The sequence below is a fragment of the Dipodomys merriami genome, unplaced genomic scaffold (genome assembly GCF_024711535.1).
Source record: "Dipodomys merriami isolate MVZ:Mamm:240054 unplaced genomic scaffold, mDipMer1.0.p SCAF_27, whole genome shotgun sequence".
Lineage (NCBI taxonomy): Eukaryota > Metazoa > Chordata > Mammalia > Rodentia > Heteromyidae > Dipodomys > Dipodomys merriami.
The window spans coordinates 15794947-15922458 of NW_027204159.1; the positions used below are offsets into that span (position 1 = coordinate 15794947).

General features: G+C 40.9%; 1 protein-coding gene and 1 long non-coding RNA gene across 4 annotated transcripts; one reads left to right on the forward strand and one right to left on the reverse strand.

The window, feature by feature from the left end:
• Nucleotides 1-22931: 22931 nt before the first annotated feature.
• Nucleotides 22932-77734, reverse strand: LOC138837323 (uncharacterized). The gene is made up of 3 exons (XR_011375300.1): nt 77375-77734; nt 25866-26004; nt 22932-23110 (listed from the first exon to the last, which is right to left on the reverse strand). It is a non-coding gene; the product is annotated as an uncharacterized lncRNA (long non-coding RNA).
• Nucleotides 77735-78006: 272 nt separating this feature from the next.
• Nucleotides 78007-106838, forward strand: Adrb2 (adrenoceptor beta 2). Of its 3 annotated transcripts, none has more exons than XM_070036350.1 (2): nt 78007-80119; nt 106823-106838. In XM_070036350.1, the coding sequence occupies exon 1, from the start codon at nt 78230-78232 to the stop codon at nt 79484-79486; it is 1257 nt and encodes a 418-aa protein (XP_069892451.1). In that variant the 5' UTR covers nt 78007-78229; the 3' UTR covers nt 79487-80119; nt 106823-106838. The 3 variants fall into 3 exon arrangements, with proteins under 3 accessions (XP_069892451.1, XP_069892450.1, XP_069892452.1); XM_070036349.1 differs by lacking the exon at nt 106823-106838 and adding an exon at nt 93395-96328; XM_070036351.1 differs by lacking the exon at nt 106823-106838 and adding an exon at nt 81409-82555.
• The last annotated feature ends 20674 nt before the right edge of the window (nt 106839-127512 follow it).

The window sequence follows — 127512 nt, forward strand, 5'->3', positions numbered from 1 at the left end:
CAAACACACCTCACACACACATACACCACAAACACACAAACACACACTCAAAGAAAACAAAAAAGAGAAGAGAAAGTGGTTGGAATTTTCAGACACTACTGTCACCCATAGGCAGCCATGATCAGCCCCACTGTGTCCTGTAACATTGTTGCTCATGGCAAGCCTCTGGCAGCATCTTCTGTGAGTTGTTGCAGACAAAGTTCCAAAGACAGCAGGAAATCTGCCCTGAGCATCAGAGGGAAAGAATTTTCTTATCAGGGTTCCAGTTTTCACAGTATCTGTTGGGGATATTGATATGACTTCACATACCACAGGGCATTCAAAGCCGATGCTCCGATCATCTTTGTGCTTTTGCTATTCCCTGGGTTCCATATTTTTCTTAACCTTCCAAGTCTAGCCAGACTACAGAGTTATGTTTATGATTATGAATACAAAAGAAAGTGGAAGCTGTGACCAAAAGACATGAGTCCCCCTGAAGAAGGACATTGGACTTTCAAGTTCAAAGCTTCCCAAGCAAGTCAAATGCCAGGTCCATGGCAACCCATTGTCATTCCTACTTCTGCCATCACCCCATTCCATCAGGACTATTATTTCTGCATTTTTCTTTCCTTAAATTTAGAGCATTACTACATATACTTTAGGAAGATAATATTATAAGCAGCCACATTTATCATTAAGAGCAGGCAAGCATTTTGTCAAATTTTTGCTTACTTCAGAGGAGTTCTGCTATCATGATCCTCCGCTGAGCATATCATACTTTAGACAATTTGTTTGTATGTATGTCCATACAACCTTGCATATGTTTTCATATATGTCTATAATTTAGATCTAACTTTCACATATGAGAGAAAACATGCATTGTTTGTCTCTCTGAACTGGAGTTACTTCACTTAACATAATTTTTTCTAGCTCAGTGTTTTGTTGGGGATAGGAGGTCAAGAGGAAGGGGACAGATGAATGGAGAGAGAAAGGGTGATATTCAATGTACAGATGTGAAAAGGGAACCATGTGACTTGAGGAGATAAATGGGATTAGGAAAAATGACACTGATCAGCATGCATTGCACTCATAATCTGACTTGTTGAATTGAAAGCCGTTTGTACTACAACTTAAATTGAAACTCAACAGGTAACCAGGAGAAATACACACAAACCTAATTTGAAAGATTTAAGCATTTCACCTGCTTCTACATATTTTCTTGAACATGCCTTAGACATGGGAGTCAGGAATGCGGGACTGTATTCTGAAGGCTGAAATAAGATCACATTTCATAAGTCACTGAGAAAAGTACTATTACAGTTGTGTCTTCTACCAAAAAACTGACAGTGAGCTGGTGGTCAAAAATAAAAAAATGAGAGAGACAGAGAGAAAGAGAGACAGAGACAGAGAGCGACACAGAGAGAGACAGAGAGAGAGAGAGAGAGAGAGAGAGAGAGAGAGAGAGAGAGAGAGAGCCAGGCTCCAATGGCTCATAGGCTCACATATGAAATACTAGCTATTCAGGAGGCAAAAATCTGAGGATTACAATTCAAAGCCAGCCCTGGCAGGAATTTTCATGAGACTCTTATCTCCAAAAAGTCAAAAGTGGAGCTGTGGCTCAAGGGATAGAGACTAATCTTGAGTGAACAGAGCCCTGGCCCTGAGACAAGCCCCAGGATGAGCAAACACACACACACACACACACACACACACACACACACACACACACACACACACACACACACACACACACACACGTACACACTAACAAACAAACAATAATAACAAAAGTATACAAGAGTACCCTGGCCCTAAAGTCAAGCCATAATAATTCTTATTAAAAAAACAACAAACAGGTAAAAAGGTGGGGACGGGTGGGGGAGGGGTTTCCCTGAACAAAAGCTTCTCCCAGGGGCTTTCCATGAAACCAGCTTGGAAAGCCTTGATGCACAACAGGCAGGCCACTCCACAGAAAATCCAAGCCTGGTTAAAGCCAACCAGCACTGAATTCCCCAGGTTCACTATCATTTCCTCCTGCCTGCTTAGCTACTTGGCAACTGGTGAGTGAAGAGATTTAGATAAAGCTTCTGAAAATGAGGAAATAGCTCTTAATTCTTGACTGGGGAAAGCCATAGGACAGATTCTAAAACTCTTTTGTTCTTATAAACTCATCATTGGCAGCTTAGAGAAAGAAGTGAGCATAAGCAACCGTCTCCTGGAGTTGGTTAGCTTTTCATTTTACCATTTGAACAAATATTTATGGAGCACCTGTAAACAGTCAGAGCCTATGTTGAAATCAAAAGAGCTTAATGGTATTACTAAGTCAAATGCCTAACAGAAGCCAAGAGGGAAAAGGTTAATGATGAAATAAGTATAAGACAATAGGGCTTGGAGGGGACTATGGTATACTGCAGAACAAGACCCCTACTTCCAGCTCATGTGAGCCACACATGTAGAGACTATGTTGACAGGTCTTTAGGGATCTCAACTCAACTATCTTTGTGCAGAGTTACTGAACTTAGGGGGAAGTTGAGTATAGAAGAAATATCTCCCAGTTCCGGAAAGCTATTGATTTTCTGTAGCTAAGTAAATATGTCTGCAACTAGAACTTAATGCAAAACTCCTATTGGGTGGCCTCTACATGTCTCCAAGTCTCAGCCTTTCAGAGGCTTATATGTTAGGAAATGCAACATGTTCATAAATAACTATGAAAAAGAGAAAGAGAAAAGGAGACAGAGAGAAAAAAGAGAGAGATGGCTGAGCCCTATGGAGGAAGTAGATACATCGTCAAAAGCTATTCCTGACCACATATTCAGGAACCCAGTGACCTCAAGAAGGAAAGGAAGGGGCTGGGAAGGTGGCTCAGTGGTAGAGTGCTTGGTTCGATTCCTTAGCACCACATAAGCAAAAAGAAAAAAAGCTGGAAGTGGCACTGTGGCTTAAGTGGTAGAGCGCTAACCTTGAGCTGAAGAGCCGAGGGACAGCGCCCAGGCCCAGAGTTCAGGCCCCACGACCGGACCCCTCCCCCCCTCAAAAAAAAGAAGAAGAAGGAAAGGAAACATAAGTATCTGACAACCCCAATAAGCTAGCCAAGGAAATAGTTCATAAAGGCAGCAATGTATAGCGGCATTCCCCAGAGGTGTTTGCCAGATGCACAGATTCAGCCCCTACCGTAGACATACCAAATCAGAGCTTGGGTTTAGGGCTGTAGAGGCAAGTGTTAAAATGTCTCTTCAGTTAATTCTTATTTAGTTCCTTACTCAACACCTCTACTATGAAGCTTCCCCAAACACTCACTGGAGCAGTAGATATAGCTCTTTTGCCTTTCCTACTTCTGCAAATTCAAACAAACTAGGATTCACAGGACATCAGCTTTCACCCCACTCTGAGGGGACCCACAGGGCCCCATCGGGGGCCAGCTATGCCCTTGGACAAGTATTGCTTTTGCCCAGGGAAGAGGAAGCCTTCTTGTGTGTGTCATTTGGAGCAGAATTCCTTTCGTTGTTCACACAAAGGCGGCTTGTGCTACAGAAGCACACAGACCACAGGGTAATTCATCCTTCCCAAGCCATCTTCATAGAAGCATGATATAATAAACAATTCCATAGCCCTGGGCTGGCAAGGCCTGCACCAAAAAGGCTGCCAAATGAATAAATTGAATTTCCTTGGAATTAAAGGTGGATATTCAACACAGCTATAAAATCCAGGAAGTCTCCTATTTTATTTTTAACTAACAACTCAAAAGTCCTAGCAGAAACTCACCATTTGTGCCTTCAGTTTCTTTCTGGAATACCCAGGTTTGGCAATCAACTCACATCAAAGAATCCCAGCAAGCAGACCCTCTTGTTTTTTTTTTTGTTTTTTGTTTTTTTTTGCCATATGGAAATCTTAGTGAGTAACTGACAGAAGTAACAACAGAGAATAGCCAGTCTTAATATTAGTGTCACTAAAATTAATGAGTCCATAAACGTTTACTAGTGATCATTAAAATGAGAAATGTTTGCACCTTGTGAATTACATGCAGGTGGTCTGACATTATATGGAAGGAACACACCTGAATGCTGCAAGAGAAACTGCTCATAAGAGACTTTGAAGGTGCCACCAGTGGTGGGGAGATGATTCATGCACTTAATTATGTTCTGTGTTCTCAAAAACAGAAAAGAGGGCCAGGTAATCCTAGCTACTCAGAAGGTTGAGATCTGAGGATCATGAGATCCAAAGCCAGCCCAGGCAGGGAAGTCTATGAAACTCTCATCTCCGGTTAACCAGCAAAAAGCCAGACTTGGAGCTGTGGCTCCAGTGGTAGAGAGCTAGCCTGAGCACAAAATCTCAGGGACAGCACCCAGACTCTGAGTTCAAACCCCAGGAACAACAAAAACAAGACAACAACAACAAAACAACAGGAATGTACCCTATAAACATTAACACTTTAGGCTATAGGCATGGTATAGTTTGGAAATACTTTTATGTCTACTGCCTCATGTAATTCTCATAGCAATCTTGAAAGATGAATAGAAAAAGATTATTATAACCAAATTACAGAGAAACTTAGGATGAGGACTACACACTTAGTCACAACAGATGCTGTCACTGTCAAATATCTCCTTGCCCTTATCCCTGTTCCTAGGGAATTCTCTCTTCCTTTAGTTCATGTTCTTTTAGAAGATGTGACAACACAATTTATCATTTCTAAGATGGAGCACTGAATCAGTGGATTAGCCCCTAGGTCTCAAAATTACATTATGGACAGCTTATTGGCTTGGTTTGAGCTAGTGGCATGCAAGAAGACTTGTTGGGGTTGATGGAAAGATGTGTCCCCATTCCTTATTAACTTCCCATCACTTCTTGGAATGAAGCAAATACAGCAGATGGTGCAACAGTGAGAAGGAAAGTCTGATACCCATGGAAGTGAAGCTGTGGCTCAAGTGGTACAGCACCATGTGATAGCTTAAGTCTCTGAGTTCAAACCCCAGTATTGGCACCCAACACGGGGTGGGGGAGAAAAAGTGAAAGAAAGAAATGCTTGATTGAGGTGAAATAATCTTAAAACAGTTAGCTCTGCTTTTATTTTTTGTATACACTAACATAAGCTGTTATGTGCAACTAGACAATGATTCCAAATGCTCATGGTGTTGATATAGTTGGAACTGCTTTTCTCATGGGCAACATCTCCAAAGCCCCCAAAGGACATCATTCTGGTGTTGTCCATGAGAAACTTCCATCCATATTCAGGGAAAGAAAGGAAAGGGTGGAAATCTAGACGGTTCTGGTCACTAATCAGCCAGCACAGTGCATACTCTTGGCTCAAGTACACCCTCCCTTCCTGACTCAACCCACAGTGGCCAAGAAAGGAGGCCAGAGGGTGGGGGTGGGGAAAGTCCAGTAAGTGATAAGGCACAGGATATAGCCACTCAGGCAGCCGAGCCTAGAAAAAGTCAACTCCCTTAGAAACCAGCTGGAAGCACACTAGTGCTTGTCTAGAGAATCTCATATCTACATATTCTTGGATACCCTCAGATAACATTATGAGTTTGCATTTGGATGTTATGATGATTCACAGGTTTTTAGGCTTCAGTCACTTTGATGGCTGAGACTTCAGCTCATATATTTGTTGTTTTAAAAAATAAGTTGGACCCAAATAATAACACTTGATTGCCAGGATATAGAACTTATAGTACTGCTTTTGGGGAAGTATTATAAGTTCACATTCAGAGCCTGTGTTTGCTATGTGAGTGTTAATTACCATTTGACCAAGTTTTTTGCTTTAGTTACTTTCCTGAGAAGGTCTTACAGTTTTGCTTGGGGCAGGGTTAAGACTGTGATCTTCCTGTCTGCCTATTTCACTGGGATTACAAGCATGTACCACCATGTCTAGGATGTTCTTTGACATAGGATCTTACTCTTTGCTAGGAGTTGTACTTGAAATTTGGTCTTCCTGAGTGGTTGGGATTATAGGTATGTGCTACCACAGAGACAGTCTTAATGACTAAGTAAAAGCCAATGACATCATAGAAGTGTTCCCTACAATGCCATAGGAGACATGCGATATAAAACTGAAGGAAAAGTGAATATACACAAATCACATTCCATGTGCCCCTGACAGAGAGGTGTGAAAATAATTCTGTTAGCCAGAACGATTGTCCAGAATGCTTTGTTCATTTTTTTTCATTCAATTTTTAGTTGTTTTGTAATTTCAATTACATTGAGCTATAATTTTGTTTATAATATTTTGGTTGTATACAACCATAAAACACTTCTTTGGAGGGTTTTCTTTTTGGGGATTCCAAACATAGGTATTTTTTTCATCTTTTTAAAGACTTTGATCTCACAGGTTATAAAGGTCATATGCAGTTACTTTTGAATCTCTTTCTGTCTTTTCTTCAACTTAGATTATTCCTGTTGCAGGGCCTGGGAAGGTGGCTCAGTGGTAGAGCGTTTGCCTTGCATGTCTGAGGCCCTGAGTTCGAATCCTCAGCACCACATAAGCAAAAAGAAAAAAGCTGGAAGTGGCACTGTGGCTCAAGTGGTAAAGTGCTAGCCTTGAGCTGAAGAGCTGAGGGACAGCGCCCAGGCCCAGAGTTCAGACCCACAACCGGACCCCCCCCCGCCCCCCCCAAAAAAGATTATTTCTATTGTTTTATCTTCAAGGTCAGTGGCTCTTCCTTTTGCCATCTCCCATCTCCTGTAAGGCACATCCAATAATTTCTGAATTGAAGACACAGTATTTTTCTGCTCTAGACTTTGAATTTTTCATGGTTAATTTTTTTCTCTAGTAAGAATTTTATTTGTTACAAAAGTTATTTTCTTCACATGCATTGCTAGCATGATTCTCACATTGACTTGAAGGGACTTTTTGTCAACTGATTATATTTTATTTGTTGCAGAGACAATCTTTTCCAACCATTAATTCTTTCAGGAGTAGGCTACTGTTTCCTGCTTCTTTGGTTTAGTAGGCAATACAAATTGAATGTGGTGGAAGTCACCCTGTACCACTGCAATCACTCTGGATTCTGTAATGTGTGTGGTTTGTTCAGGAGGCATTTTAATAGGTGATAAACTCACGTAACCTCAGAATTTAAATTCTGTTCTCTTTTGTACCTGGAAGCAGTTTCAATTTCCATTTTGTTCATTTAGGAGCAGTCTTGCATATGCATAGTTCAGGACTACTGAGAGCTCAAAGTGCATGATGGAATTTAGGGTGCTCTGTGGCTGGTCCTTCCAACGCTTCTCTTCCCTCCAGTCCTGGGGGTCAGTCCAGCATCTGTCCACTATTTCCTCAAACCAATGACTGCAGGATTTTCTCTGAACTTTAACCATCCAATTTCTGCACATTTGAGCCCATCCTCCAGAAAATTCTTTTCAAAAAATAGGTAGCTCTCCCAAATATAGATTACTGTCCAGTGTCTGCTTCTTTTTTAAATATAAGTTATTCACATTAATAAAATAAATAATTCAACTGTCCATGGATTTGTGACTATTTTCTTCCAATCATATTCCCCTTGAATATAATTATGGTCATTTTATAACTCATAATCCTGTTTTTCCTAAATATAGTAATTTCTGTTTATGTTAATGTTTTATTTTATAGTCACATAAATCTTGACCAATGTATAATAGTTACTAGCAAACTATTTTTGTCAAAATATTCTAGCTTCTTTTTTTTATCAAATTAAAATAAGATGTAGCTCTGCAAATGGAAAAGTATATGTGTATGTGTCTGTGTGTACAAATGCAATAACATCTGCATATATATGATTGCATTTATAGTATAAAATTGTAAAGAAACCAAATATAAATGAGTGACACACATTAGTGAAGCAGAAAGGCAAGGGAAAATACACATATAGAGTTATTACCTAACCTGCATTGGGAATATGGCATATACTAATTGTGTGTGTGTGTCTGTGTGCACGTGTGTGCGTGTGCACGCACACACACACGCACACACACACAGAGACACACACACACTTTGGTCTGAAAGAAAAGATAATGGAATGGAAAATGGATATTATAAATTTGTTATGGTCAACCTTACTATTACAAAATTCAAAATGCTAAGATATAAAAATTTCTAGAAAACTAAATATGTATATATATATATATATATGTATGTTGGTGTGTGTTTTTTTTAGATAGTGTAACTTCATTTCATAGCTTCAATTTCCACTGTTCATTCTTTACTCATTATATGTGATTTGCTGGTAAGTTCCATTTTATACATTTAAGAAACTTAAAGCCCTGGATTTCTGTGTTTCAAAAACAAATTCTTGACTAGGGATGCTCAAATAAATGTTCCCCTCATATCTGTGCTTAATGTTGTTATATTTCTTAATGCCTGATGAATTTAATGCCATTTGCAATATTACTCTATCCCGGACTGATAGGAGCACTCTATTGTATTACATAATAAATAACATAACTCTACTACCATAGGCCAAATGAAGTCTTATTCCAATGGGAGAAACAACAGGAATCAAAGTTATTCAGATAAAGATGAATTTTAATTTGCTAAGTGCCAAGGAACAGGTGTATGGTGTTGATAAAAGTCTTTATTTTGGGTTACTGACATAGTCAAAATCTTGACTGATTTGCTTGGATAGGAAAGTGAAAAAACACAATAGAGCTCTCAATAAACTTGAGTAAAGAACATGCAGAAACCTAACAGCCCTGAGAACCAAGGGAAGTGGAGATCCTTCTTGTCAGCATCACTGGCCCAGAGAAAGAGAGAAGTAGAGGAAGGAAGAAGAATGCTAGATGGGAGGTCAAGGCAGTTCACTGTAGGTGGTGTTAAATAATTTAGTCCACTTCAAGAAAAATCTGAAGCATTCTAAGTGCTTTAAGAGAAGAGGTAAAGTGATCACATTTTTAATTTGAATAGTAGTTACTGCTCAATGCATGGGGAATAAAGAAGATGTGGTTAACACAGGAGATGATGGCAGGCATACAGGTATGGAGTATTACTAGCATATACTGAAGGTCAGCAGTGCAAAGTGAGAGGTAGGTAGGCTAGAATGAGAGAGCCAAAAGGGACTTGGATATGTTCATGTGTCCTTTAACAGCAAGAAATATTGCAAGAGATGCATTGTTGTAGCCAGACATCTGTGGCTGATGCCTGCAATCTTAGTTACTTAGGAGGCTGTGCTCTAAGGATCCTGGTTCAAAGCCAGCCTGAGAAGATGCCAAGAGACACTTTTATCTCGAATTAATCTACAAGAAAACAAAAGTGGAGTTGTGGTTCACTTGGTAGGGTGCCAGTTTTGAATGGGAAAAGCTGAGCAAGTCCATTAGGCCTTGAGTTCAAGCCCCACTACCAGCATTAAAAGAGAGAGAGAAAGAATAGGTGCTCTATTAGATAATATCCTAGAGTGATAATGTCTTTTTTATTGTAAAGATGATATACAGAGGGGTTATCATTACATAAGTAAGATAGTAAGTACATTTCTTTGTGAACAGTATTACCCCCTCCTCCTTTTTTCCTGCTTCCCACCCATTCCCCTCCCCCAAGGTGTAAAGTTCATTTCCAACATAGTGACTAGTGAATATCACTGTTACATTGGCTCCCCCTTTCACACTTTGTCCCACTATTTCTGAGATTGCCCTTCCCTTACACAAATCAGATAAACTTATATACAAGACAAAGAAGATAGAAATAAAAACAGGGCATAAACCAAAAGGAAAAAAAGAAATAACTGCAAACAGTATATTATAAAAGCCTCTTATTTCCATTTCTTGGAGTTCATTTTGATAAGCTTCGTTTTATATGGCCATATGCACCTAGCTATTGAGCTATTGTGATCCTCTGTTAAGAATACTATAAAATAGTGATAATGTTTATATCCATAAATCCTACTACCTACCTAGGCTACAAAGCATAGGAAATGGTAATTAGCTACAAACCTATACAGAACATTACTATGCTGAATACTATACGCAGTTATATCACATGGTAAAAGCTGTGTGTCTAAGAAATGGTATACTTGAAGAGAGCCCTGCCTGTGGTGGAGCTTGCAGGACTGAATCTGCTCTGAGGGTGTCAGTGAGTGAGGAGTGTGTGGATGTGGAAGTCTAGGGCGTTACTGCACATTGTTGTATGCTTGATAAACCTAGACTACACTAAATTTATAAGTTCAATAAGCATGTGATCTTAGTTGCATCAAATTTTTTTCACTACAAATTTTCAACTTCTTACTCTTTTTGTAAGGACACCTAAAACAGGTACAGAGTGTGGCAATCTGAATATGAAATGTCTCTACCGGTTTATGCATTAAGAACTTAGTTGCCAGCTGGTAGAATTTGGAGAAATGAGTCGCTCTTGAGGGCTCAGACCTGACCTGATTAGTGGATGTATCCTTTAGTGGATCTACAATCTGATTGGTTGGGAAGTGATATAAAGTGGGAGAAAGGGCTGATTTGGAAGAAGTTGGTCACATCACTGAGGAAGTGCATTGGAAAGATGTATTGTATTCCCTTCAAGTACCTCTCCATCACCCCTTCTGTCTCTCTTCCTGTCTGCCATGAGGTGAATGGCTTCTTCCTCTACACTCCCACTGCCTTGGGGATTACCCCCACCTCAGGCCAAAGTAATGGAGCCGTCCAATCATGAACTGAAACTTGTGAACAATAAACCAAAATAAATCCTTCCTACCTTATATTTGTGAAATACTCTGTCAACACAACGGGTCTAACACAGCTATACAAAGCACACTTTTTTTCTGTATAAACTTATTCTATGAATCTAAGAATTAAAAATCCCACTTTTTTTACTTTAAATTTTTTGTTAAAAATGAAGGCACAAATATACACATTAGCTTTAGCATACACTTCATCAGAAGACCTCCAGGAGTAGTGACACACATGGGGCTGAGCATCACTCCCTGGGACAAGTGCTTTCTTTAAGAATCCCTTCTGGAAGGGCAATAACAAAATGATGAGATAAGTACAAAGGATGGCCCATGTCATCTGACACTATGTCAGAAATGAACTTTACAACTTTGGGGGGAGTGGGGGGAGAGAGGGAAGGGAAGGGGTAGCAAAAGAACAACAATGGAGTGGTTAGCAATGTTCAATGAGAAATGTACCTTACTCATATAACTGTAACCCTCCATACAGCATCTTTACAATAAAATAACATTTTTTTTTTAAAAAAGAATCCCTTCTGAAGGACCAGCCTAGGCTGTTTTCTGTTTTCTGTTGTTTTTATAAATAGGATACACTCCAAAGTGACAATACAATGGGTAAGTTAGCAGATATATGAATCACTAATGTACGTGTCTACTGTAATTATCACTAAATATCATATGCTGTACATGTTACATGTGCCACCCTTTTATAGGACTGACTGAAAAGTAGGTTTCTTACACCACCATCAGGACAAACACATGTGCGATGTGCTATACTAGGATATTCAGAGAGATACAATGCTATGAGGCAGGGGGGATTTTTCAGCTTCATTACAATCTTATGGAACCACCATCACATAGGTGTTCTGTTATTGGCCTTGCTGTGTGATACCTGACTGTATGAGATCACATTTTTCCCCACAGGCATTCTTCTTTTTCAGAAGGCCAAAACAGAATGAATGATTCTATTCATTAAATTTCAATGACAGAAATTTCAATAATCCCAGATGCTCCCCATAATCCCCAGAAATTGTTCCCTTGGGGCTTCTTATCTTAATGAGCACTGTTTGCAAAGCTCCGTCTTTTTCTATCCAGTGAGTGAAACAATCTCCTAATGATTACATTGTTTTACATCCCAGTCTTCTCATTTGCCCTCTACTCAGATCACAGGGCCATTTCTCCTACACACCACAGCTAATGTGTTATTTCTGCTCAGCAGTCTTCAATGTGTTTTTTTTTTTTGATACAACTGAAAGTTTATATTTCATACTGTTCTCATGACATATGGAACTTTTCTTTAAATTCTTTCACCTACAACTAGCAGGAGAAAAAGGAAGAAATGTTGGCTGAGATCTTTGTCCTTATATTGCAATAATCTAATGAGGGAGACAGATACCATCTTCAAATTCATCTCTCTCCACCTCTTTCTCTAGATTTTCATCTCTCTCCACCTCTTTCTCTAGAAATATTTTTACCATTGAACCTTTGAACATGTTCTTTCTTGTTGTTAATGAGAACTAATTGAAACACTACTTTTTCTTATTTCTCATTTCCCATTTGTTTATTTATTTTGCTGGTCCTGGGGCTTCAACTCAAAGCCTGGGCACTTCCCTGAGCTCTTTTACTCAATGCTAGGGCTCTACCTATAGATATAGCTCCTTGACCTTCCTGGGCTGTCTTTCAACCATAATTCTCAGATCTCAGCCTCCTGAGTAGCTAGGATTATGGGCATGAGCCACTAGCACCTGACTTCATTCAAGTTTTTATTAAGAAACAAGTGGATGATAAGCACTTTTACAAGTCCTACATATTTGATTATTTCCCTCACCTTTAGCAGTGAGGACCAAATCTCTGAGGGCCAGAAGTTGATCTAGTTCAACCTTCAATACTACCACCTTGCCCAACCATCAGTCAGATTGTTTACTGATTCTTTTACATCTTTCTCAATTTACAAACGGAGAAATAAAAGTCCAGAGAGAGGAAGGGATAAGGTTTTCAAAGGGTCTTGGACGTGTTTTCCCCTTTTTATCATTGCTTTTATAAGTAGAGAGTTGTCAGTATTTTTCTGAGCAACGTACTGGGACTTAAGATGAGTCTCTTCACTGACAAAGGATGTGGGACTATAGATAGAAGAATAAAGCTGATGGGAATTGGATTGGAGCTGAGGGAATCTGATTGGTAGTTTGATGACCTCTATTCACTGAATATATGAACACAGATTGTTAATAGGAAAAAAAGAGTTGTGGTAAATAGAGCTTACTTTTAATGAAGAAAATCTGATTTCCAGACATAGTACACTTACTATACTATAGTACAGTACATAGTATACACCTTCACTGTATATCCTGGACAGGTCTTTCTGAGCATAAATTTCTAATAAGGAAAAGCCATTATAACCCCTGTTTTCACTGTATTGATTCCAGTGCCCTGTATCTTGTATATAAAATTTTATAATTTGGGGAAGGGAAAGGAAATAACAAAATGCTGAAATAAGGATACAGGTTGACCCACTGTAACAATGAGATACTATGTTGAAAATGAACTTTACAACTGGGGGAGGGGAGAGGAGTTAGGAAAGTGGGAGGGAAGGGCAGGTAGGGGAAAAACAAAGAGGAGGTTACAATGCTCCATAGGAAATGTATTCATTACCTTACTCATGTAACTTTAACCCCTCTGTACAGTATCTTTACAATAAAAATATATATTAAAAAAGAAAAAGCCACTAATAACAATAATAACCATTTGTATTTATTTAACTATGACTATGTTCGGTGTAATGCTCTCAATGAAAAGAATAGAAAAGAATAGCTACTTATAATGTAATGTAATGTTATAACCAAGATTTCATAACTAGTAAGTGATGTCTAAGAATCTGGCTCCAGATATTGGGCTAGGTCATCTACATTCTACCTTAACTATAAGCAATTCATAGAAACATTAAAGGAGTTTCTGCTATAATGTGTTAGTTACCTTTCTATCACTCTATCAAAATACTTGAGAAAAAATAAGCCAAAAAGTAGGAATATTTAGCAGGACACCAGTGGCTTTCACCTTTAGTCCTAACTACTCAGTGGATTAAGATCAGAGGGTTGCTGTTTGAATAGAGTCAAGCCAAAAAGTCCATAAGAATCCATTTCCCATTAACCAGACAAATGCCAGACTAGAGGCATGGCTCAAGTAGTAGAGCACCAGCCAGCAAGCTAAGGGAGAGTATGAGGCCTTAAGTCCAAGCCACAGTACCAACACACACACACACACACACACACACACACACACACACACACACACACACACACACACACACACACAATCGATTTTGACCAATGGTTTCAGAGATATCAGTCTAAGATCAGTTGACTTCATTTCTCTGGGGCCTATGGCAAGACATAAACATTATGTTCTCTCATTTCTCTTCACACATCACTAATTCCATTCTCAAGGTTTTCAAATATCCCTTGTTCAATCTTGATCCACTTTCTAAAGATAGCTGTGGTTCCAGGTGTGTCCATGTGGGTGTTTGTGATGAGATTTTAGGAAGTAGGATCAATGCATTGGATAAAGCACATTGTCCTTTAAACACTGAGGAATCTAATGGGACATGAAAGTAGAGCTTGAAATCCCTCTGCCCAACTGTTTGAACTGGGACATCAATGTTCTCCTGGCCCAAATGTTCCTGTTATCAGGCTTTAAGGTCCAGATGAAAATCCATGTCATTGTTTCATAAACCTTTAAACAACACTTCAAGCTTTTTACTCCATCAGCATGTGAGGCAATACCTTAAAATAAATCCAATTTTACATCTATCTCAACATCTGTCCCCTATTGATTCTGTTTGTCTGCATTAACCCAATAGAGGGCTAATTTTTTTTTATCACTAGGAGCTTTGGAAGTTAATATGAATGAAGTTAATAACTTTCGTGTGTGCATGTGTGTGTGTGTGTGTGTGTGTGTGTGTGTGTGTGTGTGTGTGTGTGTGTGTGTGTGTGTGTGTGTGTGATTCAGTTCTTGGACTTGAACTCAGTCTGGGCACTGTCCATGAGCTTTTTTTCCCCTCAAGTCTAGTGCTTGGTGCTTAAATAGTCTCATAGATTTTTCCTGACCAGGCTGGCTTTGAACCATGATTCTCAGCTCTCAGCCTCCTGAGTAGCTAGGATTACAGGCATGAGCTACAGGGACCCAGCTAATAGTTTTCTCTTGTTGAGTAAAATTGGCTTCCTGTTCTTATTTAGTCTTTTCCTTTTTCTTTTCAGCAATCCCATGGATATTTGCTACAGATTTCATTATCTTTCTTGCTTTTTGCTTCTACGACTTCTTTCTACTTCAATAAAATGGGTAGATGGACTACTTTTGTGTGAATTCTACAAAGTTTTCATCTTGTGATCTTCTGATATTTAAATGTCCAAATAATTGTACCCCCAAACAGAAAAGCTTGCTGGCTGCCAGGAACTCAAAACAGCAAATGTTCCATAACATTTTGCCCATTGTGTCTTTTCCTTCCTTCCATTTTGTTTGTGTTTCTCTAGAGATGGAGAAGATAGTCCAAGGAGGTGGGGCGGGTGCCTGCCTCATTGTTGCCAGGGTACACTCTCAGGCTGGGAAGAGATTTGAAGTGGTCAGGGATACTGAGAGCCCAAAGCAGCCCCTTCCTTCCCCACCTTGGCTTCCATTTCATTTCCAAATTACAGGGTGGGTTCCAGATAAATATCCTGATGGACTGGCATTCACCCAGGGTCCCACAAGGCCTCCTCTCCACACCTTCTCCTAAGTTGCACATGCATTCAAGTGCATGTGTGACCTCTACTACAGAATCTTTTCTGATGACAGAATTAGGCCTTCAGTAATATTTCTGAAGACATAAGGAGGACCAAATGTTTGGAAACCCTATAGAGATTTTTCTGTGTACTCTGTAACCTGATGAGTATGTGAAAAATAGTAATAGTAAAAGTAAAGGCAAATAATTATTTAACAGTAATCATAGTTACTAGATCAAGAGCTGTATATGTGTGTGTGTGTGTGTGTGTGTGTGTGTGTGTGTGTGTGTGTGTGTGTGTGTGTGTTTCTTCTCACAAAAACACTATGAGACAAGAATTACTTTCATCTCCTTTATATAGACAATGAAACTTATCTTTAAAAGGATGTGTGTGTCACTGGCCCACAACTGATAATTGAAGAGTTCCAATTCCAGTCCATTTGTCACACTCGAATACCTGAACACTCTGTGCAGTGTTGCAGTGCCTGAATTTTAAGAACTGTTTAAAAATTTTTGCATTTCTTACCTGAAGCATTCCAGAATGCATTGTAGTATTTCATTGCATTTCTTAATCAGCCCTTCATTGTATTTTATTGTATCATATGCATATTTACACCCATAATTACCATACTATTCTAACTCTTCCAATTGTCACTCTTCTTCACTAGTCACTAGGCTATTGGACAGCAAGAGCTGTGAATTTTTTCCTCTGTGTTTCTCTTTGTATATATTTTTTCCTTCAGAGGAAGCAGGTTAAGGAATTCATAGGAATATCTTTTATTATTATGACCCAAATCAAATGTTACTGGATATGAAGATGACAGATCTCACCTAGACATTTTTAAGAATCAGAAAGATTCCTCTTCATGTTCCCTGACCAGATGAAAATTCAAGTTACATTAAAGAGAGGGAATGATCCATTTTGAGAAGTAGCAATTAAGTAGTGGTGTGGCATTCCAGAGTGTTTACAGAAAAAACGTTGGAGTACTGGGTGCCATATATCTGTGGAATAAAAGCCATAATCCATTGTTTATTAAAAGAAGAAGAAGAAAGGGAAGGAGGAGGAGGAGGAGGAGGAAGAGAAGAAGGAAAAGGTAGAGGAGGAGAAGGAGAAAGTGGAGAAGAAGAAGTTGGAGGAGAAGAAGGAGAAGGAGGAGGAGAAGGACAAGGAGGAGGAGAAAGAGAAAGAAAGAGGAAGAAGAGAAAGAAGGAGGAGGAGGAGGAGGAGAAGGAGAAGGAGGAGAAGGAGAATGAGGAGGAGGAGGAGGAAGAGGAAGAGGAAGAGGAGGAAGAAAAGGAGGAGAAGGAGGAGGAGGAGGAGGAGGAAGAGAAGGAGGAGGAGGAGAAGGAGAAAGAGGAGGAGGAAGAAGAAGAAGAAAAGGAGGAGGAGGAGGAAGAAAAAGAGGAGGAAGAAAAGGAGGATGAGGAAAAGGAGAAAGAGAAGGAGGAGGAGAAGAAAGAGGAGGAGGAAGAAAAGAAGGAGAAGGGGGAGGAGAAGGAGGAAAAGGAGGAGAAGGAAGAGGAGGAGGAAGAGGAGGAGGAGGAGAAGGAGGGTCTTTATAGCTGAGCTCAAGTTCAGTACCCATCATCTGAGGATTGGTGATGCCCAACAGCGTCATGTAGGAAAAATGGGCAGGAATGAAGAGCCTCACACTCAGCCTTACTTCAATCCACACTCTGTGAAGGAAGGTAAATCCTGGAGGCATAATAGATGCCGTTTACTATCAACCTTCATGTTTGAGGGCCAAGATATGTATTAAGACAACATCACAGGGCAAGTTCATACCTGTTTCAATTTTTTCTGAATTAGGAAAAGTATATGAAACATTTCTGAGAGAATATATAAGAAATTGCTAAAGATAGGGAACTAAGGACCAAAAGAGAGGAAGGGATGTGATTTTTATTAAAAACTACTTTAATACTAACAACTACTATATCATGGCTATGAATTGTTTGCATACTTACATAAATAAGTTAGCCAAGTTATATGACAAACTTGATAGAATTTACTTAGAAATGTTTAGTGCAACCTCCACATCATTGGAATTTGAGTCAGCCTTATGTTGAGTCCCAGCTAGAGGTGAAATTACATTTTATTCAATATTTATAAGAAGGAATTATAGGACATCCATCAGAAATTTATTTACTTAAAACATCAAGAAGTTGCCTGAGAACCTGACCAGAGAAGAATGTAGAAAGTGACTCAGAATAATAGTGTTAATAAGAGAAACAATTACATTTTAATCAAGACAAAGTACCAAGCTCTGTACATGGAACACCACTTAAACAGTGATGCACGTACTCTATCTCTGTAGAAACTGAGGCCTTCTGAAGGCTAATGAATGAGTGGTAAGGCTAAGTAAAATTTGTTTCAGACATTCAAAATCCATGGTTTGTGTGTGTGTGTGTGTGTGTGTGTGTGTGTGTGTGTGTGTGTGTGTGTGTGTGTGTGTGTGTGTGTGTGTGTGTGTGTGTGTGTGTGTGTGTGTGTCAGCAGTACTGGGGCTTGAACTCAGGGCCTGGATACTGTCCTTTAGCTTTTCTTGCTGAAGGTTGGCAGTCTATCACTTAAACCAGAGCTCCAATTCTGGATTTTTGGTAGTTTAATTGGAGATAAGAGTCTCATGGACTTTTCAGCCTGGGCTAGCTTTGAACCGTGATCTTCCAGTCTCAACTTATTAAGTAGCTGGCATTATAATTGAAATCCACCATAACTCAGCATTCCACCTCTTACTTGTACATTTGGTTACGCAGAGTCTCAGGCCTGACTCAGGCCTTCCAGAACCAGCAAAGATAGTAAGAAGCAGATATCAATCCAGCAAGAAAAGTAGCAGACCACACTTGATCACCTCTAGATCTGGTCTTTGTATTACAGGTAAGACACTTCATGGTAATTCTCAAATCAACCTAGAGACAAATCACAAAAAGAAGCGCAGAGTCAGAGAAATATTAATCTGTTGTGGTTATCATGTACCTATTTTTGCTTTCAGTGGAGAGACATACCTGAGGCTCCACTCCTTAAAGTACAAGAATTAGATTCTCTAAATTGCTACAGTGCAAGAGGAGCTACATTTCAGTCATGAGAAGAAGCCTTCATTTCCTTGATCAGTCCACAGTTGCTGGTACAGATGAAAGAAGCAGGGTTCCAAGAGCCGCTCCAGTGAACTAATGCGCCGCACTTCTCCTTTGATGGCAGTGGAGTGGAAAGTTAGCTCCTGGTCTCCTGAGACACTGCAAAGAGCTACGTGAGTGACTATACACTCTCATGCAGGATAGATCTTAAGATTCAGCCCCACAGGGACCAAAAACACTGAACCTCAAACTCCCTAAACCACAGGGAGAAAAATAAAAAGAACTAGAAGTTCATGTCATTCAGTGTTATTGTTTTTTTACTTATTGCTTTGCTTATTTTTTCTTTTTTTAAAATAAGTTCTTTATTGTGAAAATACTGTACAAAGGGGTTACAATCACATGAGCAAGGTAATGAGTACATTTCTTATCAAACATTGTTGCCTCCTCCTTTGTTTTTACCCTGCCTAAATTGTAAAGTTCATTTTTCAACATAGTGTCTTGTATATCTCATTGTTGCAATGGGCCAACCTATATCCCTATTTAAACAATTTGTTTTTTCCCTTCGGCTCCCCAAATTATACCAACATTAATTACAGTGAAAACTGGAGTTATACCGTGGGAGAGAGACACACAAAGTAACAAAAAAATCACATGGTACTTTATAAATATGTTAGAAACAATAGCAAGAAAAAAAAACCACAGGGCTGGGAAGGTGGCTCAGTGGTAGAGTGCTTGCCTTGCATGCCTGAGGCCCTGAGTTCGATTCCTCAGCACCACAGAAGCAAAAAGAAAAAAGCTGGAAGTGGCGCTGTGGCTCAAGTGGTAGAGTGCTAGCCTTGAGCTGAAGAGCTGAGGGACAGCGCCCAGGCCCAGAGTTCAGGCCCCATGACTGGACCCCACCCCCCAAAAAAAAGAAAAAAGAAAAAACCACTTGTGTCCTTATCTTGGGGTTCATTACTAAAGCTATCAGCACAACTATGTTTACTGCAGCATTATTAACCATAGATAAGATATGGAACCAACCCAGATGCCCCTCAGTAGCTGAATGGATGGATCAAGAAAATGTGATATATATATATATATATATATGTGTGTGTGTGTGTGTGTGTGTGTGTGTGTGTGTGTGTGTGTGTGTGTGTGTGTGTATATATATATATATATATACAGACATACATACACAATGGAATTCTATGCCTCCATCAGAAAGAATGACACTCCCCATTTGTTAGGAAATGGAAAGACTTGGAAAAAATTATCTTAAGTGAAGTAAGCCAGGCCCAAAGAAACATAGGTCCCACGGTTCCCCTTATTTGCAATAACTAGTATATGTCTGAGACGCAGAAAAGGTCAGATAAGATGATGTTAAGCGAAATTTTTTCTTATTTTGTTGTCTTTAACAAAAATCCTCCTCCTGTTTTCTGCTAAATGTGATCAGATGTAGCACCCTACCAAATAAAACATGGAAAAGTCAGCACTGGATGAAGCAGGATGCACTGATGAAAGGCCTACTCCAGGGAATTGAAATACATACACACACACACACACACACACACACACACACACACACACACACACACATGCACACACACACACACACACACACAATTTGTCTCCTTGAAGCTGATGTTGCGCCACGCCAGATAAACTAGGAAATGATTGTTTATTTTTCCGTTAAAAACCATGTTAGTGGATACCCCAAGCCTTGGTTATCCCAAGACTACTATTACATATTTTAGCTCTAGCTGCTCTCCACCATTATTTACTTCACATTGTTCTTCAACTTGACTCCCATCTGGCTCACATAGATCTACTTTTGCCTAGCCCAAATCAATGGGATTTGTAATGTCATGGAACTTGCCCCAGTACCCACTGAAATACACTAATTAAATTTTTATCTGCAGAGCTCTAAAATGATTGATATTTATCTATAGTATGCCTACTGTATTTTGGAAAATGCTCATATTTGATAAACAAACTTCCTGAGCTATAAGAATAAACTATTTTACACTGTTCACTCCTCAAATTCTGGCTGAAACAAGAATAGAATTTGCCATCTGATTCAATACAGCTTGAATGTTTTTGTGCTAAATTTAACATAGAAATATGTAATCGTGTACTCTTAAGAGCAGTATGATTCTAGGAACTCTAAATAGCACTGTGATTTCTAGGAATCAGTAAATTGTATAAATAAGATGGTCATTTTGCTTTGTTCCGTTCAAACTTCTTAACATGGATCTCTAGTTTAATTTTAATGCTGCGTTTTCTTTGATGTGTTTGTTCAAAGATGTGTTTGCGTACTGTTAATTTATGAAAAATATGTTTTTCAGTTTTTTAAAGACACTTCTTTTGTGTCAGGAATAAAGCCAGGAGCATTAAATAATCCTGCAAATACTTACTGAGTATCTGCCATGTGCTAGGTCCTGTCTAAGCTGGGAGAAGTCAAAAGCCTCGAGCCGTGGCCTCCTGTTAGTCGGACAGACAAATAGCAAAAGTGTAGAATACATGGGACTACATGTCACACTAAGGAAGGATTTAAAAGATCTCCCATTGATCATTTCGGGGGAGATGAAGGTCAGTGTTTAAATAAGGTATGAAAATTGTACCTACTTTACAGGATTTTTTCCAAGTCTTTCCATTTCCTAACAAATGGGGCAATGTCATTCTTTCTGTTGGAGGTATAGAATTCCATTGTTTATATATACCACATTTTCTTGGTGCATTCATCTATTGAGGGGCATCTGGGTTGGTTCCATATCTTAGCTATGGAGAATAATGCTGCAATAAACATAGTTGTGCTGGTAACCTTAGTATGGCTTTGTTTGTAATCATTTGTGTAAATGCCCAGGAGTCGGATTGCTGAGTCATAGTGGAGCTCTATGTTGAGTGTTTTGAGAAACCTCAATACTGCTTTCCATAGTGGTTAAACAAGTTTACACTCCCACCAACAATATAGTACTATTCCCTTTTGGCCACATGCCCACCAGCATCTGTTATTATTTCTTTTCTTGATAATGGCCATTCTAACTGGGGTGAGGTAGAATCTCACTCAGTGTGCTTTTTGTTTGTTTGTTTTTGTGGGTTGTAGGGCTTGAACTCTGGGCTTGGGCTCTATCCCTCAGCTCTTCAGCTCAAGGCAAGCATTCTACCACTTGAGCCACAGAGCCACTTCTGGTTTTCTAGTGGTTTATTGGAGATAAGAGACTTGGGGCTGGGAAGGTGACTCAGTGGCAGAGCACTTGCCTTGCATGCATGAGGCCCTGGCTTCGATTCCTCAGCACCACATAAGCAAAAAGAAAAAAAGCCGGAAGTGGGCCTGTGGCTCAAGTGGTAGAGCACTAGCCTTGAGCTGAAGAGCTGAGGGACAGCGCCCAGGCCCAGAGTTCAGGCCCCACGACTGGACACCCCTCCCCCCCAAAAAAGAGTCTTACGGACTTTCCTGCCTGGGCTGGTTTTAAACCTTGATCCTCAGGTCTCAGCCTTCTGAGTAGCTAGGATTACAAGCATGAGCCACTGGTGCCTGGCTCGGTGTGGTTTTGATTTGCATGTCTTTTGTGGCCAGAGATGTTGAACATTTCTTTATGTGTCTATTGGTTATTCTTATTTCCTCCCCAGAGACGTCTCTTTTTAATTCTTTTTGTTGTTGTTGTTATTGCTCATGGGACTTGAATTCTGGATCTGGGCCCTATCCCTCAGCTCTTCAGCTCAAGGCAAGTGCTCTACCACTTGAGCCACAGCACCACTTCTAGTTTTCTGGTGGTTAATTGGAGATAAGAATCTCATGGACTTTCCTGCCTGGGCTGGCTTTGAACCGCAATCCTCAGATCTTAGCCTCCTAAGTAGCTAGGATTACAGGTGGGAGCCACCCTCGCCCAGCCTCTTTATTAATGGGTGGTTGCTTCTTTGAGGATTTAATCATATTAAGTGAAAGTAAGCCAAACTCAAAGAAACATAGGCTCCATGGTTTCCTTCATTTGTACTAATTAGTATAAGTCTAGGATAATCCTACAAGAGGATCACAATAGCTCAATAGCTTTGTATATATGACCATATAAAATGATGCTAATCAAAATGAACTCCAAGATATGGAAACAGGAGTGTTTTTTTAATGTGCTGTGTGAAGTTATTTCTTTTTCCTTTCATTTTATTTCCTTTGGTTTGTCCTCTGTTTTCACTGTTTTTTATTTTAGTACCCTGTGTCTTTTATATTTGTTCATCTGATTTGGGGAAGGAAAGGAGAATAACAAAGGACAAACCATGCAACAATGATACTCATAAGACATTATGTTGGCAATGAACTTCACGACTTGTGGAGGAGGGGAAGGGGGAGGGGAAGTGAGAGATAACAAGGAAGGGGTAACACTGTTTGACAAGAAATAGGCTCACTACCTGTAACCCCTCTGTACATCACCTTTGCAATACAATAAAAATTATTTAAAAAAAGAAAATTGTACTCAACCAATAAGATAGGCATAGATGAATATTTCTTTATTTTTTAAATAGCACTCCATTTTTCTTTGAGTTTTCCACCCCCTTGTTCCCAAAAGTGATTGCAGAAATTTAGTTAATTTTGTTTCATCACTTAGGCTCTCACTTTGAAAACATCAACGGAAGCACTGTCCGGTTCAAACTTCACCTCCAGACTCTTCTGCCCTCCTTCAGTTCTCCACTGCAGTCCTTCCCTGAAATGGGGCTGAAGGAAACAAGAACAAATGGTATTTCGGCATTGGGGAGTAAGAAGTGTCAAGTCCGTGGTCTGGCCTCCAAACTTCACTGGCATTGGTCACAGATGCTGGCTACCTCCTTGCTATCAGCAAGACTCCTACACCTCTACCCGCATTGAGGGCATGATAAATGCGGACTGTGGTCACAACATATCTGCAGTTGATGACTGTCTCAGATTCACCACAGTGCCTCTGGCCTAGCAAACCTCTCCACTCTTTTCCAGCTCCCCTCTGGGCCTGGGGAACTCTCATGAAGATCCCCTGCTCCCACCCTAAAGCACCCTGTTACCTTCTCAGACGTGACTTCTCTTCTACTGTCCTATGTGTCTACATGTACAGGCCATGCCGTGACACCTGACCTCTGTGTCCTGTGTGGTGCCCAGAATGAAGCTGACAACGTCCACACACACTTCCTGGGGCTCAGCCTGCTCTGCGGTACTGCAGAACCACAACTGATGTCTTCCCATGTCCACCCCTCCCCCCTTTCACGCCAAGCTTTGATGGTCCAGCTCCTAGTCTTGTGGGTATTTCTCTTCTTTCATGACCTTATCTTTCTTAATCCATAGATCAATATAAAATCACAGTGGCTGTCCTGGCTTGGCTTTTTACATCCATAACCAAACTAAGATTTTTTTCCCCACTCTGTAATTGCTTCTGAAGTTCAATGATACTCCCACCTATGTATTAGTCAACTATCGTCTATAGACCTATTCGATTACTTAGAATAAAATCAAATAGTTTAATATTTTCAAAAATATTCCTTCCCAACATTCAGAAGTACCAATGTAGACCTCAGTCTACATTGAATGACCTCAGTCATTCAAACCTTCATCTGGCCTTTCTATATTTAGGAAGTTAAAGGAAAAGACACAGAGAAATGAACTAAACTTTAGGAACTAATGAGGGTGTCTATATTTTCTAGTCTCCATCTTCTTTAATCCTCATAGCATTCTCTTCTTCTCTATAAGTCTCACTCTACAGAGGAGAAAAATTGATCTTAGAAGATATTTACTTCTCAAGTGATCTGATTAGAAGGGAGAAAACCAAATTTACCCTTAGGTAGGTTCACCGAGTCCCAAAAGTCACTTGCTTTTTCCTTCTCCACACTAAGCAAAATGCCAGTCATTGATTCTAGGCCTAACAATGTTGTTGCTTCATGTCCTGTATATGTTATTTATAGCATGTTATGTCTATGTTATTTGACAGTCTGTTCTGTACATGTTATTTACAGCATATGATGTGCTTGGCAACAACCAATGGATATAATGTAGCTGTGTTCTCTGTTCTAGTAAGCATGATGTCCTAACCTTGAGTGTTCGTGGTGGTTGGGAACTTCACCTTCAGATCTCCTGTTGGTCTTTCTTAGGCTGGTTTGATATAGAATCAATGGCTACTGACAAAGAACTACCAACAACATGACTGGAGAAATTAACCCTGTTCTTTAATGATCCACTCTTTACTTTAGCACAGTCTTGGGGAACATTGGGGTAAGAAGAGAGGCCTGCCTGTACACATGAGCACTGTTTTCCATCTGGCCCCAGCTCAGGGAGAGATAGCCAAGTCCCAGCAAGTGTGGAGTTCTTTGCTAAGCAAAAGGAATCCTCTCTGTGACAGGCAGAAGAGAGTCCCAGCTGACTTCTTGGCAGTTGAGCCCCAAAGTCCCCAGGGTTGAGAGTTGGGGAATTAAATACAACTTCCATAATATGAAAACCTACTCAGGCCCTCCTGGGAAGTCTGTGACACAGAGCCTCCCAACAAAAGGAACAACGAAAGTCTGTGAAGTGTTTTCTAAAGATTTGACAAAATGACCATCACAACCCAGCACCGTAGCTCCCATCTGCAATCCCACAAGAGACCCAGAGGATCATGGATCTAAGATCCTGCCTCAAAAGGTAGAGAATTGAAATGATGCCAGTATGTGAGTACAACTCAAAATGTAAACAGACTAAGCTTTAATTTTTCATAATGGCAATAATAAATCATATATATCTATAAATATAGTTACAGATACTATATGCATGTTTCTCTGTGTGTGTGTGTGTGTGTGTGTGTGTATGTGTGCGTGTGTATATGTTATGACAGCATGGTTTAGAAAAGAACACTGAACTAGAATTTAGATTTGGAAGAGAATCCTGGCTTTTCTGACAGCTCTCTGCAAGCCACTCAACTTCTGTGAGCCTCAATTTTCCTTTTTTTTTTTTTTTTTTTTTTTGTTGTTGTTGTTGGTCATGGAGCCTGAACTCTGGGCCTGGGCGCTTTCCCTCAGCTCTTTAGCTCAAGGCTAGCGCTCTATCACTTGAGCACCATTTCTGGCTTTTTGTGCTTATGTGCTGCTGAGGAATCGAACCTAGGGCCTCATGCATGCAAGGCAAGCACTCTACCACTGAGCCACCTTCCCAGCCCCAATTTTTTCCTTTTTGGGGAGCTTCTTCCAGTGCCAGTGATACATATTAACCTTAAGATCAATTATTTGTTCTTATTCTAAGGTGCTGCCTTCACTTTCCCCTGGAAACTATATTAGATTGATCTTCCAAAGGCCATACTTATGCCTTTCTACTTACTTATTGTAGGTGAATTATGATTACCATTCTATAATTTTGTTGGCTAATATTGGTGTTTTGAAAACATTATAAGCTACAATAGAACAGAGAGTGTTCCTTTGCTGTTCCTTTGTATTTCTTCCCCTGGTTCAATACAAGGAGTTTGGAATCAAGAAATAGTGACCTGTGAAGAACATATCGGTTCTGATGTTCTCCAAATCACACTTTCACACAGTGTGATAGCACATGCTTGTGGTCCCAATTTCTCCAGAGGCAGAGATAGGAGCATCTCCATCAGTGTCAAAGTTATCAGGAGACTCTATCTGAAAGACAAACAAAAAGCAAAAAGGAATGGAGGCATGGCCCAAGTGCCTGAGCACTTGCCTAGCAAGTATGAGGTCTAAAGTTCAAGCTCTAGAACCAACAACCTTCTTTCCCCAAACCAGTATTATGTGATTTGTGTTGCTCTTCATATTCTTGCAAATCATCTTCTATCTCAATTGTCTAATCCAGAAAGCACAACTTCCAGTGTCCTGATCTTTGTGAATCACTCTGCAGTTTCATTATGTACCAACCCTTCTGGTATTGTCTCCCTTAGGCCTGAGCCATGAGACCTGTTCATAGTTTTTTTTTTCCTCTATCTCAACCACTCTTCTTTTTCCTTCCCCAGTCTTCTCATAAAGACAGTAACTCCTAGGGCTCTTTAATTTGCCCTTCGCAGTCTAGGAAATCTAGACTATGAGCACATTGTAATAAATATGTCTGATTTATCACAGCTTTTACAAGATACGCACCGAAGAGTAGTTCAAAGATTTAGGTTGTAAATATTTGCTGAGTGGTGACCCTGTTAATATCTATGGTTTCAGCCATCACTTCTTAATATCCCCATATACTGTGCCAGCGATCGCCTTCTATCCTGAAGATTCGTGTTTATAAGTTTTCCAGGGCTGTCATAACAATCAATGCATGACAAATGAAGTGGCTTAAAATAAAGAAATTTATTATCTTACAGTACAAGGAGGCTGGAGTCCAGAAGCAACATGCCAGCACTATCATTTCTTTTGGTGGCTGTCAGCACAGAAACCCCTCCTTGCCTGTCATCTGCCTTCTGTGCTTGCCTGTGATGTTTGTGGTTCCTCCACTTGCAGGCATGTCAGACCAATCTCTGACGTCTTCTTTATGTCACCTCTATGTCTCTGTGTCTCCTTTTTTTTTCTTTTTCTTTTTCTTTTTATATATGAATTTGCAACTTTTATGGGTTTTGTTAAATTATGCAAGTGCCTTACTGTATTCACATATAGAAACAATTATTGATTTATTCTTATCCAAAATATTACATTTGACTTTCATTTTTACTTCAAATTACATATGACATCATTTGGTGTGAAATTTTCCTTTTTCATATTAGAAATTAAAATATACATACATATATAGTGCATGGGGATACATGGATATATGGTTAATTTAGTGTCAATATAAATAGTTGAAAAATAAAAACAAAATTTGTAATATGATTCTTACACAATAAAAGGGGTCTTCTGAGAACCCATTCTGATAGTGTTTCTTAGATCCAGTGTCTCAGAGATTATGCTCAACATCTCTAGCCATAAAAGAAATGCAAATCAAAACAACATTGAGATTCCACCTCACTCCAGTTAGAATGGCTATAATCAAGAACTCTAATAACAACAGATGCTGGAGGGGATGTGGCCAGAAGGGAACTCTACTGCATAGTTGGCAGGAATGTAAACTTGTTCAACCACTTTGGAGAGCAGTATGGAGGTTCCTCAAAAGACTCCACGTAGAGCTCCCTTTGTTTTTCCTCTTTAAAAATTTTATTGTTAAGATGCTGTACAGAGGGGTTACAGTTACATGAGTAAGGCAATAAGTACATTACTTGTCAATCATTATTACCCCTGTCCTTTCTTGTTGGTGTCCCACTATCCCTTCCCTCCCCAACCTCTCATACTCCTTCTCTCCCCATCCCATCCTCCCCTCCCCAAAGTTGTAAAGATTATTTCCAATATACTGTCCTGTGGGTATCCTTGTTACAATGGGTCATCCTGTGTCCTTGTTTCAGTATTTTGTTAATCCCCTTCCCCTCCCCAGATTAGACATATGTACATACAAGATGCAGGGTATCAAAATCAAGTACAGTGACAACAGGGGATATGCCATAGGGGAAAGAACATACAAAGGGACCAACAACAAAAAATAAAATTGCAAAGAACATTTAAAACAATAACAATAAAGACAGACCTCTTGTGTCCATATCTTGGGGTTCATTTCACTTGGTATCATCTTATATGGTCATCTTATCAGATGAGCTGAAAAGCTCAAAAACCATGTTTTTGTTTTTCAATAGGGAACCTTTCACTGGATTTTGGGTTTACCACAGTCCAGTAAATTCTTACCTTCCAGCTTAACTTAATTACATCTGCAAAGGCCCTTTATACAAATAAGGACACATTCTGAACTTCTTAGTGAATTTGGAGGAAATGCTTTTCAACCTCAGGTCTGAAGTCTGTTCTTTAGATCCTCAAAATTCACATCTATGCTACATACAAAATATTTTAACCCCATGGTGACATCTTCTAAGTTTTGACTGAAAATGCATTGTACTCATAAATGATATGTTAAATTAAAACCCCTGTGTAAAACTACTTAGAAATAATACAAAAGCCGGGCGCTGGTGGCTCATGCCTGTAATCCTAGCTACTCAGGAGGCTGAGATCTGAGGATCGCGGTTCAAAGCCAGCCCGGGCAGGAGAGACCGTGAGACTCCTATCTCCAATAAACCACCAGAAAACCGGAAGTGGCACTGTAGCTCAAGTGGTAGAGCGCTCGCCTTGAGCTGAAGAGCTGAGGGACAGCGCCCAGGCCCAGAGTTCAAGCCCCATGACCGACATAAAAAAAAAAAAAAAAGAAATAATACAAAAATAAAATTTAGGGAGCAGTAGTTCATACCTGTAATCTTAGCTACTCTTGGGGAATGCTGAGATCTGTGGATCATGGTTCAAAGCCAGCAGTGGCAGGAAAGCTCACAAGACTCTTAGCACCAATTAACTACCAAAAGACGCTGGAAGTGGAGCTGTGGCTCTAGTGAAAGAGAGCAAAAATATTCAGTGACAGAACCTGGACCCTGAGTTTAAGCCCCAGAATCAGCAAAAAATGAAACAAAACAAAATAAAATCTTAACTGAATCCAGACTCAACTGTGAGTCTCAAATGTCACCTAAATATCAACAACTTAGTATCCAAAATTCCATCTTCTATATCAGACATGGAGGCGATTCCAGGTTTCATTGGGAACAGAATTCCTCTCTATCTGCAGCTCTTTAAGCTGGAAAACAAGCACCTTGCTCAAACACAGGCCCTGGCCTGGCACAGAAATTCCCATTTCTATGGTGAAAAATAGGAAGGAGTAGGGTCTACAACTGAGTGTGGAGTTACAGTGTTTCAAGACCTGGTAATAATTTGTAGCATGATGTTTGATGCATTTGACTATATAAAATTTATGCTGTCTACATAGAAAAACTCCTGGGCATTTACCCAAATGACCACAAACAAGGCCACACTAAAGTTACCAGCACAACCATGCTCATTGCAGCATTATTTACCATAGCTAAGATATGGAACCAACTCAGATGCCCCTCAATAGATGAATGAATCAAGAAAATGTGATATATATATATATGTGTGTGTGTGTGTGTGTGTGTTTGTGTGTGTGTGTGTGTGTGTGTGTGTACACACAATAGAATTCTATGCTTCTATCAGAAAGAATATCATCACCCCATTCATAAGGAAATGGAAAGACTTGGAAAAAATCATATTAAGTGAAGTAAGAAACATAGACTCCATGGTTTCCCTCATTTGTAATAATTAGTATATGTCTAGGATGTCTTAGAAGAGGATCACAATAGTTCCATCGCTATGTACATATGACCATAAAAGATGATGCTAAGCAAAATGAACTCCAAGATATGGAAACAATAGGTTTATCTTTGTTGTTGTTGTTTTTAATGTACTATGTGAAGTTATTTCTTTTTTTCCTTCATTCTTGTTTTTTTCCTATGGTTTATCCCCTTTTGTCACTGTATTTGATTTTGATGCCGTATGTATTTTATATATGTTTATCTGAATTAAGGAAGGGAAGAGAAACAACAAGATGATGAGACGAAGAACAAAGTGTGAATCAATGCAACAGCAATATTCAGAAGACAATATGTTGGAAAGGAACTTTACAACTTAGCGGGGTATTAGGGAAGGGAACAATGTTCGACAAGAAATGTACTCACTACCTTACCTATGTAACTATGCATTACCTTGACAATAAAATTTTTAAAAATTCCAAGAGATGCAGTTTAAGTTGCATTATTTCTTTGGAGGAAAATTTCTTAATCTCTAACAAAATGAAAGTTCACACATGAACTCTACTGAGTAATTGCACTTTTGTAAATTTATCCTAAAGATCAATTAGGGAGACATGATTACTACCACTGATCATGGCAGCAAAGTATTTTTAAAAATATAAATAAACTGTGGCATAATGTGCAGTCACAAAAAAACTGAAAAAAAGCATATGTGCATGATGTTAAGCACTTGATAGGTAAAAGCAGGAGGATCACAGGTTCAAGGACATTCTGAGCTATATACTGAAGCACTTTCTCCAAAACTAAGGGATAGTGATACAACTCAATGATAGAGCACTTGGCTTAGCATGTCCAAGGTCTTGAGTCTGATCTTCAGTACCACAAGAAAAATAAATTTGAAAAGAAAGACAATCTAAGGATAAGAAATCTTCTGTAGAAAATGTGGTTAAATGAAGAAAAGACAGTGTGCAGAGCTCTGTGTAAAAAGATCAAAATAATATGCACATAAATTTGCATAGTCTATCACTGGAAACTGCCAAAAAAAACTGTTGACATTGGTGGTAGAGAACCAATTGGCCAGAGCCCAAGTAGAATAGAGTGTTTCACTCTAAAACACTTTGTACCTTTTTAATTTTGGACACTGAGAATATTTTGCCTGTCATGACTCATTCATTCACTCATTTTTTGCCTTTTCAAATAAGTGATTAACAGACTATCAGTTAAGCATGGCAGACTATTAATATGATTTATGTCTTTTCCTTCCTTGAATCTACTAAATAAATAGTTAGGAATAAAGGAAGAAAAGAGAGGTCACTGTCTTAGTCATATGGTGCCAAAAAAATCTTGGAAGGAGGGGGAAATGCAGAATTCTCTAGCCAGGGATGATTTTGATCAGATATTTTGGACAGAGCAGCAAACTTACAGGTAGATCACTTACATAAATAATGGTAGTATAACTAGTTTATTCTGAAATACTGAAGTAGATAATGAGTCAGCTAAGAGTTGGAAGTGATCATCTCTAAGAAATTGAGCTTCTGGGCACTGGTGACTCATGCCTGTAATCCTAACTACTCAGGAGGCTGAGATCTGAGGATTGAGGTTCAAAGCCAGCTTGGGCAGGAAAGTCCTTGAGACTCTTATCTCTAGTTAATCACCAGAAAAACAGAGGTGGCACTATGGCTCAGAGTGGTAGAGCATTAGCCTTGAGCTGAAGAACTCAGGGACAGTGCCCAGGCCCAGAGTTCAAGCCCCATGACCAACCAAAAAAGAAAGAAAGAAGGAAAGAAAAACAGAAGGAAAGAAAGAAAGAAAGAAAGAAAGAAAGAAAGAAAGAAAGAAAGAAAGAAAGAAAGAAAGAAAGAAAGAAAGAAAGAAAGAAATGAAGAAAGAAGGTCAGAAGGGAGGAAGGAAGGAAGGAAGGAAGAAAGAAAGAAAGAAAGAAAGAAAGAAAGAAAGAAAGAAAGAAAGAAAGAAAGAAAGAAAGAAAGAAAGAAAGAGAGAAAGAAAGAAAGAAAGAAAGAAAGAAAGAAAGAAAGAAAGAAGGGAAGGAGGGAGGGAAGGAGGGAGGGAAGGAGAGAGGAAGGAAGGAAGGAAGGAAGGAAGGAAGGAAGGAAGGAAGGAAGGAAGGAAGGAAGGAAGGAAGGAAGAGAAGCTAATATGGGGAGAAATGGGATGGAAATTTTTTCATTCTATGCTACAACTGTTTATTAACTTGTACATATACAACTTAATATACATTTCTGAAAAATGTCTTTAACATTATTGTTTGAAGTGTTCTTGCTTGAGGGATATGGGTGACCATTTACAAAACTGAATCAAAAAGAAATAGAGGGTTGGGGCAGAGCTCAAGTCACAAAAGGTAAAGTATTCTGCCTAGAAAATATGAATCTCTGACTTCAAACCCTGGTACTGCCAAATGAGAAAAGTAAAGAAAGGTGGAGGGAATAGGGAGGTACCCAAGGAAAAAAATGGGGAAATATCATTTATTATATTACTACAAAAATAATTATTATAGATATAATTTTTATTTTTATTTTTCACAAAATACACACATTATACTTATTTTATTTCCCTTTGTTGTTTCTTTAAGTAGTTATACAAAGGAGTTTCAATTCAACATGCCAGTTTGTGAGTACAATACATCTTAATCATTGTCACCCCTTCCACTATTCTCCATCTCTCCCAACCTCACCCATCCCTTCAATTTACCTCGTTCCATCTTCAGATATATATATATATATATATATATATATATATGTTGAGTAGTATGACTGTATTTGCCCACTATTCCTCTCTCCATTTGTCTTTCCTCCTCCCTTTGGCCTCTACCTTCCCTGCTACACATGGTCTGGCTTCCTGGTATTCATTTTGTTAAACTATAAGTTAGCTGTTCAAGGATTTACGTCATTGGAATCTTCTCCTGCATATATACTATGTTTTAATTAATATTAAACTCTGTTTCAAAATAGGAAAAATGCATGCCAAGTAATTCATGATAGTATGGGATTATTCTAAACAGAATCTAAGTAGATATAATTCTTCCATATGAGAATTCTCTAAAAAATTATGAAAGCTGAAGCCTTGAAATAGACCTTAAATAAAATTCTCTATCATCCTGTGACAGAAACCATACTACAATTGGAAATACAAGAGTGGAAAAAAAGAAAAATAGATATGTGTTCTGTCTTTTAGGAATTCACAGTGTAATATTTTTCATATTTATACAAAGCTAGAAGTGAGTCAAATTTAACATTCAAGAGAACACTTGACCAAAAAAAATGACTGTCAAAATCATTCACTAGTCAAATACATAATGGGAGCATCCTGGAACCAGACAAACTTCATTGAGCAGCCTATTGGATAATGGCAAGTAGACTATAACCATATATGTTCAGCAATAAGCACAATCCTATTCACAGCCACTACTACAATGCTGTTCATTTCTTTTGTTTTTGTTTCTTTGTTTTTTTGCCTGTACTAGTTCTTGAACTCCGGGCTTTGCATTCTTTCTTGGCTCTTTTACTTGAAATTGTAACTCTACCACTTGAAAGCCACACTTCCACATCCACATTACATTTCTTGAGCATTCTTTGTGGTAAAACCAGAAGCCTTACATATTCATATGACCAGATGTTCTCCAGCTGTAATGAAAAGCAGGGAGGTGGCTGAGCCAGACAGCCGGTCACTGGGTCACATGTGAGAAGAAAGCTGAAAGAAAGCTTGTAATCCGGGAAAGGAACTTCCTTCTTCTGGAAGTTGGAAATTTTAGGTTGGTACAGATGAGGACAGGTATGTGGCAGTGACAACAAAATGGAAATCACCCAAATGTCCCAAATTAGAGTCAAGTCAACCATGACACATTAAACAATGGGATATGGTTCAGACATAAAAGACAAATCTACAGAGGAGGTAAAAATGCTCCACAAAATAATGCTGAGATGGAGAAAATAAACCAAAGGATCAGAACTGAACAAAATCTCTGCATGTTGATTATAGGAACAAGTCTTAGAAACGAGTTAATATTGTTAAAAATATGTTTTTTTCTTTGATGGTGATATTACTCTGTGTGTGTGTGTGTGTGTGTGTGTGTGTGTGTGTCCGCGCGGGTGTGCGTGTGTGTGTGCCAGAACTAAAGTTTGAACTCTGAGCCTGAGAGCTGCCCCTTAGCTTTCTCACTCAAGGCTGGAGCCCTACTACTTGAGCCACAGATCTACTTACAGCTTTTTATAGCCATATTGGAGATAAGAGCTTCATGGACTTTCCTGCCCAGGCTGGCTTAGAACAGGGATCCTCAGATCCCTGAGTAGCTAGGATTACAGGTATGAGCCATTTGTTAAGTATTAAAATTTCAAAAAAAGAAAGAAAGAAAGAGAGAAAGAAAGAAAGAAAGAGAGAAAGAAAGAAAGAAAGGAAGGAAGGAAGGAAGGAAGGAAGGAAGGAAGGAAGGAAGGAAGGAAGGAAGGAAGGAAGGAAGGAAAAAAGAAAGAAAGAAAGGAAGGAAGGAAGGAAGGAAGGAAGGAAGGAAGGAAGGAGGAAGGAAGGAAAGAAGGAAGGAAGGAGGAATGAAGAAAGAAAGGAAGAAAGGAAGGAAGAAAGGAAGAAAGAAAGGAAGAAAGAAAGAAAGAAAGAGAAAAGAATATCTTTGGTTGCTCACTAATGATGATTTTTGCTGATTTAAGAGAGATTGGTCCTGACGACAGATTCCAAATGTGACTCAACTTTTCATCTTTTCTCATGGGCCTACAACCAGTTGCTCCTTCATGCTGGCTTGAAGATGCATTTATAAATAAAAGACAATTCAAAGCTGGGAGCCAGTGGCTCATGCCTGTAATCCTAGCTACTCAGAACTGAGATCTGAGAATTGTGATTCAAAGCCAGCCTGGGCAGGAAAGTCCTTGAGACTCTTATCTCCAATTAACCACCAGAAAACCGGAAGTGGTGCTGTGATTCAAGTGGTAGAGTACTTTCCTTGAACTGAAGAGCTCAGGAGCAGTGCCCAGCCCCAGAGTTTAAGCCTCACAATTTACCCAAAAAAGAAAAACAAAAATAATAGTGAGTAAACTTACCACTTCATTTTACCTGGGCAATCTATTACATCCAGGAGTTTTTATGATAGGAAGATCTTATAGAAAACTAATCAAGTGGATCTTTAATTACATTTCACAAAATGAGCCAGAATCCCCCTTTGGAATAATGAGAGAAGAAAGTGGATAAGCTAGCACAATTCTTTTATCTTTCTTCCCACCCTGACCCCTGGAGTTCCAAACACAAACAATCCAATCCAAGCAACTAAGATAAAGGATCTGCTTCAATGGTGATATTTCCAACCACGGTAGCATATGAACATCAAATGGAGAGTTTTGAACACATACCAAGTCCTTGGCCCCACATATGACCTACTGAATCAGTATCTCTAATAACAGAGCTATACAACACTTCACTTTAAAGCTCTTCACAATGGAAAACCTCTCTACAGAGTACTGGAAAGAGAGCGACAAAGGGCCTTTACTGGAAGGCTTTCGATTATGGAACTTCCTCCCCATAGAAGGTATTTTTAATTATCAAAAGAGAATTCTTTACTGTGGACTTGAACTGGCTTTCTTTTTGCCATTTCATGCTGTTTACAAAGACTTCTCTCACTCTTAGGATGGGTGAGATGGACCATTCTTCTGTTAATCAGTTTCAGTCACCTTGCCAAAATGAGAAAGAAGATTCAAGGTTAATCCATCATAACTCCTCATTTCTGGATTAAGTTTATGATCTAAGCCAGACCAACCAGTGTATAGTTATTCCGGCCCTTTAAAACTCAAGCCAGAATTTTAAAAAATTTGAAGATACAGAGCTAGTTAAATAAGAATCTAGAGTCATTGGTGATTCAGTCTGAATTTTTTTGCCAATAATTGGTGTTGTGATAGGCCACTAGATGTAACACCAGACAGAAATGGCACCTTGATGCCTCCTCTGTTTCTGAGGGTTCACAGGTAAGTCCATCCACTGCACAAAGGAAGCCACATCACTCCTGGTTATTACAGCTCTTGATGCAGCCAACCCACATCCATTGGCTGCATTGAAGTGTAAAAAGACTCAGCTTTTCTGCCTCAGTTCAGGGTAACCAGGTGATCTAACCAAACTCCTGAGCTCCTTAGAAGCTTAGCTGAGACCATTGTTAAAATACTGCATCCCTTGCTGGGTACCTAGTAGCTGACGCTTGTCATCCTAACTACTCGGGAGGTTGAGATCTGAGGATTGTGATTGAAAGCCAGCCAGGCAGGAATGTCCATGAAACTCTTATCACCAATTAACCACCAAAAAATTGTAAGTGGAATTGTGGCTGGAGTGGTAGTTGCTAGCCTTAAGCAAAAAGCTCAGGAATAGCATCTAATCCCTGAGTTCAAGCTCCAGAACACACACACACACACACACACACACACACACACACACACACACATTTCAGCACAATTTCTTCCTTTTACTATATCCTGCTTCCTTCCTTTATATCCAGTTGCTGCAGCTTCTGAGAGTACTCCAATCAAAACTCAAGCTTAAAAGGAGCTTGCTTTCCCAGAAAACTCAACTTACTTTACTACAATGGAATCCCATTAGCAGAAATGGGATGAGTAGAGATACAAACATGAGAAATAGACAGTTAGATCCTTATATCACCCTGCACCAGAATCAACTCCAAATGGATCAAAGACCTTAAGGTAAAAGCAAAGACCCTGAAAATATTTCAGGAAGGGATAGGGGATATGCTAGGTCAAAACTTCCTAAATCAAGATCCAGAAACACAACAAATCAAGAAAGGCTGGATAAATGGGATTACATTAAACAGCAGAGCTTCTTATGGCAAAGGACATAACTAGCAAGATAAATAGAAAGCCCACAGATTGGGAGAAGATCTTCATTAGCTATACAACAGACAAGGGTCTCATATCAAAATCATATCTAGAGCTCAAAAAATTAACCACCGCCCCATAACAATGTCCCAAAGAAACAACCACTCCATTAATGTGAGCTAAAGAATTAAAAAGAGACTTCTCTAGAGAGGAAATAAGAATGGCCAATAGATACATGAAGAAATGCTCAACATCACTGGTCATAAAAGAAATGCAAATAAAAACCACATTGAGATTCCACCTCACCCTAGTTAGAATGGCTATTATCACAAAAACAAATAATAACAGATGCTGATGAGGATATGGCCAAGAGGGAACACTACTACACTGTTGGTGGGAATGTAAACTGGTTCAACCACTCTATAAGGCAGTACAGAGATTCCCCAAAAGACTAAATAAACATAGAACTCCCCTATGATACAGCAATCCCACTCCTAGGCATTTATCTAAATGATCACAAGCTGACCACATTAAAGCTACCAGTACAACTATGTTCATTGCAGTATTATTTACCATACCTAAGATATGGAACCAACCCAGATGCCCCTCAATAGATAAATGGGCCAAGAAAGTGTGGTATATAAACACAATGGAATTTTATGCTTCTATCAGAAAGAATGGCATTGCTCCTTTTGTAAGGAAATGTAAAGACTTGGAATAAATTATATTAAGTGAAGTAAGTCAGACCCAAAGAAACACAGGCTTTATGATTTCCCTTATTTGTAATCATTAGTATATGCCTAGGATAGTTGTGGCAGAGAATCATAATAGCTTGATAACCATGTAGATATGACCATACAACATGATGTTTCTTGGGCTGGGAAGGTAGCTCAGTGGTAGAGTGCTTGCCTTGCATGCATGAGGCCCTGGGTTTGATCCCTCAGCACCACATAAGCAGAAAAAGCTGGAAGTGGTGCTATGGCTCAAGTGGTAGGGTGCTAGCCTTGAGCTGAAGAGCTGAGGGACAGTGCCCAGGCCCAGAGTTCAGGCCCCATGACTGACAATGTATTTGATTCTGGTGCCCAGCATCTTGTATATATATTTTTCTAATTTGGGGAGGGGAAGGGAAATAACAAAATGCTGAAATAAGGATACAAGTTGACCATTGTAGCAATGAGATGTACAAGACACTATGTGAAAAATGAACTTTACAACTTTGGCAGGGGATGGGGAGGAATTGGGGAGGTGGGGAGAGAAGGGACGGGGGAAAAACAAAGGAAGGGGTGACAATGCTCAATAGGAAATGTACTCATTAACTTACTCATGTAACTGTAAATCTTCTATGCAGTATCTTTACAATAAAAATATATATATTTAAAAATAAAAAATAAAAATAAATTAAATGATGCTAATTGAAATGAACTCCAAGACATGGTAACAAGAGGTCTTTTTTTTTGGTTGTTGATCTTGTTGTTGCCAATGTACTGTATCTAGTTCTTTCTTTTTATTTTATTTCATTTTTCTTTTTCTATTAGTTTATTGCTGGCAATCACTGTCTTTGATTCTGGTACTATCCGCCTTGTATATACATTTATCTGATTTGGGGAAGGGAAGGGGAATAACAAAATGTTGAAAGAAGGACAAAGGATGACCCATTGCAACAACGATACTCACAGGACACTGTTGGAAATGAACTTTACAACTGTGAGTGGGGGGAAGAGATAGTGGGAGAACAACAAAAGAGTGGGTAACACTGTTCGACAAGAAATGTACTCATTACCTTACTCATATAACTGTAACCCCTCTGTACAGTATCTTTACTGAGTACCTTACTCATGTAACTGTAACCCCTCTGTACAGTATCTTTACAATATAAAAAAAAAGAATCCTGGCAACACCTTTGAGTCCTCAATTCTCTTCTTCTCCTGAACCTTCTGACCTAAATGATCACATACAGTTCCAAACATTGCTCTGAGAGGCAATAATCAGACCTGAATATAATTCTCCAAATGTGGATCTGGTAAGAGAGAATATGGGCAGAGTTTATATTCACTGTACTCCTATTAATTTAATTGAGGATTAGGTCAGCTTTTGAGCAGCCCAAAAATTCTGTTGTGTTTATTGGAGCCTGTGTCCCACAAACGCTCCCACATTTCTTTCTGTCAAGCCAACTCTCTCTCCCTCATTTGCTCTTCCCAAAGAACTGCCTACATTTTATAGCTGGCAATATTTCTTAGTCCTTAAAAAAAACATGTACCAAATATGAGCAAAGAACTAGAAGAGGTTGCGGAGAGGAGATGTGGAAGATTCTTTGTTATATATATCATAAGAAAATAGGAATTACATGAAATATATGTTTTCTAAGGCTGCACATATTACTCACTTATCCTTCATTCATCCCTCTTGAGAGTGGCAGAGGACATCTCTTTTAGAATGGCTTTGTGATTCTCTAGTTCTTACAGGGAACTTTTAATGAATGTGATGTCTCAGAGACCCTCATTTTGCCAGGAAAGTAATAATGTTTGAAAATTAGATTCTCTAGTGAGTAAGTCCCCCTAATGAAATTTAACTGGTGATAGATTTGATGTTTGAGCATTTTTTATTTTTTTTTAATTTATAACCATGAGATGCTAGAATAATAGATATTCCCCACCACCCGAACACTCTTGTCCCCACCCCACATGAGCTCCTGGAAGGTATTGCTAATCAAATCAAACATCCTTCTCAAGGGCTCCATTACTGCTCCATTCCCAGGTGGTTCTCTTCCCCAGGACCCATCAATGCTTTGAGATTCTCAGTTATACTACATTAGACATCTACTAGAAATTAATTGGTTCTGGAAATATAGATTGATGTTAAGTTCATTTCCTACACCAATCATTCTGTTTTCTTACTAAAAGGGGTAAAAATCAAGTACCCAAATGTACATTCTAGTTAGTCATTGATCTTCCTTTATTCCCAATTTACTGCTAGCTGTCACTTTCTGAAAATCCTCTATTATATAATTTCAATCAGGATGGGCCTGCAAACTGGTCAGGCATTCAGAAGTCTGGGACTAACTTCAGCATAGATGCTCTTCATTATTTAGAGTCTACATGACACCTATGGGATCTAGAGGAAGAGAAGGGTTGAGCTACGACTCCAGTATCCACAGGGCCTTAGACACTTCAGTGACATTACTAATAAGACAAGTGGTGCCCTGTACCCCATGACTCACAGCTCTAATCCCACAATGGCCCCACCTCACTATAAAAAAACATGACAGAGAGAAAGGGGGGGGGAAGTTTCATGAATGTCCATCAGTTTGGTAACCACAACAAGTTATAAATATGGAAAGTGACTCCTTAACAATGGTTCTGTTTGAAGTCAAGGTTGGCCTTCTGGATCCTCTGCTGTTACCTGGAGCTTTGAAGAAGCAAGTGGCCTTTGGACTATTTGGGCCTCTTGAAAATGCTGAATCTAACCCATCACCAGCACAGCATAGCTTTCTTCATCCCTGGAGGGTGGTAGAGCTATAGGTAGGATGGAAAACCACTGGCTCAACTGAGGTTTCCTGGGAGCCAGTAAGGAATTACTGGATGATGTGTCAGGATCCAGGAAATGATCAATGCCAAGAGTGTATCATTATTTCTCTTTTCACAAAAGAACATACCTCAAAACCACCTCCAACCTTGAGAGTTTGAATTCCAAAGAAAAATGTACCTTAGCTACACCAGACATAGACCTATCACTTAGTGGTAGTTAGAATGAGGATCACAGAGGGAGAAAACTGCTCATGCCACAGAGAGTGTGGTTTGTGTTTCCAAGAGTAGATTCTGGTGCTCACATCAATAATCCTAGCTGCTCAGGAGTCTGAGACCTGAGGATTGAGGTTGAAGCCAGCCTATCCAGAAAAGCCCATGAGACGCTTATCTCCAGTTAACCAACAAAAAACTAGAAGTGGAAATATGGCTCAAGTGGTAGAGCACCAGCCAAGAAAGCAAGCCAAGCAAGTGTGAAGCCCTGAGTTCATACTCAGAAGAAAAAAATATGTTTAAAAAAGCAGCTAGAAATAAACATTGGTAATGAATGGTAAACTGAAAGGCTCAATTTAATAAAACACCAGCTGTTTGTACAGTTAATGCCTCCTCTCCCCAGAAGGCAGAAGTCCCACCCCCATTTAACCCCCATCCCAGCCCCACCATGGTCCACGTGTCATTCTCTTCTTTCCAAGTTCTGACTTTTACTAAAGCAAAATGCTAGTTACAAAGTGACTCATGTTGGAAACAGACCCAATGACTCAATCTTTGTTCTGTAACCAGTCTAAACGATGTCAGCCTAAAGGAGATTTTACATCTGCCAACAAAATGACATGAGAGTCGATTATTTGCATTAAGAATAAATAGATGACTTTGGGGGGAAAAGGAATAAAAAGAGAAGAATAGGTGGTTGTAAATCAATGGCAAGTTAAATTAAATGAATACAAAGTAAATGCATGATAGGTTAAATTACATAATATAAGGTAATTCATAATTAATTATTAAAGTTATTAATATAATAACTATAAAGTGATTCACAATTAATTATATGAATAGAATTAATATATACTAATTAGTGTAATTCATATCTGTTGGATCTATGCCAAATCCAACTTCATAACAAGCTCATGAGTCTGAGATGATAAGTTAACAGAAATCAAGTTTGGAGAAGGTTAGATGACTTGCCCAACTGGGTAGAACCAGAATACAAGGCCACATTATCCTCATTTCCTCTGCCCCTCTCATTGCTCCTCATGCTTGTGGTATTCATGTGATCAGTCAGAGCTATCGCTGTTATTTTGTCAATACAATGGTTATGTGAAAGGTAAGTGGTGTATTTATCACATTGAAAAACAAAGAGAGATTCTGGAGATACAAAGCAAAGGGGTCCCTGAGGAAACCACATCCAGTCCATGAGCCTCAGTTGTCCTCACCTACAGTATGAGAAAATAAGAGCATTTACTTGGTAGGTTTGCTTTCAAGATGGAATGAGATAATAAAGTAAGTCATCAGTGAAAAATGAGAAACCATAGGGGAGGCAAAAAGACAACTGGAAAGCTAGTCAAATATGAAGTTATTACTCTTCCCACAGCAAGAAATAATATTATATCTATATAATGCCTGCATTTTATAGCTTATAGAGGACACAGTTCTCTTCAAATCATGAACCAATATACATGGTTTAAATCTTTCCTTTCCCTGCATTCAATATAGATAGTTGCATTTCCCTGGGTTCGCAACATGTGTTAACGAAGCCTGCGTTAGAAAGTATGCATCATTCTATCACAGCAGTTCTGCACAGACACTGAGGAGAAAGCTGACCTTTGAACCTGGGTCTGGCCTGATTCTCAGTCCCTCCAATAAGTCCACCACTTCCCCAGACAGCCAGAGTGCCACAACCTTGCTGTACTCTCGGCCCGTGCACAGCACAGCACTATCCCTCTGCAACAGAAGGATATGTGAAGCAGACCTCTCTACCTGCTGAAGATGACAGCGCTCTGCCATGTTTGTTCAAGTCCTTCACCTGACTCCTCACCTGTGAAAGTCCATCCCCCCAGCCCCCACCTGGGCCAGGCCTCTCAGCCTCCTGAGTAGCTAAGATTACAGGCACAAGCTCCCAGTGCCTAGCCAGGCCTCCTGTTTCTTTCTCATTTCTCATCTAGTGAATTTTTCCACAGTGCTCACCCAGAATGGTCCTGCCCTCTCCTGTCTCTCTAACTGCACTTCCCAATTACCTTCCAAGTCCATGACTCATTTACTAGAAGATGGCCCCAGTCTCCTTCTGTTTCTGTGATAACACTCCTGTCCTTAGACAATGGAGCAGAGTGAAGATTTAGAGAGTGGGCTCTAAGAGCCTGACTCACAGTGTCTAAATCCATGCCATGTTCTTGGGCCCTTATGTAAGCTTCAACCATGGAGATGAGAGGAGATAATACTTGAAGGCACATGTGGAATGCCTATTGTTAATACACATGGATGGAACTGGTTCAACAGTGATTGAACCATTCCATCTTTTCCCATCCCACTTCCAATCTCTGCAAAATACTTCTTCTCTTAAACCAGATTGTCCACTTACTCATCCTTCCCAATATTCCCTGGCAACCTGGTCCCTGACCCCCAAGGCACCACCAGCTTCCCCTTCTAACATTACCACCTTTGGATTCTCCATCCTGAGGATGTAGCCATCCTGACAGCCAAGGTTGATCATGTGATCACCAGACTCTGTCTCCACCTCCCCCATAGTCACTATCACCAGAGCTGGTGGATCCCTCCTTACACCTGCCCTTACCAACCTTTCTCCCAAATCCCTTGTTCTTATCCTCAAAAATCCTTTCCCTTTCCCCATGTGTCTGGCAGAACATAGCCTTTCAATCACAACTTATCCAAGTATCTCTCATTTTAAGTCCATTTTCAATCCCCATAGGTTACCAGTTTCCAAATTTTCTTATTATGCATTTATACTTTGTCCCCAACTGAAATGCTTAACCTCTCTAGCCATAAAAGAAATGCAAATCAAAACAACATTGAGATACCACCTCACCCCAGTTAGAATGGCTAGAATCAAGAACTCTAATAACAACAGATGCTGGAGAAGATGTGGCCAGAAGGGAACCCTACTGCATTGTTGGTGGGAGTGTAAAGTGGTCCGACTACTTTGGTAAGCAAGCAGTATGGAGGTTCCTCAAAAGACTCCACATAGAGCTCCCCTGTGACCCAGCAATCCCACTTCTGGGCATTTACCTGAATGATCACAAACAAGACCATACAAAAGCTACCAGCACAACTATGTTTATTGCAGCATTATTTACCGTAGCTAAGATATGGAACCAACCCAGATGCTCCTCAGTAGATGAATGGATCAAGAAAATGTGGTATATATATATACACAATGGAATTCTATGCCTCCATCAGAAAGAATGATAGTGCCCATTTGTTAGGAAATGGAAGGACTTGGAAAAATTTTATTAAGTGAAGTAAGCCAACAGATATATAAGCATCTCATATGTATGAGAGGTATATATGCCATGCATGTCTCTCAGGTATGTATCTACCTTACTATCTAATTATTAGAGATCCAGGTATAGAAAAGATCCTCAGAAAATATGCATTGACTAATAATGGATCTATCTGTAAGCTTTAGTGAAAGATGACGTCTGTATTAATAATTATGCTTGGTAGCATTTACTTGAGCTTTACTATGTGCTGGACAACGAATTTAGTGATAGAAAAAATTAACCAAAGTGAAAGAATAGTATCTACCATTGTGCATTTGGAAAAAAGCTAAGTCAGATCAGTTTGAAAGAAGCAAAGCATTTTATTTTGGCTGCTATCACAGAATACCACAAACTGAGCAATTTACAAAGAATAGAAGCATATTTCTTACAGCTCTGCCATCTTAGAAATCCTCAAGATACAAGGGCAGACATTTGAAGGGTCTCTTGCTGCATGCACAGGAAGGGAGGGAGAAAACTGAGGAGGCTAAGAACTAAGGATTTCAGTTCAGGAAAGTTGATAAGACTCTGATCTCCAATTAACCAGCAAAAACCCAAATGTGAAGATGTGGCTCAAGTGGTAGAGTTCCAGCATCAATCAAAAGAACTCAAGCAAGATTCTGAGTACAATCCCTAGTACAAGTATGCACACACACACACACACACACACACACACACACACACACACAGAGAGAGAGAGAGAGAGAGAGAGAGAGAGAGAGAGAGAGAGAGAGAGTTTAAATTTGCATAGTTTCCATAGTAAAATAGAAAAGCATAATAAAGCTTTCATTTTTATCAAACTGAAGATTGTTATGTATTTTAAAGTGTCAAGTTGTGCTAATCAGAACTAGAAGGGGTAGGCACAGTGGTTCACATCTGTAATCCCAGCTTCTTGGGAGTGGAGATCAGAAAGATCATAGCACCAGGCCTGCCTGGGGGGAAACATAGTTAGCAACCACATGTCAACAAATAAGCTGGGTGTGGTGATTCCCACCTGTGTAGGACAGATAGGTAGAAGGATTATGGTCCAATGACAGCTTGGGAAAAGTGCAATACCCTACTGTAAACTAACCTAAAGCAAAACTGGGCTGGAGGTATAGCCAAGTGCTAATGTACCTGCCCAGCAAGCATAAGGTCCTGAAATCAAAGAATTCTAATACACACAGAGAGACAGAGACAGAGAGACAGACAGAGACAGACAAACAGAGATAGATTCATGCCTATAGCACCTTTCATAAATACAGTCTTATAAGTCCTATAATGAAATATAAAGTACTATTCCTCTCCAATTTGCTGTCTGGTTATTGAGAGAATTATAGAAATTATTAAGAGACTTGTCCTTACTGAAACAATTACTTCTGTAGAGGGGAATACAAATAGAGTTCCATTAAACCATGCAATGAATCAGAATTTAAACCTTGGCTAAACATTTATTTCATATCTATCTATCTATCTATCTATCTATCTATCTATCTATCTATCTATCTATCTATCTATTCCTACCCTTTTCCAGGCATTCTTGCAGATATCTGGGAGATAAAATAAGGAAGCAGACAAGTAGATTCCCTTCTCTCTCTCTCTCTCTCTCTCTCTCTCTCTCTCTCTCTCTCTCTCTCTCTCTCTCTCTCTCTCTCTCTCTCTCTCTCTCTCTCTCTCTCTCTCTCTCTGTTCTTCCATTCTGGTGGAACAAACTGAGCAGAAATAAGTAATCCAAGAAACACATAACCTAACAGAGCTGAATGTAAAAAATGTCAAAGAAGATTCAGTAGAAGATTTGGTCAGAAAGATGGAGGAAGTGGGGACTTGAGTTCCAGTGGTCTAGAAAATATTACCCAGAAGGTGATGTGTGAGAGACCTTCCTGAGGAGAGAGAATGAGCCATAGAAGGATCTGGACTCAGAACACCCCAGGGAGCAAGGGAAGACCTGCAGCAAAAATGACCTTGGTGACCTTGAAGCATTCAGAAGGCAGTGTGACTGCACAGATGCAAGCAAGAAGTGACATGGAGGGAAATTTGACTGAAGAATCAGAAGGGGTAGAATCTTTATGGTTTGGGTACTTGGTGCTTAAACTCAGGGTGGTGCTATCCCTTAGTTTTTTCAAGGCTGATAACGTACCACTTGAGCCATACGTCCAGTTCTGGCTTGTTGGTGGTTAATTAAAGGTAAGAGGCTCTTTCCTACCTGGGCTACCTTGAAACCTCTCAGTCCTCAGCTTATTGAGTAGCTAGGATTATCGGTGTGAGCACCAGAACCTAGCATTTATTTTCTTAAGTCTTTATTTTCTTCTGCATATTTTTGGAAGCCATTAAACATATGATGAGTGCTTCTAAAAGACTAACCAATTGTTCCAGGTTTTTGAAATACCATAACTCCTGTGGCTACTCATAGCTCATTTGGAGTGATTTCACTAAGTGAGCATGGATCTGTATGAAGAGCAAACAGTTTGGTTCTTAGGAAGGGAAAGCCCCTCTTCGTGACAGTAAATACACAATTGATGATGGAGAGAGAAGTCAGGGTGTTATGTAAGTTAGCATTTCCCCAAATTCCTTCAGTAATACTAGCTTGAAGGTATGTGAATTAATGTTGCACAGTAAGATTTGAGTCAGTATGAGAAATGCTCTGTTCCACAAAAATAACCAGAGCACTGTTGTGGAGAGATCTCAAAATTTTACATGCTTCTTCAAGCTAAGGTTGAAAATGGGCAGGTTCACACATAGCAGGACATCCTAGTATAAGGACTCCAGCTTAAAACAACTATTCTTAAAACTATCTATTCTATGAAAACAACAATGTAATGAGTAATAAGCCTCCAAGACCAGGAACAGTCATCTTTGGTTACTATGACGTCAATATAAATGATGTCAACTCAGAAAGATCTTAAGAAGATCCTGGAAAAATCATCTTTGCTCTCCTATTTAGAACTATGGGATAGAGCAGAGACCTTCAATCATTCCAGGGAGTTTGTAAGATGGTTCACTGAAGTATGGGAAGATAATATTATGCTGTTGGTAGAGAAAGGTAGAGGTAGAGATAGAGAATGGAATAGAGATAAAGATAGAGATAGATCTTTTTTGTGGGGGTACCAGGGCTGAATTCACACTTCTATGTTTGCTTGGTTTTCTTACAGCTGGTGCTCTACCACTTGAGCCATATTTTCAGCCTGGCTTGTGTGTGTGTGTGTGTGTGTGTGTGTGTGTGTGTGTGTGTGTGTGTGTGTGTGTGTGTGTAAGAGCTGTTCCTGGGACTTGAACTCAGGTCCTGGGCACTGTCCTTTAGCTTCTTTGCTCAAGGCTTGCTACAAACCTCAACCCTCAGATCTCAGCCTGCTGAGTTGAAAGAATTAGAGAGATGAGCCACTGGTTCTGGGCTTCATGGTTTATATTTATACTATTTTGCAGATCAAGAGACACTAATATCCTAATTTTTAACTCATATCTTAAAGGTGGCAAACAAATACTGTTATGAATACATACATTTAGCTTAGCTCCACTGAAATGTTATAGATAAGGACACATGATTAAGAAAAGCTTGGATTAGCTGGAGGCATGGCTAAAGTTGTAAATAAAGCACAGTGAACACTGGTGGCTCATGTCTGTAATCCTAGATACTCAGTAGGCTGGGATCTGAGGATCGTTGTTCAAAGCCAACCTGGGCAGAAAAGTGCCCGTGAGACTCTTCGTCAATGAACCACTCAAAAACCCAAAATGATGCTGCATGTGACTCAAAGTGGTAGAGTGCTAGCTTTGAACAAAAGAGATCGAGGTCAGGCCCTGAGTTCAAGTACCACAATGGACAACAACAAAAAAAGTAGAAAAGAAGCCAGAGACTCGTGGTTCATGCCTGTAGTCCTAGCTACTCAGGAGGCTGAGATCTGAAGATTACGGTTTAAAGCCAACCTGGGCAGGAAAGTCAATGAGACTCTTATCTCCAATAAACCACCAGAAAACAGGAAGTGGCACTGTGGCTCAAGTGGTAGAGTGCTAGCCTTGAGCTGAAGAGCTAAGGGACAGCACCCAGGCCCAGAGTTCAAGCCCCATGACCAACAAAAAAAAGAAAGAAAGAAAAAGGAAGGAAGGAAAGAAAGAAAGAAAGAAAGAAAGAAAGAAAGAAAGAAAGAAAGAAAGAAAGAAAGAAAGAAAGAAAGAAAGGAAGGAAGGAAGGAAGGAAGGAAGGAAGGAAGGAAGGAAGGAAGGAAAGAAAGAAAGAAAGAAAGAAAGAAAGAAAGAAAGAAAGAAAGAAAGAAAGAAAGAAAGAAAGAAGAAAAAACAAGTAGAAAAGCAAAGTTTGGAGACTCTTAGCTGAGATGACCTAGAGAAAGAAATATGTAATACTGATACCAGGGCTCTAGCTGTGGAAATGAAAAGGAAAGAAAGGATCTGTCATGAGTAGTATTTATGGGGAATGGATGTTGGGGAGCAGGAAGTGGTTATCAGCAATAAGACAAAATGAGTGCTGAAAGAATGGTAACTCCAAGGCTAAATGATCTGGAGATGGACTGATCTTTACTACTGTTTGTGTGGAGGAAATGGCATACAACGAAAGGATAAAGCAGTCATTATACAGCTGTGTAGCAGCACCATGAATACGTAGCCAAGTGTCTGGCCAAACCAAGTTTCAAGAAATATCTTCAAGGAAAATGAAAGAACCAGTGAATAAATAAAAACAAAAGGCTCTGTGTTGGTTCCATATCTTAGCTATGGTAAATAATGCTGCAAATGAACATAGTTGTGCTGGTAGCTTTAGTATGGTCTTGTTTGTGATCATTTGGGTAAATGCCCAAAAGTGGGATTGCTGGGTCATAGGGGAGCTCTATGTGGAGTCTTTTGAGGAACCTCCTACTGCTTTCCAAAGTGGTTGAACAAGTTTACACTCCCACCAACAATGCAGTAAGTTTCCCTTCTGTCCACATCCCCTCCAGCATCTGTTGTTATTAGAGTTCTTGATTCTAGCCATTCTAACTGGAGTGAGGTGGTATCTCAATGTTGTTTTGATTTGCCTTTCCTTCACCATTATTTACCATAGCTAAGATATGGAACCAACCCAGATGCCCCTCAGTAGATCAATGGATCAAAAAAATGTGGTATATACACAATGGAATTCTATGCCTCCATCAGAAAGAATGACATTGCCCCATTTGTTAGGAAATGGGAAGACTTGGAAAAAATTATATTAAGTGAAGTAAGCCAGGCCCAAAGAAACATATGGTTTCCCTTATTTGTAATAACTAGTATATGTCTGAGACAAGCAGAAACAGTCAGATAAGTTGATGTTAGGTGAAATGAACCCCAAGATAAGGACTCAAATGGTTTTTCTTTCTTGCTATTGTTTCTAACATATTTATAAGATGATTTCTTTGTTGCTTTGTATGTCCCTCAACCATGGTATAACCTCTGTTTTCACTGTATTTAATGTTGGTATAATTTGGGGAGGGGGGGGAAACAAATTGTTTAAATAGGGATACACGTGGACCCATTGCAACAATGAGATGTACAAGACATTATGTGGAAAAACGAACTTTACAACTTTGAAGCAGGTGGGGGAGGATGGGGGGGCGGGAGGAGAGTGGCTGAGGATGGAGATGGGAAGGGATGGGAGGGGGAAACAAAGGAGGAGGCAACAATGCTTGATAAGAAATGTACTCATTACCTTGTTCATGTAATTGTAACCCCTCTGTATGGTATTTTCACAATAAATATATATATATATATAATAAAAAATTAAAATTAAAAAAACAAAGGGCTCTATAGAGAAATGTAAAAATAGGAAAATATAGGGAAAATGAATATGGCCACACAAAATTCCATCCCTGAAAAATAAAGGTAAATTATAAAATTTACAATATCTGGGGTAGTGTGTGTGTGTGTGTGTGTGTGTGTGTGTGTGTGTGTGTGTGGTTGGCAGTCACTCTGTCACTTGAGCCACACCTCTAATCTTTATTAATTTTTTTCTGGACATGAAATCAATAATATTTTCCAAAGGACAATTTCTTCTATGCATGCTTTTATGATAGCCTTGAAAAAAATGTTGTCATATATATCCATTGTCAAAAATCAGAAAACACAGATAAACATGAAAAGGAAATGATAGAATTTATGTCACATTCAGAGATAACACACATATATTTATAAAATGATTTATATTATATAAACTATCTTGTAATTTTCATTCAGTGTTGTGTCTATTCATGTTAATCAATGTGTTTTACAGAGTTGTTTTCAATATCTGCAAAATACAATATCCTTAATCAACACTCTGTTATTCCCAAATCTAGTATTTCACCAATAAGCTGGTTTTTGTTTGTTTTCATTATAAAACCACTGCCATACAAACTGGAGGTAAAGAATCCAAAATAAAATAGAAAACAGTTAGGGCAAAGGGCTTGGCTCAAGGGGCATGTGACTTGCCTAGCAAATGTGAGGTCCTAGGTTCAATCCTGAGACAGACAGACCAACAGAGAGACAGACAGACAGACAGACAGACAGACACACACACACACACACACACACAAACACACACACACACACACACACACACACACACACCAAAAAACAACAACAACAAAGGTTGTGATAAATATGCTGGCAGAACTGCTCCTCTGTTCCTATTCTTAGGTTGTTCTACAAGCATAATACCTGAAAGTCATATTGTGGAGTCAAGTTGCTTCCTACTTCCTGATTCCCCTCCAGTAATTCTGAATGAGATTTCACACATATGTAAACTCCTTTCAACTGTGCTTTCACATATGCTCCAACTTAGTTGATTTCCATAGGAACCCCTTGAGCAGACCCCCCTGTCACAGATGAAAAGGAATTCTAAGACAGGAGCTTTTCTCAAGTGTATAAGAGGACTTCTCCATATCACTAGATGGAATGCCAATGTGTCAAGGAAAAAAATAACATTACCTGATCCACACTTTCTCCAAAATTACGTAAATAAGCCCAAGTTTCTAATGAGGATATTTTGAAACTAAACCATAGTTTCCTATTGTTTGTTTTATATTGGATTACTGCATTTTGCCTTGTAGAGAAGCCTTTCTGTCCTCTTGCCACAGTGCATACTTTGCTCTTAAGTAAATCCCTTTGTTAAAATATGGTTGCTTTGAAATGACACCTGGCTGTCAGTATTGTTTATGATACCTGGATGTTCTTGTTATCTTTAAGCAGAAAAAGGATCAAAGGCATAAAGAGCACAAAAGAGCTTTTAGAAGGTTTTTTTTTTTTTTTCAATTCCACTATAGCTATTGGAGCTAAGCAAGCCTGTCTGTGTCTAACCAGAAGTGCTATGGTCTGAATGACTCTACCAAAACTGATGTTGAAATGTAACCTCTTTGGTGAAATGGGATCAGTAGGCTGGATGAGGTGGCTCACATCTATAATCCCAGCTACTTGGAAGAGATCAGGAGGTTCACAATTTGGAGTTAGCCCAGGTTAAAAAGTTAGTAAGATCTTATCTCAACCAGTATGGGTGTGGTGATCCACACCAGTAATCCCAGCCAAGTGGAAAGCAAAATAGAAGGATCAAAGTCCATCCCCGTCCAGGCATAAACCTGAGACCCTATTAAAAAAAACACCTAAAGCCAAGAGGGCTGTGGCTGTGGCTTAAATGGCTCAAATGTGCCTACTGAGAAGTGTAGACTCCAAGTTCAACCACCACTACTGGCAAGTAACTAAATTAAAAAGAAGTGAGATGAGGGGATTCATTTTAAGAGGGTTCTGCCCTCGTAAATGAATCAATCCACTCATGAGTTAATAGATTGATGGGTCAACGGGTTATTTCTAAAATGAGTCTGTTATAAAAGCCAGTTTGACTCTTACCATTTGAACGCATCCTTCTTGTCAGCAGTGCCCTGCAGTGTCTAGTACTCTAGAGTGCCCCTTGACCTTGATTTCAGTGCCTCCAGATTTGTGAGCTGAAATAATAGTTATATCTAAGTTAATCAAGCTGCATTATCCAGTTACCACAACAGAAAATGTCCTAAGACAGGAAGTGACTTACATAATACCACCAAGTCAGAAAATGGCACAGGTTAAATTATCAGAAGGAATGTCCTCTGCCCTCCAGCTGGAACCCCAATTATTATCACAGAATTTTGTTATCAGCTTGTACCTTAAAAACATGAGATCCAGGCACATAACTTCTCAGTTGGAGAAACTGAAACTTTGAGGAAATGGTTTATCCAGGGATGCATAGGTAAGTAATGGTAAGGGTTAGATGAAGGCATTAGGTATCCTGACGCTTGACTTTGAGGCAAGTCTCAGACTGTTTTTCTAGGACACCTACCCAAAGGCCAGAACTAGAGTGAGTTGAGTTTGCAATTGACTGCAAAACTTAAGTTGTGGCGAAGATAAGTGATACCTGAATATAACATTTTACAATAAAAGCTAATACGAAACCTTCATAATCAAACGAAATAGGAAAGTTTTAGATGAAGACAGGCTCTAAGCCTTGTATTTAGGTGGATCTATTCATTCCATCTTTACCTTAACCCTTTAAATCTAGTTTTCATTTCTAATTGTGATAATTTTGTTAATGTTTCTGTGCCAAGGCAGGTGCTTTATTTTTTTGTTGTTGTTGGTCATAGGGCTTGAACTCAGGGCTTGAGCACTAGCCCTGTGCTCTTTAGCTCAAGGCAAGTGCTCTACCACTTGAGCCACAGCACCATTTCCAACCTCATCTGAACTCCAGGCTTGATCAGGGATCTCCAGTGTGCGGACCTGTGGAGACCTTACCAGACATGCCAGGGATTGGGGCAGATTGTTCACAAAGAACTACAGGCAAGATACTCATCCATGCTTATGTCCAATGGGACAGGTCATTGGACAGAATTACCCTCCAAATGGGTCCTGGGGCCATGAAGAGATGGCAGCTCAATAAATTTATGGCCTTGAAGTTTTTAGTGACTCCATTTTTTTTTTTATGGTAACAACTTGAGCCATCAATGATGAATCATCTCTTTAGAAATCTGGGCATTGTGTGACACTTGGTATCATCAAATCAGCTGTTCAAACACTGGCTGGATGAACTGGCTTGTCAACTAATGGGGAAAAATATGGGCTACTCAATGGGCCACAAGCTTAACATGATCCCATAATGGGAAGTGGTTGCCAGACACAAGCGGAATCTTGGCCTGTACTCATAAACTTGCAGTATTCAAGAATTGTGGATCCAACTTCATGGGAAGCCAGGGCCAAAATATTACATTCTGCCTCTCTGTAGGGATGGATCAAGATTCTTTTATTGAGATTAGGGTAAAGAACTCAGAGACTTATGCTTGTTAGGCTAGTGCTATACCATTTGAACCATACCACCAGCCCTATATTTTGCAAATTACTTTGAAAAAAAATCTCCCAGATTTTCTGCAGGCTTATCTCAAACTTACATTCTTCAGCTGTTGAACTTCCAGAATCAGAGGGATTATAGACCACCATCACCCAGGCAAAGATGTTTTCTTATGAATAGAATCGTGTTCCTGCCAAAAAATGTTTAAGTTCTAACCCCTACTGCTTTTGAATGTGATTTTATTTGGAAGCAGGAACTTGGCAGAAGATTAAATGAAGAAGTCATTTATATCCACTATGATTAGAACCTGGACAAAAAAGAAGCATTTAAACACGGGACACCACCAGACGAAGATGATGACAGAGATTGGGTGGTACAGCTATGATGTAAAAACACCAAAGATTACCACCAGAGGCCTGGGCAGTGATGTGGAACAGACTATCCTTTTCAGATTCAGAAGGAAATAATCCCTCTGACAACTTGATTTTGGATCTAACACAGCATTTCAAAGAGCAATTGGCTCAGGAAAACCAAATGTGCCAAATGGAGAAGCACAGACTATCACAGGCAAAACCATCCCATAACTGTCACAGGGCCTGGCGTAGACTATGCATACAGAAAATAGTCATTTGAGAAGGAAGACATTTCAAAGCCATCCACTACTGTTAATGGGAGAGGGGTGGAGACTGAAACATCAGATGGTCTTTTCTCCACTTCTCCCTTTCATCAAGCAGAAGCCATCTTATCATTATTCTATTCTGGGGGTATGAATCATAGGCCATCAGACACACACATCATAGAGATTATTACGTCCACCATCGACTCTACAGATAAGAAGATAGGACTTGATGGAAGGGGAGTGGTTTCTACTACTTGTATCTCCCTCTCTCTCTGTCTCTGTCTCTCATACAGGAAAACATTTTCCCATCATATATTGGCATACCATCTCGTACTTAAGTGGAAATTCAAATGAGACATTATTTAAGCCTACCAGAAGTCAGGAGAGATTTAAAGCTCACTGGTGGTCCTTATAAAAGAATAGAAATGTCTAATCATTGTGAAGAATTTAGTTTGTGCCAGGCCCTTTTACACAGAATAATTCAATCTTTCATTGAAGGCTTAGAAATCTGCTGCTGGTTTTATCTTAATCTTTATTTTATAGGAGATCCAAATGGACGCAGAGAAGCAAAGCAACTTGTCCAAGTGGTAGAGTTCAGATTTAAATCCAGTTGATGGGCTGGGCACTGGTGTCTCACGCTTGTAATCCTAGCCACTCAAAAAAGTAAGAGCTGAGGGTTGTAGTTCAAAGCCAATGCAGGTAGAAAAGTCTATGAGACATATCTAATTAAGTAGCCAAAAGCCAGAAGTGGAGGTGTGACTCAAGTGGTAGAGTTCCAGCTTTGAGCAAAAAAGCCAAGTAGGAGTACTCATATACAAAAGTATAAATAAATAATAAGTAATAAATCTAGTATGAGGGGTTTGAAATCCGATTTGTTCATCTTTTCCACTTTGGAATTGGATAGGTGGGAGGTGAACTGATATAAAGAAGGAAATCTGAGCAGGGAAACAGAAAGCTTGGGTACCATGAGGCTTCAGCCACCAAACTGCTTTGTAACCTTAAATCAATATCCTTAACTCCCTAGGCCTTGAGTTTATGAATTTTATGAATTGTGGCAGAATTAGCTTGTGTACATTTAACTTTATCAGTGATGGACCATAGCTACTTCATTCATTCATTGTACAAATGTTTACTGAGTACCCATTATATGCCAGGAACCATTCCAGACACTAAGAATAAGCAACAACCAACTTTAAGAAGTCCCTACTGTATGCTGGTGGCTCACGCCTGTTAATCCTAGCCACTCGGGAGGCTGAGATCTTAGGCTCCTGGTTCAAAGCCAGACCAGGCAAGAACATCTGTGAGCCTCTGATCTCCAACTAACCACCTCAAAGTAGGAAGTAGAGCAGTGGCAGAAGTGGTAGAGTCCTAGCCTTGAGCAAAACAGCTAAGGGACCAGTGCCCAGGTCTTGGATTTAAGTCCCAATCCTGGCATATACAAATAAAAAAAGCCCTGGCTTTTGATGAAACACGTTATTTTAGGGGTATTAGAGTGGTAAGCAAACAGATTAAATTTTTAGAAAGATAAAGTGCTCATAAAGAAAATAAAGCAGAGTAAGTGATTGAGTGCCAAGTAATAGGTATGGGGTAACAATGCTTCTTTATCTAGGGTGCTCAGGAAAAGCCACTTAAATGAGAAACCTTTGTACAAGAAATGGAAAGCTGGAGGAAGTCTAAGAAATGAATGTGCTCCACTTTTGTGGCACTAAAGCCTCAGGAGGGTCCACAGATTGCAAGTGACTATGGAAAGATTCACAGCTGTGGACATCTAGGAAACCTTTCTAAAGTCTCACCTCCTGCTTTTGTCAAAAGTCATTCATTGTGATCTCCATTCCATAATGCTACCTCAAAATTACATAATTCATCAGGTTCATTTGCAATAACACATTGTACTAAGCCTAACCGAGTGACTCCTAGACAAAAGCAGGTTACAAGAGAACAGCTGTAGCATTATCGATGGCATTTCACTTAATTAAAACATTTCTTGCCAAGTGCCAGTGGCTCACACCTGTCATCCTAGCTACTCAGGAGACTGAGATCTGAGGCTCAATGTTCGAAGCCAGCCTTGGCAGAGAAGTCCTTGAGACTCATCTCCAATTAACCACCAGAAAACCAGAAGGTAAGCTGTGGCTCAAAGTGGTAGAGCACTAGCCTCAAGCACAAAACTTCAGGGACAGTGCCAGGCCCTGACTTCAAGCCCTACCCCCACCACCAACAACAACAAAAGAAAAAGTTTCTTTAGCTAAGTCTTGAAAAAGATCCCAAATGATCCAGGCATCATGCTGATTATATCTGACCCATGTTTTCTCCCTCAAAGACTGAAGAAGAGTGGGTCTCACTTTCTCTTTTCCCTGTCCTGTCCTCACCATGGATGCCACCCAGCCCATCCCCCATACAGTAGCCAAGATGACAGTCTTAAGATGAAAATTATATTCGAGCAATGATGGTTTTCACCTCACAATGGTGGTACTGTGCACATCGTTCATATCTATAAGACTGCACCTAAATTATACTTTGATAGATAGGGATCTTTAAAAGAAAAATCTCCAAAGCTAGGCATTGGTCTCAAAATAGATTATCTAGAAGATAGTGTTATGTAATAGGCTTTTATCCTCATTCCAGAGTCAAAGCTTAATCTCACAACATTTAGTAGATGAGTAACCTTGGCTAAATCACCTAAACTCTCTGTACTCATTCCCCTTATTTGTAAAGTAGAGATGGTAACCTATATTCTTAGCTGTCATGCAAGGGAAATGGGTTAATGCCTGTAAGTTGTTTAGAGCCTGGTATTTAACAAGCCTGTTGCATGTATGCTATTGCAACAAGCTTTGGAAGACTCTTTGCCATCAGGCCCTGTTTTTATTTGTGGGCACAGATGGCCTGCTGCTATAATGAAGTGCTACCAACTGTGTGACTTAAATAATGAAGTATCTCTTGTCTTATAGCCTACGGCTGGGAATCTGAGATCAAGGTGTCATAAGGATTCGATGTTTCTAAAAGCCATATAGGGGATTGTGTGCTGTGAAGTTTTCTACCTTCTTCGGTATGCTGGTAAGTTTTTGCCGTCCCTTGGCATATAGATGCATTTTTCTAATCTCTGCTGTTGTCTTCACATTGGTTCTCCCAGTGTGAAAAAAATCTGTCTCTAGAGACAGAACATAACTCAGGCTTAGAGGCCTGCCCCTGATCTGCTATAGTTTCACCCCAATGAACTGTATCTACAACAACCTAATATTAAAATAAGGTCACATTCTGAGATACTAAGGGTTAGGGCTTCAACATACAAATTTGATAGGTAAAGACATAAATAGTCACAGGCCTTGGCATGTTCTCTTATCATCTCTGCCCATGGTATCTCTTACAGCAACCTCCTATTCCCACAAATGTATTTAGCGAATGAACTCTGACTACTTGTCTCTCAGGTTTCAGTGAGAACTTACTTTCTTCCTCCCTAATATTTAGTCTCTTTACCTTAGATCTAAGGGCTTTTTCAAGTCCTCCCAGTGCCCTTGTAATTACATTTCTTATCACAATTGCCATGATATGATTTTTGTGCCTGTTTATGACCTGTGTACCCATGAGACTTCAAATACCCTTGTGTTAACACTGACTGATACTGAGTTCCAGAGCCCTAAAGAAGTATCTGTTGACAAATCAAAGAAAGGTTGGACAAATGGGATTGCATAAAGTTGCAGAACTTCTGCAGGGCAAATGACATAGCTAGCAAGATCAATAGAAAGCCCACGGATTGGGAGAAGATCTTTACTAGCCATACAACGGACAAGGGTCTCATATCTAAAATATACTTGGAACTCAAACAATTAAACCCCCCAACAACAAATCCTCAAAGAAACAACTGCCCAATAAATAAGTGGGCGAAAGACTTAAAGAGAAACTTCTCTGAAGAAGAAAGAAGGATGGCCAATAGACACATGAAGAAATGTTCAACATCCATAGCCATAAAAGAAATGCAAATCAAAACAACATTGAGATATCACCTCACTCCAGTTAGAACAGCAAAAATCAAGAACTCTAACAACAGATGCTGGAGGGGATGTGGACAGAAAGGAACCTTACTTCATTGTTGGTGGGAATGTAAACTTGTTCAACCACTTTGGAAAGCAGTATGGAGGTTCCTCGAAAGACTTCACATAGAGCTCCCCTAGGACCCAGCAATCCCACTTTTGGGCATTTACCCAAATGTTTACAAACAAGACCACACTAAAGCTACCAGCACAACAATGTTTATTGCAGCATTATTTACCATAGCTAAGATATGGAACCAACCCAGATGCCCCTCAGTAGATGAATGGATCAAGAAAATGTGGTATATATACACAATGGAATTCTATGCCTCCATCAGAAAGAATGACATTGCCCCATTTGTTAGGAAATGGAAAAACTTGGAAAAAATTATATTAAGTGAAGTAAGCCAGGCCCAAAGAAACACAGGTCCCATGGTTTCCCTTATTTGCAATATCTAGTATATGTATGAGTCAAGCGGAAAAGGTCAGATAATGTGATGTCAGGAAAATGAACCCTTAGATATGTATTTTAATTTTTTTTTCTTTCATGCATGTGTTTCTAATGCATTTATAAGATTATCTCTTTGTTACTTTGTATGCCCCTCCTCCACAGTATAACCCCTGCTTTCACTATATTTGATGTCAGTATAACTTGTGGAGGAGATGGGGAAAAACCAGTTGTTTAAGGATACAGGTGGACCTGTTGCAACAATGAGAAGTACAAGTTGTCATGTCCAAAACGAGCTTTACAACGTCGGTGCGGGGGAGGGGGGGAAGGGGGGGAAGAAGAAGGATTGGGATTGGGGGGGAGGGGGGAGGCTGGGAAGGGATGTGAAGGGTAAACAAAGGAGGAGGCTTCAATGCTTGGTAAGAAATGTACGCATTATCCTGCCCATGTAACTGTAACCCCTCTGTACAGTATGTTCACAAATAAAATTAAATTTAAAAAAAAGAAGGCAAAAAATAAAGAAGTATCTGTTGAACTAATGAGTGTGAACATCTCTTCCCATTTTCCAGATTTTTTTATTTTATAGTTCTGTGGGTGTTTGTAAAGAACATGAAAAAAGGTACAGTGTTAATATATCACTTGAGGTTACATTTAAAGATAAGAAACCACGCCAAGTATTTCAAATAGAGATATATAATGCAGGGGATTGATTGCACAGTTATGATAAAATGCTGAGAATGAGTAACTTCCAGAATAATTACCACACAGGGACGAGGGAACAAAAAGAAACTGGAGAAGTTACCAGAAAGTAGAAGCTCATAGGAGGGTCCCCCACCCACCACCTATCCTAGGCGGGAAAGGAATGGAAGTGGATACTGCTAAGTATCCTTTGCCATCCAAAGGAAACAGCAAGATACCCAACAGGAAACTAACACAGCTCCAGCTCCAGAATCACAGAAAGAGGAGGACTAGGAATGTGAGAGAGAACCTAAAAGGCAATAGCTATATAACCAGGATTAGCTAAGATATGCAAACATTTGTAGAGTCATTGGAAAAGAATCTTGTCGGTCATGGCTAATCCATGTCTAATCATGGCTCTGTCACAGGCTGGCTGCATCATGGGGCAAACATCTCCCTCTTCTAAGATTCAGGTTTGTCATCCACGGCAGGGAGAAGGAAGGGGACAACCTGAGGACCTTTCCTGATTCTCATCAGGACAGGGACAAGTACAGGGAGGCTCTGGGGATTTCTGAGGGACGCTGTCCCATTAGAAGGTCCTACCTCTAGCTTTAGCCACCAAGTGAATAGATAATTTCCTGTTTCTGGTTTTGTGGCTACTGTTTCCATGCTCCAGTAGGACAGAGGAAGGAAAACCAGGGTGTATTTCTCCAATGTAATGACTCACTGCCCACTATTTCTAAAGTGAGCCATTAAGGAGAATGTTTCATGTCAACTTTGGGCAATAAATGGGCAAATAACCAAACTGGAAACAGGGAGAGAAAGGGTCCAGATGAAGATGGACAAGTTAGGAGATGAGTGATTTTTTTTTCTTTTTATATTTACAAATCCTAAAGTGCATCTGGTTTTCAATAACATTTTCTTGTGTCTCCACTTCCTAGCTTTTTCTTTCTGCTTGCACAGATGGCCCTGTTGGGCATTTATGTTGGAAGAAGAGGTTCAAGTTTCAGCTCAGTTATATACTAGCTTCCTACAACAAAGCATTTGGTTTTGCCTCCAATCAGCCTCAGTTTCCTCATCTGCAATTTTGGCTGCCTCTCGAGATCATCATATACAAGGGTCTCTCCACATTTGCCTTATGAACATCCATTAAGCACTAAAATGCACTTACTGTCCCTCCAAAGGGTGAACAAATGCAGAAATGGTATTCACTGGACACGATGTTGAAAATGAACTATACAACTTATGGGTGGGCTGGGAGGGAAAAACTGGAAGAGAACTGGAAGGGGTGACATTGTCCAAAAGAAATGTACTTTTTTGCCTAACTTATGTAACTGTAACACCTTTGTTTTTAACATTTTTAAATAAAAATAATAAAATAAATGCATTTATTAAAGGAATCACAGTTTGAGGTCAGTCCAGGAAAAACTTGGCAAGACCCATCTCAAACAATAACTGGGTGTAGTAGCACATTCCTGTCAGCCCAGCTACATGGCAGTTTAGTCTAAGTAGGAGGTTAGCATCCCACGCCTGGGTAATATGAGACACTATCTGAAAATAACTAAAGTAAAAAGGGCTGGGAGAATGGGTAGAAGACCTCCCCAGAAAGCACAAGGCCCTGAGTTCAAATCCCCATACCATAAAAAGTGCACTTACAAAAATGCATAGTTTTATGAATGAATTATTTTATTTATAAAATGCATGACTTTTTGTTTTAAAAATATTCATTGTGTATTACAAAATAAACTGTTCCTAGTATATTTTCTATTTAATCAAAATATGCAACTATAAGCCTAAAATGCTCACTTTCAAGGACATGTTGAGTGATATCAGATTGAAATAATTTAAACTTATAGTACAAAAAAAACAAAAATAAAAATGCAGGGAAGATGTTTTACCTGAAATATATAACTGAAATATATATATATATATATATATATATATATATATATATATTTCAGTTCAAGAAGGCAATAATATAAAACAAAACCACTAATATGAGTAAAATCACATTAAAGTGAACTATGTTCTCTATGTTAAAGCCTAAGTAGAATTTTCTAGGCATATCCTATTTAAACTGTAAGTTTAATAGGGAATGTATTCATTGTAGAAAATGTGGGGCTCTAGGAACACACAAGGATGAAACTAAAGTAACCGTAATTTCAGCTTATGCACACAAAATAAAGGAGATGTGTGAATTGTAGGGCACGACTCAGGTGTAAGGTACTAATGAAAACCCTATTTCTCTGTTGATTTCTCCTTTACTTCTTTACATAGTCAGGTAGGAGTAGCAGCACAAGGGGCTTCATTAGTTGCTCAAAGTGAGCCAAAGGGGTGAGTCACCACAGGTGTCTGGGTGCTGAGCCTGGAAGCTGGAGGATTTCAGGGCACAATGGAGATAGATTCTGCCAAATTTGAGACCATGTGCCATGGAGCTCTTCTACTCAGCTCTAACTCATTATTTTCAAATTTTCAATGTGGCTGAGTCACTCATTATTTTTAATAGGAGCTAGGAATCTGAAATTGTATGTGAAAATCTCCAGTTGTTAACTGTTAGAGACTAATTATTATTATTTTTTAACTTTGCCGGGTAAACCAAAGGCATCTGTAAGCCAGATGTGGCCTGCAAACGCCAGATTGCAAATACTACTTTGGACAAAGTGGGCAGGAGAGAGTTCATCGCAGGTCTTCGGCAAGGAAGAAACAGGACAGATCTGTAGTTCCGAAAACGCCCCAGGCAGCTGGCATGAAGGAGGGCTGGAATGGGGAGAGGCTGGAGATAGTGGAGTTGGAACATTCCATGTGAGTGATGATCACAAGTTCTGCCGGGGTGGCAGGAAGAGGGCTTATGGTACTGGGAAGCTGATGCAGGGGTCCCATGATCCAAGAGGGGCGCCCTTGTTAACAGTTTTGCATGGAGTTCTGGGGGAGGGGGGCCACAGTTCAAGTTTGAGGAAGGAAGTGCCTTGTTTGACAACAGACAACTGTAGAGCTTGATATTGGAGACGCCTCCTCCCAAAATAGAAAAGGACTAAACAAGGAACTGACAGTGGGGTTGAGGTTTGACAGAGGATGGAAGAGGTGGGGCTGGGTTGCCTCAATTAGACATCAGTGGAAGGGAAGAGAACAATCCAAAACCAAGTCTTATACCTTGAAGGGATCGGAGATGCTTATGAGAAGGAAAAGCCACAAGGTAATTTGTCACTTGCAGCAATTACTTAATGGACATCAACATTCAACCGTTGAGCTGGTGCTGGATTTGAGATGCCAATGAGCACAAGCAAATGCAATCTATGTTGTCCTTGTGCTGAGAAAATCCTTGGGAAAAGATAGTAATGGAATAACCCTACAAATAAAAGCAAAAGTTGCCATAGTGAGATACTTGCTGGAAAGGAGAGGGTTCGTAGTTAGTCCTACAGAATGGGGACCTAAACTTCCTGAGGAAATGATGATGAAGCTTGAAACTAAGAGATGAACACGCATGAATGAGGTACACAGGTGAAAAAGGAAGAGCTTTTTAGCATCAGGAACAGCATGTGCAAATACCTGGCTCACAGTAACCACCCAAGGTTCCCCGTGGCTGGAGCACACTCTCTTCCACGGCTTTGGGCCTGCTAGATGGAAGAGGGCTACACATAGGCAGACACACATTTTCTAAGGGACTTTGGGTGGCATGCTTGGGATTTGTTATTGGTTAAAAGAAAAAGGCCATCATTTATCCACTTTAACTCTACAGCAGACTCTGTTCTAAGTAGGTGTCACATGAACCCACACAGTAGTCTCAGGAGATAAGTGCCCCTCTCAACGTTAACTGTGTAGCAGACAAACCCCAAACCTGAAACATCATTATTTTTTATCATTCTCTTTCTTGGTTCCGGAAGGGGCTTTGCAGGGTGAGTTTTGTTTGAGGCTTTTCACACATTGATAACCAGATGGTCACGTGGCAGGGTAGAAGCTGGGGCTGGTTTCTCTAGTGATTGCTCCACCCCATGCCTGATTTGTATACAGCTAACCTAGTGAAGGTTTCCTTCCACAGCCATTAGTTCAGAAAAGACAGGCAGATGCTGCAGGTCGTCTCAAAGACATGCCTCAGAAGGGGCAGTCACTTGTACAGCATTCCCTGGGCACTGCAGTCTCCAGGCAGAAGATTCAAGGAGCACAGTAGTTTGTATATACAGGAGGGGAAGGAATTGATGATGACAGTCTTGGAGACAAGCCACCGTGGTGATGATACGTATTATCCTCATTTTACAGATGCAGTTCAAAGTCAAACAAGGCCCAGATCACAGAGAAGGCACCAAGAAGGGAGATGCAAAACAAGATCTACCTGGCTACAAAATATCCTCCTGCCTTTAACTAGGGTGGCATTCCTTTTGCAGAGTAGGAGGGAGCTGAGAATCCTGAGTTCTGCTCAAGGCATTGCATCCAACTTGCCTTGTGGCCTGATAAGCCCCTTCTCTTCTGTGGGCTTCTACTCCTCTAAGGGGCTGGCATCTGTGAGACACCTTGATCACAGACTGGCTGCTTCATCCATTTAGCACACTGGCGTGTCAGCTCTTCTCCATACAGGATGCTGGAGCATCTGATCTCCCTTGTTCTCCTTCTCCTTAGAAATGTGCAGCTCTGCTTCCCTGACTGTGTTATGCAGCCCTCCCTCCATCTCCACTTTCCCTAAGCTGCAGGCAGTGTCCCCCACTTCTCCCCTCCACAGGCTGCCAGGCGTGGCTGGTTTCTTTCTCGACTCTGAACTTCATAGAGGCTGAGGGCAACATCTGTGGTTGCAAACAAAATGCATCAGGCTGAGTTAGCTTCACTTTGCAAATAAGTGGTAGCTCAGGAAGAGTATTGAATCAGTGTGCATTCGCTTAACTGAATGCGTGCTCTTTTTTTTTTTTTTTCTTTCACAAACTGCCTAGCTACCTTGGAGTGCAGACCTTGGAAAATGGGGATTGTTTCTGGCACACTTATCACTTCATCAGGGGTGCCTTAAAACATGAATGAGCTAGATAGGTAATCAAACTAACCTATGCAATTCTTTAAATATCTGATCTAGGTTCATTTCACTCACCAAAGTATTTGAATATAATCTCTCTCTCTCTCTCTCTCTCTCTCTCTCTCTCTCTCTCTCTCTCTCTCTCTCTCTCTCTCTCTCTCTCTCTCTCTCTCTCTCTCTCTCTCTCTCTCTCTTTGTGGGTCATGGGCTTGAACTCTGGGCACTGACTCTGAGCTCTTCAGCTCAAGGTGAGCACTCTACCACTTGACCACAGCACCACTTCTGGGTTTCTGGTGGTTAATTGGAGATAAGAGTCTCGTGGACTTTCCTGCTTGGGCTGGCTTTGAACCACCATCCTCAGATATCAGCCTCCTGAGTAGCTAACAGGTGTGAGCCACCGGTACCTGGCCTAATTTGTCTCTTTTATGTATTTTAGCTAGTGATGTTTCTTCTGTGAATTTCTATTAGTTTCTGTGAGTCTAATTTTTTCCCTTAAGAATATTCCCTTGTCCACTTAAGACATTGAAATTTAAACTTAAATTTGTATTGAGGCTTCCTCCTCCTCCTCCTCTTCTTTCTCCTCCTCCTCCTCCTTCTTGTGCTGATTCTGGAGCTTGAACTCAGGGTCTGGGTGCTGTCCCTGAGCTTTTATGCTCGAGGATAGCACTCTACCACTTGAGCCACACACTTTTTAATGGTTAATTAGAGATAAGAATCTCACAAACTTTCTTGCCTGGGATGGTTTCAAACTGCAATCCTCCAGCTCTCAGCCTCCCAAATGGCTGGATTATAGGCATGAGGCACTGGTGCTTGGCTTTCCTCTTCTTTTCTTGTTCAAACTAAAAATTAAGACTAAAAAGCTTAAGAGGAATTAGAAATATAAGGACAAGTTTGGTTATAGGTGAGTAAAGGAACAAAATAATTGGTGCCTGAAGAAAAGACCATGAAATGGATTCAATTTAAAAAAAAAAAAAGGTGCACAGGTTAAAAAGAAGAAGAAGAAGAAGAAGAAGAAGAAGAAGAAGACTAAAAGGCTAGAAAAAGAGGGAGAATATAATATAAAGTCCTGGGTTTTAGATTAGCCTTTCCACTACTCAAATTTTTTCATCATTTGCTCATTTGTACTAAGAGTTAGAGTATCAGAAGTATTTTTTAAACATTTTTTGTAAAATTTTATTGTTAAGATGTACAGAAGGGTTATAGTTACATGAGTAAGGCAATGAGTACATTACTTGTCCATCATTGCTACCCTTCCCTTCCTTGTTGTTGTCCCACTGTCCCTTCCCTCCCCCACCTCCCCCACTCCTATCCCCACACACCCCTCCTTGCCACCCGAAGTTGTAAAGTTCGTTTCCAATATACTGTCCTGTGGGTATCCTTGTTGCAATGGGTCATCCTGTGTCCTTGTTTCAGCGTTTTGTTATTCCCCTTCCCCTCCCCAGATTAGACAAATGTATATACAAGATGCGGGGTATCAAAATCGAGTACAGTGACAACAGGGGATATGCCAAGGGGGAAGAACATACAAGGGAAACATCAACAACATCAACAAAAATAAAATCACGTGGTACATTTAGAACAATCAGAAGTATTTTTTACCAATGGGACAAATCCACTTATATGCAGAAGCAGTATGAAGGAGAGTGGCTACATGAAGGAGAGTGGGGTAACCCTGGCTGGGGTGGAAAGCCCACTCCAGCTTTCATCCTGCTGGCAATCTGAGGCCCGTGGCTGGAGTGAGGCTCTGCTGAGCGAGGTGACCCTTCAGGGCACTCCAACTCTGAGAAAGAATGATTTATAGCCTTGTTAATCCACTGGACTGTCAAAAAGGGCTACATCAGCAGACACATACAGAGATAACTCACACATACCGAGGCAGTAAACAGGCCTCAGAATCTGCTGCAGCAAGCTCAGTCTATCCTCTGAGCTACTTCCTCATTTGTTCAAGTTCTCGTTATCTTCAGTTTCATTTCTTGGTTTCTCTTCTCACATTCTTCCTCTTCCGTCTCCAAAGGGGCTGCTAAAAATCCTCACCATGATCACTCTTTTTTGCTTTGCTGATCCCCTCCTCACCCTCACCCCGGGTCACCACAGTTAGGATCCACTGCTGCCTTACTGTTGCTTAAATTACATCTTAACCTCCAAAAGAGGGGAGTCAGAAGCATGGACTCCTCTGGCCATGACAATAGATAATATATGCTAGACTTCCATAGACTGTTCTAGTAGTTAATTAGATTAAAATTTAATTTACTTTTACTTTTTTATTTTCTTTAATTATGAAAATACCATACAGAGGGGTGACAATTATAGGTCCCATGCTTTCTCTTATTTACATTTATTTTTTAATTGGGGTTTGATTCAACATGCCAGTTTGTGAATACAATGTATCATTCTCTCCCATCTCTCCCAACCCTTCCCATCCCCTCCACTTACCTACTTCAATTTTCGTATATGTACATGTATTTGTCTCTCTATTTGTCGGCCCTCCCCCCTCTTGGTCCTTCCTCTACCCTAAACACATGTCAGCTTCCTTGTGTTCATTTTGTCAAACAATAAGTTTGTTGTTCAAAGGAAGTTCATCATTGGAATCCTTCCCTGCATATATCATACTTTAGTTAAGATGTGTGTGTGTGTGTGTGTGTGTGTGTGTGTGTGTGTGTGTGTGTGTGTGTGTGTGTGTGTATGTATATGACCCAAGTGTGTGTTTTTATATATGTTTATAATTTAGGTCCAACTTTCACATAGGAAAGAAAACATGTGTCCTTTATTCCTTGGAGCCTGACATCCATCACTCAACATCATTCTTTCCAAGCCCATTTATTTCCTTGCAAACAACATATTGCTCTTTCTCCTAATTCCATAAAACACATCACATTTCCTAGATATATTGGTCCACTGAACAGCATCTGGGCTGTTTCCATAGTTTGTCTATGTTGAATAGTGCATGAATACTGCAACAGCAAAAATGGGAAACTACTCCTTTTTAATCTTGCTTATAGTAATACCGGAGCAACCAGTCATCGCAACTCCCCGTCCCTGGTTCCTTCTATGAGATATATATTATTATCCATGTTTGAAACTCTTCCCATGTTTGAAGCTCTTTGTAAAAATAAATAGTATCTTTCAAAAAGGTAATGATATGCAAAGTTTTGTTTTGTTTCTGTTTTGTGTGGGAGGTGTTGAGGTTTAAACTCACATTTGTGAGGGTAAGACTCTGCCGCTTGAGCCATGTCCCCAGCCCTTTTTGTTTTTGTTGTTGCTCAGAGTCTCAAACACTTGGCCTAGGAACAGCCTTCAACCCTGATCCTCCTACTTATGTTTTCCTTAGAGCTGGAATAATAGGCATGTTGCTGCTATACTTAGCTTGTTCTTTGAAATAAGGTCTTCAAACTTTTGGCTGCAGTAGACCTCCAATCATGATACCACCCAAGTATATGTGATTACAGGTATGATTCATGATACCTGGTCCACAACATTTTATTTCAACCCTTTTCTCTCAATAGCTAGAGAATATGAATTCACACATGTATCTCTCTTATTTATAAATTATTATTTTTAGTTTTGAGACAGGGTCTTACTATGTAACTCAGATTGGCCCAGAACTCCTTTTGTAGGCCAGGATGGCCTCAAATTCATGATCCTCCTGTCTCAGCTTCCTAAATGCTGTAATTACAGGCATATACCACCACACCTATATTTCTATCTCAATCTTTTGAACAATAGGATTCCTTCCAACATTTATATTAATTCATAGAGCATATAAACACATCTCCCAATCAATGCACACTTAGATGCACAAATGATGCATCACACTCAAGTTCAGCTAGCTTCCTTACTTTATGATACAGTTTAGATGTTGCTTTATATCCAGTAATACTGAGTTCTCTTTTTAAAATAAAAGACTTTGCTTTTGACCAAAATTTTAGTAAAACTCGTTGGGAAGTCCAGAGGGCTTCCCAGACACACACCACATTCATGGAGCAGCCACCTTTCCAACATCCAACTTCCCAGAGTCATTAATGGTTAAACCCACATTGGCCCATCATAGCCCAAATCCACAGTTCTTGTGAAAGTTGTTTCCTGGTGTTCATTCTAAGGGTTTTAATGACTGTAAAATGCCATGAATCTCCCATGATGTGAATAGTTTCCCAGCTCCTCTCTCCCCTGTTTCTTTATCCTTCTATCTCCCCAACCCAAGAGCACCACTGATTCCATAGTTTTGTCTTTGCCACAATGTCATATGATTGAAATCATGTAGTAGGTAGCCTTTCTAGAGTGGCTTGATTCACTTAGTATTATGCATTCATGTAAGCCATAGTTCAATATTCATTCACCTACCTATGGACATCTTATATGCTTCCACTTAAAGCAATTATTGTTTGAATATTGCTGTAAAATCTGTGTTTGCATAGTAGGTCAAAACATGAATGTATTCACCCATACTCAATTAATAAATGTTTAAGTTATTCCCAAGATTCTTTCTATTATGATACAAATCAATACCGTGATGCCCATACTTAAAGTTGTAGTAACAGAATTTCTAAATCAAGAGATATGTACACTTGAAAGTTTGACGTAATACCAACTGAAGGTTTACCAGCGTATGGCTCTATTCCTGAGTTTGTATAAGGCCACTTGCCAGTGTGATGGATTACAAACAGTGCTTTCTGGTTACTCTTAGATTTTGCTGCTAGCTCACTCATTAGCTTTTCATAGCTCAAAGCCCAGATGACCATTCCTTATGCTGGGACAGCCTGTTGTGCCCCACCCCCCTTCACAGGCTCCCATTGCCTGAGACCTGCCTTGTCTTTTCTTACAGCAATAATAACAATCCCTTCCCCTAGCTGTCACCCTCAAGCTGCAGACACAGTCATTCATACCTCTGATTCTCACCAGCAGTGTGGGGGCATCTAGAAGAGGACTCTGCTCTGTAAATGAGGATATAAAGAGCTGGCACAAGGCACACTCACAGGAGCAGGGCCATTTCCATTTCCTTGCCAAATGCCTTTCTTTTCTCATTCAATCCTTTGGCCTTAGGTTCCATCTCGGTGATACAGCCTTCTTTGTCTCAAGACTGGCTTTCAACTGGACTTGAGCTTCCTATGGTCTGTACCACTACTTCTTTGATTTCACTTAAGCTCAATTCATCATCTCAGCACTTGGGGGCTTTCAAAATACACAACCCCACTGACCTCTTCTGGCTTGGTTCCTCTCCTCACACTCCTCACACTCCTCCTCTCCTCCCAGCTCTCAGATTAGTGCTGCTTCTCTGGACACCAAGCTGGCGTCCAGCTTCTACATCACAGTTCAGCTGCTCTTCTCTGGGCCATTTCCTCCGAAAGTCTCAGGCAGCCTTCAAGCCCAATTGGATGGTCATCAACTGAATGAACAATTTTATGATACCTTGTCATCTTTGCTGACACAGCGAACAAAGCTAGCCCTCTGTTAAGTGAACACCCCTTTTCAACACCTCTTTTATAGCTTCTATAATATAAGTGATATTATGCTAATCTTCTTATCAAGGAAATATTACCATAAGGTTTTGACAAGCAGCACCTGTGGAGTTGCTATCTATGGTCCCTAGAGCTGACATCAGATCTCGAAGAAATGATTCCAGAGTCCCAAACTTTTACACACTAAAAATTATTTTAAGTAGCTACAGCTAATTAAAAGGGGTCTAGTTAATAAGTCAGATTATGAGTATAATGCATCTTGATCATTGTCACCCCTACTGTGGTTCTCCCTATACATTTCCTAAAACAAAAATGAAGTCCTTTTTTCACCTTCATGATAAAGACAACTTCCCAAGTCAGTGCACTTAAATCTATTTATTCTTTTTAATAACTACACATCACACACTTCATTACAAAGCAAAAACCACAGCCTTACATATACATACAAGTTTGACATTTAAGGACTGTGGAACTTATAGAATTTCTAGGTGAAAAGATGTATATATTTTACGGTAAAGAATATAAAAACCTATCTCTCACACTACTTTCCAAACAGCCATGGCAATTTTTTTTTCTTAAAAAAAAATCCCACTCAGCTTCTAGCTAGAGATTCCTGTTATCTGATATTCACTGCTCTTCTTGGAAGTGGCTCTCCTTCCTTCTCCCAGAGCTTAAGATAGAAGACTTAAGATGGTATTGTTCTGGTCCTTAGTCACCTAGAAATACTAGTTTTAGCTTGATAAGAGGACTTACTACAGTACATGGAAGTCAACACTGTAATCACTACTACCAACCTGTAAGTTTCTTGAAGTCAAGGACCCACATTTTTATTTCTGTATATCCTATAGACCTTCACATTATACTTATGATGTGTGTGTGTGTGTGTGTGTGTGTGTGTGTGTGTGTGTGTGTGTGTGTGTGTGTGTGTGTAAGAGACAGGGTGAGAGGAAGGTAGGAAAAGAGGGATAGAGGGAGAGGGAGGGATGGAGAAAAGGAGGAAGAGAGACACAGACAGAGAAAGAATAGGGATGAGGACAGCAGAAAGGGAGAACACAAGTGGTAGGGGAGAGTAGTATGGGCAAAGAGGATGTGTGTGTGTGTGGGGGGGGGATGAGTAAAGCCTAAGGTTTGTGGTCAAGGATTTCTAAGCCCTAACATCTTCCCTCTCTTTCTTTCTTTCTTTCTTTTTCTTTCTTTCTTTCTTTCTTTTTCTTTCTTTCTGTCTTTCTTTCTTTCTTTCTTTTTCTTTCTTTCTTTCTTTCTTTCTTTCTTTCTTTCTTTCTTTCTTTCTTTCTTTCTTTCTTTCTTTCTTTCTTTCTTTCTTGTCGGCGTAAGGCTTGAATTCTGGGTCTGGGCACTGTCCCTGTGCTCTTCAGCTAAAGGCGAGTGCTCTACCACTTGAGCCACAGCACCACTTCCAGTTTTCTAGTAATAATTGGAAATAAGAGTCTCACAGACTTTCCTGCCTTGGCTGGCTTTGAACTGCAGTCCTCAGATCTCAGACTCCTGAGTAGCTAGGATTACAGGCATTGGTCATGGGCACCTTGCTTCCATCTCTTTTAAGACATCATGACCGGGTGCTTGTACCTAAATCTCAGTTATTTGGCCTTATTCCCTTAAGGGATTAGAAAGGGGTGCCTTTTGCTCACTCAACCGTGAGACCCTGAGAAGCAAGCCCTCCCACCTCAGCAGCCTGGGCAGGCAACACTCTTACTGCGTTTCTCTATCTTATCCTCCAGCTCCAAGCAGCCTCATAGAAGTTCTTTAAGTTCTAGACGTGTCATTGCTTCTCTGTGACAGGTTTCCTGAGAGCCACTGTGAATGCGTCCTTCTAGGTTTAATACCCAATCATTAATTTAGTGCCTGATAAAATGGTCTTGATGACTTTACAGGTAGGAACTCATTCGAGATCTTCCTGAACACCCAGGAGGTGGTGAGACACCATCAATAGCGCCAATGTACAAATGGGAAAGGTGGGACACAGGAAGATGGAGCCACTTGTGCAGGACTGAGTAGCTGACAATTGAAGGAAGCATTGGCTGCAGAGTTGCTGGAGTGCTGTTCTCAGAAGCAGGTTCTGCCTGGGTCTTTGCCTTTGATTCTTCCTCTGCCTGGGCTGCTTTCCCTTCCTATCTTGCTTTCTCAGGGGAGCCCTTCCTTTCTCCTTCACCTGCATACAAATTTCCATTTCAGATGTAGCTTCTAAAATATCCTCCAAAATCTACCCCACAGGTCGCCCCTGTGAGAAGAGTTTATTCATTTAAAGGACTACCCTTAGAGAAACCAAAATTCCATGAAATAGAAGAAACAGTCCTGGAAAACTCAAATGATTTTGATGGTGATGATACACATTTTTTGGAAACATTGCATTATGTTCCTAAATGCATCATTTTATTTAACTATCTTAAGCATCTTCGGAGAGCACTGCTAATCTGGGAATGCATCCATCATAATAATCACCATCCACAGATGCGCCACTCCAAATCTACTTACCTTCTAATCATTATGGTATTTTTAGCTTCCAGCCAAAACCTCAAATTCAATATGGCCATATCTGAATTCATCACCCCTTCCGGCCACGCAGCCATAATCAAGCAACAGCTCTCCTCACACCCTGTTTGTTAATAACCCCATTGCTTTGATGCATTCCCTCACTCTCAGCAATCCAAATTTTAACTTGCTGTTTTACTCTGTGGCCATGTCTCTTGGTTATCTCCCTCCTTTCCAATCCAAGTGCTCCAGACATTCCACTCCCTCAACAACCATCTAAAAGACTTTATCCTCATCTTGCATTCCAACACTGGGAGGCCTAGAGGCTAAACCATATTGCCTGAAGCACACAACCAGTCGAGTTAAGAGTTAGAATTGGCACCCAGATCCAGCTGGCTTCAAAATGCACAGTAGTGTGTCCCACTAGCACAGGTCTGGAGCTGAGAGAACTTTAGGGCTCTTAGTACAACATTATTTCAGTTGAGTGCTGATGGTTTACAAGTGTGATCCCAGCTCAAGACTGGCTCAAGCAGAAAAGCTTGAGACCTCATCTCAATCCATAGCCAGTTGTGGTGACACATGCCTATTACCCTAGATGTGTAGGAGGTTGAGATCAAGAGCAATACTCTTGATGCAGGCCAGCCCAAGCAGACTCCATCTCAATAGACATACATAGGAATGATGGCACACATCTACCATCCCAGGTACAGCGAGAATCCTAAAACAAGTGGATCCTTAAAAAATGGTGCAAAAAAGTTGGAGGTGTGACTCAGCTGTAGAACACCTGTCTAGCAAGTGCAAGGTTCTAAGTTCAAACCCCAGTATCACAAACTTATTGTAAGCCACTCAGAACAGTAACAACACTCTGCTTGAGAGTCATTCTTTTTTCAGCCTTTTTTTTGGGGGGGGTCTGTTTGGATAGATGGAGACAGTCTCACTGAGAACTGGAATATTATTAATATCTCCCTAGCACTTCTTACTAATGTTCCTTTTCAATACAAGAGGGCATGGCTCAGGCTTGAAACTTTGGCAGGCAACAGAATCAAGCTACAATTTAGAGACATTGTTTTGTTTTCATGGTTACTTTCTATTTATGGCAAATGACACTGGATTTCTACATGTGGCAAGGGCAGCACTATAAAATATTCTTCGAAAATAAATGGATGTGGGTTTTACACGTGAGTCAAAAGTCCAGGAAATCTCAGTACACCTGCTACTCAGAATAGTAGACCAAGGTGGGAGGGGTGAATGGAGGGACAAGTCATTTTGTAGGATACAAAGCTGGCTCACCAATCCCACAAAGGCTCTTCACAGTCAGGAACCCATCTCCTCAGTGGTCCTTCAGACACCTCCTCCATACCGCAGCCTTGTACTGTTTCTAATGGTAGATGCTCGCAAGTCAGCAAACCAACCCCCTATTTCATAAATGAAGATTGAGGCTTGAGGAGAGAAGGTGACTTCTTCCATTTACTCAGGACATGGTGTCTGGTACTCCATCTAAGGTCTCGGAATTCCCCTGTCCATGCCCTTTCCTCTCACCAGAAAAACTGTGTCCTATCAAACCCACTTATCATCCCACATTCTCCATACCTGAAGGAAAACTCAGGCAGCAAGAGGATTGAGCACCATGTCTTGGGGTAGCCCATACATTGTTTGCAATGACCTACTTTCTTTTATGTCCCTGAGAGAGTAATATAGTTCTCTGTACCACCTTTGGGAGAACTGGGTAGCATAGTCACTCAAATTTTCTGGGCTAGTGGTAGTAATGTAAGCCTATAATCCCAGCTACCTGAAAGGCAGAGATAGGAGAATCACAGTTCAAAGACAGTGTGGACCAAAAAAAAAAGTTCAAAGAACAACTTGGGCATGGTGATTAATATCTGCAATCTCGGCTACATGGAAGGTGGGGGGAGGAGGATCATGATCTAAGTCTGGCCAAGAAAAAAGTATGAGACCCTATCTTAACCCAAAAGGATGAAAAATGATCTGAAACCCTATTTGAAAAATACCTAAAGTAAAGAGGTCCAGGGCCATGGCTCAGGTGGTTAAGCATCTGCCTAGCAAGTGTGAAGCTGAGTATAAACCCTTCTACCACAAAATAATAACAATAATGATTTTCTCTAGGGCTTAGTTCTCTTTTAAAATCCAAATTGAAAAGAATTATCCTCTTTGAATGATGAATTCTCCTCGGGTCAAGGAGTCCTTTCTATGGCCAACTAAATTTCCCCTGCTTTAAATTCAATGCCATCTCCCTTTGTTCAATGCCCCTGAAATGTGGAGAATTTATTAGCATGTCTCTCATAAACCTCTAGCATGGCAGGAAATTAAATTCAACTTGTATAATCAGCTGTTTGGAAAGGTTTGCTGGTTGCTCAGCTCTACTTTATGGTTGCCAAGGGGATTATAAAGTGATTGTTTGATAACTTGTTCTAGGACCTTTCCAGGTATTGGTGTTACATTTAGTCATCAACAGACTGAATCACAGACACTCAAGACACAGGAGTACTAAACATGAAAGGGAGATTGCTCAGGAGAACCTAGAGGGATTTTCCCCAAATCTCAGTTTTAGAGACTTGTTTTTAGTGGCCTCAAGGGGGCAGAAGCAAGAAGACTTCTTTTAGTACTCAATTTGGACAGTAGAAGAAAATGCATCTCTGTATAAAGCTGGTAAGTTTGCCGTCAGTAGGGATGGCTCTCTAAGAGTTGTACAAAGAGCTAATTAGACTAAGAAGTCTCCCCTCAAAACCACTGTGATCCCGTCTCGTCATGTATCTCCAATGTTGATGGCAATTTTCAGAATCATTATTTTTCTTTCTAAGGGATAAAGATTTTGCTCCATTATTCAATGGCTTTGTACACCAATTCAGATTTAGAATAAATTTCTCATTAATCAGTTTCAGAGCCTTCTTACACACATGATTTGATCAGAATTATATGTAGACTCTATAATTTTCAATCCCCAAACAAGAAAATAGTGATAGCGATCTCTTTATTTATTTATTTGCCAATCCTGGAGCTTGAACTCAGGGCCTGGGCACTGTCCTTGAGCCTCTCTATGCTCAAGGCTAGCACTCGACTACTTGAGCACCACTGTGTATATGGTACTGAGGAATCGAACCCAGAGCTTCATGCATGCTAGGCAAGCACTCTACCAAGAAGCCACATTCCCAGCCCTCAGGGATCTCTTCTCTAAAGCAGTATGCTAACTAAGAACTTTACATTTGTTCAATCACATTTATTGTAAACTTAATAAGCTATTACCATGCAAAGATATAATTAAAGATAAACAAGCTAAGCAAAAGAAACCTACAGATACTTCTCTGCTCAGGAATCATGAAGATAGGACTCTTGTTAAGCCAAGAGATTTTCCTAAATTGTCTAGGTGTCATTGTGTGAGCAATCTCTGGCACTACTGAGACTTTCTCCTGTTCAAACACTCATTAAGTAAATCAAACCACGTTTTGTGTTTTTTTTTTTCTGATTCCTGTTTGGCGGGCAGGAAATGACAAATTAATGTCTTAAGGGATTGACAAAATATGCAATTACATACTATCAATCACCATAAAGGAGCCTAAGTTTTCTTGCATCAGATAAAGGTACACTTAGTCTACTAAGAACATTCTATCCAACTGAAGTATTAGCTAAGGTCACAAGTTTCAGTAAGCAGTTGTAGTGAAACTCCTTCACTGGGACATGAACTTAGAGATGAGCAGTGGAATTATGTGAAGCCACCAGGCATTTTTTCCCACCACTGAAGACTATACACTTCCTATTCCTTCCCTGCAGTCTAATATTGTTCAAACTAGAGGGACTAGTAAATGATACTGTACAGTCTTTCCAATTTTAATTTTCTCTAATTATAGAATTTTTAAGGACTCTTGGTGAGAAGACATACTTCTGATATTCCTACCAGCTTGGGAGGGGTGAGGAGAGAGAGAGAGAGAGAGAGAGAGAGAGAGAGAGAGAGAGAGAGAGAGAGAGAGAGAGAGAGAGAGAGAGAGAGAGAGAGAAAGCCCAAGCACTATTGTCTATTTGTTAAGGCTGATAGACAAATGCTTGGGATCTCCTAGTTGACAAATGTTTCCCCCTTCTTGATTTAGTGTTTCTGACTAGAAATAATCAGGTGTTTCCTAAAATATTCAGTTTAACTGTTAAGTCATTGGTGTTTATATCTGAATAAATGATTGACTAATGTTTATCCTAAAAGAGTTTTCTTTGTTCTTTTTTTGGTATGGGAGGGTTAAACAATATGCTTATTTATTCCATAGTTTCACAAACAGGAAAACAGGTTTAAAATGGGTTGGTTCCACAATTCAGGGTAGATGTGTACTTAAAGAGATGTGGCGTAACACACACTGCCTCTTCCTAAAAGACATCATACCAGAGCCAATTTTGGAAAACACAAATAGAAGGTGGGGATATTTTGAAAATGATGTGAACACAGAGATCCTTAATTGATATTTTGTGACTTTAATGGGAAATATGTGTTTGTTCAAGGTGTGTATGTCTTGCAAGATGATAGTTTCTGTTCTTGAAGAATGTTTAACAGGACATGTAGGTTACATTTTGTTTCTTAAATCTTCCTCTGAATAAGCTCCTAAAGTATTTTGTTGTTCTGGTAGAGGAGACTAGCAATGGATTCTAGATATATTTTGCACATTACTGTGTGCAAAATCACTTTCACATTTGTTGTTTAATTCTCATTTTACTTCATAAAGGATGTGAATCCCCCTTCCCTTTACAGATAGAGGAAATTAGTCTCCCTCTTTGTGATTTGCCTAAGAAGAATGAACATGCAAGTTCTAAGTCAGGAGAATCTGGAACCTGGGAATTGTAATTCTACTTTAGTGTTCCTTTCCAGTCCTCCACTCCTTTTTGCATGGAATAATGCAGCTCACTGAATAGATTAAAAACTAGATGCTAGAATCAGGCAGATGTGAGTTAAAATCCAACCTCTAGCATTGCCTGGCTATGGCCCCTGGCAAACTATTTGCTTGGTTCAGCCCCATAGATGAAGTAAGCTAAAAATAGTCCCTCCCTGGTCCATGAGCTGTGGGAAGGATTAATGCAATAATGCATGAAAAGCACATAGCAAAATGTTCCATAACTGTTAGCTATTGTTATGTTATTATGTAACCTACAAAATATGTTTGGTCACACTGCATGAAATACTTTCAGTTTTTCAAAGACACCATTAATACATGGGAAATCAACCGGGAGAATTTTTTTTTAATGATAAAGTCATATATCAGTTGCAAAGGATAATATACCATAGATTTGATGTTAAGGCTTACACTGTAGTTTCAAAATGTTTTTCAAAGCTAATAATATTTTTAATATTAGCAACCTAATATTAAAAGACACTTTTGTAAATCAGAGACAGCCAAATGACAGCAATTTCCTATGCACAACCCGATAGATAAGTTCTCCTCCAGATGAAAGGATCCAAAAATTTTTTTGTTGCAATGAAGTTGCTGAAGACATGTTTGAAAAGAAAATTAAAATTATTCCATTTTCACTTTCAATGCATCTCTGGTTCTCTGACAGAGCACAAGGGAGTGATACCCACAACTCGCAAGAATAACAAAACCACGTAAGGTGTTCCCTTTTCTCTCACAATGCATGCATACCTCAGTTACAAATGCCATCCGAAGAGTAGAACTGTCTACCTCAATGCCTTCAAATTCCCAAAGGAGGGCACCAAAAGTACTGACATTGGAGTGTGCTGAGGAAATCGGCCGCTGTAGAAGTCACCTCCTGTGCCCCCGGCCAAATGTTTGAAAGGGAATCCATTGAGTGTCCCCGGGTGGTGGGGGGGAGATGGGGGGAGAGGGTGTCCTGTGTGTGTGTTTGGGGGAGGAGGGGGGGAGTACTTGGTTACCAACATCCGTGTCTGCTTGGTTCTGCTTGCTTCCAAGTGAGTGCGTGTGAGTGTGTGTGTGTGAGTGCGGGTGTGTGTGTGCGCACGTCTGTGTGTGTGTGCGCGCATACCTTTGTGCCTCAGTGTTAGCTTCTGGTCGTGTCTCCTCCGCGTGGGACAGGGTGGTTTTGTACCTCTCGTTTCCTGGGCGAGCAGGCGAGTGGGCTGGTCGGTGCGCTGGGTGTGTCTCGGTGTCAGTGGCTGTGGTTCGGTATAAGTCTGAGCTTGTCCTTCGCGGAGCCTTTGTGCCTGTGTGTGCGTGTCTCGGTGGGCATTCTAGTGTCTTTTTTCCGAAGGCCGGGGGGAGTGACCTCTGGCTTCCCCCTGACCTTGGCTCGAGGGGGGTGTGTCCAGGCAGGACTGACACTCCGTGAACGCGCCCGAGCCCAGAGCACCTGCATGGGCAGGTGAGTGCAGCAGCGCTAGCTTTGGCCCCCAGGGCCGGCAGGGGTTAGCCAGGAGGGAGGGAGCGGCGGCCTGCCCGCCCGGTGGGGAGCAGCCGGGGCCCCGCCCGAGCCAGCCCGGGAGGGGGCAGGCGGGGCGGAGGGAGGGGCGGCGAGGGAGGTGGGGGGGGGGAAGCGCTTCCTCGCCCCGCCCAGGCTGTACGGGGCCGCGATTGGCGGAAAGTTGCGGCGCGTCACGGGGAGGGCAGGCCTCCTAAAGTCCGCGGCACATAACGGGCAGGGCGCACTCCGCGGCGACTTCTCCCGATCGCGGGCACTGAGCGCGCGAGCCAGGAGCACCCCACAGACTGCGTGTGTGCGGGACGCGCCCCCACCCCACCACACCCACCCCACGGCTGCTGGATGAGGCTTCCAGGCGTCCGCGCCCGGCCCGCCGCGCCCCGCCGGAGGTGCGCCCGCTGAGACCGGCCAGGGTGCGGGCAGCCCGCCGGGGGCCGCGCTCACCTGCCAGCTCGCCCAGCCATGGGGCCACCTGGGAACGACAGCGACTTCTTGCTGGCGCCCAACGCGAGCCACGCGCCGGACCAGGACCTGACGGAGGAGCGGGACGAGGCGTGGGTGGTGGGCATGGCCATGCTCATGTCGCTGATCGTCCTGGCCATCGTCTTTGGCAACGTGTTGGTCATCACCGCCGTGGCCAAGTTCGAGCGCCTGCAGACGGTCACCAACTACTTCATCACCTCCCTGGCCTGTGCGGATCTCGTCATGGGCCTGGCCGTGGTGCCTTTCGGGGCCAGTCACATCCTCATGAAGATGTGGACTTTTGGCAACTTCTGGTGTGAGTTCTGGACGGCCATCGACGTGCTGTGTGTCACGGCCAGCATCGAGACCCTGTGTGTGATTGCCGTGGACCGCTACTTTGCCATCACCTCCCCCTTCAAGTACCAGAGCCTGCTGACCAAGAATAAGGCCCGTGTCGTCATTCTGATGGTGTGGATTGTGTCGGGTCTCACCTCTTTCTTACCTATCCAGATGCACTGGTACCGGGCCTCCAACCCGGACGCCATCAAATGCTACGCCAAGGAGACCTGCTGCGACTTCTTCACGAACCGGGCCTACGCCATTGCTTCCTCCATCGTGTCCTTCTATTTGCCTCTGGTGGTCATGGTGTTTGTCTACTCCAGGGTCTTCCAGGTAGCCAAAAGGCAGCTCCAGAAGATTGACAAATGCGAGGGTCGGTTCCACGCCCAAAACCTCAGCCAGGTGGAGCAGGATGGGCGGAGCGGGCACGGACTCCGCAGGTCCTCCAAGTTCTGTCTGAAGGAGCACAAAGCCCTCAAGACCTTAGGCATCATCATGGGCATTTTCACGCTTTGCTGGCTGCCCTTCTTCATCGTCAACGTCGTGAACTCCATCCAGGAGAACCTCATCCCTAAGCAAGTTTACATCCTCCTCAACTGGCTGGGCTATGTCAACTCGGCCTTCAATCCCCTGATCTACTGCCGGAGCCCGGATTTCAGGATTGCCTTCCAGGAGCTTCTGTGCCTGCGCGGGTCTTCTTTGAAGGCCTATGGGAATGGCTACTCCAGCAACAGCAATGGCAAGACGGACTACCCAGGGGAGCAGAGTGGCTGTCCCCGGGGGCAGGAGAAGGAAGGCGAACTGCTGTGTGAGGACCCCCCAGCCATGGAAGACTTTGGGAACTGTCAAGGTACTGTGGCTAGCAATAGCATTGATTCCCAAGGGAGGAACTGTAGCACAAATGACTCACTGCTGTGATTGCAGGTTTTCTACTTTTTAAGATTCCTCTCCCCACCACAGAACACTAACCAGACTATTTAACGTGAGTGTAATAAAGTTAGAATAAAATTGTATAGAGATTTTTTTTTCAAGAGGAGGGCATCCTTCTGCCTTTTTTTTTTTATTTTTTTAAGCTGTAAAAGAGATAGAGAGAAATACGTATTTGAGTGGTTATTTGTGTCTTGTACAGTTCAGTTCCTTTTTTGCATGGAACTTATGTGTATGTCTGAAAGGCATTGGTCCTAGCGGACCTGGGTCTTTATGTTTCCATGATCTTTCCATGTATCTACCTCATTGGTCAAGTATTAGGGGGTAACATATTGCTGCTGGAAATTTGTATCTGAAGAGTTTCCTTCCTGCACCCTCGGACTTGAAAAATCCTGAGTATCTGGGACTTTTTTTTTTCAGCTGTGAATGTGGACTCTTCCCCAGCTCCTCTTATTTGCTCAAATGGAGTGTGGTAGGCAGGGATTTGAGGGACAGCTTCAGTTGTTTTTCTGAGCAAAGTCTAAAGTTTACAGTAAATAAATTGTTTGACCATGACTTCATTGCACCTGTTTCTCCAAAACCTCTTGACTGGAGTGTCCTTGCCTCTCCCACTGGAAACCACAGGTAACTATTTGTGATAACTGCCCAGTGGCTTAATGTGGAATGATACAAGAGTGACATGCACTGATTGCTTAACCTTTCCATGTGCCTTTGAATCTACAGCTGCAAACTACCTCTCCTAACCCTTTTGCCCCAGATCAGTCCTGCCTGCTCTCAGGGTAGTTCAGCTCGTCCTACAGTTGTTATTCTGTGCTGTTAGGTAACAGTGACTCATAGAAACAGAGTTATGGGCATATGCTTTGTGCTTCCACATGCCCCCACCACCCACCTTCCAGTTCTACTTGTTTAATAACTGTGCATATTTATATCTTTGCTGTGTCTTATAGTAGAGCCCTTTGTCCTGAATTGGGGTTTGGCTTATTTGGGATAAAGATGTGCTTGTGCAGAAACTATTCAAACATAACCCTATAATTCCAAGGAAAATCCAAAGCCTTGGCCATAGAAAGAAGAGCTGGAAAACACTGGTGACTACCTCATGACCTAAAACAGAGTATAAACCTCCTTCTTCCCTACTCCTCTTCCTTTTCTCTTTGCCCCTTGATGCTACTCTCCAGACATCAGTATAAAAGAGACTTTCTGATCCTCACCACTATCAGCGTTTTGGACCAGCTAGATCTTTGTTGTGTAGCATAGTTCCATGAGTTGTTGGGTGCTTTACAGCTTTCGTGTCTCCATCCATTAGATGCCAATAGAATCCTTCTCATTATAATAACAAGAAAAAATGTCTTCAGCTATTAGCAGATACCCTAGATAGGTGAAAGGACCCCTAGCAAATAGTCACTGATATAAAAAATTGGTTTAGATTTTGAAAATCGAAACCAGTGCTTACAGGCTCGGTAATACAAGTGCTTCTAGAGCAGACTCTGTCTCAGTTCACCCCTCTAGGGACAGACCCTCAGCCAGCATGAATTCCACTTCATCATGCTGCCTTCTAAACTTGGTCTCCAGTTGCCCAGATAGTGATCATGGTACATTAAGAAGGTTTTAAGTCAGCACCAGGGTTGTTTGGGAGGGTTAATCAATGTAGCTAGGGCCCATGGGTCCTTACTACCTATTTGCAGGAGATTATTATATTGTTAATAGGCACAGAGGGAAATTATAAAAGTAAACACATTTCTTCTCGCAGCTCCTTTCTATTTTTTGCCTGTGTGTCTGAGCCAGAGCTTGGCCCAGGTTAGGAGTGGATCATCCTCCCTGGTAATGCTGGGCTGGGAAGGATCAACCTGGAGAATTCATTGTCATTTCACTTTCTCATGAAGCTGAGGCCACTTTCATCTTCCCTTCTGTCCTAGATGAAGTCTTCAACCAGAAAAGCACTGGCCTTCTCTGCTTCCTGTCAGCTTGGTGAATGAGGCATCTGAGTTCTTTTGAGAGGACTGGCCTCTCAGACGAAGGCTAGGTCCTTGTTTTTGGAAGGTACCATGGCAAAAGGGAGTGCATGCCATCTAGTGATTATATGTTTCATTCAGTTTTAATACATGTCATCATTTCCCCTCTCCTGCTCTGACAGGAGAAGAGAGAGTCTCCAGTTAATCTTCACATTCTCTGTAGTCTCATAGATCTTCAATTTGGAAGAGCCAGTAATCTCAGGGGTGGGGGGAGGGAGGGGAATGACCTGTCCAAGGTAAGTAGCCAATTCTTATCAGAGCAAGGCTAAGGCCAGGGACCATGATGCTATGCCAGGAGCTACTATATCCACTCACTTCAATTGTGGAAGCTAGGGATGCACCAAAATCAATTCATTTTGGTAGATAATTTTATTTCTCTTGGGTCCTCTGCACAAAATTCAGGGAGTAGACAATCTGCAATTCAAGAGAAAGGATGGTGTGGTGTGTTTCATGTGACAAAGTCCACCAGGATATTCTCTGCATACAGGCAAGCTAAGAAATCCTTTACTCTGTGATCTCAAATCAAACTATGTCTGGTAGAAATGTCCAAAGTCTGTGTGTATGTGTGTGCCAGTTCTGGGGCTTGAAGAACTCAGGGTCTGACTGCTGTCTGTGTGCTTTTTATTGTTTTAGGCAGTGCTCTACCACGTGAGCCACATCTCTTCTTCCATAATGTTTTGACTTAATAAAAAAAAAAGTTGGAAACTTGTCTGTCATTATTTCTAAATCACACCGACAGATCTACCGACCTATCTTATGAATACTATCCCATAAATACATATATACATATATATGCTATAGGATCAGCCAATAAAATTTAAGTTAAAATTTTAGCCAAAATTAAGCTGAATATTGATTCAGGCTCCCAACTATGAATAAGTGTGGCCATATATGAATCTCTTTAGGAATACTTTGGATGCAAAATGTTTCTATTTTAAGCACCTTGGGTAGCAAGAACCCGGTGATCTATGGTCATTCCTTGCTTTACTTTCTTTTGTTTTCCTCTGCCCATCTCTGTCCTTGTCTCTCTGTTGGCTGACATAGTGGTTGCATAAGGCGTGAGTTGGAGTCATCATCATAGTTTTCTTTGCCTGGACAGCTAGTTCTCAGAGTCTGTCAAATGAGAACTTTATCCTGAGATGCAAGCTGACAGGTGTGAACAGTGGCAGGATGGGTGGGCCTGCCTGTAGAGATAATTACTGGAGAATCTAGGGGGAAAAAAAGAGCCAGGGGATAGGAATTGTCCTTATGTGGTGCTTAAAATGAAAGTGTCAGTGAACTTACTGCCAAATAAAGCCAACACCAGAATCAATCCTCAAGTATTTATGGCACATTTGCTATGTGTAGCACAAAGTATAGGCTCCCATCTCTCCTTTCTGGACCATAATATTAATAATAATAAACAGACATATTATGAGATCAACCTTTAATGTTAGAGCCTATGTTAGGTTCTTGTTAGATACTCTGTCACCATTATAACCTTATGCAATGGGTAAGATATTTGTCCTCATCTAACAAATGAAGGAATTGAGGTTCAGAAAGGTTAGGTAACTTTCCAAAGCTATATAATCAGCTAGTTTGAGAGTCAATAGTAGAATGTAGCTCTGTATGATTCCAGAATCCACAGAGCCCAGCACCCTTGCAAACCAGGAAGCAGAGTAGGCAGGCAGCTTACAGCATGTGCCAAAACAAGTGTAAGAACTGGAAATGCAATACCTTGTTGAGAGAAGAGGAGATTGCTGTGGGCTGGGGCAGGGAGGAATGTTCTCTCCGAAGCATGTGACTGCAGGGTGGCTGAGGACTGGGACAGGAAACCAATCACTGAAATGCCTAGTTTGCTTCTCTGGGTCTCTGCTTCATCTTTTATCAGACAATCAGGCAAAACTGAAAAGAGGATATGAAACTTTAAAGTGAACGCAACAGGGTATAAAGCAGAAACCCAGGCTGCCCCAGGTCCTAGTGAACTCATCCACATTACCAAATTAAGAAAATCTCCTACATTGGATGAGTGGCTGGAATTTGTCCTGGATGGCCCTAAACGTGTGCTGTCCCTTTGGAAATGGCAATCTAGGACAAGGACACTGACCTTCCCACAACAGAAGACCAGGAGGATTCATTCACTACACATATTTTTCATTGATGGTGTAACCTCCACAAAATTCAGCTCTAGAGTGCTAATCTCTCCTTTATTGACAGTACAAATACAAATTGAAGGAGGAATTTTTGAAATACCTAAGAGAACAGCTTCCCAAGCCCTTTCAAGAACTTGAGAAGTACTGGTGTCTCATGAATAACAAGAGGCAGGATGTAAATGAACAAAGCCCTGAATTAGGATTCACACAACTAGGGAGAAGGTCTGGAATAAACCTCCCTTCCATTTTTCCTCTCCTCCTCTATCAGTCTGTTTCTCTATCTCTCTGTGTCTCTTTCTTTTTTCTCTCTCTCTGAAGTGAAGTCATGTTCCTTAGAGATCTCACTTTAATTACTTATAAAGTAACAAGACCAGTATTGGGATGCCTAAACTCTACCTCTGAATGTATTAATTTAGATATTAATGTGGAGGCTAGAGATAGCCAATTATATTTTTAGTTAGAGTTGATGGCATTTTTCATACAAATAGTAGCTGAAGATTCTGGGATGTTCAGCCTGAACAAGACAATGATGCAAAGGACAATTTAGTGCATAACTGCTTTCAAATACTTGAGATCCAACCAGGGTGCCAGTGACTCACACCTATAATTCTAACTACTCAGGAGGCTGAGATCTAAAGATTATGGTTTGAGACCAGCCCAGACAGAAAAGTCCATGAGACTCTTATCCCCAAATAACTGTCAAAATGTCAAAATGTCCTTTAGCGAGTTCAAGCAATAGGTATTTGAGATCCACCTGGGAGAAGAGGAGATACCTGCTCACTGTGACTACCAGAAGGAAAAGATAGCCTTACCAAAAGCAGATTCCAGTTCTGGTGAAGATTTTTTAGCTCCTGTGAAAGAAAGAACAAAGCAGACTAAGCTTCAGAAAAGGGATTCTATTGTTTTGGGAAATAGTCAAAGGAAGCCTCGGTGAAACAGTGTTCTGCGTGAAGCCTGGGTGGCCTGACTAGGCTCCATCCAAATTGCTAATCCTGTGTCCTTGAAACTAATAGACCTAATCATCCTTAAAAAGTACTAAGACTGTTCCCTAATTGCAATTGCTCTTTCCTTAATTCCTTTGGATTTCAAAGGTTTCACTGTATTCCTAAATGGGAAACCTCCCGGGGAAACCAGGATCTATCTCCCCAGTCCTCAGCCATCGGGGAACATCCAGAAATAGAGCAATAGGGTTAAGCAGTTTTCCAAACTATTAGACCTTTGCATCAGCTGCTCTTCCCATGCCTTTTGCAAATGACCTACTAACTCCCAAAGAGAGAATAATGAGGGTTGAAAAGTCCTCTCTGCAAAGACGATTACATCCTTCTCTGCCCTCAGAATCACTGAACTTCCTGTGCTTTTCTGTCACCCTCACTGGGCAGACAGGAAGGGAAGCAGACCCTGGCCAGCATGAAACCCTGATAGCCCTTTGGTCCCAAAGTCCAAAGGCCTGGGGTCTGTCATAGCACAGCTACAAATGGTCTAGGTGGGGAATGTCTGGCAGGCCACTTCTCTTTTTCATATATTTCATCATCTCAAAAGAGAGGCACTTTGGGTTACATAGGTTCCTAAATTTGGTTCTTTCTCTACATTTCTGTAAGATTTCAGGAAGTCTTCAGTGCTGTACATCTAGCTGCATTGCTCTTCATTGAAAAGCATGTTTTTCTCCTTTAAAAAGAATAAAAGCAAAATACCAATCAGTGGCTCATGCCTATAACCCTAGCTACTCAGGAGGCTTAGATCTCTCCAAGGGAGCCTGAGCAGGAAAGCCTGTGAGATTCTTACCTCCAATTAACTAGCAAAAAGAAGTGGCGGTGTGGCTCAAGTGGTAGAGTACCAACTTGAGTGTAAAAGCTAAAGGACAATGCCTAGGCTCTAGGTTGAAGCCCCAGCAGATATACACATGAAAGATAGTGCATACTTATTCTAGAACATTTTAAAGTATATTAAAGCACAAGGAGCTTAATCACACATCTTGTTATCCTCTGAGGATAGTCACTGCATATATATTTCTCATCTGAAACAAAGTTATACAAGCAGGTAGGAATATATGGATATATTTTTAAATAAACGTGGAATTAAATAATTAGATCCTTCACACAGGTTTGAATCTCTGCTAATACTTTAGCAAATGCCCCCCTGTGAGTTTCTATAGGCAAGGTGAATTAGATATACAATTCCTGCAGGTTCACTGGTCTGGCACTATACAGTTTAAAGACCCAGAATCTAGGCCCTGAGACTTAATATAAGGAGGCATCACCTTGAGTCCAGGAGTGTGCATGCTAGCAAGTTCCTGCTGGATTTCTGACATAATTAGTCCCTGGAACACATGTTGAAGAATAAGTTTACAAATGTAAACTTTGTGAATGAGAATGGGTTCCACACCCCCCCCCTTCCCATTCTTAAAAGCACATTCCCAGCACCTGGGCCTGCAAACTCCCTGGAACAAGTTCTTTCTACATTGCTGGATGCTTCCAACTCAGCCTCTTGACTTCTGTTACAATATATCCATTCAAGTCAAAGTAAACACCTACTATGTGAAAGCACAGTAAATAGGTTTCTACTCCAGCAGGGAACTTCAGGTAACCTGATTATAGTGATAGCTAATAAAAGACTGCAGCCTTGCCAGCTGCCACTGATTCATGCTTGTACTTCTAGCATCTCAGGAGGCTGAGATCTAAGAATCATGGTTCAAAGCCAGCCCAGGGAGGAAAATCCCTAAGTTTTTTTCTCCAATTAACTACTAAAAATCCTGAAATAGAGCTGTGATAGAGCATCAACCCTGAGCAAAAAAATCTAAAGAACAGAATAGCACTTAGACCCCAGACCATAGTTTAAACTCCATTACTAGCACCAAAAAAAAAAAAAAAAAAGCACAGCTGAAGAATCCAAACTCTGCATCTGGCAAATTTTATGTCTGACTTCATTTAGTATTCACACCAACTGCCCAGCATATAGGACTGTTACATTTGGTGTTATGCTGTTATGTTATAAATAAGGAAACTAGCTTTGAGGTGTCATAATCCAGCCCGCTGTAGTGAAACTAAAGGGCAAACCTGTGTGTTCTAGATAGGTGGGACCATGTGTGCCTGGGAAAGCAGACTGTGCAGAGCTAATATCACTGCCCGTGTGCCACTGAGGCACAGGATGACTGAGCTTCCTCTGCCAGGAAGGAGGACAGAGGGAGGCATCTGGCGATGTCAAATTGCTACTTTGAGGTCAGGAAGGCCTGGCAGATAGAAACTGGGTTCTCTCGGTCTTCTTGGCCTAGGACTGTGTCAGCATCTGAGGTTTTCCATCAGAAGATCTCAGGGCAGGACAGAACCTGACAGAGCTGTCACTGCTCAGTGCCTTGCTTGCCTGTAGAATCCAACTCAGAGTGACAGGGTCACTTAGCATGGTAGTGAAGACAAGGCCCAAGAGGCCAGGAGCTATCCCTAGACTATTTTTTTTTTCTGGAGCCGTAAGGGGAAGGCTGGAAATTCTAAATGTGCTCATATTCAGGAAGGATTAATTTTATCATTAATCATAATGATAAAATGGGATTTTAGGGAACTCATTCACTCCCGCTTTCTTTTCTATCTCACCATATTGGGTTTATAAGCTAAGGCTTGAGACTGAGAAGCTACAGTTGCCTTTGCTTAGAGCTTTGTTTCACCACCTAAGTTCCATCTCTCATCCTCTATCCAGGTTTTCTCTAAAAATAAAAGCCAGTTATCTGTTTTTTTTGTTTGTTTGTTTCATTTTTGTTTGGTTTGCTTTTGAGAAACTCTTCATTGTGCTGATATGGATTGAAACCAGTGGATTCTGCTCACAAATATGCAGACTTCATGTCTCATTTTGTTTCCCACCATACCCCTCTACAAAGCCATTGGCCCAAAAATCCTCAGCCTGAAAGAATGGAGGATCAACTTCAAGGATATAAGGTTGTCTGACTTAGAAATCTCTTTCTAGCCAGACACTGGTAGCTCACTCCTGTAACCTTACCTACTCAGAAGACTGAGATCTAAGGATTGAGTTTTAAAGCTAACCTGGGCAGGGAAACCTGTGAGACTCTTGCCTCCAATTAACCAGCCAAAAGCTGGAAGTGGAGTTATGGTTCAAGTGGTAGAGTACTAGCCTTTAGCAAAAAAACTAAGGGGCAGCACCCACGCCCTGAGTTCAAGACACACACACACACACACACACACACACACACACACACGTACATGCACACGCGCACACACATACATCTCTTTCTACATAGTCATGGAAAAATTGGGAATATGGGTTAAGACATAGACTTCTATTATATTTTGTTGTCATGGGTATGAAACCCTACTGAGCACAAAAATGATTGGGAACGGCAAGGAAGAACTTGTGAGAAAATGAACATCTCTGGTCCCCAGCCCTGAGATTCTGCTCTAGCAGGGCTGTAATTGGAGGCCAGAAAACTGCATTTTGCCTCTACCTCTCCAGAGGATTGTGCTCCAAATACAGTTTGGAAAACTAGAGATCGACCCACCCTCCCCTCTGCTCCCTGCTCAGAGCACACAGCATCTCAGGTCAAAACTGATCCTTGGTGGCTACGTGAATTACACAAATATACACTTTGTCAGATAAACAGAACCATAATTTTCTCATGTTATCCAGTAAAACAATGAGTTTGCAAACAATTTAGAATGTGACTGTAATAGAGGAAGATTATGATGAGTAATTAGACACTTAAATAAAAATTGTGTTTTATCACTACATGACATCTAAACAGTTTTGTGCCCCCCTGTAAGCCTACCCCAACCATATTTCCTACTTCTCAACTCTGTCTGTGAATAGGAAAGGGGAAGTCCAGGAAGAAAAAGGAATTTTACTCCAGTGATATGCCCAGGACACCCTGCCTTGGGCTAAGACAAATCACATGAAGGTCTATATGAATCACTTTGTCTAATGTACATAAACCCTCCTACTTAGAAATCTGAAAGGGAGACCCACCCAACTTCAGAGAATAATCTGACTCCCACATATGCACACACCCAAATAAATGCATATAAAGACTTACATTGATGCTACTGTAGTTTAAAGGTATTATTTGTCCCCTCTGAAATTCATGCTGGAATTTGTTTGCCATTATGGTCATGCTGAGAGATAGGGCTTTTCACAAGTGATTGGGTGGAGAAAGGGGCCTAATCACTTTCTCCAGGAGTGGATTTGTTCCCAGAGCATGTTGCTATAAAGCAAGTCTGCCCTTGTGTTTTGTCTCTTCTACATGCACCTAACTGCCCTCCTGCCTTTCACCATGAGTTGAAAATAGATGTGGCTAACCAATCTTGGACTTCTCAGCCTCGAGTACCATGAGCCCAAAACAAACGTTTTTCTCTTAGTCTCAGCTATTCTATTAAAGCTTAGAACTAAGACAGATACTTCTATGCATATGAACACAAATGCACATGCAGATTCTTTTGTGAATACTCCTACATAAATAGGCTCCCATATGTAGGACACAGACACACTAGACTTAAGTAATCTCCCCTAAATACATATATGAATTCCTAAGCACAATTTCATATTCTCCAAGTGGGAAAACATGCTATGACATGTAACCACAGTCACAATTTCACCTGAGTGCACAGGTTCTATACTGACCCTTGCCTATGTGAGAATACCCATTCCCTTTCAGTATACATTTACAGAGTTCATATTCTATGCCAGGTATTGTTAGATGGTAAAGATCAATGAAGAACACAAGTTATTTTTGCCAAATATGGCAAATGGTTTTTGTTTTATATATATAATAGAAACCATATTTTTAATTTGATTAATTTTAATTTTTAATTAATTTTAAAACATAATTTTAAAATTAATTTTAATTGAAAACATAATTTTTAATTGAAAACACAATTTTTAATTTTTTAGAAAACATGTTTTTCATTTTAATTTTTATTGAAATTACAGTAGCTGTGGTAAAGAAAAGATGGGATGCTTTGAGTGAGCCTGAATAAACAGAACGGTCAATAAAAGTTTTCCTAGAGGAAGTGAAATTTCAACAGAGAGCTGAAGAAAGATTAGATAACTCCTAGTAAAAGGGAAGAGAGGAAAAAAAAAACGCCATGTGCAAATGTCCTGTAGTGAAACTATACTTTCTACATAGGAAGCACTGAATATAACTGAATATAAACGTGAATATAGCTGCAGAGAGGCAAGCACATATGATGAGATACACCATGATCTGCAGCAGGTAGATGGAACCACATCTGCACCCTGCCTGAAGGCCTGGACTTTTATCTCAAGAGCATTTATAAATCACTTGCTGGATTTGCAGTAACGATCAGTTACTGCAACGATCAGTTGTATAACGATCAGTTTTATATTTTGAAAGAATCTCTCTGAGTATGCATTTACTCATAAGAAGTATTTTCATTCACATATAGATAAGGCATGCATATGACTTCATATGGACTGGTGTGTACTTTCTTTAAAATATACACTTACACATAAATATCCACTGGCAAAACTCTGCCCCTCAACATACCCGCCCATGTATTTCTATGTGCAGAGTGTGTGTGTGTGTGTGTGTGTGTGTGTGTGTGTGTGTGTGTGTGTGTGTGTGTGTGTGTGTGTGTGTGTGTGTGTGTGTGAGGCATATTGGGAGCAGGCTCTCTCTGGATACCATCAGGTCTAAGCCCGTCCTTGGGACAAGACCCATGGAAGTGGTGGCTTGGAAAGGATCTCTCCGCCTTTGGATCTTCTTCTGAGTTTGGCTGCTTGGCCTCGTGCATGTGCCTCAAGCACTCCTCCTCCTCCTCCTCCTCCTCTTGGCGCAGAGCAAGCACACAGTGACAAGGTGGGGTTCCTTCCAGAACATGATCATTGACTATTCTTGGCCTGGTGAGGAGGGGAGGATGGGCAGGTCAGGTTGCATAAAGATTGCCTTGTGCCCTCCTAGAGTTGTAAGCAGAGCCTCTGGCAGTTCCAAGTTGGAGTACTTTACACAGAGTCGGCAATCCTGAGAAGTAAACACAAGAAACAATGGGAGAAAAGGAGGCTCTGGGACCCTGTGGGGATGGCAGGAGGAAGAAAAGTAGGATACCTTTTGAGCAATGGCACCCTGAAATGTGACAGTGGAGGGAGAGAGAGATAAAGCTGGGAGGAAAGCCTATTCCTGGCACCATGTCTCTGCTACCTACTACAGTAGATGCATGTTACACACAGATTTACACATTAGTGAATTCCCCTTCTCCAACAGTGGGTGCAGCATCTCACAGCAGAGGAAGTAACAGGCAATTCATCTGCCATAGCATCCTGCACTACTTTTCCTTCAATGAAATAGAACCATAATTGTGGACAGTTTGGCTCCTGTTTACCAGCAAAGCCATCAGGATCCTAGCCAGAGCCAGTGACAAGCTCCAAGGAAACCAGTAGAAACATTCAAGCAGAATTAAAGGTTTACCTACAGCCTTATATCCTCAGGCCATAAAGAAGTTCCAAAAGGATTTTTTTTGGGGGGTGGGGGTGAGGCAGGAGGAAGAAGATATCCTAAAGACTTCTACTCACTTCTATTTTATGCTTCCCATGGGAACTTGGAAAATGTTTCCTTTCATAGTTAAGAGGAATGCCACAATGTTTGCAAATGTTTTTTTCTCCTCCATTGGGTGCTCTTTTATGCAGTCTTGGCAGCATGTTCACACATCCATCAAGCTGCTGCAGGCCAGAGTGCTCAATCAGGCACTGTGTCTCAGCATCCCTTGGGTCCAGCCCACGTCCAGCACTTTACAGAGGGCATTATTTCTGCCATCATGTCTAAGCCTCACATGAACCCGAAAGTCAGAATGGTTGCTCCCATTTCACTGTACAAAGATTGAGGCTGAAGACTTGTGACACTAACAAACAGCAGACTTGTATCTTGAATTTGAGTCTTCATGCTTATACTCAGAAAACACACGCCACTGGGTGACCCTCCTGAGACTCAGGACCCTTCTCCCTGTAGTTCTCATGCTTCATTTTATCTTAGGAAGGCACAGCACTGAAGCCACAGGTGCCAAGCTACAGATAAAAGCAATCGCCTGCTCCAGGGACCAGTCCCTAGGACACTGTCAATGTTGACAAGCCACAAGCTGGAGTGAGTTCATGCTGGGGATAAGCACTGGTGAACTCGATCGAGCGTGGCTTAGTGTAAAAGCTAAAAGCCTGTCACATACCTAGATTTATGCTCCAAGCCCAAGCTATGAGATCCTGCATCCTGTGTCCCATACCTGCCCTGCTGGTGGCTCCAAATTCTTCCAAGGCCACCCTGTTCACTTTACCTAATTCATTTTAGACCAGGATGTTACTTGTGGGAAAATCTGGTGTGATTTTCCCCAACCCCACACCCACTGGAGATGATCCAGCTTATTTTAAGGGCCAAGTTCTACACCTCAGTAAAAATTGCAGACTCCGGGAAGTAATTCAACTTCTTAAAAACAGCTTGTGTTGGGTTGGAATGTTTTATTTTAGTCATAGCAATTAGATGTTCTTGTTTTGTACAACATATTCCAATGGATTTGCCTTCAGCACAGGTGAGTGGCATGTATAATAATAGGTTGGGGAAAGTTGGAAGCAAATGACAAATCCTGATCTAGAGGAAAGGGGTTGGCAATCTCCTCTTCTCTGAATGTCAACTTACAAGGTTTGTTTTGCTTTCCAAGCAATGTTGTGTGTAATTCACTCATTCACTAAAACTTCTTTGAACGCTATTTTCTTGGGCTTTTATTAAGGCTTGAACTCCTCAGCTCTCACTGGGCTTCTTTGCTTAAGGCTAGCCCTCTATCATTTGAGCCATACCCTTACCACCCTATTGTGGTGGTTAATTGGAGATAAGAGCCTCAGACTTTCTCATCCAGCCTGGCTTTGAACTACCATCCTTAAATCTCAGCCTCTTGAGTAGCTAGGATTACAGGTGTGGGCCATCAGCACCCAGATACTTTAAACACTTTAAATTCCAGAAATTGTGCTCACTACTAGGAATATGGCCACAACTAACACAGACATGTTTGGACCCTGACTTTATGTTTGTGTCAGTCTATGAAGAAAACAATGGAAAGGATTACAGGTGGGCACTGTTTTGGAAATAACAAGTAATTCTTGTGCTCTCCTCTCCTGCAGCAGGTAGTAGATCTTTCGACTCTGATTTCTCAGCCAACCTTGTTTAGCTTTGCTCTTGCCAAGATGTGAACCCATTGCATTTGGTTACAAATTGATGGCTGTTAGATTATTTGGACTTTGGCAGAAAACCACACAGACATCCAGGTACAGAGAACAAAGAAAGGTTTATTGCCAGGAAAGGGGCCAGTAAGACCCCTTCTTACAAGGGAGAAATGAGAAGAAATGCCAACTATTGTCTGAGGTGACCTATATAACCTAGGAGGTTTAGGAGGGGCTAGAAGGGCCTAGAAGGTGGAGACCCTGGTGTGGATATGTGTAGGCCAGGGGCTTCATCATGGTGGACTAGGATTTATGGCTACTGTCCAAATAGTAGATAAGGGTCCTGCAACTGCCCAGACAGGGGCTCCTGTTGCCTTATATGGTGGTAGCTGCCCCAGAGAAGTGCCATCCCAAGGGAAAGGGGATTGGAGGCTGATGATTTACTGCCTTTACTACATGGGCCTAGTGTTGCCTAGAAGGGAGCATGCTAAGCTGTGGAGCTAGGAAGAAATGTGCTACGCTATGGGAAAGGAGCTCATTTCACTAACAGTGACCCAATTGGGACTTTCCTTGCCACTCTTGGGTTTTGATGATCTGATTCTCAACAGGAGTGGCAATGAAGCTTGACCCAGGCTAACCACAGTGCTGCTTGAAGTGGATGCTGAGCCTCTGAAGGCAACATATTCTCCAGCTTGACCCGGCAGCCTTGCTCTGGCTGTTATGTTTCTTGGTACTTCTCCAAACCTTTTGTTCAGAAATTTTTCTGCCTTGATGGCTGGTGCCAGATCCTTGAGTCAGCTCACAGTCTTGATAACAGAGTAGAAAAGTACTAAGTGAATTAGAGAAGCATGCAAGGATCAACTACAGGTCTGAGACTCTAACTGAGCCCTAAGATCTGAGGTTCCAAGATTACCCTCATCCAAGCTAATGCCAGAGGCTCAGGATATTAAGATGAGTCTCAGTTTAAAGTAGAAGCTAGTCAGGAATGCCTGGTCATAAAAAGCTTCAAAGGAGGTCTGAGAGATGGACGAAATCTGTATCCTAGTTGCCAGCAATTTCAAATTTGGGAGGTTAGGAAGTATTTTTCTCCTTCAAGTTGACCTCAAGGTATGTCTCCCTGGATACCATACCAGAATAAAGAGAGCAAAGAAAGAACCAAAGGACTCAAGCGACTCTACAAATATGTACGTACTCTTGTGGCCTGGGATCCAATGCATGTGCAGGCTAGAGAAAGTCTAATAATAAATAGAGCCAAGCAATCCTACTCTCCTATTTGGTCCATTCATCTTTTTTATTTTCTTTGGCATATAATAATTGCATAAAGGAGTTCCATTGTGATATTTCTACACATGCAGGTAATAGACTTTGATCAGATTCATGCCCTTCTATTCCTCTTTCTTTACCCTACACTTTTAAAGGTATATTTGTTTATAGGGCTTTAATCTGCTGAATGTCCATGTTTCTTTGTATCTTAACCTTAAGCTTGAAGTCATGTTCAATGCTATTGTATTATAAGATACTACAATAAATATCCCTTTAGTCACATTCTTATAAGTCTCCTGTTTGCTTAACTATACATTTGCCAAGATTCCCAGACATTGTCAGTATTTTCTGAGCTACTTCAAAGGAGAATGTCAATGTTACTAGGTTTTTTTCATTGTTTATGTCATAATTACATATGCATTAATAAAAAATTTCCTAAAGAACGCAAGCTATGTGTTTGTGTTTGCCTGCCCAGTGATCCTAAGATTTATGGGGCTTGGGCAACATGAGTTTTTCTTTTCTTTTCATTCTTTCTCTCTCTCTCTTTTTTTTTTTTTTGTTGGTCATGGGGCTTGAACTCTGGGTTTGGGCACTGTCCTTTAGCTCTTCAGCTCAAGGCTAGAGCTCTACCACTTAAGCCACAGTGCCACTTCTGGTTTTTTTCTGTTTATGTGGTGCTGAGGAATCAAACCCAGGGCCTCAGGTATGTGAGGCAAGCGCTCTACCACTAAGTCACCTTCCCAGCCCAGAGTTTTGCTTTTCTAATTAGGAAGATATAGCCCTCTTCCAGCAGTTAAGGAGTTTCAGAAGAATGACTTTCATCCTCAAATCTCTTAGGAATGTGCAGTAAAATTTGTTAGCCACTATCAGCAGGTCAGGGATCTTTAGGGAAAACTCTAATATTAATAAACCAACAGGGTCTTTTTAAATTTTTCCGTTAAAACTTTGTCTCAAGATGAGCACACCCAAGCCATTTAATCCTTTCAAACTTGTATACCATGACCTTGAGGTAAACATGCCCCAAAATGTGTTTGCTATCTTTCCTTCTTGAGTTATGGCTTTATACTGAGAATGCTTATACAGCACTTCCCTATATGAATATGTATAGGTTCACCAGATAAAATACCATTTCCTTTGTTTGGGGAAGACATTGCTTTGGAAGTAACTCCTCACCCTCTTCCTACCTGCTGCAAGTGATAAATCTTTTTCCACCTTACTAGGTTTTGCACTCACTAAACTGTAAACCCTATATATTCAGTTACTATTTGTTCTCTGAAGTTACCCTATATTTTCAGTTACTATTTGTTCTCCTCCTCTTTAATCATTATGAACAATAACAAAAGTATATGTATGTGAAAACTTTAAAGGGGAAATGAATAATCCTGTTTGGGTCAAGATCTATAATACTAGCATTCAGGAAAACTTAAATATATTGATGAACAACTGTGTAAGATAGAAAATTGGCTTCTAGATTTTGCCAGAAGACTCGAAAACAATCTGGTATCTGTCAACTTCAAATTGGCTTCTAATCATCCATAAATATTTGATTACTTTCCCTTTAAAAATGTCTCAGGGACCAGCACTTAAAGATGGTCCTGAAGTTCTCAATGTCTTAGTCTATAATATGGTGTCTAATTCCGATGGTCATGATTTTCAAGGCAAAGAATCACTGTGGAGAGTGACCGTGGGTGTATATAGGATTGCCAGACTTAGCAAACTGAAACAGAAGCCCAAGTTAAACTTGAATTTCAGGTGAGAAACAAATAATTTTTTTCACATAAATAAGTCCCATGTATTAATGCAACATAATTACACCAAAATATTTTATTTGTGATAATTCAAATTTAACAGCACATTTTACAATATTATATTTCACAAGAACTGGTAGGAGCTTTGCCTTTCAGTTTAGAAATGTAACAGTTAAGAGTCCACTGGGGGTTGGCAATGTAGCTTAGTGGTAGAGTGCTTGCCTAGCATGCTTGAAGCCCTGGGTTCAATTCCTCAGTACCACATTAACAAAAAAAGCTGGAAGTGGCACTGTGGCTCAAGTGGTAGAGTGCTAGCCTTGAGTAAAAAAGAAGCTCAGGGACAGTGCCCAGACCCTGAGTTTAAGCCCCAGGACTGACAAAAAAAAAGGAAAAAAAAGAGTCTACATTGATCAAGGTGCTCTATACTTATAAGCTATTATGCTGAATTAAAACCCCTTTGTGGAAACAAAGGAGGAAGCAACAATGCTCGATAAGAAATGTACTCATTACCTTGCTCATGTAATTGTAACCCCTCTGTACAGTATTTTCACAATAAAAATTTTTTTAAAACCCTTTGTACAACTACTTAATAATAAAAAATAAATAAAAAGAGCCTCGACTTGCATTTTTCCAAACACTGTTTTGAATAGGATATATTGACATTTTAAAAGGTACATCAAGTTAAAACACACACACACACACACACACACACACACACACACACACACACACACACGGTTTGAGGTTTAAAAAAATTCTGGTAAGTGTTCATCCTCTATTTCTCTTTTGGAACTCATGATCTGCAAGAACATCATAAAAGTTCTAAGAACTCTTGCAGGAAACATACCTGATTGACCTGCTTAAACTTGGCTTACTCACAGAATGCTATTTATGGGGTTCTGTCTGTTTGTTTTGGTATGTTTGTTTTATAAGGACACCTCATAACATCGTGTAAACTTATTACTCTGTTCAGCACACTTTGAAGAACACTAGGATAAAAAATGATATTCAAATATCCAGCAGACTTCTGGGTAAGGGAGGAAGCAGACGCAGTCTTCATAAACCAAAGGGCAGATCTGCACCTAAGGCGTGGACACACCCAGGATGCACATTTTTGGGCTCCATGTGAAGTCTAGACTTTTCTAACAATTAGAATAATCCAAAAGGCAATGAGTCCTCTGTTCCTGGGGACATAAAAGCAGAAAACGAATGCTGCCAGGGACTGTGGAGGAAATCTTGCTCTGTGTAGGAAGTGCTTATGAGTCTGTGAACACATGCACGTTCTCACAGATGTGGAAAGGCCTCCACCAGAAATCTGTCCTTAAAACAACACCCCAGGTTCTTTCTGTATCCTCTCTGAAGGTTACATTCATCCCTCCTACATCCACCCTCTAATAAGTTCCCTTTGCATCGATGAGCCAACCTTTTGCCTTCAAGGACATCTGTGCTCTAACGGGATGACCTTGGCTCTGGTCTGGTCTTTTTATAGGCAAGCCTAGCTACTCTGAGCCAACCATGCTAACCTTCCAGGAGGGGCTTTCATACCTCACCTTCAAGTGTATCCTAGAGCTTATAGCTCCACTTGAAGACCCAGAAGATGGAAGGATCCAAAGCAATCTGTATCATGAGATTCCTCACAATGTTCCTGGGAGAACTCAGATCACCCAACTGCTGAGATGCATTGCATAATAGAATTCAAAGGACAGTTAAATCCTAACTCTTGACCTTCTGGGGTCTATGTCCTCGAGAATGTTTCTTGGGATCACTGGGCTTTAGATCTATGTATGATGGTGGGATTGATGCTGCTCACTCATACAATTAGAAATCAAAGAGAGGGTGACAGTGCATGCAGGACCCTATAAAGCTCCCCACACTTGGTCAGTGTTTAAATAAGTAATTAGGTTTGTCATCATCATCATAGTAGAAGATTTCCAGAGAAGTCAAAACACTTCTTTAGAAACTTGCTGTTCAGTATGCCAAGATTTCAGGCCCCAGCCAGAGTAGTAAACTGAGAATTGTCTAGAGCTCTTATACCTTCCCTGTGAGAATGTATGCCCAAGGACCGAAACTAGCACAAGGGTATTAAAAAGTGGAGCTTTCCTTCTTGGTGTGGGAAGTACCCATGGATTGGGGACAGGTTGCCTATGCACTTGAGTTGGGTAAGTCAGCAGCTCCTCTAAGGATTCCAGTCCTCAGCTATGACATAAAGAGGTTGGACTTCAGAGAAGTTTCTCTTTAAGTCTTTCACCCACTTATTTATTGGGCAGTTGTTTCTTTGAGGATTTGTTGTTGGGGGGTTTAATTTTTTGAGTTCCAAGTAAGAAAGAAGGATGGCCAATAGACACATGAAGAAATGTTCAACATCCATAGCCATAAAAGAAATGCAAATCAAAACAACATTGAGATATCACCTCACCCCAGTTAGAACGGCAAAAATCAAGAACTCTAACAACAACAGATGCTGGAGGGGATGTGAACAGAAAGGAACCTTACTTCATTGTTGGTGGGAATGTAAACTTGTTCGACCACTTTGGAAAGCAGTATGGAGGTTCCTCAAAAGACTTCACATAGATCTCTCCTATGACCCAGCAATCCCACTTTTGGGCATTTACCCAAATGTTTACAAACAAGACCACACTAAAGCTACCAGCACACTATGTTTATTGCAGCATTATTTACCATAGCTAAGATATGGAACCAACCCAGATGCCCCTCAGCAGATGAATGGACCAAGAAAATGTGGTATATATACACAATGGAATTCTATGCCTCCATCAGAAAGAATGACATTGCCCCATTTGTTAGGAAATGGAAAAACTTGGAAAAAATTATATTAAGTGAAGTAAGCCAGGCCCAAAGAAACATAGGTCCCATGGTTTCCCTTATTTGCAATATCTAGTATATGTATGAGTCAAGCAGAAAAGGTCAGATAATGTGATGTCAGGAAAATGAACCCTTAGATATGTATTTTAATGTTTTTTTCTTTCATGCATGTGTTTCTAATGCATTTATAAGATTATCTCTTTGTTGCTTTGTATGTCCCTCCCCCACAGTATAACCCCTGCTTTCACTATATTTGATGTCAGTATAACTTGTGGAGGAGATGGGGAAAAACCAGTTATTTAAGGATACAGGTGGACCTGTTGCAACAATGAGAAGTACAAATTGTCATGTCCAAAACGAGCTTTACAACGTCGGTGCGGGGGGGGGGGGAAGGAGAAGGATTGGGATTGGGGGGGAGGGGGGAGGCTGGGAAGGGATGTGAAGGGTAAACAAAGGAGGAGGCTTCAATGCTTGTTAAGAAATGTACGCATTATCCTGCCCATGTAATTGTAACCCCTCTGCACAGTATGTTCACAAATAAAATTAAATTAAATTAAAAAAAAAGAGGTTGGACTAGGCTACGGTTGATTGTGGATTCCATGAGCTATGCCTTTGAGTTGAAGCACTAAAGATAGGAAGTTCAGTAATACTATTATTTGTACATGGTGAAGATAAGACCTTACAGACCCAAAGCTCTGTGTGTGTGTGTGTGTGTATGCGTGTGTGTGTGTGTGTGTGTGTGTGTGTGTGTGTGTGTGTACAAGATGCTCTGAGGTACTTTAATGGCCCCTGATTTTGTTACCCTCTGTAAGGCAAATATTTAGAGTCAAGACTGGCTGTGAACGATTGAGATGACCACTGAGTCATGTGGAAGAGCTGGTTCCAGTCCTCATCTTGGACTCTGGCTTGTTTACTATCTGTAGAGTGTGACACTAGCTACCCCCACCGGCAATCTTAGCCCTCTCCATCTTTCACGTGAGAGGCCTAGTTCCAAGATCTCCCAGCGCTCTGTCTCTTGGGAAAGTGTCACTGATCTATTTTTGCTTGGATTTGCACACTCTGCACACAGATCCCATCTGGTTGACTCAAGTGTTGCTTTATTTCTTTTGTTTGATCTGCTCTGATTTCATAACTCAAGCTCTGCAGATGATTTTTAGCCCTGTTTAGATTATGGGAGTGTCAAAATTAAGGTATGGGAGCATTTGTTATGGTTTCTAAAGCAGGAGTTGATTCCCCCCCCCATCTTCCCTAGCCTGCCGCACCCTTTGGGTCTCCTTTCCACTTTGGCAAGCACTTCTCTCCTACATGACTCCCCAAGTGAAGTCTGCTTTTCCCATTAGCTGAGAGGAGGCCCTGAAGTCAGAAATCCTTGGCACATGAGTCACTTTGTCTTTGTGCCTCACTTCCCCCAATTATAAATAGGCAGACTCTCACTTTGTCATCTCCTGGCATTTGATTGCTGTGGTGGCGGCGAGTCTTTGCATTTCTGAGGCTCCTCTGCACCAGTCCATCTCTGCTCTCCCAGGCAAGTTCCCCTAGGCCATAGCCCAGCTGGATTCTCTAATGAGTTTTGGGATTCTGTCTCCCTACTCCTTTTTCTCCTTCCTGCAGACCCCTTACCTCACTGTAAGTGAACTTTCCAAAATATGGAAGCTACCTCTTGCTGAAAGAGCCCTCGTTGGCTTCCTAGTGCCTTCAGGGTAAAGCCCTCAGCAGGCAAGTTCACGAGGAAGTCCAGGAGAACCTCCCACTGAGCACTAATAACACAACCACTAGCATGTGGTGTCCAGACCTGCTTAGACTTGCGATGCTCATGGACATTACTGTGTGCTTGCTGTTCAAAGGGGAATAAGATTTCGCTCCTATGTTTGAGAATCTGGCATGTTTTTAGAAAAGTAAACAAGTACACCAAAATAATGTTTTTTTTTAATTTTTAGGTACCAGAGGTGCCTTTACATCAGTGATCTTGCCCAATAACCCATTTTAGAGACAGAGAAACTGAGGTCAGATACCTAGCAAATGAGAAAGAAAAACATGTTTTCTCTGATAGGTCTCTACGCTTCTAGTCTTCACCACCAGGATCCATTCTCACCCCACAGCAGAGCCATCTTTGGGAGAGGCATACAAGCTTGTGGTTCGCTCTATAAATCCTGTCCATGCCCACCATGGCACATCGATAGAAGCCCAGCTGCTGTCCAGGTCTTAGATAATTGGTGCAGTCAGGTCCCTGCAGTCCTGGAGCCCCCAGGGCTTACACACTGAACCCTGGCTCAGCTATTCTGGCCTTCTCTCTGAATCCTGAGCACACGAAGTCTTCAAGCCTGTCTATTCCCTCTTTCAGGTAACATCTTCTCCCTGGTCTTCAGGCTATTTTGTCATTCACTCTCATCCATAAGGTCACCACCTACCTGAGGTGGAAGCACAGCTTGGTCCCTCTCTTCAGGTCCTAAATGGATGTTTTCCACCTTGTAGCACTATCTGATCATGGTTCTTTTAATTTGTTGCACTTTTTTCTTGCCTGTGCTCACTCAGGAGAGGATAAGCTGCAAGAAGGTTAGGATTCACCTTTACCTCAAGTACCTAGAGCACAATTGGCTCATACTGGATATGTAGGAATGTTTGCTGAAGGACTGAGCAAAATACATACACTGAGAAAAAAATCCGCAAATGTAGGACCATATAAAGAAACAAAGATCACTCATACTTCCTCCTTAGTAATATTTCTGTTCACATTTTTGGTTATTTCCTTTTTTTCCTGCTATATAATTATTTATATGATACACAAAATATACTTAATAAAATTGAGATGATGCTAAATTGTTATTTGTATGACACTTTTTTCTACTTATCATTACACTAAATTTGTATGAAAGAAACACTTAAATTGATTTAATTTTTTTCTTTTTTCTTGTTTTTTGTTTTTTTGGGGGGGAGGCCCGGTCATGGGGCCTGAACTCTGGGCCTGGGCGCTGTCCCTCAGCTCTTCAGCTCAAGGCTAGTGCTCTACCACTTGAGCCACAGCGCCACTTGCGGCTTTTTCCTTTTTGCTTATGTGGTGCTGAGGAATCGAACCCAGGGTCTCATGCATGCAGGGCAAGCACTCTACCACTGAGCCACCTTCCCAGCCCCTCCTTTTTTTTTATCAGTCATGGGCCTGAACTCTGGGCCCTGGTGCTGTCCCTCATCTCTTCAGCTCAAAGCTAGTGCTCTACCACCTGAGCCACAGCACCATTTCCAGTTTTCTGGTGGTTTATTGGAGGTAAGAGTCTCATGGACTTCCTTGCCCAGGCTAGCTTTGAACTGTGATCCTCAGATCTCAGCCTTCTGAGTAGCTAGGATTATAGGCACGGGTCATAGGTGCCCAGCATAATTTTTTTTCATAATTGATCCCTCTTCACTCCAAATGACTCTGAAATTCACTTTTAAGACACTTTATTAGATGAAAGATGTTACTTTCTAAGAAATATTAACAGGGCCATTTTTAATTTTATGTGCTTCTGAGGCCTCTTTCAGTGGCACTAACTGATTTAGTAGATGGCCTAGTGATTAAGTCAAACATTTGTGGTTAGTTAGTGGTTGTGTTTCTAAGACTTCCTGATTGAAAGATTAAACCAATAAAAGTGTTCATCAGTGAGTGGAATTAATAATCATAGAGAAGCAGAGGCATGTCCAGATCACTTTTACCCCGAGTATTTTCATGTTGAAATTGACATTCAGGAACAGGTTAAAGTGTTTTCAGATTTATACATTGCTACAATCTCAATGAACTGGAGGAAATACAAAGACAACTAACAAACTTTTTCACCTTAAAGAAGAATCTGAGACTCATAGCAGAGCACACAGGGACAAAGTCAGCATTGTTCTTCAGCAGACAAGGCAGAGTCATTCCCACACAGATGAACAGAGAGCTTGCCATATAATATGATTCAAGCTAAAAGTAAATGTATTAATCAAGGTTCTCTGGAGAAACAGAACCAATAGAGAAAGGTGTGTGTGTGTGTGTGTACACATGTGTATGTGTTTATATCTATGCATGTATATTTGTGTATGCATGTATATAGCTGTATACTGGTATGTATATGTGTATATGTCTGTATATATGTGTATACATATTCTATATATGGGAATTTATTACAACTAGGGACTAGATAGTCCCACAATGGCATCTGTACATCAGACAGCCAAAGAACTCAGTAGCTATTCAATCTAAGAAGCTGGGAGTCTCAGAACAATTGGGCAGCCCTCAGTCCCATTCTGAAGGTCTGAAACTTTTCTGGAAGTCACTGATACAAAGCTGTGTTGAAAGGCTGGAGAAGCTAGAGTCTGATGCCCAAGGAAAATGGAAGTAGCAATAGATACACTTACTCAGGAAGAATAAAGCTTATACGTACTAGCTAATTTCCTTCTTTTCCCATTTTTATTCCACCCAGGCCCCCAAGGTATTGGATGCCACTGGTCACAGTCAGGGAATCTCTTCACCTTTAGTCGTGGTCCACATGTCAGTTCTTTCTGGAATCTCACTCACATGCACACACCCAGAGATTTGTTTTACTAGCTGCTAACTGCTCTTGGGCAACCCTCAATCTAATCAAGTTAGCAACCAAGATTAAACATCACACTGAATAAATTAACTGACTGAGATCTGAATTATAATATTTTAGAAAAAAATCCATTAAGAAACGTTGTTAGACATTATGATTGTCCAACTATGAAGTTTATTCGGTTTGGATATCCTAGATAGTAGATTTCAAACTTTTCTGTAAGATGTTCCCTAATTATTAAAGACTGTTAGGCAAACTTCTACTATGTGTATATTTGTTGTACCCAGAATCTACACACAACCACTATAATTATATACTATGTAGACTTCAAAGCATACGTAAGAGTAAACATTTCGGTTTGGTACCAGTAGCTCATGCCTGTAATCTTAGCTACTTAGGAAGGTTTAAAGCCAGACCAGGCAGAAAAGTCCTTGAGACTCTCCAAAAGCCAGGCTAGAAGTGTGACTCAATTGGAAGAGAGCCAGAAAAGCAAGCAAGTTAAGTCAATATGAGGCCCTGAGTTCAAATCCCTGTACTACAAAAAACAAAAGCCCAGAATGCTGCAACAGACTCCAGAAAACACTCCCAGGATTAGTATTTTCCATATGAAGGAGAGGTCTGATTCATCTGTGATCCATGAAGTCTACTCAGCAAGTTGTAGCTGCCATATTTTAAGTGAACTATAATATAACAGTTGGTAGTAAAGGTGGCTATTCTTGAGTGAGACTTTTTTCAGCTACATGTGAGTGAGAATATGCATGGATGTGTACTGTGTGTGAATCCATCCAAGCTAGCAGTTTGATGATTAGAAGCCTTATTCTCATATTACTTCCATTATTTCTAACCTTATCATCCATCTTTAAGTTAATTGATCTGCCTAGACATAACCTTATTCTGTTGCTCTAAAGATAAGCAATAATCTGGCCACTCTTTTGTTCACAACTCTCAGTGGCTTTCTACAGTTTGCAGAATGGAATTTGGCCTCATCAGCCTGGAGTCTCAAACTCTCCAAGCAGGGTTTTTACCTACCTCCTTATCCAAACATCTCCCATTTCCTACTGCTATTTCTATCATTTAACCCTAATCTTCTTCATCCCCATGTAAATTTCACATGTAGCCCTCCTTTTAGTTTCCTTCTTCCCTCTGCAGTGGTCCCTGCTCTGTGAGCTATCCCAAATTTTTCCTTCCTCTGAATTTACCCCATGAGGTAAAGAATATCATTTGGAGGTTCTTGTAAACTATAGCTGAAAAGGTTAGCTATAAAAATTATCTGAGAAAAAATAACCCAGAGATCTGGATTTAGTTACATCTATTGGCTCCCAAAATTTTCCCCTAGCCTCCCCTATGCAAATGACAAAAACAAAAACCCCATGTTGACACTGCCATTGCAGAGCTAAGTCTGGGCTATGATGCAAATGGACTGTTATAAAGAGTCATAGAGAACACCTGGAAGAAGTCTTGGAGGTCGGTTTATCCAACTGCTCTACTTTACTGATTCTGACAATAACACAACACTAGCAAAAGCATATGCACAAAACATTGTGATAACAGTGCTACAACCATTATCTCATTTAATCCATACAGCATCCTTGTGATAAGAGATATTATTACCTCCCTTGTGCAAATGATCAAACTGGGGTATTGAGAGGTTGAAGAACTTGCTCAAGTTTATTTGGCCTGCTGCAGCCAGGATTTAGACCTGGAATCCATTTGCAGCAACTAAACCAGCACGGGGCCTGGGCTTAAGCAACTGCAAAAAGAGCACTAAGAAAGCTTTAAAAATGGCAGGAGAGACCCTATCTCTAGCTCACTCTTCCATCCTTATTTTGTTTTGCTCTTGTTTGCCAAACTATCTGCTGTCATCTCTTTTGGCTTCCCCTTTATCGCTTCTTTCCTCCTTTCAGTATTCAGGAGCTAGATGTCAGAAACAGATTCACAAGGCCAGAAGGAACCTATGAGATAAACTACCCGAACCTCTTTATTTTTGAAGATGAGGAAATGGAGGTCCAGACAGGAAGGGCGTGACATGGAGGTCATCACTAGTTAGTGTCAGGGCTGAGGGAAACCCACTTCCTCTTCCTCTTCATCTATCAGCCTTTCTTCTGCTCGAGCTTCTTCAGCTTCTATAAATAGTCAACACATAGCAGAGTCTGCTCTGCTTGTCCTTTCCTTGAGTACTAAGAAGTCAAGTTATTCCACACAGAAAGATTTGAGAGCAGGTAGCCTTCTGTAATGGTTAATCTTGAGTAACAACTTGATTGGATCAAGAAACTCCTGGGATACAAATAAAGCACATGGTTGGAAAATGTTATGACCTTGAGAACTCTTTTCTGTTACTCCTCTCTGCTTTCTGGCAGCCATGAGGAGAATAGTTCTTCTCTGCCATGCCCTCCCCTCCATGCTGTTTCTTTCTTACTGCAGCCTAAAGGCCATGGAGCCAGCCAACTATAGACTAAAACCTCTTGAAGTTGTTTATGTCAAGTAATTTATCATAGCAATGAAAACATCTGATTAATGCACTTTCAACAAAAGCCAGACAGCATTGACAGAGTGAGAACAGCACTGTGATGGTGCTGGAGAAGGAAGGGTACCCACACCTGAACATTCTTTGCTTACAGCCCCACCCTCTGTCCTGCTGTGAGCACCTTCAGAGCACACAGACCCCTCCTACCTGGCTTAGACCACCTTGGCCTTTTCAGCCTTCTGCTTGCTAGTCTCTCTTACTAAACTCTAAGCTTCCTGACGACAAAAGCCCCCTTTCTTTCTTTGATTTCTCATCCCTCCAGTTGTTTGCACAAATCAGGACACAGTGGGTACTCCAGAAGCATTTGCTAAACAAATATCAAAAACACAGTCTCTGCGTTAGTTTGCAAAGTTACCATAGCAAGTGCCATAAACTGGGAGGCTAAGACAATGGAAATGTATATTTTCTCACTGTTTTCAAGGCTGGAAGTCCAAACTCAAAGATTCTACAGGGTTGGTTTCCTCTGAACTGCTCCCTTGACCCGCACTAGAATTTTCTCTGCACATCCTCACCCCTAGTATCTCCCTGAGTGTCCTGTTCTCCTTTACTTATAAAGTTGCCAATTAACAACCACTCTAACAGCTTAATTTTATTTTTAAAGGCTTTGTCCCTAAATACAGTCACATTCTGAGATGGTGATATTAGGACTTCAGAATATGAATTTTACAGGAACACAATTCATTTAATAACAATGCCACATCGTTAATTAGTCCACAGCTTAACCAAAAAGATACACACACAAAATATAAGAGAATGTACCAACTGCTTTAACAATAAACCACAAAACCCTGCGAAATACAGATAATGGATAATCATCATAAGAGCTATGCCATCAAGAATCTGTATGTGCCATGTACTGTTCTAGGTATAGAATGCTGGGATTAATGTCAGTTCACCAGTGTCTGCCACATCACTTACCATGTTATAAACTAGAGAACAAAATTCAAAAGTTGAGATTATAGTCAAAAGACTACAACTGCTTAGTAGGAAAATGTGTGCACACCTGCATTAGAATACACATACACACACACACACACACACACACACACACACACACACACACACACACACGCACACATTCACACCCCAGGGTGAGATGTAGTCTACTCACTGCTGTTATTTCATTACTCCCATCAGGGTCCCATCCAAGGCCATCAATCTATCTATCTCCAATGAGGAAAGGAAATAATTCTATGAATGTCAACAATTTAATCTAAGTGCTACTATTATCAACACCTTGAAGATGATAAACTGAGACATAATCAGTAAGTATCTCATAGGCCTAGATCTTTAACCCATTGCTCTGGCTCTGATCTACTTTCTTGACCAGCACGCCATACTGCCTCTCAATATCAATCTTATTAGTTCTATACTAAAAGGAGGAGAACTCTAAGAAAACTCAGAAAGGAAAGAAAATAAGCAGTACTATAAATTTGACATCTTTACAAACAGGGTAAAGAAAGCAAAGAGAAATGGAGGAAATTGGATTGCAAAAGCCAAGTATGTTAACCTTCCATTGCTGAGACAAAATATCACAAAACTTATTTAGCTCACACCTTCGAAGGTTTCAGCTCATGCTCCACAGGTCCCATGCGCCTGAGAAGAAGCAGAACATCACAAAAATGGTAGTGTATGGAGAAGGCTGTCACCTCTAAACACTCATGCACTGGTGACCAGGCCTTCTACATGTGAGTGTTTGGGGAGCATTCCAGAAACAAGTGATTGCATCAAAGTTTGTACGCAGCTGGCTGAGCAGATGGTGTAGAGTGCTGAGCCAGAGTAGGTTAGGTCTCAATGTGAGAATCAAATCAGACTTGCTTTTCTAGATGCTGATGAACTACCGGATCTTTTAACAAAGGATCATTTCATCTTACTGCCTCATTTTACCAACAAGGAAACGGAAGGCCAAGAGAAGTGGCCACCCAAGGCAGTAGCAGCATAGAGGACAGGGCCTGTGTCTCTCAAGCCCAGACCACTATGCAACTCTGTAAACTTTTCCTGCATAAATATACAAAACTTTCATTTTTCCCATGTCTTGTAGACAATTAGCTGAGTTTCAACCAATTAGTATCTTCCTATCTAACATAACCAGGGTCAAAGCTGAAATCATCTGATAGAAATTGCTAATGATATAATTTCCATGTGCAGTTCCATAGCATAAGGCAGAATGGCTCCATTCATGTACATTTTATGGACTTGAAGGACCTGTATTTCTTATGTTTAGTAGATACTTAGAGATACAGAGATAAACTAAACAGCCACTCTGGCTGGGTTTGTTTTGCCAAACAAATATATTAAGTCAGCAAATATTTACCAATGCCAGTGGTGTGCCAGATACTGTGCTAGAGCTTGAAGATGCAAAGTTATATAAGCTCTGTTTCAGACAAGAAGACTGTACCCTGTTGAGTAGTCGTGTATGTACAAGTATACAAGATGCATATCATAATATGGTCATGGTCTTTTTCTGCTGTACTTAAGGCACCTCATCGTAGTGATTGATCTACCCAGGGGGTATCTAGTCTGACCAGGAATATAGAAAACACTCAAGGTCATTTATTATAATAAACTGAATAAAGCATTCTCCTTTTCTACAATTTCACATTTTTTTTAGTTCGCTATTATCAAATGTCCAAAAATATTAAAAGGAAATTTTCAGAAACCAACAGTCTGTGTGTTTCAATTGTGCTGTCTTCAAATTAAATAGCATGATGATATAAAATCCTACTCCTTCCCTCTCCAGCCCTGGGAATTACCTTTTGGTCCAGAGTATTCACGATGTATACCATACGCTCTTTCTGAGTCACTTAGCAGCCATCTTGGTTCAGGATTGCCCATGGTTTCAGGCATCTACTAAGGCTCTTAAAGCGGAGGTTCATTGGATAAGGGAGAGTTCACTGTACAAAGAATTAGATGCACAGATGATTGAAAAAGTAAGCCAAGTACCACAGGGATTACTAACAGCAAAAAGAAGCTAGTGCTCCTAGGACACAGGGCAAGATGGTGTTAACAAATCTAGGAAGCAAAGACATTCAGTAGGAACTAGCAGTGCCCAGAACAAGAAAATTCTGCTGGAGATGCCACCAGAGGCAGAGAGAAGCCTCCTCCCTTCCCCCTCCCTTAGTCTCCTATTACTAATTCCTGTTAGTCAAACCTGCCTTGAAGAACACAGGTCCCTGGGGTAACCAGCAGCACATAGGAAGTTTGAGGACAGAGGCTACAGACAACCTTCTGACTGCCTGCTGGCATGACAGGTGACCTGGGGAGAAATCGTCTTCATTTCCTTGTTGGTAATTTAAGAAGAGCACCTCCCGAGTTTGTTGTAAGACTCACATGAAAAGAAGCATGAGAAAATATTTTATAATCTAACAGCATGTGTACAAATTTTAGGGATTTTATACCTGGCTCCAATCAAATATGCTTGGACTTTAGGCCCTGAGCAAAGAAATAAGGTAGTACTTTGATATCACCTTGTCTTCAAAATGCCAGCTAACTACTTAAGTAAATGGAATGTCTTCTGATTTTGAGTAAGTTGGCATTCAATAAAAAGGATGATAGAGTATGATTTTGACTTGATTTGGAATCTGGTTGTGCTTTTAAATTTAAAAAATAACAAAAATGCTATAAGCCAGTGACTCACTCCCATAATCCTAGCTGCTCAGGAGACTGCGATTTTAAGGACTGAGGTTTGAAGCCAACAGCAGCAGGAAATTCTGTGAGACTCTTATCTTCCATTAACCATTGAAATGCTGGAAGTAGAGCTGTGGGAGAGTACCAGCATTGAAAGAGAGAGAAAAAAAAAAAACTAAAAAACTAAGGGACAGTGCCTAGGCCCTGAATTCCAGCCCTAGTTTCAGCACAAAGATAAACAAACAAACAAACAAGACTCTAGAAATTACTTCCAGTCCATTTATGCCAACCTTTTCATTTATCAAAGACCTAGAAGTGAAGAAGGATTTGCAAAATATCATGTCATATCTCCCGGAGACCCTCAGACTCCTTCATTGACCAGTCCTCTCCTCCTGGGTCTGTGGGGTCTCAAATTGTTCTTATATAACAGTTGGTACTTTCAACTTGTCGTTCTTATTCGCTCTCTGCCTCATTTTCTCATTTTAGACTTTTATCTCTTCTTCCGGATAATATTTGACAACTCAATTTCATGAGCTTTTTTCCTTTGGCTTATGCTGACAGAAAATGAAATCTTAGCATTAAGCCATATCTATTTTAAGTTGAGAGGGTATAAAACTTTCCTCAGTAACTCAATTTTCCTTTGATATCAGATGTGAGAAAGATCACAAACTCTCTCGAGACTAACCTTCCTGCCAGCCTCAGTTAATGGGTAAAATCACAAGGTCTGATCTTTTCCTTTCCACCAGCACAAAGCTCCGGCCAAGCCTGATCTCTGGATTAATCTATTTCCTGATCTAGGGCAATGGTGGCCTTCCTATCAAGGCTTAAGGCAGTTTGCTTCTCTAAGCAGGCATGCCCCTGTTGTGTTTACCTTTTAATGTGTTTCTGTGGTGTTTTGTTGGTGAACTAAACTGTTAAGTAGCACATGCCATACCTGTTCAACGGCTATGCTTTGACCACCCTAGCTCCCTTCAAGAAATCCTTCATTCCATCACTGAAAGCCTGTTAAAATCACCGAGGCAGCAGGAAGATAGGCATAGTCCCCTGAAGGACTCATGGCTTTCTCAGTGTCCCACTGTGGGTTGACATTTTACTGCTACAGAACCTGTAGAACATCCTAAAATATCAGAGTGTGAAGGACATCCAAGGGCTGAGACAGGAAGCTCATTGGTGTCCATTTGCAGATTCCTTCTATAAAGACTTTCAGGCCTCTGGCCTTGTGCCAAGCACTGTGCTGGCTCCCAAGACACTATAATGAACAACACAGGTGAAACTTCAATTTAACTTGTGATAATAAAGAAACTAATAAATATGTGGGAAAATCGTAATTTGTAATGATTGCTTGAATGGTATACATAATGTAATGGGTTCTTTCACTTTATTTCATGGATATTGAATGACTTCGGGCCTGGAAAGGTAAGGTGGTGCTGCTGATGAAATCTAAATAATTAAGCCCAGTGCCTGTGGCTCAGGCCTGTAAACCTAGCTACTGGGACAGCTGAGATATAAAAACCATGGTTCTAAGCCAACTGAGGCAAACAAATCTGAGAAACTCTAATCTTCAATTAACCAGGAAAAAAGCAGACTCTTATCTTCAATTAACCAGAAAAAAAGCAGAAGTAGAGGTATGCTCTAAGTGGTAAAGTATCAACCATGCTCCAAAAAAAGCCATAAATGCAAAGCCCCGAGTTAGCTATCCCAGTACTGGGAAAGAAAGAAAGAAAGTTAGTATGAATACTGAGACGAAACCAGATGTTAAAAATAGGGTTAAAAGTAGGGAAGGGAGGGCAGAGACAACAGGGAGAGAGTGAGGGAAGAGTTGACATGGCTTAAAAAAAATGTACTCATTACTTGACTCACATAACTAACCCTTCTGTATATCAGCCCTACAACAATAAAATACATTTTTAAAACACTACATACATATTAATATATGCAATAAAATGTTTGTTTAAAAAGAAAAATATTAACAGTAGGCAGAGAGGATAGGATATAAGACGGTCATTAGGAAGAAAAGCATTTGGTATAACAAGAGTAGAAGGCAGCCAGACTGGCTAGAATGAAATAAAGGTCAAGCAGTACGGAAGCCTCAGCTGCCTTAGTAAAGAAGTTGATGTTTATTCTAAAATAGGAGAATTCTTTCAAGTTTCTTACAAAAGTCAGTTACATGCTCTGGTCTATATGCTTTAAATACCCCCTGAGTTCAGTTAGGAGTGTGGATTGTTAAAGAAAGAATGAGTCTACTTCAATAGTCCAGACCAAAGGGGAGAGGAAAAGAGTGGGCAGGAGAAAAAGTTGGTGCAAACAGTGATGGATAGAATTGGAGGAGCATGAGACTTTCAAGGGATGCGGCCTATAATGTGTGTTGGTATTTTGGGTGTCTAAATAGGGAGAAGAAAGGAATCAAAAGCTTCTATACTTTTAAATAATTAGGTGAATAGATCCATCGTTATGGTATGGTACTGGCATTAGAAGTAAGTGGGATCCGCTAAATCTAAAGTCAGCCCCCTACATCCATACTTCGACATTCTGAATTTAAGCAAGGATCAAAAATACTCAGGAAAAACAACCCATCGATACTGAGCATGAGTAGACTTGCCTAAGCAGTTCAGTTGAACAACTACAGGGACAGTACATTGTGTTATGTATTATAAGCACTAGAGATGAATGACATTGTATAGGACTATATGACAGGTTATAGTCAAACACAAAGCCAGTTTATAAGGACCTGAGCTGCCATGGATTTCATAACTGCAGGTGGTTCCTGGAACCCATCCACTGACAAGATACTGAGGAAGCACTGTACAAGGAAGTGAGGCTCTTAGGGATAAAGAGTAAGTTACTAACATAAGAACTAGAATATTAGAGTATTTACCCATTCCCTAAGAGAAGGTGAGGCCTTGAACTACTTTCAAGTCTGATGTTCACAGGAGGTGACTTAGCTCCTAAGGGGCAGTGATGCTCCCGATGATTACCCTTAAATGCACAAGACAACCCTACAACAAAACACTAGGGAGCCCCAAATGTCAAAAGTGCTAAGATTGGCAATCCCTGATTCCCACAAGGCTTTCTGACATTTATGTAAATGAAGCCTCTGGAGAAGAGGATTCTGGGAGGCATCAGTCCAGATGAGAAGAGTAGGTAGGAGTCTGACATTGGTTCCTGAGCTGAAGTTCCAAAACCAAGGGAACGCGTAGATGCTGGCTTTTGGAATTTCTCTAGGAGTGTGGCTGGGGTTCCAGAAGAGTCTATACTCTCTGGATTTAGTAAGAACAGAAGACTGACTGGATCCAATTAGGAAGGTTTGGTGGAACCCAAGGAGATATACTGATCAGTAATGATTCACTTACTGAGTGAGAGAATTGAGGGGTGAGTTTGGTCCACATCAAGGGAAGAGAAAGAAGGCTGAATGTTCAAGGCATGAGGAGAGGAAGGAGCTGGAATTCCTTTTCAGGCCAGGTTTCCAAGAGCATTTTCAGTCTGCTGCTTCTCCAGACAGAGATTTTTAATACCTGATCTTCACTCCCCAAAGATGGTGAAAGTCAACCTGGAATTTTAAAAGCTCCCCTAGCTATTTGGGGTTGAGAGAGCCATCCAACTCATCCTAGCAATGTCCCTGCCCTATGGGAACAGGCAAAGAAGGGGACAGAAAGTCAGGACAGTCCCAGCTAACTGACAGCCCTAGCCAGCTAGCACTGATGGTTGCCTCTTAGAAATTTGAACCTACACTTGGTGTTGCCAGATCTTTTTGTCCTCTTGGGTACTTTGTTTATTTGTTTGTTTTGTTTTGTTTCTCTGGAATTTCTTAGTCCAGATCTTTTCATGGTAGCTCCAACTATCTCAAAATCCTACGCCAAACAAAACATGTCTGTAGACTCTGTTGGGCTTTGGGGCTGTCATTTAGCAACCTCTGGTCCAGTGCAGTGATTTTCACACTATTTCTTGGCCCCAGGAGACTTTCTCTAAACAAGTCATTCTGTAGATGTGCTATTGATTGAATAAATCTAAGTAGAACTTTGTTTGAGCAGGGCAGAGGCACACTGAACCTTTCCTTCTATCTCCAGATAGTTCTTAAGGCAAAGGCTTGCTTGGTTCTGGAGGAGCCTCTTTGGTCCATTTACCAGAAGAAGGAACGGAGGCCTTCAGAACAGAGTCCCAGAGCAGAATCCATCTCACAGGGCCACTTGAAGATATTTGGAATTGTCATGGTGACAAAGCAGCTTCTATGGCATTTTGTGGCTTGGGGCCAGGAACACTAAACTTCCTTTAGTCTTCAGGACAATAAAGAAACTTGCCATACAAAATACCAGTGGATCCCGATGGGGAAACACCAGATGAGGAAGCAGAGGCCCTGAGAGGTGACATCAGATGTCAAGATCCTCAAGGATACTAGCTTCTGCTCCGCAGGCCTGAGAACTTTCATTATGTCACTGGTTAGGCTGGGCTGACCCTACTTCCAACATGAAGGAGAAAGGGATATTTTAACATTAAAGCCAAGTAGTTTCTTTCAGAGGGTTTCCAAGACATAAGAAGCTAAGATGCTGTAAGAAGTAAATTGAAAGGAGACAGAACTGCAGTATCTCTTCTCCCTGGCTGGAGGCCAGTGTTCCATGCTGGGCGGGGCAGGTCAGCTGCTGCAGGGGGCAGAGGTGCCAGGAAGCACTGGGGTCAGGCCACTTACACAGGTTTGTTGGCTTCGTTGGTCATTTAATCTGTCTACCAAAACATGCCAGGTTCAAAAATAGGATGCTCCCGCAGAAAGTGAAAGGAGGGTGTTCCCCAGTCCTCCAAGGAAAACAGCCAAGGAGCAGCCTCTTGCTGTTTTGCCATCACAATGCCATTCATTGTATGGTTTGGTTGCTTATAAAACCATCGCCACCAAAGCCACCATCTCAGCAGCCCAGATAAGGACTATACCCTGATGTACAGGAAAGAACATGGGCCTTGGGCTCAGGGTTCAGGGCATCTAACCCTTCCAGATCTAATGTTGTTTGTATGTTTACACTTCCTTTTTATCGTTCTCATGACAGAGTCAGTAATGGAATTCCAGTTTCCAGTTGGTAGTCTAGATCAGCACTTATCAAACAGTAGTAGGCAGGAGAATTATGTGGGAAACCTACAGAAATCATAGGAAGTCTATCCTCCTGGAAGAGTCTGGGTCTCTTTGTCTCTGTCAGCACCTCCAGATGCTGGTCTAACCCAAATCAATAAGACACAACAGGTACTTGGATATCACTCGAAGGCCAGATTACCACATTACTAAATCCTTCTCTCAGCCAGTGATAACTAAAAGACCATCTGTAGTGATGTGCTACGTGTGTGGCTGGGAGTCCATTATTTCTAGTGATTGCCTATTACTAGGGTGGAAATACCCATGCCGTGGCCACTTTCAACATACCATTATGGCATCAATGAGTGAACTCAGGATTGAGAAAAGATGAACACAATTGCTTTTTTTTTTGAGAGAGAGAGAGAGAGTTTGAGCCAACTCCAAAACACACCTCTTCTGTCCCAACTCCACAACTGGAGTTCTATCTTCTAAAATAGCCAGTGCCGAGCCATGGAATAGACTTGTGAGGAAAATAAGAGAACACAAGTTCTATGACATCATCTCAGAGGACACTCATGGCCTTTATTCCATCCTTGTGTTCAAAGGCTAAAAGATATGGCATATGTAAAAATACGTACTTGGCGACCCATTCTAGCTTAGCAATGTCTGTGATGATTCTGTTCTTCCACCACAGCCCGCACATTTTTAAACCTAGAAAGGGCTTCGGAGCTCTTCTCATCTAGATGCTTTTCTGACGAGTCAGAGACTCAAAGAGGTCAATTGCTTTGCTCAATAAACCACAGGCAGTTGGCAGGAACGCCACCCTGCATCAAAAAAAAAAAAAAAATTGTCACTAGGCCATGGTGTCCTTTCCGCAGACCAACATAGAAGCCGAGCAGTGGAAATTCTGCATGTTTGCATTGGAGTGTGGTTGTCACAGTCATTGTCCAGGCAACATTTTTGACAGGGGCATCTAGAGACATTTTGCAAAAGCAGCCTGGATAGTGGAGTCCCCTCAGCCTACAGAAGATCGCCTTCACCTTTCTGCCACAGGTGGCGGAAGCGTTTCAAGCTGTGGATTGTGTCTCTGTATCCTCTTCCCTTCACACCAGCTAATGTGTTTTTCATTTCTCTTGGCTGGCTCAATTTCCCACATGTTCTCCCAAGCTCTTCCTCTCAGCTCCCCAAGGGCTTCCCACAACAAACCTGCATGTTTTGGCGTCCTTGTCCTCCTAGGAGGGGCTGCTGAAATGCATACCGGATATGCCTTTGGCTGTGTTTATCAGCACTAGCCCTGGCTCACAGTGGCTGAAGATGGCTGAAGCCACAGGCCTGGCCTTTTCAGGGGGCCTAGATCTGCCTGTACTCACCCATAAAAGCATCCTACCCATCTAGACCCAAAAGAGAGAAACATGGTTCTATCACCAGTCCACTATGCAAGATCTGAGCAAAACCCTTCCCATCTTTATCTTTGAAAATATCAACAGGAATAGTCATCTCTATTTGATTACAGAACATTCTACATTTTTCCAGTAATCTTCTTGTCTAGCTTCCTGTTGAATACCATTACAATCCATAAGATAGGGTACAGCATAGCAAAACAGGTAAACTACAGAGCTTAATCTACAACTCAAGTTTGTAAGGATGAGCAGGACCATTTTTCCTATCCTTGGCTGGTTTGGGGTGTGTGTGTGTGTGTGTGCATGTGTGTGTGTGTGTGTGTGTGTGTGTGCATGTGTGTGTGTGTGTGTGTGTGTGTGTGTGTGTGTGTGTTGGTCCTAAAGCTTGAACCCAGAGCCTAGGGGCTGTTTCTGAACTTCTATGCTCAAGGCTAGAATTCCACCACTAGAGCCACAGCTCTGCTTCCAGCTTTTTGGTAGTTAATTAGAAATAAAAGTCTCATGGACTTTCCTTCCTAAGCTGGCTTTGAACCATGATCCTTTGAGCCTTAGTCTCCTGAGTAGCTAGGATTGCAAATATGAGCCACTGGCACACCCAGACTCTTAGCTGGTTTTTAATTTTATTCTTTTCTTCTTCTTTTTTTTTTGCCTATCCTGGGGCTTGAACTATGGGCCTGGGTACTATTCCAAGGCTCTTTTTGCTCAAGGCTAGCACTCTACCACTTTAAACCACAGCATCACTTCTAGTTTTCTGGTAGTTAATTGGAGATACGAGTCTCTTGGACTTTCCTGTCTCAGATAGCTTCCAAGCTTGATCCTCAGATCTCACCTATCTGAGTAGCTTAGATTACAGGCATGAGCCCATCCCCAGGCCATGGTTCCCTTCGGCTGTTGTTCAGGGCTGGAGGATGGCATTGAGCCTGTGGTTCTATGTCATTTCACAGTTTTATTTTCTGAGAGCCCTGTTGGTCACTGGGAATGTGTAGTTCGCATATGAGCTTCACAGACCAAACAAAAGGTTAACTGGCAGACATTTACTCTTCAAACTCCCATTTGAATTATTAGACGAATTTCCCTGCTCTTTCTGTTCTTTCCATTCCCTCTTATCTCTGTACACGTATATTGCTGCCAGCTTCTCCTTTTGGACAAAGGATGCTTTGAGTGATTTTTTTTCACAGTACTTTCTGTTTGAAGAGTCAAGGAGAACATAAAGCATTCAGTGGGGTCCATCACTGTATAGACAGGGCTGACTATGGACCACAGAGAGAGCTGTCTAACGCCGTCTGACAACTGCTCAGGGAACAAGGAGAACACTTATGGAAGAGCACATCTTCCCAGTCAGGATGCCTGTAGGCCCCTTGTGTCTCCCTTTTCCAATAACCAAAGCCTTCTCTCCCTTTCTGCAATTAGAATGAACTTCTCCTTTCTCAATATAAGCTACCTGTGCCCTAGGGATCATACTTGCATTTAGCATTTTATCCTTCTCCACATGATTCATTGGCTCCCCTAGTCCATTGTAAGTTCTTCTGTTGTGAGGACTATTTCTAAATCATTTTGTAACTCACCATTGCAGCTCCTACTGTTCCCACTTAATGAAAATAATAGCACATGGGATTGTGGTTGCTCATGCTTTCAATCCTAGCTACTCAGGAAGCTGAGATCTGAGAACTGCACATTGAAGCCACTCTGGACAAAAAGGTCTCTTATCTTCAATTAAACCAGCAATAGTCAAAAATGGAGCTGTGGCTCAAGTGGTAGAAAACTAACCTTGACTGAAAAAGCCAAGCAAGAATGTGAGGCCCAGAGTTTAAGTCCAGTACTGAAGACACACACACACACACACACACACACACACACACACACACACACACACACACACACACACACACATACACACTTCCATTTGGTAAAGTGCTTGCTTTGCATTTGAGACTATTCAAATGATATTGTATATAATCGTCTATCAACATGATGAGACATTACTTCCATTTATCTAATTTTCCAAGAATTATATAGAAGTTAAACAAGGAGGTATAATTCCTAATACAGTTTTGTCAGATGATCTAATACCCAAGCTGGGGGTGAGGATGGACTCAAAATGTGTGATATCTTGTCTAGCTCAGTGGCTTGGAGAGTCAGACACCTAACAGAGAACTCCCATATGGTCTTTCTGAGGTTCATCACTATCTGAACAGAATAAACTCATCAAGTCATTTCTCCCCCACTCTCATTTCACTGCTGAAGAAATCAAAACACAAGAAGGGAAAGTGAGTCAAGTAAGGTCTCCTTCCTGAGCCCTTATTCTTTCAGCATCACATTTCCCTAGCTACCTGCAGTCTATCAACATTGCATTTTCCTAAGGAGTTTCCATGGCTCAGGAACTGCTTAGTATTGGAAAGCTTGGGCAGGAAGAGGGTGTGAACACAACCGTATGTCACGCTTCACAGCCGCTCTGTATCGGACACCAGGGACACCCAGCTTTCCTGAGGCATTACTTTCCTGAAAAGTTGCGCATAGATCAAATGCTGGCTTCCTTGTTCCAGTAAGTCACTCCCCAGTGCGTGAGTCAGTTTGGCTCATGGCTAGGAGTCCAGGCCATGGTGTTGTCTTCCTGCAGTTTGTCAGTTAATTGCATGAATGCAAACTTGAGGACATACAAGATGGCAAGGGCCCATTATTGGCTATTGTTTAACTTACTGTTCGACGATTTCTACCAGGTAATTCTTTGTTCTAGTGCATTCTATCTACAATGTAGAATATGTCATAGCCTTCCTGCTTTCTCTCCACTACATCCAATACCATCTCCCTTTCCACAAGTTGTGACCATTCAAAATGTTTCTCTACATCGCAGAATGTGACCTAGAGTTAAAATCAATTCTGTCTAATTTAGCCTTTATCATTATGTCTCTTTTAGCCCTTGGGAGAGACCTACTAATTGGTAAGGAAAACAAAAATCCAAAATCCCAATTGAAATCTATATTCCTAAGGACGTCGTAATCTAAGACTTCAAAATGTCTTTATAGTTTTCATGTGCTATACTTTTGCTACATACCCAATAGTAACCAAGTGATTTAGCTCATCTATTTCATATACACACACATTATTTACTCCTATGGAATAGCTATATAGTCAATCAGGGTGTGTGTGTGTGTGTGTGTGTGTGTGTGTGTGTGTGTGTGTGTGTGTGTGTGTGTGTGTGTGTGTGTGTGTGTGTGTGTGTGTGTGTGTGTGTGTTAGGTTAGCTCACAGAATCCTTAGGGTCTGAATAGCTTCACAATGGCCACTTGCTAACTGGAGAGGCAGGGAAATCAGTGGCAGGGCTCAGTGTAAAAATCAGGAATCCTCTGAAGTGGCGAGAGGCAAAGACCAGAGAGCCCCTGTACACATCCCAGAGTCCAAAGGCCAAGGAACAATGTTTAATGTCTAGGAGCATCTTCAGGAGAAGCATCAGCACTGTAGAGGGAAGAGCCAGAGTTTCCCCTTTCTTTGCTTCCCTATTCCATCAGGCCCCAAAACCTTGGATGGTGCCACCCACACTGAATGAGGTCTTTCTTGCTTCATTTCTGACACACAACAGTGCTCCCTAGCAACACCCCTACAGACACATCCAGAAAAAATGCTTTCCCCCATCTCCAGACATATCTGGATTGAGTCAAGTTGACACCTAAAAGGAACCATCCCACCAGTGTTCCAGCTCCAATGCAGACAAGCAGAGGAGTTCTCTGTAATTAAAGAGAGTCAGCCTTCTTTTTCTGCTCAGATCTCCAAAGGGTTGAATGAAGGACATTCACAAAAGGGAGGACTATCTGTTTTCCTTTGTTGATTATCTCACAAGTTCATCATAAACAACCTCACTGTCTCAGTTTTCTCCCATGTAACAGAGAGTGGTGGTTAGTTGTGTGTGGTCATCAGATGGGATGATGAGTGGCCTGTACATTTGGCCAGCCATTGGTCTGTGTGTTTCTGGAAGGGTAGTTCTAGAAGTGATTAGCATTTGAGTTGCTGGATACAATAAAACTGTACAGCTTCCCAAATATGGAGTTTGTCTAGAGAGTCACACAGCTAGCATATGGCCCAACCAGACGTCAGGACCAGGTTTGTACTCTTAATCCTTCCATGAATATTTTCAACCCAATAGATAGATTCCTACTGAATATAGCTCAAGACTAGTGCTCTACCACTTGAACCCCAACTCCACTTCCAGCTTATTTTGGTGTTTAATTGGAGATGAGTCTCATGAAATTTCCTGCCCAGGCTAACTGTGATGCTCAGATCTCAGCCTTGGGCATCTAGCTACTGTATTGTCATGAATATACAGAGACACTACATTGGAAATGAACTTTACAACTTGGAGTGGGAAGGAGAATGGGGGTGGGGAAGTGAGGGAAACAAGGGAGCGGGGGAAAATGTTCAACAAGAAATGCACCTGTTACCTTATTTATGTGACTGTAACCCCTCTGACATCACTCTTATAATAAAATTAAATTAAGTTAAATTAAAAAAGAAAGTGTGAGAACTGCTATTTTGTGTAATGTCCTTCAATGACTAATTATCACAGATTCTCTAGATATGAAAGCTAGAAATCAACACCAAGTTAATCTAACCCAGTGGAGACATTAATATGATGACCACACAAATAAATCATAGTGAGTTCTCTGATGGATAAAGACAGACTTGGCCTGGGATTAGGAAAAGCTTCCCCAGGAAGTAGATGTATAGGGCTTAAATGGGTAGAGAAAGTAGGAAGACATTCAAGACAGAATCTAAAGGAGGTAAGGAGAGGGGCAATAGGATCCAGGCTGGCACTGAAGAGAGAAACCTTAGGCATGCTAGAAATGTTATGCAGAGGGACAGAGATGGAGGACTTAGAAATCCTATAAGGGTGAGGCCAATGACGGTCATAAAACCAGAGAAGCCCATTCAGTCTCATCCCTCATTTTACAGCAGAGGAAACACGTGCAGAGAAGTTATTTGTTCAAGGAGACAGAGCTAGGTAAGTATAGGCTTGATGTAAGAACTCAGACCTCCTGCCTCATATAGTTGATATTTCCAAGTACCATTTATCTACCACTTTATGCCCTTGGGTTCCAGCTTGTAAAGCTCCAGAGCTCTTGTGCATCACCCTTCCTTCCAGAGTGGTAAATGTGATCTCCAAGTCAAAGTGTATACTGAACCCTGCTACCACGCCATGACACACAAGAAAGGACAAATAGAGACCCCTTGAGAGCTTGAGCTCATGGTACTGGACCAACAGCATTCAAATAACTTATGACCAGCGGAGTGAGAAGTTACAAGACGGTAGTCCACAAGCTGGATCCAACCCACAGATGTTTTATTTGCCTACATCAATTCTTTTAAACATTGTTGAAATTTGCTAACAATGTTTAAGAATCAAATTTCATATACAATAAGTCTGATGTCTAGCCTGCATCTGTATATGAAAGAAATTCCCTGGCGCTTCTACTTTCTGCTGACCTTCCTGTTCGGTTTCTGATCTCTGTGGTGACAGAGATCAGATGTGTAGCTGGGCCACTGCAAATGTGGAGCTTGTACTCCTGCCCTGCCCTGCCCTGCCCCACAATAGCCCTGCAAAGACCTGCAAACAGTGACCTTGGAAAGGCCCTGGATTCCTGTCTGTACCTCAGCCAGCACCAAGTCTTCCAGCTGTCACTCCTGTGATACAGACTCCTCCCTCTCCTGTCACCCTCCTTCTGGACATACTATGTCCATGCTTCTCTAGTAGAGATGTACTGAAAACCAAGCAGTGACCTCATTCTATGGAGGACTTGAAAACAGCTTTGAAATTTGTGATATTTGATATTCATTTTCAACTTAGAAGCCATGCCAGAAAGCACAATGTCAACCCAAATTGAAAAAGCTCTCACATCACATAAAACTTGATTCTCTCTGACAATTCTAGCTGAACTGAAGAACTCCTAGGAGAGAACAGCAAATCATTTCCTGACTATACACAGGCAGATCTCTAACAATGTGGAAAGGAATGACAAGAATCTTGAAAAAATATTCTGCTTATAAGAATAAGCCATGAGAAGAGTCTAAGGAAAATACTTGCAAAGCCCTTATAAAATGACAATGATATGATGAGTTAGGTAAAGTTATTGTTGGTTTTCTCTGCTCCAAGTCTGAGCCCAGATTGTACTTCGTTTGCTTGTTTGTTTGTTTTTCCCTCTAAGGTTGAAATTCCACAAGTAGAAGCAAGAAGATTAACAGTGTTTAAAAAATGCACAGGCCTAGCAATTTCAAAGAGGGACTTTATCCATCTGCCTCTGGCTACCTAGAATCCTTAGGTAGGTCAGGTTCTTCTCAGTGCATTAGTTTCCTCATTGTACAATGGGACTGCTGAATCTACTCAGAGATTCCACTAACTAGACCATTGCATCTAAAATACAGGTCATGGGCTGGGAAGGTGGCTCAGTGGTAGAGTGTTTGCCTTGCATGCATGAGGCCCTAGGTTCGATTCCTCAGCACCGTATAAGCAGAAAAATCCGAAAGTGGCTCTGTGGTAGAGTGCTAGCCTTGAGCTGAAGAGCTGAGTGACAGTGCCCAGACCCAGAGTTTAGGCCCCACAACCGACAAAAAAAAAGAAAGAAAGAAAGAGAGAAAGAAAGAAAAAAAGAAAGAAAGGAAGGAAGGAAGGAAGGAAGGAAGGAAGGAAGGAAGGAAGGAAGGAAGGAAGGAAGGAAGGAAGGAAGGAAATAGAGGTCATACATGTGCATCCTAAAAATGACTTCAGTTTGTCCCCTATTTTTGGTCTTATGCCAAGCAGAAACATTTGCAAGACTGAAGGCATGGTGTGTTAGCTGTGATGTTAGTGCATATTAAAATAAGTGCTCAGGCCAGGTGCTGGTGGTTCATGTCTGTAATCCTAGCTATTCAGGAGACTGAGATCGGAGGATCAAGGCTTAAAGCTAGCCCAGACAAAAAAGTCTGCAAGGTTCTTGTCTTGAACTAATCATCAAAAAATTCATAAGTGAAAGTGTGGCTCAAGTGGCAGAATGCCATCCTTGAGCAAAAAAATGTCAAGCAAGAAAAAGAGAGAGCCTAGTTCAAGCCATAGAACTTACCAAACAAATAAATTATTATAAATACATGAATACATACATTTCTACTCAGGAACTGGAATTAAAATAGCAATTCTTCATGCACCATCTAAAATCTTATATCACTTTGGGAACACCAAGCTTTGGGTTCACTGGTAGATTTTTGGAAAGCCTTGAATACACAAAAATTGCATTCCAAATTGTGTATGATTTTGAGGGACTGTGTAGATATCCATGGTTCTTAAACATCCATTATTATCCATTCACCATCACTTCAAGTGGAATCTCTAAAAACCTAGCATATCTTTCTTGAGAACAGCAAAAAGACCCACAATTGCTCATCAACTGCCAGAGACTTTTTAAGTGACTTTCCTTCAACATCCCTTTTTAAGTTAAATTTATGTACTTTTATTATTTTGAAGTAGTTGTACAAAGGGGTTTCAATTCAACATGTCAGTTTATGAGCAACAACGCATCCTAAACAATGGCACCCCTTCCATCATTTGCTCCCATTTCTCCCAATCTCATCCTTCCCTTCAATGTACCCAGTTTTTGACCACTTTTCCTTTCTCCCTTCATCTGTCCCTGTTTGCTCCATGACAATACATGTTCCAGTTTCTTGGTATTCATTTTGTTAAATGGTGAATTGTTTAAAGAAGTACAATGTGTACTCCCTTACACAGTGCTTGATAGGAAATCCTTACTCATGTAATTATAACCCCTCTGTACAGTATCTTCACAATAAAAATATAAACCCAAAACTAAGAAAACCTCCCATACACATATCATATTTTAGTTAATGTGTATGAGTTTGTACATATATATGCTTACATATATATTCATAATTTAGATCTAACTTCTACATATTAGAGAAAACATGCATTCTGTGTCTCTCTGAGCCTCACACACACACACACATACACATATCATAGTTTTTCAATCCATTTGTCCATTGAAGGCATCTGGACTGTTTCCATACCTTAGCTAGGATGAATAGTGCAACCATGAACACATGTGCAGGGGGCTTTACTGTATTTTGAACTGTAATATTTTGGATAAATTCCCAAGAATAGTATTGCTAAATCATAGTGTAGCTTTATATGATTTTTTAAATGTCTTCTAGATGCTAAGGACATTAAATTCATTTATTTGGTGAGGTGAGACTGGGGAAGGCTTCTCTTGGCTGGAGAATGGATATTCAACAGGGCATAACCTGAGGTTAGCTATGTACCAGGCAGAATAGTCTTAGAGATGCTTGAATGACAGTGCTCTGGGAAGAGGACCAAGGTTTTACTTCTAGTGACCTCCTAAGCCATTGGCAAAGACCCCAGCACCAATGCACAGCTTAAGAAGATCCACTCCTCTATCTTCCACAGACCGGAAATTCAGCTCCAGGGGGTTGTGACAAAGAGAAAAGCAAGAATAATAAATGTACTGTCTCCTTCCAGCACTCTCTGCCTGGAGGAACTCCCCGCTATTCCTCCACCTGCCTCTTTGGCAGCTTGGCAGCTTGCTAAATTTCCTTGTGTCCGGCCTGGATTGTTACTAAGCTGTTGGTAGTCTGGCTATTGGAAAAGACTTTTTTCCAGTCCTGGAAGTCATGAATGTACTGGGCAGATCCCATAATGGCCTTAATCTTTCCTGCAGTTACTGAACAGAGAGCTTCCCAAAAGTATAGGCAGAGTGACTGTCAGGGCCCAGCTCAGACAGATGTTCAAAGAATAGCTGATGAATAGCAACTAATACTGAATGAATGATTCACAAAGACTGTTCAAGTCAGTCATTCAAGTCATTCACCAAGTCAAAACATAGCACTGAACACAGCCCAACAAACTCATGGCACCAAGGAATACCTGCACCATTAATCAACAGCAAAGAAGGAGAAAGGATAGAGGGGGAGCCACAGAGCTGCCCCAGGCTGTTACTGAACTTGTACTCATAGGTGGGGATTGAGCATCCCTGAAGCAGGTATCCCTTGGTGCCATGAGTTTGGCAGGCTGTGTTCAACACTCATGAGTCTTGTGTCACCCTGTGGCATCAGAATCTGCTGTGCTGCACTTTATTCATTGCCCTGATCTCCCCCTAATGTTATGTTATGGCAGTGAGTGCTATGTCTCTGGTATTGAGACAGTGCCTGCCACATAATCTGTCCTAAGCCTTTGCATGAAATGAGCATCCACAGTACTTGAGACATAACAGGTGTTCTATAAATACTTGTCAAATAGAGTTGGGTGCTTTGGCTGGAGTGCAGGGATAAAGACGATGTGGGAGGGAGAAGATTTTGTTATGAGAAAGCTTCCAGCATTTGAGCTAGACCTCAAAAGAAGAAATGAATTGCATTTCCTTTAGAGGTAAGGATCTTGAGCATTTCTTTGTTCTGCTAACCATCCCTGGTATAAATCTGAAGGAACTTAAGTCAGCATGCACACAATAATCAAGTTATAGAATCAGCCTAGGTACCCATCAATAGATGAATGGAAAAAGAAAATATGACACACACAGTGAAGTATTATTCAGTCATAAAGAAAGAATGAAATCATGTCATTTGCAGGTAAATATTGGGAATTGCCAGATCATCATGTTAAGTAACATAAGCCAGACTCATAATTACAAATATGGAAAGTTTTATTTCATATATAGTATTTAGATCTTTTTCAAAAAGATCATGAAAGTGATTATTTGAGGAGACAGCAGGAAGTAGAAAAACAATGATAGGATGAATATGATCTAAGTATGTTATAGCACATGTGAAAATATCATAATAAAACCCATTATTAAAATTGCACAGAAGAGCACAGGGAAGAAAGATTTTAAAAAGTAATAAAGTAAATATGATCAAAGTACATTGTATGCATGTGGGGCCATGTCTATATGAAGTCCTTTTACTTTGTACAATGAATGTTTTCTAAAAGAAGATACAGATGGAGTGCAATTCCACCAGAAGGCTGAGCAGCAGAGATGCCAAACAAAAAGGACTAGTATTTGGAGACATGGAAAACATTGGCAGCATTTGAGAGTTTGAGAATACAATTCTGATGGGCTAGAGGGGTGGAAATATAAAGAGGACTTGCATGGAACTGTGTTTGGAAAAGCTTCCCCATGTCACTGAGGGTGAGCAAGGCTGTGCCAACAAGTAGCGGCTGCCTCCACCGGGCAGGAGAAAGTCCTGAAGCTAAGGAAGGGTATAACATGGACTGACCAGTGTCTCAAAAAAATACACAACCCCCTACAGAGGGATTGTGAAGTGGAAGAAAGATCAAACATGAAGATCTGAAGTCAGGAACAGATAGAACGTACAAACAGCTCAACATATCATTGGAGATTGATTTAAAACCATAAGAAGCGGAAAGTCAGAGATGAAATGAGTGTGCTTACAGAGCTGGTTGGAAAGGGGAACAATGCCTCTCTAGCAGGAGCAGAGAAGCTAGGAGGAGAAGCAGAGGACCTAGAGTCCAGCAAGAGGAATTATTCAGGCTGATCTTGTTAGAATTCAGATGTCCCATTTGGTGAGAGCTTATAGACAAGCAGTGACAGGTAGAAAGGGAGACTGGAGCTTCAAATGTGGATGAGCACTGGAGAAATGTTAAGCATCGTATTCATGGATGTCATCTTCATGGAAAGAGACTGTTAGGCTCTGGGTCAGCGTATTTTCAGGGGGTGGGGGAGATAATCTGGCTTTTCTATCTGCCTCTGCCTCTTGTAATGGGTGTGGCTCTGCTTTGCCACCTTAAATGGGAATAATATATATTTATCTCATGGAATGTCTATTAAATTAAAATCATATACACATACGAAGACATTCAATATACAGCAACAATTGTTTTTTAAAAAATAATTTTAACTAATTATTTTGCCAGTCCTGGGGCTTGAACTCAGGGCCTGGGCACTGTCCCCGAGCTTCTTTTGCTCCTGGCTTTTTCTGGAATCAAACCCAGGGTTTAATGCATGGTAGGCAAGCATTCTACCACAAGCCACATCCCCAGCTCCTTTTGTAATAATTTTTATTTGAGACAGGAGACAGAAACAAAAGGCTATGCAGGCACACTGGCAAGAAAATGAATTAGTGGATTCTCCATCTTAACAGAAGAGCAGCTAAGTACCAGCAGTAAATTCCAGCATGGAAATGGAGAAGGACATTGCCATGCCTTGCAGTTTTTCAAGAGAAACTGGGAATCTGGACTTTTTCAGGGATAAGATTCCCATTTTTAAATGTTGATTCCCAATTTATATTATAGTTGCACCCAACAGTTTATGGACAAGCGAAGTGAGCCTGTGGATCTGATGGGGCCCTCAGTCTGCCATCTTGGGATCAGATTTAACCCAGGTTTCTAACTTGAAGCAGTGATCTCTCTTGGGTATCCTTCTGGAAACAGAACTGTTACTGCCCTCATCAGAGAAATGGGATCCCAACCTGGAACATGGAAAATAATAAGGCTGCAAGAAATGACCTGATGTCCCCAGCCTGTGGCCATACTATGTCTAGTGTCTGTCTTAATGCTGCTGGGGAAATGAGTTATCCGAAGGATGCAGAGCTAGCTAAACTGGCCATGACAGTCAGGTTTAGCTGCTAGGCTGCAGCTGGGAGAAAGACCATGAGCTTTTGCCTGCTGTGGTGAGGCTAGTTGGAGACATGGAAGCAGAATACCTGCCCTAACTAGTTAAACCACTTTCACCAAGCACCGACTGCAG

Bases quoted from the DNA above. Each gene is read 5' to 3' on its own strand.
- Adrb2 (XM_070036350.1), top strand. From the start codon at position 78,230: ATGGGGCCACCTGGGAACGACAGCGACTTCTTGCTGGCGCCCAACGCG.